The sequence below is a fragment of the Aphis gossypii genome, chromosome X, assembly GCF_020184175.1.
Source record: "Aphis gossypii isolate Hap1 chromosome X, ASM2018417v2, whole genome shotgun sequence".
Taxonomy (NCBI): Eukaryota; Metazoa; Arthropoda; class Insecta; order Hemiptera; family Aphididae; genus Aphis; species Aphis gossypii.
Genome location: NC_065533.1, coordinates 41,368,950 through 41,513,128, shown reverse-complemented (window position 1 = coordinate 41,513,128; position 144,179 = coordinate 41,368,950). Strand labels below are relative to the sequence as shown.

Sequence of the window (144,179 nt, the reverse complement as noted above, 5' to 3'; positions counted from 1 at the left end):
GGAAGGGTAATGGATTATTGGTGAGGGTAGGTGCGGGTCGACCCGGAGCGGATAGCGAAGAAGCGAATAAAAAGTTTTCAAAGGATGCGACTTGGCACGGACGTCCGTCTGTAGCGGCGGCCGCGTATGTAATGGCCAATATCCGATACGTTACATTTTAAAGTCGTAAATTCGCGTCGCATATGCCCGTATCATGAATATAACTAATATATATAAGCCAAGCGCACTCACTCACATGCGCTCGAGCATCACACTGTATTCTTACTCACATTTAATTGATTTGGAGCATTTATATCATATGGATCATATTTTTGGAGGAAGGTTATTGACCTTTAATCATAGATCTAAATTTTAGTATCATTTCCCTAGGAGTTTTAAATAGGCAATGTATAATGCTTTCTGAACATAACATACGGATCGGATAAATACGGATAAGAATACTTTGTATATTAGTTGGTGATAACTGGTTGTCTATTAAACTATGTTTGTAATTTTCATCTATTTTGTCATAAACTTGATGTGTTTAATTTACAGTTGTTTCATTTTTAAATTTAACATCTTTATTTCATGAAGTTTTGTTAGAAATTGACATGCATCAATTTCACAGTTTCCTTATATAGAGGCAGTTAATAAATGATTACAAACTAACATCCGCATTGAAGAATTAATTTTTGATGCATCTGGATTAATATTATTTTCTCATTTGAATGAAAAGAACTGAAAAGATATTTACTAGGAAATCTTGGTTAAGCCTCTTAGTCAACAAAAAATCTACATCATAACATTTATTTAGTTCTTTAAAAAGCAATTTTAAAGAATTTATATTTTCTGGCCAGTCTGTTATTCATGGTGGTTCTTTTCCTGATTTATTATAAATTTTTAATTTATACAACAACTTATCAGCTTTCTTCAATAATTCCCAATGACGCGGATCATTTTTAACAATTATAGAAAATCTAATTTTACCAGTTGCTATAGATATAATGTCCATTATGACAAAATGTTTCCTATTATTAATACCTAATTACATGTTTATCATTAAATAAAATTAGATTAAAATTATTATAAATAATATAAATTTGTTTATTTTAAATGTTCGTATGGGAGTCGTATATTTTATTTAAAAATCAAAAGGAGCCATGGAACCAAAAAGGTCAACAACCACTGATATAACCTATAGACTTGTAATATATAATATATAATATAGTACCTACATTGTATATAACATAATATACCTATATTATATTATAAGTCTATGGTACCACCACGGTCCACGGGGCCATGTAGTTGTCTGTTGATGTATTACACGTCTTCATAATTTTTATATGCCAGTTAAAACTTAAAAGTTTAACTAAACTTATACCTATCTAATTATTATTAATTTCAATCAAGTTGATATATTTAAGTCATCGTAGTTAGTGTGTTTAAATTTTTGCCTACTGGTTTTTATTGTCTAGAAATGCTTGCATTAATTATAAACTAACATCAGCAAACGTAATTTCAATAATTTGGTAGGTGCATTTATCTATTGACATTTAAAAGGTAGGTATTTAATATCATATTTAAATTAAAACTGTTATAGGATATGATATATTTTCTTCAATCAGTTTAAGACAAAAGTTTATTGAAATATAATATGTATGATAGGTAGGTAACTAATAAGTTAGAATAAAGCAAAATGTTTAATTAGTTTCAGTCATTGTATGTTTATATCTGTTTCAGCAAATTTCATCACCTAAATATTTAGATTTGCTAATATAGGTATATTTGACATAATTTTACTTAATTTCTGATTCATGTGTAATCACTCCATAGAATTCAACAATTTAATTAATAAATATTTGCATTTATGGTTTTTTGTTGGTTTGTGTCAATAAGATTGTAAAATTGATAACTTTTTAAATTCTATATTTTATAAAATCATTCGTACAAAGGCTATGTATTACTTTAAACTTATGAATGTCAAATTATTATCTATTAATTTGTTTAAACACTGTATGCATTTAAAATTTCTTAAATATTTGGCTTTGCTTATTTTACCATACATAATATCTTGATAGTTTACTTATTTTAATATACTAAGAATGTATTGTGATAATTTTTTACTGATGCAATTGGTCATATTTAAAATACTTACTAATTGTGTTGGATGTCATGAAGAGGACTTTGATGTTGTTATAATTAAATTAAAATATTAAATTATAATATTAATAATAATATAAAACTTTACATTTTGTATGCATGTATGCATCTACATAATATGTATTTTGCATATTTTACGTTTTTTACTTATTGAAGGAAAAAAATTTCATACAAACATGAACTATGAAAAACTAAAATTCTCTTATGTACACATTGTGTTATGTACTTTACCAATGTTGTATAAATATTGTATTCCATTCATGTGATTGGCATTGTACTCCATGTTACAGATGATTTATGTATAGACCTATCGGTTTTTCTTTTTATTCGATGACATTGAAATTATAGTAATAGGTATAATTATAATTATACCTACATTAGTATTATTATAGATAATTATTAAATATAAAAAAAATTAATAATACAAAATAAATAATAAATACATTTTTAAATAAATTCAGTAGAAATTGTGTTGTTTCAGTACACCTATATATGTACTTGTTCATTATATTATTTGTCTGTTTTTAAAGCTCTTTACAACATCTATGCCCTAACTATTATAATTTAATATTGGATCGATCATATCTAAATGTTATGTAAAGGTATATTAAGATAATATTTTTATAATTTTTAAATTTATTTGAATTTTTTGCATAATTATAACATTGACGAGAACAAAGTTTTTTCATAATATTGAAACTGTTGTTTTGTAATAATTTTATCTATAATATTAACTCTATTCAGACAAATATGAACGTAGGTATTAATTAGGTTATTACTTATTATTTAAAATTAAAAAATTTATATTAATACATTTTAAATAATTGCAAAGGTGGGACAAAAATGAAAATAATAAATGTGGTGGTTTACATTAATTCAATTAATGATTTTACAGTTTTAAGATTAATTTAAAAAATTGTTCAGTTACAGTTTAAAAGTTAAAAAAAAAAAAAATTAAGTAGATAAGTTAAAAGTTGAGATAGAAAATAAAATAAACTTAACTCAGTTAAAAAAAAAAAAGATGATTGTTTTTCAAATCAAAATATTCATAAGTCATAAATTGTACTATTATTGTGATTTGTACAAACATTTACCAAGACACTTAGCACTGTGTAAACATGAAATTTTAAATTATTATTATATAGGTACTACATTGTTACTAGTAACATATAGGCTACATCTATACGTAAAAAATTTAAATTCACTGAACTATAGGTACTATAGGTGATAATAATTTTAAAAAGCTAAGTTAAAACAATATAAAATTTAACTGTATAAGTTAATAAGTTTAAAACAAAAATAACTAACTTGTTAAGTTAAAAAGTTAAAAAAAGAACTTTTTAATAAGTTAATGTCCACCATTGAATAATTTATGTTGTATAATATAATTTATACAATAATTTTGTATAATTAGCTAGGTACCTATTGCCTATTTACCTACTGTATGATCTTTGTTTATAATTTTATAAATTATAAAATTATTATAATTATTATAAATAATAAATGAATAGGTCAATATTATGTAAAATTATTGAGAAGATAAAAGCCGTTATAATAATATCATTATAAATAGTACAATAAATTATACAATATACATAATATTATAGTATTTTGCGTTTTTTTTAATTTTTTATTATCAATTAATATAAACCTGCGATTTGACCCATTTAATATAATATTTAATTAAGATACCTACCAAATACACGTTTTATAACTGTAACTAGCAGGCCAGCCTGCTAGCCGGGTGTGCCTCGCTCTGCTGTGAAATTCGGTCTAAGTGATATTCGCTCTAAGTGAGTACCCTAGGTCGGAGACGGGACTGTAAAGAAAATATCGTAAAAAGTCTAGTAGTTACAATTTTAGTTAATCTAACCTCCGGTGGTTTGGAAGGAGCCGAGGGGGTCCTAACCTAACCTTCGAGAGTGTCGGTGTGCCTCGATTTCTGGGCTGGTGGAAGCCGCCTTCGGCGCCTTCGAGGGGGTCGTGAGAAAATCGTGCTATCAGGAATTCGGTCGGAAATTGTAATCGGGTGTCTAGAAAAGAAATCATACACTAAAAAAGTAAGAAAAGTACTGAAGTCGAGTAAATAAATACAAAAAATGGTAATTGAGTGTCTAGCTATCAGTCCTAAACTGGTGTAATACCGTTTCCCATTGCATGCCCTGTTCTTTTTGTATATAAAAAAATGTATTTAGCGAAAATGATAGTCGAGTGTCTAGCTATCAATTATCACATCACGTACCTAAATCTATGTCTGACAATGCAATCCGCCTGCGCCTCCGACGTCGAAATTCTAATGTTGTATTGTAGGATAATAAGTATAAAGTCGGATAACATGTGAGCATTCAAGTCGAGTTGCCAGTTATCATTGAGAAAAATCGAATTAAACGCCATTAAACCCACCACGTAGGCAATCCGACTGCGTCGGATCGCGGACGATGTGTGAATAGTAGGTTTATAATGCCAATATAGTATAATATGAACAATCTGATACCGTGTTCCTTCACATGCCTGGTTCTTTTTTTCATACTATAAAATTTATTTAGTGAAAATGGTACCTAGTTGAATGTCTAGCTATCAGTCATCATAATATATGATGTAAATCGATGTCCGAAAGTTAAATCCATAATTTTCATACCTTCTAATGTCAAAGTTCAGAATATATCAGATGTTGTTTTTGATATGTAGGAAACTATATAAAACATATCAAATGTCATAAAAATTGAAAACATAAAAATTCAAAATATTACTCCATTAACCCGTTGTAGTACTACACTTTATATTATACTAATAATAATCGTAATAATATGGTATTAAAAAAAAATCGTAGACGTATGTATTTTATCGTATAAGAGAAAGCAATAGCTTTAATTTTCAAAATTCAAATTAAAAAATCAAAAAATAACTTGAAAAGAATGCAATAAATTTAGAGCGTTCGGGTGGCCGTTGTATATCAAATCGCCGCAGTAAGATCGATTATAATATGTATTATGAAGTAAAATTAAAATTGGCATTAGTTACAATGAATACAACAATAAGTATTTGAGTTGACTTTTCTACAATTTTAATTTATTTTTTTATTTTTTGTTGTAGGTATTTGAAATATTTGAAATTTGAATTCAGAATAATTTTGAAATGCAAAAGAATTACACGATAAAATAGAAATTAAGTATTTGAGGGGGGTCTAGCAATCAGTCATCACCTAAAGTAAATCTTTGTAATATGTACTTTTAAATACATCATCATTTACATAATAAATTGTAAAATAATGTAATAATACATTATGTGCATCATTAAAGGTATTTTTTCCATATACGTTTTTCAATTGTAATTTAAAAATTGTTTTGAAATTTTAAGAATACATAAGGTTTATATCACACGTGATAAATATAAAAACAGGGTAGGTAAATATTTAACCCATCTTTGAAATCCTTTATTGTACCAATATTTTACATAATTGACCAGTGTCGTGTATTCGTTATATAGTCAGTATTATTAATATATGTGAAGGAAAGATAAATAAAATAAAGAATATTAACAACAAACAGAAAATAATCTTTTGATAATTATAATTTATAGCTCAGCATTAATGAAATATAATAAGTTGTTAAATAAAAATTAGACAATTTATTGTAATAAATGTATTGGTTTATTCAGAACCAATTTAAAAGCAATAATGCTTTGTAAGTGTAAATATGAATGAGTATGTATAATGTTCAGATAACTGGTTTACATTAAACCAGCATTTTAAGCATAACGTCTCATAATATATATTAAGCTAAAAAAAAACAGTAGTACAAAAAAAACATGGTGCTTAGATGACAGTTGTTGTATATTGTGCAATTGCATCTTATTATTATACGTATTTTTCGTGTCTATGATATCGGTGTTCTAATACATAATATATGTATTTAAGGGTTTCAATGAGGTATTGGTTTTCTACGAATACAAAATATATACCTAATAAGCAAAATTTGTATATACTTTCGCATATTTAAAGTTGTACGTATTTAACAATAATACGCCGACTGTGGAAGTGAACGCGTATAGTAATGATGGTTACCTACACTAATAATTAATAAATACTAATTTTGTATTGAGTATAACGAATTTACCAACAATAAATAGATTTACAATTCGTCAAATCGAAATCTTATCGACGATAAGATAGTATTACTATACCCAAAGATTAAATCGAACACGGCCGCCGTTGACGTCCAATTAATATCGGACTGCGAAGATGACAATATATATAACCTATATAAACATAATATAAACGCCACGTAAAAATAAAATCGGAATCTCCTTTTTTTTTTAATGTTTAATAACAATTGCATTTCATCGGTGTGCAAAAACTCGAGATAAACCTGTACGTATATAATACAAACACGAAAAACACGTCGAAAATCGGTATCGAATAACCAATCCACCTAAAATATATAATTACCCATGAATACAATATTGCCGAGTTCAAAAAATAATTAATATACATCAACACATAAATAGCGTATAGGTAGTAAATATATGGGAAACTGTAAAATAAATATATAATATTCCAGTAATATACGTAGGTATGCATAATATATTAGAGCTTTAACTCTCGACAATCAAACGAAAAAACGAAAAAAAAAAAATCGGAAAAAAATGCAAAAGATCAAGAGCGTCCGGGCGGCCGTGCGTTTTAAAGCGCCGCCTTCGGATCGACGACGTAACCGCCGGAGCGGGATTCGAACCTGATTACCTTAGCACGGGGACCTAAAGCCTAAACCTATCGACTACAGTTTGAGACAGGAAACCGAGTCGAACGTCGAGCTCTTAAGCCATTTCCGAACCGCAGAGAACACCGCATTAATCGCATCGATTCGCAGTCTCCGTTCTTAACGATGGTAAAAGAAAAATCGCCGTCGTTATCGTACGTACGACGACTATTTAACAGACGCGCGCGCTATTCCGACGTACCTCTCGCGGTTCGAAAATCAAACACAATCCCCCGTCGTCAAGACCAATAACGTTTAATTTAATCAATAACCTAACCTAACCTACTGATGACAGGCATTTGTGTAGGGGGGGGAGAGATCAACCCACATCACTTCAAAATTTTTTTACACTAAATCATTTAATCATTTTAATTTTTAAACTAACTAAAACCATGATTTGTAAGAAATTGAATTAGAATAAGAATTAAACAGTATTTATTTCCTAACAAAATATCTATTCATGTAAACATTTTTTAAATTGTATACCTACTCCCTAACCCAAAATATACTCAACACTAAGCACACCATCAGGCATAAATTGTAGTAAAATCGAGTCCCTAAAACTATTGAAAATATAACTACAAATATTTTAAACTGAAATTAAACAATATATAGTATAATACCAACTCAAATAAACAATTCAATGAACATATTTTATTATACAAAAAAAAAAAAACAATAATATTAGATAATATACTCGTAAGATTAATGACTGTTTTTGCGAGGATCTTTTCTTTCGAATTTCGTTTATTTTTGGAAGAACGCATTAGTTTTTGATCTTTCATTCGTAATTTTCCATGGATCTTTATTTTATATTTCTATTGCCTGTTTACAAAAAAATTGATAATGGTTAACAAGGAAAAATATCGAAAATTACAACTTAATAATATTTTGTAGTACGTTTATGAGATATTATAATAATTTATTGGTGTTGTATTTTTTAATATATATCGATAATTCTTATGTACTACAACGTTTAATCTATTTTCTTAAATCTAAATGTAATCTAATGATATAGCATATTGTGTGTATCATTATATTACACCTTACATATTTTTGTTGTACTCGATAATATGAAGATTTACACCATATCAATTTTTAATTTTGGTAATTTTATGATGAAAACAGTTTTAATTATAATGAGATCCTTTTTGTCTTTCTTTTTAAATGAATTAAAATAGCTGATAATTTAAGATACGTGTATTTATTATATAATATATATTGTGTAGAAATAATATTTTATGCAATATAACAATTTAATTAATTGTTTCAGTTATTTGTAATTTCTACTTCATATCTTTTAAATTTTAAAATAGTATATATTCAACGGTAGGTATCAAATAATTGACCTTTTGAATTATTTTATTTTCACAATATTATACTTGAATACTTTGAACTCAACAAAAAAATTTATGATCTTGGAAAATATTTTTTGAGTGGATAATAAAGTTGTTAAAAAGGGTTTCATGTAATTTTTCTCCATAGAAAATGAACATTATTAACACTTAAAAGTTTAAATAGATATCATTATCGAAAATTAAAAAGGATTAGATAAAAATCCATAACCTAACACCAGTTACTATTAAAGGCATGTGTGATTTGTATTTTACAATGCTATTCGTAAGAACTATATGAAAAAAAAAAACTGTGAGAGTTACAACAATACTATTTGGAGTAAAAAAATATTTCAATATATTTCAAATGGCTATAAAATAATTCTTCACACTAATCGTACGTATGAAGTTGGAGAAAAAAGTTCTCAAAATGTCTGCTATTATCGATTCATATATGACATATGTAATAAAGATTTATTTTGTTTTATAATAATTTCAACCTTACCTATATTGTTATACGATGAAACAAAGTTAGAAAATAATTATAATTTATACTTTAAAATAAGGATTTATTTGTAGTAATATTATATTGATTATTAAATATATTAAAAAACCACAATTCATCGTCATAATTTTTTCCTTTATTTCAAAGGTATAGGTACTTACAACAACTTTTGGTTTTCTTCCTCTTTTTATGACAATCTTAATAGGACGAACTCTCTTTCTGTTTCCGAATGTCCAGCATTGTCTGTTATGCTTCTAGTCTTTCTTTTCCTGCACTTTTGGGTGATATCCGATGATGTCGACATTTCATACAGTGTACTACTCGTACATTGGAAAGTTAACTCTGTATTATCATCTGCTAAGCTTTTAGAAATTTTTTTTTTTTTTGGTAATTTCACACTGTAAGACTGGAGGAGTATCGTCCATTTGAGAGAAAGAATGAGTCGAACTTTGGTCGATATTAACATCTGCTGTTTTCAAGTATTCTGCCCATACCAAAAAAATGGTATGGTTGTCCCTACCTATTTCAAATTTTAATTTTATGCAATACCATAAGAAATTGACATCAGCGCTACTGTCACATACATAGTGAATTTGGAATTTTTTTTTAATAAAAGGTTATGTTTTGTTAAATATTTACTCTATCCCTTCTCATATCATTACATGCTAGCTGTAATGGTTTATGAATTTATTAGTAAAATTAGACATTATTAGAAGCTAAATTACTATCTTTATCCCACATAGCATTTTTCAATGAAACTGATTGAATTAATATTTGTTTTAAATTAAATTTTTAATCCATATTTAAATTTTAAAATTTATTACAAAAAAAACATAATTATATTTAAATGTTTCAAAGCATTAAAAATATGTATAAAATAATTAATATTGAATTACTGTTAAATATTAATATTTTATCAATCAATTAAATTAAATATTAAACAAACGCAATTATTATTCAACGTTAAAAATTAATCTTGTTTTAATGTTGAAAATATATTATTTAATGAATAACAAAACCAAATTTGTATTAAATATATTAATTATAATTGCTATGTGTGTAGGTGATAATTTTTTTTCAATTTTTTAGTGCAAGAACTTATAGAAAGTGTATAGTAAAAAAAGATGTGCACATATTATATTCAGTATTGTATGAATATTTAGTCTTGCTGCACATATATTCCGCTTTATATTATTGTATGGGTATATTTGTCGTGTTTACTTTATTTATTAAAACTGTTGAGCGATGAGCGAAGAACATAGTACGTATCTATTACATTATTATATTAATATAATATAATAATTCTGTATATATGTCTCTGTAGTTTTCACAATTTTAATTTAATATTTAAATAATTCATATACAGCAATATAATATAATAGTATGGTCATAATAACTTATAAAGAGTGAAAGTAATAACAATGAATTCTTAGATGACTTCGACTGGCCAATAAACGATCTTGAAGTTATTGAAGAAAAATAAAAGATAAAGATATGTGTGGCTATTTGATATGCAAATATGAAATAATTAATTTAAATGTTTTATACTTAACAATAAACAATAAAATATTTATTTTAGGAAAATGATTTGTCACATTTTGGAGGAAATTCTATAAAAGCTACTATAGAAAGAATAGTCAATAAATTATTTACTGACGTCTTACTATCCAACATTTTATGTACTGGTAAAAAATTAAAACAGAAGTTTTGTAAATTAAATTTATATTCAGTTAGTTATGCTAAGAATAAGACAGTTAGGTATCTAATTATTAATATATAATATAATTTGAACTAAACATTAATAGCTATTAATGCAACATCACTACTGATGAAGCAGTTCTATATTATAATCTTTTTTATAACTTAAATTACAGATATTTGTAATTACTTATAGATGCTTTTAAAAATCAAACCAAAGCAAAGGACACAGACCAAAATGAAATGAAGCAACGATTAAAATACCATTTAGCACAAGCTCCGTTTAGTGTAAAACGATTAAATGACAAAATAAATGAAAATATATAATTAATTGTACTTTATTGTATTTATTTTATTTATTTAAATTAATTGTAATTTTTTGTAATAATTTTATTATTTTTTAATGTTCTTAAAATCTTATTCGGCAACAAAGGCCATAAGTTACTGTTATTTTTCTTTTTATATTGTTATTGATTTTATTATATTCATGAGTATATAATTAATATATAATAAATTGTTCATACACCAAAATAATAAAATTGTATATTACTAAATCCAATTCTTTAATTTTCTATTAAAATATTTAATTTTAAAAGTTAATTATAAATTTATTAATTAAATATTCAATAGACTTTTATTAAATATATTTATGCTGTGTGGGTGTGCAAGGAATATTTATTATGTTAAATAACCAATTTAACTTAAAATCTTTATATAAAATGTGATGAAGTATTAACTGGGTTGTCTGTCAATTCGGTTAACAGACGATAAATTTACGTGATGACGTCAAATGAAAACTGTGGGTTACAATGATTGTACAATACAATAGTTCTTATCCATGTGTGTGATGTACAATGTACTGCCTTGATCAGTGCGTGGACGCCGGAACTACTACCGTGGTAGTACCATGGTATGCATCGTCCGTTAGTATAAGGTCTATGCACCAAAATCAAATTTCGGGAAAACAGAGGTACCTACCAATCTCAGAATAATAAATTATAAAAATCTAACTTTATCGATTAAAAGTCAACTAGGGTTTTATATAATACATGACAAAATTACTATGTTTCTTTTTTTTCCTTGGTCCACTAGGTACCCCTACTACCCAAAGGTTGCTTTACACAAGAAGTCGAGGGATATTTTCGATTTTTTTGTACCTGCGCAGCGTGCGAGTAGCAACGTTGGCATCATTGTTCAAAATGTCGGGTTTTGTTGTGCTCCTTCTCGAAATTGAATACTACTCACTTTTATGTTACATCTCATAGTGTGCACATAAGTATAACTGTTTTGTCTCATCGCTTCATATAACACAATTTAATTAATAGTTATTATTATTTTTTATTATTTATTATATTGATTATAATTTTATAATATTATAATATAACGATGTTTTGGTTTTGCGAACCTTTCATACCATATCGTACTTCCGAGACGCCGAACGGTAACGCAATGCACGAGGGCAACGTTCAGTACCAAATCTTCTTCACGCCGAACGATGTTCAAATGCCACAGGTGATGTTGCCCTATCAGCCTTTTCCTTCGCCGTCTGTTGGACCACCACTGCCGATGCCACCTCAGACGCCAACGCCTGTGATGCAGCCGGCACTGGGCGAAGCCGGAATTCTGTGGAGACCTTCAACCGCTACCGTGACAAACGCCAACAATAATTCTACAGCGGGCAACAGCTATTACTACCACCATCGCCAAAACGAACAGCACATATCATACATCAGGTAAATTATTTGTCTATAATAATAATACATACTATTGATTTCAAATGTGAGCATTAACTTAAAAGGATGTCGTCGGAGACAACATACGTGGCCATGACATCATCATCATAATATATTAATCAGTAACATAATTTCTTGAGTTAAATTCATGTTAATACATTATACATTGGACGTTGGTTAGGTTATAGGGTAAATAGGGTTTGATTAATATTTCGATTTTTCTTATTTTTTTTTTTTTGACGTGATATAACGTCTTATAAAAATCGATGAACGCAGGCACATGCACGAAAAAGTATGACGCATCGTTAAGTTAAAAACCTTCTAACATAACCTATGCCGAACGTTCATACGTTCCGCCATCTTTTTATCGGCCACGTTTGAACATAATCAACAATATTCTCCGTTCGCGAGTGGCCGCGTACGCGGCGATAAATTAATCTGTATAATTTATGTAAAATAATATTTGAATTAACCAATGCAAATTGCAAATAAAAGTAAATTTATTGAAAAGTTATTTTCATTTAACTCTTTTATATTATAAAAAATAATGATAATTCAGTGATAATAATTCAATTCAATTCATAAAAGTATGCGATTTTTCATCGAGTTTTCATTTGACGTCATTACGTAAATTTATCGTCTGTTAACCGAATTGACAGATAACCCAGTTAATATTTCATCACATTTTATATAATGACTTTAAGTTAAATTGGTTATTTTACATAATAAATATTCCTTGCACACCCACACAGCATAGATATATTTAATAAAAGTCTATTAAATATTTAATTAATAAATTTATAATTAACATTTAAAATTCTTTGAATAAACCTAAATTAAAGCTTAATTAAAGTTAAAATTTCATTGTTTGAACTCTTTTGTAATGTTTAACTAATTTTAAAAACTAAACTTTATTTAAAATTGCTTTGTAATACCTCAACAATAATATATTTTAATAATGCATTAAACTTAGAGCTTATAGATATGTATTCATTTATTGTACAGTAAATATAATATTATATTATAAATACATAATACTAACAAGTACCGTAGAAGGGGTTTTGAGGTTCAACCCACATTCAAAAATTTATATCGTATTATGAACTTAGATATTACTCTTTTCATCGTTATTAATATTATTCAGCCCACCATCCTGCACACTTATTGTTAAATAAATATTTTACTAGAAAATTAAAGAATTGGATTAAGTAATATACAATTTTATTACTTTGGTGTATGAACAATTTATTATTTATTAATTATATATTCATGAATATAATAAAATCAATAACAATATAAAAAGAAAAATAACAGTAACTTATGGCCTTTGTTGCCGATATAAGATTTTAAGAACAATTAAAAAATAATAAAATTATTACAAAAAATTACAATTAATCTAAATAAATAAAATAAATACAATAAAGTACAATTAATTATATATTTTCATTTATTTTGTCATTTAATCGTTTTACACTAAACGGAGCTTGTGCTAAATGGTATTTTAATCGTTGCTTCATTTCATTTTGGTCGGTGTTCTTTGCTTTGGTTTGATTTTTAAAAGCATCTATAAGTTATTACAAATATCTGTAATTTAAGTTATAAAAAAAGATTATAATATAGAACTGCCTCATCAGTAATGGTGTTGCACTAATAGCTATTAACGTTTAGTTCAAATTATATTATATATTAATAATTAGATACCTAACTGTATTATTCTTAGCATAACTAACTGAACATAAATTTAATTAACAAAAGTACTGTTTTTATTTTTTACCAGTACATAAAAAGTTGGATAGTAAGACATAAGTAAAAAATGTATTGACTATAATTTCTAGTTGCTTTTATAGAATTTCCTCCAAAATGTGACAAATCATTTTCCTAAAATAAATATTTTATTGTTTATTGTTAAGTATAAAACATTTAAATTAATTATTTCATATTTGCATATCAAATAGCCACACATATCTTTATCTTTTATTTTTCTTCAATAACTTCAAGATCGTTTATTGGCCAGTCGAAGTCATCTAAGAATTCATTGTTATTACTTTCACTCTTTATAAGTTATTATGACCATACTATTATATTATATTGCTGTATATGAATTATTTAAATATTAAATTAAAATTGTGAAAACTACAGAGACATATATACAGAATTATTATATTATATTAATATAATAATGTAATAGATACGTACTATGTCCATTGCTCATCGTTCAACAGTTTAAATTAACAAAAATTGTAGCAGGTATAAAAATTAATTATATTAACTTTCAACAACATTTATTATTTTAAAATATAAATATTAGGAAAAAATTAAAAATACCAATATCATTTAAAGAATTAAATTCTTAAAATAACAAAACATAATAAGTTCCTATTCAAGTTCAACCATTAATAGGGTGATAAAGTATTTCATCATATTATAATTATTGGTATATTGGTATTGAAAATAATTTAATTACAATATTTAAAATTAAGAACGTATTTACAAAAAACTAAATTATATAATACAGACAATTGACTACAATCAAGAGTGAGCTTTAATTAAGAAATTAAAGTACTAATTATTTGATGAATTTAAAATAGGAAAAGCAACTTTACTAAGACTAAATTGTTAAAAATATCATATTTTGAAAAATCACATGATAAAGTACCTTTATTTTATGTCCTATATATAAACCGTAACATTAGATAAAGCCTTCGACCAATAAATCACAATAATGTTAAATTATTTTTATTACTTTCACACTTTATAAGTTATGATTATACTATTATACTATACTGCTATATAATTATGATTTAAATATTAAATTCAAATTGTGAAAACTACAGAGACATATATACAGAATTATTATATTATATTAATATATCTTTTTTTACTATACACTTTCTATAAGTTCTTGCACTAAAAAATTGAAAAAAAATTACCACCTACTCACATAGCAATTATAATTAATATGTTTAATACAAATTTGGTTTTGTTATTCGTTAAATAATATATTTTCAACATTAAAACAAGATTAATTTTTAACGTTGAATAATAATTGCGTTTGTTTAATATTTAGTTTAATTGATTGATAAAATATTAATATTTAACAGTAATTCAATATTAATTATTTTATACATACTCGTATCTTTATTGCTTTGAAACATTTAAACATAATTATGTTTTTTTTTTGTAATAAATTTTAAAATTTAAATATGGATTAAAAATTTAATTTAAAACAAATATTAATTCAGTCAGTTTTATTGAAAAATGCTATGTGGGATAACGATAGTAATTTAGCTTCTAATAATGTCTAATTTTACTAATAAATGTATAAACCATTACAACTAGCATGTAATAATAGGTATTAGAAGGGATAGAGTAAGTATTAAACAAAACATAACCTTTTATTAAAAAAAAATTCCAAATTCACTATGTATGTGACAGTAGTGCCGATGTCAATTTCTTATGGTATTGCATAAAATTAAAATTTGAAATAGGTAGGGATAGCCACCACTTTTTTCCAAATAAAAACGTGGCGGCGATTTTCACAGCTTTAGTCTAATGGAAAATTATCAAAACTTGAAGGATCATTATCAATGGTTTTTGTTTTACACTGTTAGTTTTCATCTAGCAATTACAAAACAAAAATAAATTTAACACTTCTCGGTCATTCCAATAATACTTATTTAAAAGAGTAGCATTAAATTGAGGGATTTATGGATAGAAAATTGATTTTTACAACAAAATATAATCTAATAATTTCCTGTATGAAAAACAAGACTATTATCATAGCTTGAGTGTAGTGAACGATTAACACATTTTAAAGTATCATTATCTATGATTTTTTTTACACAATTTAAGTTTCTATCTATAAATTAAAATTAATCTATATGTTTAAAAAAAAATAATAATGTAATAAATTATAAAAATAATTATTAAGCCCCTATGAATTATATAAGTGAATGTTATAACAAAATAATGAATATTTTAAATAATGAATGATTCATAGCTTAATTTGTAATTTTGTCGAAATTTGAAATTAAAAATGTCAATAAAAAACAAATTTGTTTAAAAAATGTTAGTTACCTTCTTTGATCTCAGTAACTTTGTGAAGAATAAAGTATTCATCTTCATATAATTAGAAATTTATATCATGTACTTATTATTTAAATGCAAATTGTAGTGATTTGAAAAAGAGGTTTACTTAATTAATTGGGGGAGATTGTATATTTCTAAATTTATTATTTATTAAATAACCATAACTTATATTCCCTCTCTGATTCCCGTGTAGACTTGTTTGTTGAAATCGTGGCTTTCGTCTGAGATATGGAATTAGGTGATCGATTTATATTTTAGAGTAAAAAATCTTTTTCTTTGAATCACTAAACTTGTTAATTGTATTTAATTTTTTTGATACACATTAATTTATATATATTTTTAATTATTATTACAAACATTTATAACTATTTAACTATATCTTCCTGTCCAGACGATCTGCGTAGTATTTTTAAACTCGCCTTTGGCCGTCTCTACAAGAAGACAATAATAACGCGAATGCCCGCCTGAACGGCAGACTGGAATTCTTATAATATGATATCTTAATGTGTGTGTGTATGTGTGTGTGCTTAATCTTAATTGCTAATAATTATTATAATTATTTTCTTAAATACTTAACATTTAAAATATATGATGGCTTAAAAGCACATCATTACAAAATTTTCGGGGTTTTAACGAATTTTGTCAACATTTATATATTATATGCATATAAAAATAAACGTTGCCTATTATGTATGTTTTAAAAATATTTTTATACAACCACAAGAACAATTTTTGTGGATCTTGTATTAAATTTTCAAATTTTTTGACCACTGAAATTAGTCTCATTGAGAAATTTATTAATAAAAAAAAATAAACATCATTGTAAAATCAGTACATTAATTTAAACCAATGAAAATTTATAAAATAAAATACCTACCAAGAAACCATTAACTGAAGTTTAAAATCGAATGATCTCCGACGACGGTTTGATTGTATTTTTATTTTGTAAATTTGACGAATGTAAAACAGATTACGAAGAGTAGTTTGCATACACTAAAATTTACACATGACAAATATAATAAACATACTATAATATCACGCCAGATAGTTGTCAGGTATAATAATTGTCTTCTGTAATAACTTGCTCAGATTTTCGTAAAACAAGCTTGTCGGCACAAGTATATTGTGTTATAGATCATGTATCGTTTTTTTTCCTTTTTGCAGCAGAGGAAATGTAGAAGAGGACGCTTACAAAGAAATGAAAATAGACAAACAGCCGCCGTACGCGCAAGGTTCTGCTGGGGGTAGCAAAAGCAGGAGCGGAGGTGTAATAGAAATTTTCCAACAACCAACTCTACTACTTATGAATCTTCACCATCTCCACCTCCCCCAGTTCTAATGCCTGCTACTTATACAGAAACGTCAAGCGGAATAAGAACTCGTCATCACAAGTTAAAGAAAGTATGGTTACAACGGCATGTATGGGCAGAAGACATGAAAGCAGCAGGTGTTAATATCGACCAATATTCGTTTCATCTTTTCTCTCAAATGTACGATACTCCACCAGTCTTACAGTGTGAAATTACCAAAAAAAGAAATGCTGGACATTCGGAAACAGAGAAGAGAGTTCGTCCTATTAAGAGTGTCATAAAGAGAAGAAGAAAACCACACGTTATTGTTAGTATACCTTTGAAAAAAATAAAAATATAATGACGATGAATTGCGGTTTTTCAATATATATATAAAAATCAATATAATATTACTACAAATAAATCCTTATTTTAAAGTATAAATTATAATTATTTTCTAACTATGTTTTATCATATAATAATATAAGGTTGAAATTATTATGAAAACAAAATAACCTTTATTACTCATATGAATCATATAAAAAATAAGAGGAAATGTAGAAAAGGACGCTTACAAAGAAATGAAAATAGCCAAACAGCCGCAGTACGCACAAGGTTCTGCTGGGGGTCGCAAAAGCAGGAGCGGAGGTGTGCCCTCCGAAAACGGTTCAAATAAAGATATCGGCAGGTGGAAATCGAAAGGATGGTAAACCGTCACCAGAGAGGCAATCGTGAACGTACCGAAGAGCAACAAGCTGAGGAAGCTTTCCATCAGCATTTCGAGGAGAGTCTGAAACTTGCTCAGCAACATAGGGTAAGATTTTCGGTTAATTAATTTTCAGTTTTTTTTTTATATATATTATAATTTCTGTCTTACTTCTCTAAAGATTGTTTTGTTTTTATGACCATTACTCTAAAATAGCTTTGTTAAAAATTCCAAGTCCTATTGTTTTAATATATTACAATATGAATAAAACGTAAATCAATAAATTATATTTTTGAAAATTGTATTCTTATATTTTATATATTTTTATGTTTATAGCTACAAGTACATTATAGAAATTTTCCAACAACCAACTCTACTACTTATGATTCTTCACCATCTCCACCTCCCCCAGTTCTAATGCCTGCTACTTATACTGAAACGTCAATCGGAATAAGAACTCGTCATCACAAGTTAAAGAAAGTATGGTTACAACGGCATGTATGGGCAGAAGACATGAAAGCAGCAGGTGTTAATATCGACCAATATTCGTTTCATCTTTTCTCTCAAATGTACGATACTCCACCAGTCTTACAGTGTGAAATTACCAAAAAAAGAAATGCTGGACATTCGGAAACAGAGAAGAGAGTTCGTCCTATTAAGAGTGTCATAAAGAGAAGAAGAAAACCACACGTTATTGTTAGTATACCTTTGAAAAAAATAAAAATATAATGACGATGAATTGCGGTTTTTCAGTATATATAAAAATCAATATAATATTACTACAAATAAATCCTTATTTTAAAGTATAAGTTATAATTATTTTCTAACTATGTTTTATCATATAATAATATAAGGTTGAAATTATTATGAAAACAAACTAAACCTATATTACACATATGAAACAAAAATAGTAGACATTATGAGAACTTCTATCTCCAATTTCATACGTACAATTAGTGTGAAGAATTATTTTATAGCCATTTGAAATTATTTGAAATATTGTTTTACTTCAAATAGTATTGTTGTAACAATCACAGTTTTTTTTTTTTTCATAATGTTCTTACGAATAGCATTATAAAATACAAAACACACATGCCCTAAATAGTAACTGGAGTACCTATTGTGTTCAATTGGCTTAAATTTAATGTTTTATGATATTATATTATGTAACTTTTGAAATACCCTATTTTAACACAATAAATATGCAACACATCATTGTAAAACATGAAATATAATATTAAAATCCAAAACGTATTAACCTAACTAAGTATGTTGTAGGTGATTTATTTCAATACATTTCATTTCTATTTTCTATTAAAATTTTATAACATCCCAGAAAAATGGATGTTTAATCGCATGTTGTAATTTTTGACCTTTTTCTCAGTTTTGGAATTTTTGTGAAAAATGGATTTTTATCTAATCATTTTCAATTTTTAATTATAATATCTATTTAAACTTTAAAGTGTTAAATAAATCTTTCTGATCAAATGTTGTAAGTGCTATTTAAAAATAGTTTTTGAAAAGATAATTTTGTTCATTGACATTTTTAATATTTCTTATATAAAATATTGTATGATTTCTTTTTAATTCGTTATCAAATAAATATATATATATTATTATATAATAATAAAAATAATCCAGTTGTAAATAAATATTTTAAATATTAATTTTATTATTCCTGGTTAATGGTCTCAAAAGATAAGCAAAATAAATCTTTAACTTCTTAATATATGACTATATGACAAATGCTAGGAACAATGTTTGATGATGAATTTTACAAATTTTTAGCTATGTTAGTCAGAGAAAAAAGATATTTTCTTAGTTAGCTTCATGTGCTATTATATTTGGTAATAATATTATTTTTTTTTTTTTAATTAAGATCTTATTATGTTGTGAGATAATTTATATTTCCAAAGGTGTGGAAATAAAAATAAGTTGGTAAAAAATAACTAACTCAAGTTAAGGGAGAACAAGTCAGATGAAAATAGTTAATACAAATATTAAATTTAACTCGATAAGTTAAAAGTAATAAGGAAAAAAATATTAAATTAACTCAATTTGAAATAGTTAATCTACTTTTTTTTTGTTTGTAACTATGTGTATCACATAAAGATCCACAATATGGTTAAAAACCTTTTTCTGTTAGTGGTTTACTCTCCCCCCTTTAAACATCTTCTCCTCTGATTACATATAAGGATGATGTATAATTGTTTTAAGAAGCCATAAGAAAAATCAGAAATTTTCAAGATGTTCCAAATTCGGATATCGAAATGCCAATAAAAATATATTTAGTAGCCGGAGAAGCATGTAGAAAAACATAATAATGTACTTATTTGTTTATTGATTTATTTTATTTTTTTTTTTTTACAAATTGTATAATCTTAAATCTACCAAGTGAAATTATAATTAATAATAATTATGTTATATTTTATATTATGATAAAAAAATTAATTTCAAAAAAGGTAATTAGAAATAAGTACCTTAAATTAAAGAAAATATTAGGTAACAAATATGAAAGTTTGTTGAATATGTTTATTTTAAATTATTCAAAAATAACATGGAAAATTCAAGTTTGTTTATACTGATAAACAAGTTAATATATAAAATATCATATATTCTAATCAACACGATTAATATAACTAGCTCCTCAAACGACGAACAGTTATAATATCTATTTAAACTTAAAAGTGTTAATAATGTTCATTTTCTATGGAGAAAAATTACATGAAACCCTTTTTAACAACTTTTTTATCCACTCAAAAAATATTTTCTAAAATCATTAATTTTTTTTGTGGAGTTCATAGTATTCAAGTATAATATTGTGAAAATAAAATAATTCAAAACGTAAGTTATTTGATTCTTACCGTTGAATATATAATATTTTAAATTTTAAAAGATATGAAGTAGAAATTACACATAACTGAAACAATTAATTAAACTGTTATGTTGCATACATAAATCATCTGTAACATGGAGTACAATGCCACTCACACGAATGTAATACAATAATTATACAACATTGGTATAATACATAACACATCGTGTACATCAGAGAATTTTAATTTTTCATAGTTCATGTTTGTACAAATCAAAATAATAGTACAATATATGACTTATGAATATTTTGATTTGAAAAACAATTATCTTTTTTTTTTTGTAACTGAGTTAAGTTAATTTTATTTTCTATCTTAACTTTTAACTTATCTAGTTAATTTTTTTTTTTTTTTTTTTCATTAACTTTTATACTGTTACTGAAGGCAATTTAATTGAATTAATTTAACTAGCCACAGTTAATTATTTTTATTAATTTGCCCACCTTTGCAATTATTTAAAATGTATACAAATATATTTTTTAATTTAAATAATAAGTAATAACCTAATTAATACCTACGTTCATATTTTGTCTGAATTAAGTTAATATTAGATATAAAATTATTTAACACTACAAAACGACAACATTGGTTTCAATAACATTTATGATTAAAACTTCGCGTTCAGCGTAATGTTAAATTATGCATAAAATTCAAATAAATTTGGAAAAAACATTACCTTTACATAACATTTAGATGTGATCGATCCAATATTAAATTATAATAGTTAGGGCATAGATGTTGTAAAGAGCTTTAAAAACAGACAAATAATATAATCAACAAATACATATATAGTTATACTAAAACAACACAATTTCTACTGAATTTATTTAAAAATGTATTTATTATTTATTTTGTATTATTAATTTTTTTTATATTTAATAATTATCTATAATAATACTAATATAGGTATAATTATAATTATACCTAATACTATAATTTCAATGTCATCGAATAAAAAGAAAAACCGATAGGTCTATACATAAATCATCTGTAACATGGAGTACAATGCAAATCACATGAATGTACTACAATATTTATACAACATTGGTAAAATACATAACACAATGTGTACATAAGAGAATTTTAATTTTTCATACCTAGTTCATGTTTGTATGAAATTTTTTTCCTCCAATAAGTAAAAAACGTAAAATATGCAAAATACATATTATGTAGATGCATACATGCATACAAAATGTAAAGTTTTATATTATTATAAATATTATAATTTAATATTTTAATTTAATTATAACAACATCAAAGTCCTATTCATGACATCAAACACAATTAGTAAGTATTTTAAATGTGACCAATTGCATCAGTAAAAAATTATCACAATACATTCTTAGTATATTAAAATAAGTAAACTATCAAGATATTATGTATGGTAAAATAAGCAAAGCCAAATATTTAAGAAATTTTAAATGCATACAGTGTTTAAACAAATTAATAGATAATAATTTGACATTCATAAGTTTAAAGTAATACATAGCCTTTGTACGAATGATTTTATAAAATATAGAATTTAAAAAGTTATAAATTTTACAATCTTATTGACACAAACCAACAAAAAACCATAAATGCAAATATTTATTAATTAAATTGTTGAATTCTATGGAGTGATTACACATGAATCAGGAACTAAGTAAAATAATGTCAAATATACCTATATTAGCAAATCTAAATATTTAGGTGATGAAATTTGCTGAAACAGATACAAATATACAATGACTGAAACTAATTAAACATTTTGCTTTATTCTAACTTATTAGTTACCTACCTATCATACATATTATATTTCAATAAACTTTTGTCTTAAACTGATTGAAGAAAATATATCATATCCTATAACAGTTTTAATTTAAATATGATATTAAATACCTACCTTTTAAATGTCAATAGATAAATGTACCTACCAAATTATTGAAATTACGTTTGCTGATGTTAGTTTATAATTAATGCAAGCATTTGTAGACAATAACAACCAGTAGGCAAAAATTTAAACACACTAACTACGATGACTTAAATATATCAACTTGATTGAAATTAATAATAATTAGATAGGTATAAGTTTAGTTAAACTTTTAAGTTTTAACTGGCATATAAAAATTATGAAGACGTGTAATACACCAACAGACAACTACATGTCCCCGTGGACCGTGGTGGTACCATAGACTTATAATATAATATAGGTATATTATGTTATATACAATGTAGTTACTATATTATATATTATATATTACAAGTCTATAGGTTATATCAGTGGTTGTTGACCTTTTTGGTTCCATGGCTCCTTTTGATTTTTAAATAAAATAAACGACTTCCGTACAAACATTTAAAATAAACAAATTTATATTATTTACAATAATTTTAATCTAATTTTATTTAATGATAAACATGTAATTAGGTATTATTAATAGGAAACATTTTGTCATAATGGACATTATATCTATAGCAATTGGTAAAATTAGATTTTCTGTGATAGTATGAGGTTTTTTACTCTTTGCTATTCGCCAAACTACTTTATAGGAAGAAAGTAGTGCTTTAGAAGGAATTGTAGCTTGTTTTGTAAAAATATGTTTTTGTTGAGCCATAGCTTTTAATTTTGATACCTACGAGATAATCAAGTGGTTTGTTTCATTTTATTTGGAAGCATACTTTCTACAGCCATTACTTTCAAACAAGCAACACACTTGGGATGTTCTACGTTTGCAACAACAGTGTTAGTAAATCCGAAATTCAAATAACTATCATCATATTTTATGATTTCTTGTTTCTTTTCAATATTTGAAATCACTTCTGGACAATCACGTTTTCTACTAGAATTCAAAAACTTATCCATAGTTATAACTACTATTATTACAGAAAAAATACACAACAAATAACACAGGACAAAAAACGATCGTAATAAATATCGGTCGATGTACTTAGCCGTAGCGCATATAACACACTGAATACAAAGCATACAGCGGTGTGCGTTATACAACTGATAGATTACATTAGAGGCAAATCATTAAGTACCTACCTAATTATAAATAGTAATCGAAATATTAAGTTAATACTCGATATCGCTAACACGGTTATTGACCGCCGATCCGTCTCACACATGCAACAAGTTGTATGTATTGGTGTGCGGAAATTTTATTTTTAGTTTCTATTGCGAACGCGGCTCCCTTGATAATAACCGGCGACGCCTCTGAGAGTCGCGACGCACAGGTTGAAAACCCCTGATGTACAGTATTGTCTGTAGTTGTGTTTATCAAATGTGCGTTTGGAATTCCTAGTTTTTAATCCATTAACAGACGTATTATTGTCTATCTTGTATTATTGACGAATATTTATAAAATAGAATCTCAGAATTTAATTTTTTTGTACGATCGTTAACTATTTGGAGTACCATTATTATAATAAATTATACATTTAGGATTTAGCCGGTTTGGGACAATTATATTATATTCCATAGTATTTAAAATAAAAAATGAAGGGGCGAGTTCGGGGCCACTGACATTTCTTAGGGGGTCAAGCCCCTCCTAAGGCCCCTCCCACCTTGACGACGTGCCTGACGACGATAATAATCGGACTATTTGAAACCTGCATTAATGCCGGGAATAGCCGTATTCGGATTGATGTGTAGAACTTAATCAACGGACCTACGTATGACGTGAATATATGTAGGTACGTTTTAATACTTAAAATAAAGCAGTGTACTCGTAATATGTATTTTTCAACAAAATACTAATATAGCTGTAAAACACGTCTGCTACAGAGACATTTGTTATATAATATTACAACATTAATATTGAACATTTCAGTGGCAATGATATTTTTATAGTTTTCGGGTTAGAAATAAACTGTAATTCATATTAAAATGGAAAAAAACGTACCATATGAATTAAAATATGAATTAGACTATAAAAAAATAATGTATACTTATACCAAGTTGTATTCGATGTATTATATAATATAGCTTTAACTATTTTTTTTATTTATGAATTATTTAAAATATAATGTACCATCGTGCATACAGCCATGATGGATTAAGTATAAACCTATTTTGCATAAAAGTGTGAGATGTTTATTGTTTAATGGTTGAATTGGTTGAAGAAAGTAATGTAAGTAAAAAGAGATAATAATCAATAGTAGGTATTTAATATTTAAAACTTGCAATGGCCCATGTAAAATATGTACTGTATTGCATAGAATCGAATAGTTATTCATAGTCCACTATAAACATATAGTACATTAAGATATGCATTTAATTTATCACTGTATTCTTACTCACATTTAATTGATTTGGAGCATTTATATCATATGGATCATATTTTTGGAGGAAGGTTATTGACCTATTATCATAGATCTAAATTTTAGTATCGTTTCCCTAGGAGTTTTAAATAGGCAATTTATAATGCTTTCTGAACATAACATACGGGTCGGATAAATACGGCGAAAAACAGTTTTTTAATTTTCGACGATAAATATTCTGGTACTATATAATATCTTACACGTATATTCTAGAATTTATACGTTTGCTTAATTATTTACGGGATTAGTACGGAAATTTCCCATATAGTCTCTAGACAATAGACATAGTACATATTTGTACACAATGTTTTTGTTAGATGATTAAATCAATAAAATTGATTTAGAATGTAGTGGTACACAAATATTTTTAATTTTATTTCACTATTATAATGAATAAAATTTTCATGATCTTCACGAACATATTGTTATAATCAATAAATTAACAATGTAACATTTTCTAATAATTAATATAACATACACTTAAATTCGAAGTTTTATAATGCCTCTAAAAAGATTTTAGCCAAGCCTCGCGCGCTTGATTTCGAACATAGGAGAAAATCCATAGAAATTCCAGAGGGGGGGGGGCTAAATCAATTATATATATATAACTATATATATCATATATTTTCACATGAGATCTGAAAAAGATCTAAGCCCCCCAAGCCTTCCCCCCATTTCCGCCTAGGAATTTATGAATAAAATGTAGGTTTTTAAATAATTAATTTTAATGAAGACCACTGTCCACTACTGGTATTACTATTCAAGAAATAGGTATTCAAAATTGTTATTCACTATAATTAGTACAATTACTAATTTATCTCTAGATCAATTTTGAGTTAGGTCATTTATTAAATATATATTTAATTAATAGTTTAGTTATATTTTCCAACAGTAAATTTTGTACTTAACAATTAGGTATATAATAATAAATATTTTTGACACAAATTTCAAATATTAAAATGTATGCAATTGCATAGTTAATTTAAACGTGTGAGGTGAGTTATGACTATTAAGCATACTTGATGAACCATCCTGTATGGTTGACGGTCGTAAATAAACAAATAAATAAATATATATGTGTACCTATGTAAAAAATATCTATGTCATAATACTTTTTTTTACTTCTAAAAAGCATCTAAGAGTTGCGCTATACCCATATAAATATCTTATAAGATATTTATGGATTATACAATGCTCTATAGGAAAATGAATAAATACATTTTTGTCAAATAAAACAAGATTTATTTGATTTTTTTTTAACACCAAACAACATATAATATATAAAGCTGGTAATTGATATATAATATATAGTCAACCAGAAGCACACCAAAACATACGATATAAATTTTTTTTTTTGGATATAACAATATATTACGTGTAAGTATATGGATATACCTACTACGTAGTATTTTGTATGATACCGTTTAATTGAAAAACGAAAACAAAAATAGTTATCATAATATGATACGTAAACGCAGACTTGAATTCACAAATATAACACGATGAAGTGTTATGATATGTGTACAACATTTTTGTCTGACGTATTCATAAAATATTTGAATAGTAAATATAAATTGTATTATTTTATAATAGTTTGCAATTAAATATTCAGCCGATTTAATAAAATACATAAAAAAAAAAAATTACAAGTCCTTAACAATTATGAGTAGGTAGGTATACTAATATAGTTTTGTATATACTTATAGTAAGTATATAATGTATACGAATATCAGAGTACAAAGAATATACTTTCTGACAAAAAAAAGAGATGGGGGGGAATAATTACGTCACACTGGAACGGTAAGTTTTTAAATTAACCGATACGAATAATTTTTCACTTTAATCTTTTTGTTGAGGAAACTTCACACATTCACACTTGTTTTATTATACACGCTCGCCATATTTAACATGTACCTACCTGACAGTTATGATTATTAATAGGGCTCGGAAGTTGTAGGAGCTAAAAATGACAAAATATGCATGCAAATATGCACAAAAAATTTACAAAATATGCACGAAAAATGTTAAATATGCAAAACAAAATATTTTGAAAATGCTGTATAAAAAACTGTATAAAATATGTAAAATAAATGTATTAAATATAAAAAAAAATTATTAAGTAGCTGTAAATGTAGTTGGCTGATTTTCAAAGATTGTAATTTTTCAATCTAAAAATAAAAATATAGAATAAAAGTTATTTAAAAAATTATATTTATTTATTTTTAATTTAGAGACGTTTTTGCAATATATATATAGATATGATACGGTGTACGTTAAATAATTAAAAACAAAATAATAAAACCATAATTGTTAGAAGAAAACTACAGTTTTTTTTAGAAAATATTGAACAAACATAGAAATCCTATTAAAATTAAGAAATATGCCTAAAAAGCATATGGAAATTAAGAAATATGCACTTTTTTTCTGAAATTGACAAAATATGCAAAAAAATGCATTTTTAATTTTTGTATTTAAACTCGTCACTGTATCGAAAGAATTTCTAGCTTGGTCTGCTATAAACTGAGAGCATACAGAAAAATATGCAACTCCTACAACTTCCGAGCCCTGATTATTAAATTACACAATGACGGCATCAGTGGCGACAGCCCTTACGATCTCAAAACTATGTGTATTATAATTTTATAACGTAGTCATTTTAGAAATGTGTTCTAGAAAAAAAGAAAATACACGAAAAACGATATTGACTCTTTCATATTTGCTGGTCAGTCGGCTGTGAAGGCTCAAAATATTCTTTTGCAATTTTTTTTTTTCGAATACGAGTTAACTATACGCTGCAACGTATGTGAAAATACGTATATAGGGCAGGCGTCTACTCGGAGATTTCTATGAGGAAATGCCAACGCGATTTTTTGCATATATAAGGTGAGCCAAATAATGTACTTTACTATGTTTTTAATGTCGAAATAAAATATTAATTTGAGCATTGGGTATCGGAACTGAATATAATTAGTATATGTATGAATAGTAATGACGTAATTTTAATATATAAAATTATCAATGTGTTTTCCGAGGGGAATCGAATATATAAAAAGAAAACCGTATCCCGGACTGAGATAGTTTATATTATTATCATTGTTTGATGCCACACAAATATACTGTGGGTATAATAAGAGGTACTTTAATAATGATGGGTACATGAGCTGGGTACCTCTATCATATTTAATGTAGTTTCTTTTAATATATGCTTTTTAAAATCGATAACTTATAATAGATAGCTTAAACATATAAATATGATATTATAAACATATATAGTAATAAAAGCATTCCAATAATAATTATAATAATAATAATATATAATTTATATAATCCAAAATCCAAAATCGATTACACGATTAAACACGGCTTACACAGAATAACTAACCCGTTTGAGCGCCACGACGTGGCGTCAAAAATTCCATCACACTTCAATTAAATAATATAATCTTAATAATATATTATGCTGTAGTAAAAACACAAATTAACACTTATCGAGTAGGTTTTCATAGAACCTGACCACGAGTATATACGAAAAAAAAAACAACACATTATATAAATGCATAACATCGAGAACATAACTTTCTATATAATATTATAGAAGACATTGATTATTACTATTTATTATAGGAATATAATTTTAATTTTTTTTTTTTTTTTTGATAGCTGGTAACAAAATATATAATATAATTATAATTTATATACCTTTGGCGGACCAACAAAAACGATAAAATGATATTACCATTAACCAGCGAAATTTTTCGACACGCGCTTATACATTTATAATAAAATATGTGTATATTGAGCACGGCAAATACCGGATGTCCGAATAATTGATTTCGATTTTTTGATTCAAGTTTTCAAAAATGATAAATATGTGTGTTTTTTTTTTTTTGTCGCGATCTGATCGTGAAAGTAACGTAGGTGTACTGTTCGAACGTACTGAACGTGTTTTTTGAAAAATGTTTTCCTAATAATTTTACTTAGATTATACTATAATATTTAAAGGGGTATAAATATACTCTACGATATCACGTCGGACATAGCGCTAGTCATGGAAGTTTTAATAAAATTATTGTAATGCAATATTGTCACGTATATTATTCCCTGTTTAATAATATTGACGATCGAGGGAATAGTGTCGAAGTAAGCCGCCGTTATACATAATAATGTTGGATAATAAAAGTTAGTGCACGGGACATATTATATAAACGAAACTGCAAACATGGTTTTTTTTTTTTTTTACATTTATATATTTGTCTAATTGGCTTTAGTTTAAGTTAACAGTTATTCGACGAGAAGGAACACGTAGCTTGATTTTTAAATAGAAAACTGTTGATTGATTTGTATCTTTTTATAGTAAATAGGAAAAATTAAGTAGCGAGCATACCAGTCTATTATATTATGTATAACGTCTGTGCTTTAAACATTCATGATTAATAAGAATCGTCAAAAAAGGGTATTTATTATTTGTTTATATAACATCTACACACAAAATTAATTTTTGAAAAATTCTCAAATAAACTTATTAGTTAAAACAAATATGCCGACTACGATTAAATTATGATGATAATAATAATACTTTATAAGACAGCAACTCACTGGATGGCAAAATCGTTAGCTTAATAAAATAAATTACGATTCAAATCGATGGCGAAATAATTCAATCGGTATATTATTTATACCAAGAAGTCGGCGATCAAACGAGATGTTTTAAGTGGGCATTATATATAATATTACGAATAATGTCGAGAGGTCAGATAATATGATAAAACAGGTTAAGCGTACGGATCACCTCATCGAGAATCCGCGGTTTCGGGATGTTATTACTAACGACAAAATAAATGAGCCCACGAGCGTAATAATAATACTTATAACATAACATAATACACAGATTAAACCTAAAGCCTAGTATGTCGTGTGTAATGTCTGTGTGTGCGTGTGCGTTGTGTACATGTTATTACACAATTTGGCAAAAAAATAAATTATGATATTATTTTATAAATAATCGACATGCAAAAATAACGTAGATAGATTGTCGTATCTAATTAATGCGTGCGATTTTATGATGAGACGACTGAATGTAGTAAAGAAACACAATAAAGTAAATAAAAATTGAAGTCAATGCCTATAAATAGGTTATAAGTAGGTATTAACGGGAAAGATTTACTATTTGGAAAAGTAAATTATAGCAAATAATATTTTCGTGATTTGTGGAAAAAATAAAGTGAATGAGAAAACGAAAAAAAAATTAACATAAATAATATCGTACAAAAAAAAATAATATATTGATATAATCGACATTCCTTGTATAAATTGTACTGTATCTTGTATGTTTTCGTGAATTTTTCCAAATGACATAATATTATATGGTTTTAATAATGAATATTACCAAAATATGATGTTAACAAAATCAAAGATAGAAAATAATAATACAATAAAAAAAAATAATAATAATAATAATAACTTAACGTTCTAGGTACAAGAAGTCATATTATCACAAATATAATAAACAAAGAAAAAAACATAATTTAATGAAAAAAAACCTTTTTTTGTAGTACTCCCGAGAGCATCAAAATAAAAATCATCACGGTTTTGTAATTGTAATAGTAATAGTAATAGTAATATAAATATATAATATGTATATATTTATATAAAAAAAAATAAACATATATTAACTTTTATTAGTTTATATACTATATTAAAAATAGTAAATTGAAAACGGGCCAAAATAAAATGTCGTTTAATGATTATTTACAAATTAATATAAGTAATAACAATGAGAGAAAATAAAAATGGTCAAAATAAAATAATAATAAATTACCATCGAAAAAAATAATAATAAAATATGCATCTATTGTTTTTGCTCCTTCTGCTTTTTCGGTGGTGCCAATTCCTCTAGTTCTTCCTGCGAAAGACTTTCACGCAACAATACCGAAATCGAATCCTTGACCGCGTGGAACATGATGTTCTTAATCTGCAGTTTGTCCTCGTGGAGACTATGGTTGCTGGATAGGTCGTAAAACTCGTTCATCAACCGGAAACACTGAGACAAGTTTTCGGGCGACACGAAGTCACAAGCCACCTTGATGCAGCTATGCAGATTTCTTACCTGTGGATGACACACAAGCACGTTTAGCGTCAAGCAAGAATGGTAAATGATAATAAATATTATATTGTGTGTCAGTGCACAAACGACGAAGGGTATAATGTATTATGCAGGAGGAAACGTTGTTTTTATATATATTGTATCCAAATCATAGAAGGTATATTATTAAACAATGGTAATATGTTATATAATTAAATAGACTAGAAGAATCATTTAATCGTTGCATAGGTACCTGATGCGGGGCTCCGGCAGGGATAAAGATAGCATCGCCGAGACACTGTACCACTGCATAACCCTGGACACCGTATTCGGTATACAACCGCGCCCTGAGATCTGCGTCCAAGTATGAGGTTTGGTCGTGAATGGGATCGTGGTTGGGTTCCTGTGGTTCACCGCGTTCAGCGCTCACTTTGTTCAACAAGTCACGTATAGAATCTGCATCTTTGGAGTGATAAATGTGCCACACCGCACCCGGCAACTCTTTGAGATCGCGGGCCCGTCTTCTACATGCCATGTCACAACCGGCTTCGTCAACCGCCCGATAAGCTTCTGAAATATTCATAATAACGACAAATAAATCAACTTATTACAAAGATACATTTGTTGTAAGATTGCCAGACGTAACAAAAAAAAATACATTCGTAAATTAAACCAAATTAATAAATTAAAAAATAATATATAGTATTGATTACATTACTAAATTATAATTTAAAAAAAAAACTATGCAAATGATTGCAAAAGAAAAGCTAAATAAATAACATGAAATATGAAAATTTACTTAAGTGCGTAAAATATGAAATACATACAAATACCACATAATTAACAAAAAAAAAAAAAATAGAAAAAAAAATCAACTAATTGGGCTAGTAAACAATTTTTTGAATATGATGGTAAAAATATAACTACCAAATTACAATAATGAAAAGAAACTTTTTTACGTTAGGAAATACATAAAAAATAAATATGTCTTTTGATTTAAAAAGAAGAAATTATATTTTTTTCAATTTGCGCATCAGTATCATTGCTCATATAACTTACCCTTTAAGTGACATTCATGATCAGCCTCGTCGTGTTGCTTTCCATTCTTACGCGAAATAGCCACATACACCATTACATTTAATGTATCCGACACGTCCAAATGTAGATTAGTTGTACTCATCAACCGTTTGTCGGAATCGCGATTTCCAACATTTCCGTAAGCAGAATACATTTTTGGTCCCAAATCTGGTCGTACAAAACATGCCGGTAATCTAGCTGCCAAGTTAAGTTTACCATCGTGTAGAGTATAATCTTTTAACGGCAGTATCCCCATGAGGTCGTCAAATCTACATCGGAAAAGACTATAAATAACATTTAATTCGTTTTACTGCTCAAGAAGTTATAAATCTGGAAATAAATTGAATGTTATCAAAAAAAATAGTTACCTTTCGGGTAAAGTGTCCGAAAAATCAGAACCAACTGGCCAGTCTTTTAGTTTCAACAACATTTGTTTACCATCTGCACCCTTAAGTCGCTTGCTTTCGTCCTCGAAACCGTCCCAAAACTGTTTCATAGTCTTACCTTCGATAAGTAAGCCGGTCGCGCAGTCTATCAAGTCATTGGTAAATTCACCAAAGTCACGACTAAACGAATTAGGACTCCAATATTCTGGATTTAACCTTTGGCCCACGTCACTGACCATCACCGGCTGACCTCTTTTCCATTGTTCCTGTAAAACACCCAACAATTTCCGTTAAACAAATGTAAATATTTGATTCAATTATATAATTTCGAACGTAAAGCAAATTTAACACAAATTCGGTAACACAAGACGGCCATCGATAAAAGTATATTCGATGCGAAGATCTTAGTAATACTACATTTTAATAAGCGCATACCTATAAATTGTTATTTTTATGAATAAATACGAATAACTGGATAGGAATTTACTTGAAACATGTCGTAGTTGGTAGAATTTTCAGGATCCAAAAGTCTCAATAATTTCCCGTCACATAACCAGGTATGAGGATTGTTTGGGAAAAATTCTCGGCTTTCAGCTAGTGTCATTGCACGTGGTGGAAGCGGTTCACGTGGAATAGTTCTCAGATATTTGTTTTTCTTTCGGACAAAATGTTTTAAAGCCACTTTTTTATTCGGATCACATTGAACACTCATTCGTCTGCTATTTGAGCTCTGCGGAATAAAAAACAATAATAGACAAATAATTTATCAGTAACTTAATTTGAACGTGTTTATTTTACCCCGGCAATCTGTGGTTCGATGTTAATAGTATTTTGGGAATTGCCATTACTCTTAGATCCCCCGTCAACATTTTTCGACGAGCCCTCAGCAGGAATAAGTTTTAGATCCTCGGACAGTTTGGTTTTTGAGTTATTTGCAGATTCGTTTTTTAAGTTTTCGGAAGAACTGGTTTTAGAATTTTCAGCAGCAGTTTTTTGGGAACTATTGGCACTTGAAATACTTGCTTGTGATGTTGAAGGCAGCTCATCGTCTTCATAATTATCATCGTCATCATCATCATCAGAACTGACGTTACCCTTAAAGCACAGAAATGTAGATTAAGAACAAGTGACATATGATGGTAAATATTATATGGCACATTATATATTTAGTTAGATAAAAACTTTTTAACTAAGTAAGGAATATTTTAATGAGTTAAATAATTAAGTAGCGTATAAACCATGAATATATTTAACAATATAAATGAGTTAGGTTAAGTCTTTATTAAGAGTTATCCAAGTTTATTTTTTAAATATATAAATAATAAGTTTAATGGTAATAAATATAGTGATAAAACCTTCTCAACGAACATACCAAACATTTTATGTTTTCAATATTAAAGGAGTTAATTTTTTACGTGTGTTCAGGGGATAAAAAAGCAATCGGGTATGCAACTGATTTACCAATTATCATTAAGGAATTTTACTAATTAGGTATGATTGATACCTGATAAGAATTAAATATGTTTATAGAAAGAAAAAATAATACATAAGACTGAATCTAATGAATAATGAATATTTTTAAGAAAAATTATGGCTTAAGTGTAAAATACATTAATAAAAAGTCAGACAAGACTCAGGGGACCAAATTTTGTTAGTCTTCTTACTTCACTCATTTTAACACACGGTAATGGTATTACGTTCATACTATAATTTTTATGATATAATAAATTATTTTGTAAAAACAAAACGAATATAAGTTTTGGTTCACCTAGTGTCCGTAGCACTATTTACAATGTAAAGGTTTTCATAAAAATAATGGATTATCCATAATTGATTAATCGTTATTGAATTAAGTGAAAAGACTATTAAATAAAATTGTGAAGGTAAAAATGTGACTAAAATACAAGAATAATTCAAATTAAACTAAAATAAAAAATATTGTCGTTCAATTTATATTGAAATAAACATTTACCTGTAGCTGAGGTAAAGGATATCCTGGACAACCACATTCGATGGCAATATTAAACGATGAACTGAGTCTGTGTAAATCAGAGAATACTCTATCCATGGAGTCACTGGCTACGATTTGTGTAAGCATGAGCCGCTCGATGTCGTGAGTATGTTTGCTGTTACAAGTCATCCACGTGAACGTGTCCTTTTCTCGTAGGTCCTTTTTAGTCATGGTCGCAGCATTTGGCGACTTTGATGAGCCATTGAGACGCGCCTGCAAGACAACGGTAAAATTAGATTGTATATGTATAAATGTATCAGTATTAATGATAAATATATTTTTTTTAAAATGGGAACATAAAAATACAACCACCCTCTCCCACCCTTCCGACAAAAATATCGGGAAATGTGGTGACATTCAAAAAAGTATTTAGTACATTTCTGAGAAAAAAATTGTAAAAAAGTTCAATAGAGTCTTCAGAATTATATAAGAATATCTTTCTCTACCTTATCTCTATTCTATAATAAAAATAATAAAATTTACCACTCCAGTGGTTGAATTCTAAATGTAGGATATAATATTATATAAAAATTTTGTAGTTAAATAGTACAATACAATATGGTATTATAAAACAAAAATTAACTATAATTACTAAAGTCATACAACTAATATGATAAATAACGAAGTTATCCTATACGTTTGGTAAAAGTCTGTCTAAGTCATCTTGATACACTACGCTAATTGTCTTAAGTTCTAAGATATCTGTTAAATTTTTAAATGCATACATACATTTTCTTAATTTATTTGTAATATATATTTGATGTGCTCATTCCATTTAAGATTATGACACATTTCCATATCTAAGTATTTACAGTTTTTAACTACTTTTACAAAGGTTTGGCATGTACACATATTTTGATTTGAACAGTCATTCTCATATATAACATTTATTTTATTTGTTTGATTCGAATTAACATATAGTGGGATAATATGTAGGTTTTTCTAAGTTTAAGAATACATTATTTTCACATAGCTATTTTTGTATTTTACTCATGTCGGATTGAACATTATAGGATTTATGTAATGTATTGCATAAATCAATACAAATAAATTAATAAAAAAGTGATATTTATATTATATAATTAATTATTGATTCTATAAGTATTAAATCAAAGTGATTTTTTTATTATTTCGAGTTTTAGTATTATGAGTAAATAAACTAACCATGAATTATTTTGTTAATAACCGCGACTGTGTCTACATTTTAAGTTGTATTCACTGATATTTTTACAAATATTTTTACATAATTTAAATTTTTCTATTATACAGTTTATTTAATCGTTTACAAGGAACAATAATAAAAAATATATTTATATATATTAAAAACAAAAGACTAAGTTTAAGTATTTTTAACGATTATTTATATATTTAAAAAAAAAAAATCATACCTTAACACAATCGATGCAAACACCAAAACCACATTTTGCGCACGCCCAATGGTAATTAAAAATAGTCGTAAGGCAAACATCACACATTTCCCTAACACCATTCGCTGCTTTTTTCCAAGCAATTGGTTTGCCTATAAAAGAAAATAAAGAATAATTTACTGATTCACTTTATTCACGTTAAAATAATTACCTTGGAAATATGGTGAAAGAGTTAGGGCTTTATTTTCTTCTTTCACTAAATAGCAAAATTGACGACCAGCCTCGATTAAAATTTTTTTAGCAACTTTGACATCTAATGAAGTTGGTGGGCATTTTGGGTCTGGTAGCCAAAGATTCGCATCATCCTAAAATTAATGTTTAATTAATAAATAATGTCTTTTTTAAATATTAAACATAATAAGTACAAACTTACCACAGTAATATCCAAGAAAGGATCAGGGAACCCAGCATTCACTAATTGTCCAGTTTTATTGGTGAACAATCGACGAAATGCGTAGAACCGGCAAAATATGTTATCTATTTCATCTTGAGTCATTACATCATTTTTTTTGTTGTTTATATATATACGACATTCTCTGCATTTATGTATTTTCGGCCCAGCATTTAAACATGGGCCCGATTGAAAAAACCGCACTTCACCATCATTATTTTTTCCTTTTTTCAGAGGTATACTTACAACAACCTTTGGTTTTCTTCCTCTCTTTTTAGGAATCTTAATGGGTGGAACTTTCTTTTCTGTTTCTGGAGGTCTAGTATTGTCTGTTGGGCTTCTAGTTTCCGAAGATGTTGTAGGGTTTGAAATCTTTCTTTTCCTGCACCTTTTGGTCCCGGTACCCGATGATGTCGACGGTTCATAGAGTGAACTACTCGTACTTGGCAAAATTACAGGAGGCGATGTTACCTCAGTATTATCATCTGACGAGCTTTTAGAAATTTTTCTTTTTTTGATAATTTCACACTGTAAGACTGGAGGAGTATCGTCAATTTGAGAGAAAGAATGAGATGAATTTTGGTCGATATTAACACCTGCTTCTTTCAAATCTTCTGCCCATACATGCCGTTGTAACCATGCTTTCTTTAACTTGTGATGATGAGTTCTTATTCCGCTTGACGTTTCTGTATAAGTAGCAGGCATTAGAACTGGGGGAGGTGTAGATGGTGAAGAATCATAAGTAGTTGAGTTGGTTATTGGAACATTTGAAGAGGTTGTCACCGAGCTTGCTTTTGTAACAATAGTTGATGAAGTGGTAGTCGAACTCGTAACTGGAACTGATGCAGAAGTAATAGTTGAAATCTCCGATGAATCTGTGAACGGGATGGTTTTTGAATCAGAAGTCGGAACAGTCTTTGAATCAAGCATTGAAACCGTAGACGGAATAGAAGTTGGAACAGTTGTCAAATTAGCTCTTGAAATGGTTATTGATTCATTTTCCGAAATAGTCTCTGATAAACTAGAAGGTATAACTAGTGAATTGTTCGATGAAAGTGTCGTTGATAAGATAGCTGAATTGGACACCAAATCGCTTGTTAATAGTGTCAGTGATGAGCTTACATTATCATTGTTAGGCAAATCTATTTCAGAATAGTTACGTTTTTTAGAATTATTTTGAACATTTATATCAAATGTGTTTATGGTATCTTGAGGATCTGGTTTAGCATTTTTATAGTTAGAATTTAAGTGTAAAGGAACATCAGTTTCAGGTGTAGCTTTATTACAAATCATAACTAGATCTAATGCTTCCGTTTGGAGATCATCGACTGGTACTGCGACAGGTACAAATGTTGGTAAGGGACTAGACATCATTGCATTTAAATGTGCAGGAGGAGGCGTGTCCAATTCCCTTTGAGCTCTATCAGTTAGAGGTGGATACAAAGCATAACGACCATGTGTATTTAATAATGGCCCAGGATGATGTGGTTCTGGAGAAGAATTGTAACCTTTTGATTGACTAGTATTGACCGAAGATGATAACGGCCTGGAATAATGCATAGACTTGGCTTGTCTTGGATCTTTGTTAGATTCTAGTTTTACAGCAGGGACTGTGAGAATAGTAGGAGTGCGATTATATAAATAAGCTTCTGGCCCAGGTATCGATGAGTTTTTGTACGAAGAATCATTTCTAACTATCACTGATGAATTGGAAGGAGGTATATATACATGATTTGCATTCATGTAAGAAGCATACGAGATCATATTATTATGGTTTCCAATGTTTCCACTATCATTGGCGTTGGTTAATACATTTTCATGATCGGAATTCGATTTAGGAACAGCCCGGTTTCTATAATGCGCTTGTAACTATAAAGATAAAAATATATATAATATAAGAATACAATTTACAAAAATGGAATTTATTGATTTACGTTTTATTCATATAACAAAATATGAAAACAATACAATATATACAATACACGGTAAATATTTCTTTTCTTAGTAAAAAAACGGACTGCTTTTAGGTTATATATAATAAATAATATATTAAATTGTATACCATATAGAAATATGTAATATATTTATTATATATACATCAATATATGTAAATACTATATATTTACGTAATATAAATATAAGAAATAAATGATTATTATATGAATTTAAGTATATTATAAATGTACCATAAATATACAGCTATAATACCTATTTATAAAGGATATCATTAAAATAAATGATAATTTAAGAAATAAATAATAATAATAAATGTATTCATTATATATATTTATCAAATTCATGATTGAATATTTTTCCTGAATTCTGTAGAAGTAAGATTTTATATACAATATAACAATTTAATTACTGTTTCAGTTACCTATTTTCTACATCATATCTTTTGAATTTTAAAATATTATACTTGAATACTTTGAACTCCACAAAAAAAATTAATTTTCATAAAAATTCACAACACGTAATCAAATATTCTTATCTGGCATGTTATAAAAGTCTTAAAAGAAAATAGAAGTTAACAGTACTGAAATGTATAACCTATGCTCTGTCCAGCGAGAGAAAGCGCCGCAGACCGACCAGAATCGGTTTTTCTGCACGTCCCCAAACGTCATCCTGCTACAGGGAACCTGGTTTCTATAGCAGGAAGATGCAGGAGGATACGCAGAATTATCGCGTTCTCTCGCTGGACAGACTATACAATACACTCTGTGTCCTATAAAGTGTTCAAAACATACTAAAACTTCTTATTATGGGACATTTCTGTACATTAATGCATCGATTTAATATTAATTTTTTAATGTTTTTGTTAAACATTTTTGTGATTATATAGTATTCAAGATTTCAATCTGCAATTTTTAGTACCTATAATATAATATTACGTAATTACTTATTATTTATAAATATATATATTATGAAACTCTTTATTTAAATTAATATATTTTATTATTTATTCTTCATTTTCTATGGAGATGGTTATTAACTTATATAATTAACTTTTGAAAAATTATAATTAAATCTTCTTTGAATCGTTTTTTTTTTTTTTGTTTTTTAAATAACCATTAAGTATATTTAAGTTTATACTCACGGATGAAGAATCAACCGGTGTTGATCTAGACGATGCATATTTATTTTTCTTTTCTTTCCAATCGTCGACTTGATGATTGGCTGTTTGATTTACCCCATTTAGAGATGGAGACCTATGTTTAGATGAATCTTGAATCTTAGGTCGTTGACTTGGATACATATTTTTCGGCGGGGAAGGTAAATTTGAAATCCAATTGGTTCTCTGATAAAAAAATAATATTTAGATAATATTATAAAATGTTAGATTTTATAAAAAAAAAAACTTTTTTTAAACAAAATTTATATGATATATTTATATACGATGAGGGTCGGGTGGTTAGGTTTAAGATAAGTATATATTTATTTAATAAGTTTGACTGATTGAAAGTGACTATAATACAAATATTTGAAAGCAAATATTAAGAACCATCCTAACATATATATATAGGTAAGTATATAATATTTAATTTAGAAGAATCAAATTTACAGTAATTTATAGCCTATAGGGTTGATAGGGTACTTGGGTAATATTTTTATGAATGCCTGTTCAAATACAATGCATATTGCATTAAATATAGTAGTAAACGTTTTATGATGTTATATTTAATAAAAATATGTAAACACACACACACACATATATATATATACATTAAGTTTGCGGAGTAAGTTTTTATCATCTTTTTTTTGACTCCGCTCATATTTATGTTTGTTTCCAAAATCTTTATATATCACTAATTATGAAGGTACACCACTATTAGTAAGGTATTATTTTTTTATTACCTACCAATAATTTATAACCTACAATAAAAGTAGAAATAAATAATGACTAACGTATAATAATTTCATAGTCAATATGACATATATTATTCAATAAAGATTAAAAGATATAAATTGTTTTAAGACAATCTGGTTAATTTTATATGTTCTCTTGTAAAGATAAACTAATTATCTAATACAAATAAAATAAAATACAATAAGCACTTTGTTATTATAATACGGAATATCTACTGTAGACTGTAGTGTTTTTTAAGCTGTGTATTAATCAGACAGAAATTATTTTCACGATAAATAATTGATGGGATGTATATATATTTAATAATAAGACTTAATAATTATTTCGGAATATGTATTAATTTTATCAGTGATAAAATAAAAAATAAAAATAGTATTTAAAATATTGTTAACTGTTAAAATTTGTTAGAAATAATCTCGGTTTTGTATTAAATTATATTTATGCACAAAGTCCTTTGCAACATACAATTTCATGAGTTTTATATTTCAAATTGGGAATGCGGAATTTTTTTTAAATAATATTACTGCAATTTCATCAACAAAAAAACTTAATACGATTTTATTTTAATATTATATTTCAGGTTTTACAATGATGTGTTGCATATTTATTATGTAAAAGTAGGGTATTTCAAAAGTTACATAATATAATATAATATTATAAAACTTTTAATACTCAGAAATTTGACACAATTGGCACTCCAGTTACTATTTAGCGCATGTGTGTTTTGTATTTTATAATGTTATTCGTAGAAACTTTATGAAAAAAAAACGTGAGAGTTACTGCAATACCATTTGGAATAAAACAATATTTCAATTAATTTCAAATGGCTATAAAATAATTCTTCACACTAATTGTACGTATGAAATTGGAGATCAAAGTCTTCAAAATATTTACTATTTTTGATTCATATAATATGATAAAACATAGTTAAACAATACTTATAATTTATACTTTAAAATAAGGATTTATTTGTAGCAATATTATATTGATTTTTACTATTTATAATAATCTATGTAGTGCACTAATACATTAGTAATGTAATGCTATAAGTCGATCTTAATTCGTTTAAAAATTAAAATAACCAATAAAAACCAATAAGAAAACATAAATGTTATTAAAGCTCATAACATTAATTTTGGTAATAAATCAAATCATATAACTAATTAATAATGGAGTCATTATTAAAGGTTATTAGTTATTACAATAATTAGAACTGTTGAACATATATATTAAAAATGCTATTTTGTATGCCAATACCTCTTAAATACAAGTCAACACAAAACAATTATTAATTAATATTTTTTCCGTTTTAACTAATCTTTTGTATCAACAACCCATAATATTCAAAATTTATATTACCCAGCTTAAAACTGTTCGCGATGGTCAATGACGCATGTTATTTTTCTTATAAAAATGTAATTATACAATATTTTTTTATTAGCAAAAACTGTTTGTACACTAATATTTTTCCATATATATTTTTATGATTACGTTTTCATAGTATTTATTAAGACACTGAGCACTAGTGGATGAAAAGTATAAATTAATATTATATTGTTATTATTTAATTATACACAAGTCTGAAGTAATATAAAAAATAAAGAAAGAATGGAAGATATCGGTATTTTTAAAGAAGCTATTGTATAATATTTGTCTTAAAAACAAACAATCTTCAGAGAATAAATATAGTGTAGCAAAACCATAACAATATACTTAACCTATAAAGAAATTATAAATAAAATAAAAAAAAAATGAAAATTATATTAATCGAAAACTCTTACCCTTTGTTGCTGAGCAAGTTTCAGACTCTCCTCGAAATGCTGATGGACAGCTGCTTCAGCTTGTTGCTTTTCGGTATGTTCGCGATTGCCTCTCTGGTGACGATTTACCATCCGTTCGATTTCCACCTGCCCGTACTCATTATTTGAACCATTCTCGGAGGGCCCACCTCCACTCCTGCTTTTGCTACCCCCAGCAGAACCTTGCGCGTACTGCGGCTGTTTGGCTCTTTTCATTTCTTTGTAAGCGTCCTTTTCTACATTTCCTCTGCTGCAAAAAGGAAAAAACGATATATGATCGATAACACTCGTGCAGACAAGCTTGTTATACGAAGATCTAAGCAGGTTATAACGTGTCTTATTTTTTTTTTTTACGTTGTACGTGCGATATATATTTTATTTAATACAAGTACAGAAGACAATTATTATACCTGACAACTATATGGCGTGATATTAGAATGTATTTGATATATTTGTCATGTGTACATTTCGGTGTTTGCAAACTTCTCTTCTTAATACGATTCACATTCGTGAAATTTACAAAACATAAACTCAGTCAAACCGTCATCGAAGATGGTTTTATTTCAAACTTCAGTTAAAGGGTTATTGGTAGGTATTTTATTTTAGATTTTCAGTGGTATAAATGAATGTACTGATTTTACAATGATGTTTTTTTATTATTATTAAATTTCTCAATGAGACAAATTCAGTGGTCAAAAAATTTAAAAATTTAATACAAGATCCACATAAATTGTTCTTGTGGTTATATAAAAATATTTTAAATAAATACATAATAGACAACATTTATTTTTATATGCATATTAAATTTAAATTTTGACAAAATTCATTCAACTTAAAATCATGAAAACTTGCATTTAAATAATAATAAATACATAATATAAATTTCAAAATTATGAGGAAAATTAATACGAAATTCTTTATAAGGTTACTGAGATCAAAAAAATGTAACTAAATTTTTTTAAACAAATTTTTTTTTATAGACATTTTTAATTTCAAATTTTTGACGAAATTACATACTAAGCTATGAATCACGATGTTCATTATTTTGTTATAAAATTCACTAATATTATTCATAGGGACTTAAAGATTATTTTTAAAATTTATTATATTATGATTTTTCAAAACATGTAAATTAATTTATATTTATAGATAGTAGAGCCTAGAGCGGCAAACATTGGAGGGCGGCAAATTTAAACGATTTTTTTTTTTTTACAAAATTACAAAAAGTATTTTCCATTTGATTAAATAAAATGTAAATAATTTGTCGTTCCTTCAAAATTAAACAGCTACGATCTATACATGTACCTACTATATTATACACGCTATAATATAATAAATTGTTTATTTAAATATGTTTCTTAAATAATTTTTGAAAGGATGGGAGGAGACGGCGAATTGGAAACTGCAGCCTATAGGCGGAAAAACCTTAAATACGCCACTGGTTTCGGATGCATTACCTACCTAATTTTGGTGGGTGGTGTCGTGACTATCGGTGGGGAGTGGTACACGGTACACTGGTACACTGGTACAGAGGAGTGGTACTGTAGTGGGTATTATAGAGACATAAAAATTGAGTATATGCTAATAGGCCATAGACAATATAGGCTATTATACGAATTGTACAACGTAATACAGTAGGTACTACCTTATTGTTATTTCTCACCCTATTTATAGATACCTACGTTCAATGTATTAACATGATTTTAACTTAAGAAATTATTTTATTGATTAATATATTATTATGATGATGTCATACCCACGTGGACACGTGTTTTGTCTCCGACGACATCCTCTTCAAGTTAACGCTCACATTTGAAATCAATATTATGTATTAATATTATAGACAATTAATTATTTACCTGCTGCTTGATTTGTACTGTTCGTTGGGGCGATGATGATGGTAATAGCTGTTGGCCGCTGCAGGATTATTGTTGGCGTTTGTCACGGTAGCGGTTGGAGGTCTCCACAGCATTCCGGCTGCGCCCAGGGCCGGCTGCATCACAGGCGTTGGTGTCTGAGGTGGCATCGGCGGCGGTGGCCCAACAGACGGCGGAGGAAAAGGTTGATAGGGCAACATCATCTGTGGCATTTGCATCGCGTTCGGCATGAAGAAATTCTGGTGCTGAACGCTGCCCACGTGTATAACGGGACCGTTCGGCGTCTGGAAAATACGATATGGTATGAAAGTTTCGTAAAACCACGACATCGCAATATTATAATATTATTTAATAATAGTTAATATTAATATATAATAAATAATGGTGATAATTATTGAATTGTATTATTCTGAATAGTTATTTACGATATATGAATGGTTTACATCAAGACAATTATTATTGGATTTTAAAAACTAGAGCGCGCGCATAGTTACATAAATTATAAATATTATGTTCAATATACGCGCAACATGCATATTCTATAAGACTATAAATAAATAATAAATTCCAACAGAATGAAATTGTAAAAGATTTTTTTGAGAGTCAATGTCAGATCCACACAAAGGCAATACATTTTTATTTTTTTCAAACAATTTAGATTTTCCCACCAGAGACGGGAAAATCGATATTTTGTTATGTTTACTATTTTACTGTGAGTGTACCCAGAGCATATTATAACTTATAAAATCAAGCGCGAGTGGACAAAACATAATTCAAATACGAAACTGCTTAAAATATAATATTATTAATACGTTCAACTTTAAATCGACCACCATGGACACACATTAAAAGACATGCTTAAGAGTAATAAGACGTACAATTTATTGTGATACAAATAGATGTAAAGAACAAATTTATACTGTGCATGTGCTACCCAATATAATTTCAATAGGAAGCTAAAACCGTGCAAAATAAATTATTAGTCCTAATAACAAATTCATGCGTACATTGTATATATAATATACATTTTACAAAAAAAAAAAAAAATCGATTTTAATACATCGGAACGGTTTAAGTCGATAAAGAGATTTTTTACCATTTTTAATTAGATTTCTATAATATATTTATGTATACATACATGATACGTAAATACGTTACATGTAAAATACGCGGGATTTATGCCGAATGTAGATAATTAGAGACCTTGCATGAAGGTTCATCGAATTCCGATAATAACCTATATGTTTACCTATTAAGTTCAACATTATTAATGTTGTACTAGGTAGTTGCCGATGACGAGAAACAGAATATTTTAATGAATTACAGATTGACGATCTGATTTATTCTTGAAATCCTTATTATCTAATCAAAAATAAATTTTTATAAATAGTAAATATTGAAAGTTTGGGATAGTTCGCCAATACATTTTTCCATTGTAGATCAATTGCTGCACTAATGTGGGGTGTTTTTTTTCGAAAATTTAAATAATTTGGCAAAAAAAAAAACAAACACGACGCTCTATATTATGACGTTATTTATTTGAAAAAAGTAATATAAATGAATTTACATCATATTATTACTATATACTCGAGGACGTTTGGGTAACTTTTGAATTTGATAATGACGTGCATTCGATTAGTCTTTGGACACTACTACAGTCGGATAGGAAGGAATAGAAAGAAGACTATATATTATTATGATAATACGGGAAAAACCTATTTCATATAAATAATTTACTATGAGAAATCACGTGTTGAATGTAATGAAACGTTTTAAAATAGTATAATATTGTTTAGTTTAATTTTTCAAACGCTGCCCGTAACACGCACACAAACAGCAGTACGTTTCCTATACGGCGCACGTAAAGCGTAATATATATAATATTACGATGACGAACGTCGCAGGCAGTCTATGCACACAACACCTATACGCTGAAACGTTATATTGATGCAATATTATTATATGTTTTAAAATAGAATAATATATAGACGTGACGTGCGATAAAATGTTTCCCTATGCGACCGACTGTTAAGTACTATTATTGTAGAGGGTTGAGCTCGGATCCCACACGCCGCACTGACTTATCGCGTCACTGGCGAGATAGGTATTCCGTATTTCCATTTATGACCCGACGATAGTTTATGACAACCCGACGAAGTGTATATTTGTTTATTATTATTATTATCATCGTAGTGGTCGTCATTTACCTGTGCTAAGGTGCTATATATTATTATGTTTTTCACCAAAACAAACATCGATAATAACGAGTTAAAAAAAAAAAAAATACATATAATATACAATACCCACTCGGCGCTGTTATTTATTGCAGTTAGAACGTATATTTTTTAATACTGCAGTGTACACTTCTAGGACACTTCCCTAAAGTGTCGACGAACATGTTACGTTTAAGAACTTTCAAAGTGCATATTATAATGTACATCGTACTACGACACAAACCAGGTTATGTCGCATTATTATAATATTATCAGGAGTTTTTGATCAAATTTGAGATGTATTATTTTTCTCGTCTATAATATTTTGAAAAATACGCATTTCTCACAGAGTTGCAGGTTTTAATATTACTGAACGATAAGATTATAAAGAGTGCCGATAAAGGATATTATTTGATATTCTCGAACGAAACTTTTATAGGGAATAAAACTATATACTTATAAAAATATAAACTGTAAAACGGATATGGACCTAAAATTAATAACAATATAGTTTGCTTCGACATATTTAACAAATAATGTTTGGAGATAATAATTATATAGTATTATTTATTCGTTTTAATTTCCCGTTTATGGCAGATATAAAGTCAGGCAAATATTTGAAATCAATAAAAATATAGGTACTTTACGTTTATTTAAATAGTGAACTATGTAATAAAAAAAAAAAAAAAAATACTCATAAAATAAATATTTCATATTCACATTTATATAATTTTACATACCTATATAATGAGATATATAATAATCTGCTGACAGATTACATATAATTTGTTGAACAGCCAAACATTTAAGAGTTTAAGTCCGTTTAATTAGTGTTTATTTCTTTGTTATCTATTTAATAGTATTTATACCGTCAGAATGAAAATTATTGAAAAGTAAACAGTTCAGTTGATTTGACATCGTGGCTCATAGAGCAATCAAATTATATTTAACACGGAGAAAAAAATCATTCTATTAAATTGTATTTCATCCAAGTGCCATTAAATCGTATTTTATTTATGTGTACATAAAAATGTTATATTATATAAGTTATAGTGCTAACTCTACTCTGGATTAAAGCGACGAAATAAAAATGACAAATTGAGACATTTCTGCTTAATAAAAGAGGCCATTAAATGCAATATTATATAATATCGAATTTTCGACATTCGGTTTATCACGAACTTAGTGAATTAAAATCAAACCAGAAGATTAAATTATTATTTATTGCTATACAAATAAAAGTGATCTTATTTATACGTTTTTATTTTTTTTTTTACATTGGATATTGGTTAACTAAACGCAATAATAAATTAACAAATACATAATTTAGTACGTCTCTATTAATGAGAATAAAAAAAAAGAAGTCTCATAAAACCCTCAAGAGTTAAATAATAAATTGCAGCCTTTACGCACAGAAACTATTAATTATCTTTAACAAGGAGAAGAAGTATTAATTTTATACCTTTTTGGTAAAGCTTTGACGAAAATGTAATTATTTTTAAATTTACCTTGTACCATATAATTTCCAAAATATTATATTTCAACAATGAGACTAAAATATTTAGGTATTTTCTGAACTACGCGTGTGCTGTAACATAAACTTAATTTTAATAATCATTTATTTTGGATGACTTATTATTATAAAATTATATTTTATAAAAATAAAATAAAATATATTAATATTTATGAATTTAATGAATGTAAATTATATTTTAACTTTATCTTTGTTTATTGTAAAGACATGCACTTTTAAATTGTAACATAAAACAAATTCCCAGACAAAAAAAAAGAAAAGAAAAGAAAAGTAAGCAATTTTTTAATTTTAATTTATGAATTATATTAAACATACCTTTTTGATAAGGTATTTATAAATTATTTCATTTATGTACAATTCTGTACAAAACGCCTTATGGATATAGTTAAAAAGCATTCTCCATCCACGATTACAACCCCTTACAGTACAAATCAAACACAACGAACTAACCCGACTCTCAAACTAGTAAAAACTTCTGAATTTAAAACCGTACTTTAACAAACTGTATATATTATTTTTGAAAACAGTAACTATTTTAAATATGTATCAAATTTGTTGCTTTTATAACAAAATATTATTCTTTGTATTTTACTATATGAACTTTGTAATCAAACGAGAATACAAATGTTGAACTCGCATAATAGATTTATTATTAAAATATATATATATATATTAATATTAAAATGTACATATTGATTAATTAAAACTACCTAGACAAATTAAATAGATAGTAACAAGTAGTAACCATTTATCAAATAAAAAAATAAAATAAGTAAATATACAGGTAATTTAAAATTTATGTTATAGCCATTTTATCAAATAAATATAAAATATTACGGGGGCGGGCTCGGTAATTAACTTGATAAATTCAAATGTAAACCTATACTTTTTTTTTTGCAATCATAAAAACATTTTTTCAGATTATTTCGATACATAAAAATTAAAATTCAGACGAGTAATCTAGAAGTTACAAGTTTTTAAAATTTAGGTGAGCGGAATTTAAATTGAATGAGCGGCAGAATTTTGAATCACTCTGTATATAAATATATTTAGTTTTGTAAATAACTTATTATGTTTCATAGCAGCAATTATAAATTAAGACTTAAATACCTACTGGACTTAGGACATTCGATAAACGAAATAGAACAATAAATGTAAATATACCTATATGTAATATTATTATCGTTTGTAAATAGTTAAATATACTTTAGCTGCAATTTCATTATTTGACCTACAAATTAAAAAAGAAAAACAAATTTGATTTTATTTTATAAAAAAAAACAATTTCTTTTTCGTTTATGTAATATATATTTTTTTAAAACTGAATATAAAATGTGATTTTAAAATTTAAGCACAAAATAAATTTATTTCTTAAAAATAATTTAATGTTAATTTATTGTCAAACGGCGTACATAAATTATACATGCATATATAATTAGAGGAACATGTTTTTATTAATTATTTATTAGGTGGTAAAATAACATTTTTTTAAATAATCACTAATATAATTGAAATTACATTTTTCTATGTTATTTTAGTTGTAGTGATATTTACATAAATGGAAAACCGTAAGTTAATGATACTATTTTAAATAGGAAATTACAACTAACAAACAAACAAGCCTCATTTAAATGTTCTCGTAAAATTCAAAAAAATAATAATTCCAGGACAAAGGAGGAGACGTCGAGTATTTTAATTATTTTTAGTCATAATAATGTTTAAAATACAAAATTCGTAAGAACGCATTTCAAAAGTTATGTTCGTTTTATTAAACACGTATAGATGTTGTCGTGCATGAATGCGCAGCGGCGGTCGGATATTATCTGGTCGAAACGAACAAAAATAAAATAAACCATTAAATCTGTTAAAAACGTTGAATCTATTGCTTACAGAACTAAAGTACAAAACACAGAAATAAATATTTTATACATATATATATATATACAAATATTTATATGTATACATACATACATACACGTGAACTTGGAGAGTTCGTTTGCATGTTATAAAAGGGATTTTATGCGGGGGGGAGCTTATGACTAATGAGCTGCAGTTGTCATCACATCGAGTGCAGTCACATCCATATATATATATTGTTATCTACTTACTGTATGTAATATTGTAATATATTATGTATTTACTAGTACAAACGGAGTATAGCGTGAAATGTGAAAAGCAAATTTCTAACCGCGGTACACAATATTATATACATAACTATTTAAACTAAACGTTAAATGTTTATATAATAATATATAATGTAATATATTAGTTTCGAGGTATTTGATATTAACATTGTTATCGTCCTTCAACTGTAAAGTACATAGAATTTAATAACTAATAATAATACCCGGTAACCTAACGGTCGGTAGTATTTAATTGAAAAATTCTAAATTTAAGATCAATATTTCTCTGTATCTTGGTTTATTGGTAAACTATAACAATTAGGAAAGTCTAGGAAAGTTTAGTACGTGGTAATAGAAAAGAGGTATTATAGAAAAGAGGAAAATACTATCAAATAAAAATATCGAATAATATTTAGGTATTGTGTTTCATTTGTATTATTATCTTGTCACAAGTGTGATCAAAGTGCCAAAGTCTATGAGGTCAACAATGTCAAATGAGTATCTACAAACCGACTTACAAAAATCGTTCTTTTAAAATATTGTTGAAAGTGTAATGAGTAATGACTAATGAGTTATTCACCGTAATATTTAAAATAATTATTGTATTGCACCTTGGTTTTTATAACAAAAACATGAAAATTATTTTAGTTAAAACAAAATTATTTAGAGAATAAAATGTCAAACATTCTATAAATTATGATTAAATAAGGAACGCTTTAGAAAATTGTCCAATTTTTGTTTTAAATTTATTCACATGTAATTAGAGAATATATTAATTATCTGTGCTACAATTAATCGTATGGAACAATTAATTATTATTATTGTTTACTTTATAGTTTGAAACTTTGTTACGATTCATAAAAAATGTCTGAGCAAGACTGACGGTCGCCTGGTAGCGGTGCGATAACAAACGAATACCATTATTAATATTATTGAAAAAAACGTCTCATACGAAACCACTGTTATTACATACAATGTTCTGTAGTGATAAAAAAAATATATACCAATTATAAATCGATAATAAAAAAAAAAATTCTATTACGTAGCTGGATGTACACAATCAGCTTCTATAGGTCAACTATACAAAGTGTTTCGTGAGGCAAAAAAGAATGGAATGTGTTTCTTCTTTTCGAGATTATTATGCTGTGCGTTCATGATAATTCGTATAAGACGTATAATTGAATATATTACTTGTGCGAGACAAAAGTCGCTTATATAGAAAAATAACAAACTTCGAAACGACTGCAGTGACGTCAAAGTTTTCCGTCGACTAAAAATAACAATATATATCAATAATTTATATCGTACCACATTATACTAAGTAGCGTGCTACTTATGTGCAAAGAAAATCATATAAAATTGAATTTAATTGGCTTGTTGTTTAAAAAAATGTTTTATCATCATTAAGTGTTGCGCGCCTTATTATTTACGAAAAAAATATATCACAAAAGCGGAACGCATAATATTAAATAGGTGCATTATTGATTAATATGTTTTCTTCGTTTAATTTTACAACAAAATCCATAGATAAAATATTAAGGAGGCACCTACTACATACCTATTTGTGCAAAAAAAAAAAAACCACAAAATCGAAACTCGATTGTGCGCGTAGCAGAGTGTGTCAAATGTACAAGTGATTCCCACCAATGCGACGTCCTTTTTAATAATCGTAAACGAAAAGCACAAAATACGATCTATCCAATATTTAATTGCCTACCGGCCGAAACGCTCCCTCCACTCCAGATTTTATATTGTCACGTCACAGCCCGTTGGTATTTTTTTTTTTTCGGTCAGTGAAATTCGGTACGCATATCACAGTAGATATTATATTAATGATTATAATCACACGTTATTACTATGAAGTATATACATGTTTTTACAGAGAAAAATTAATTTGTAAGTTATTATGGATTAAAATATGTGCGAAAACTTTGTTACTGATTTAATAGGTTTAACGATTTATAAATAATGTTTGAAACTCACGTTTGTACTATTCATTTTTGATCCGTTCCAAAACAATCAAAGCGGGTTTAATTCATTTAAGCTAATTATAAAGTGTAAGCGTTATTTAGATTTCCATACTAATTTAACATTTCAAAACTATTTGTAATCGCTTAGACGACATAACATTAAGCTGTTTTGTCGGTTTTACGCATAAACGTAGTGAAATATGTTAATGTAATTGTTTATTTTTATTATTATATTATTAATATACAAAATCTATTATAATATGTTTGTACCGAAATGATTTGGAACTTTATAATAAGTTTATACGTATATGATGGGAATCCTGATCGATCGAAAACATCATAACGCAGCACCGTGACGTTTTTCGCACATACTATAACTCTTTTCGACACCGTCAACGCCCCTATATATACTAACTGCGGCAGTTTTGAATTACATTTAAAAAAAAGAAAAAAATTGTTTTCGTTGACAGTTTTTTTTTTTTAACTTTTAGATTTAAAAAAAAACCTCACGTCATCAAAATATATAGCTTTCAAATATTATATAGTGTATGAAACGTATTTTTTTTCACCCGATTGTCGTCGGTTTGTGTATATGCGCGCGTGACATCTATAATAATAAAACGGTTTGAACAAAAACCTGCAAATCCCTAAAATGGGTCTTACACGATCGTGGGCCATCATCATGCGACACAAAAACAAACAAGCACACGTAAACACGTAAACACAAACAAACAAACAAACACACACACACACACACAAACGCACACGTACCTGCAACATGTGAGGGTCCCTCCAGACCGGTATGTTGTTGAACGAAGACGGCGGCGTTTGATGTTGTTCGTTGGACGGCGACACGGCGGCCGCGTGATCGTCGGAACCGCTGAACGCGCTCGAATGCGATCCGGACCGTTCGTCGCCCGAATTGAGCGTGCGCGACGAACTCAGACCCGAATCGGACCGTTCGGCCGCCGCGGCCTCGGCGTACGGCGCGACCACAGCGGCCATGGCGTGCAGCGCGTTGTTGGACGGCGAGGGCTGTTGAACGTTCGCCGGAAACTGTGCCGCCGAGTTGGCCACGACAGCGGTCGTGGTAACCGTGGTAGTAGTGATGGTCACGGCGGCGGTGACGGACGCGTGATTGGCGGGTGCGACCGCGGAGCTATTGGCGGCCACTAGGGCCGGCGGCGGCGGTGGCGGCGGCGGCGGATACTGATGATGACGGTTGCGATATTGTTGATATTTTTGCAAATGTTGCTGTTGCTGCTGCTGCTGCTGCATTTGATGATGGCGTAACTGATTGTGTCTCTGTTGCTGTTGATGATGCTGCTGTAGCTGTTGCTGATTTAGAAGTTGCTGCGAATGGCGTTGTTGATGGTTCTGTTGTTGTTGGTACATTTGTAACTGTTGTTGTTGAATGTGTTGTTGATATTGTTGTTGTTGTTGTTGTTGTTGATGATGTTGTTGTTGAAGTTGATGTTGCTGTAGCTGTTGCTGCTGGAAATGGTGCAAAGGCGGCGGCGGCGGTATCCTTTTGATCTTGTCTGCACCGTTAGCGGTGGCATCGTCCGCACCGCCACCGACTGCGCCCCGAGCACTGCCCTGCAAATCTTCGTCCATGTATCGCTGTGGTGTCCACTGTACGTTCCCATAAGCATTATCGACGGGACCTACCCACGCCAGAGGTTCTCCGTGTCCTGACGTCTTTGTACGATTTTCTACACTTTGCCCTAGCCAAATTTGCCGATGGCACGACGCACTGCGAACAACATCACCACACATCGATATTCAATTACATGGTACATTTTTTCTCAAAACATTGTAATATATTATAAAATAATATTACAATTCTTTGATGCTCGGTACAAACAACATAAGTCAAAAATGGTCATTTTTGACTTAGTACATTGAAAAATTCAGAAAAAAAAGTAGATTTTTTTTGGTACAATAATCTTAAGTCGTATCGATAACGGTTATCTCTTAAATTGCGTGATATTATAGTAGTATTTTCGAGTAGCTGAATCATCGTTTGGTACAACTATCTCATGTCTACTTATGAAAATACTATTTTTAAATATAAAGGCTTGAAAAAGTAAAAATCACTTAAGTCAAGTTACAATTTTAAAGCCACTTAATAATATACATATTTTCAGTGATACAATATGCATAAGTCGACATATGTTTTTAATATCTTTATTTAATACGACTTAAGATATTCGTACCGAGTGAAAACAATATAATAATATTGTTATTGTATAAGTATCTATTATTATAATATTAACTTATTTTATCGATAATATTGAAATCCGATAAGAAATGTACGAAATATGTATTACGTTATTATGTAAAAAAAAAATAAAAATCCTTTTATTTCAGCCGGCACGCGGCGGTAATATTCCAATGACGTCATAGAGGCACCGTTTAACGTCGCCTCTGTGTACTAAATATAGATGTGATAGTTATTATGGTTAGCCCGCGACTGTGATTGCGGCATGTTCAACAACAACACATAGATAATCATAAACCATTATTATTGTCACAGCGCCTATTTAAAAAAAATAATAATGAAACTGATTTCAATATTAGCGTAATTTTTGTCATGAAAGAAGGAGGAGTGGGGGAGTAATACAAAAGTTGCCTCTCTAGAAGTCTAGAAAAATACTATCAAAACCGCCACTGCGGCATTATTACTCAGTTTTTAATTTGTACCTCCAACCAAAGTTTTACTGTTTTTCATCTTGTGTTTTATTTTCTTTGTGTTTTAAACAAAAATGACGAGTAGAGCCAAAAAACTATTGAAATTAGTGGCAAATCACAATGACAAAAAACCTATTTCCGAATCTCCAAGTACGTATATTATTATGATTTATAAATTTGATAAAAACCAACATAATTATTTATTATTACTAAATGATTAATATTATATTCAATTGTTAAAGTACCTAATTAATAAAAGATCACTGTTAAATACTTAAATAGGTCATCAAACTGGATTTTCTGGACCAAAAAGTACATTTGAAAATATACACAACTATTATTCAACTGCGTCTAGTAAGTATAATATTTTAGTTATTAATTTCAAATTATTATTATATTATGAATCATAATTGTATTGTACTGAATACTTAAATGATACCTATAATTATATAATTACCTATAGAAATAATAACTTTTGTATTAAAATAGGCTCAACTAACTCAAGTGAATTAAATAAAGACGTTTTTTCAAGTAAAGATTTGCCATTGGATACTTATAATAATAGTGGTAACAAAGTACCACCTCTAAGCAATCCTTCTGTGGAAAATGTCAGTAATTTAGAACTGTATGAAAACCTAGAACCTGAATTTCAAATATTGCTAGAAAATAATTTTGAAGGCATTGAGATTGAATATTATAATATTGATAATAATATAAATAAATCAGATGATTCCAATCAAAGTGAGACATTTTTCAAAATTGGTATCTAACAAGTTGAATATAAAATATAAAGTAATCTTTTTTTTTTTTCAAATAATTATAGTAGAATCTGAAATGCAAGCAAGAATTCAAGAAAATGATGTTGAATTAGTTTCTGATGAGGAAAATGAGAATCAATCTTTAAGATCTGAATCAGAAAGTAAGAAATATTAATTGATATGGTACATTTTATAATAAATATTTTTTTTTAATTTGTTTATTAGATATGGACATAGAAGTTGAGCTTGAGCATCAAAAGAAAAAAACAAAATGGTCTAGATCTGTAAGAAAAGAGAGAAAATTGAATTTACATAAAGGATTGCCATTTGTTAGTTCTAGTGGTAAGTCTATAGCTGGAAGACAAATTCAACCACTGAAAAAATGCAGAAAAATGTGTCATACATTTTTAACAGATAATGTAAGAAATAAAATTTTTAGTGAGTATTGGAGTTTGGGTACACATGATAGAAGACTGTCTTTTTTATCTGGCTTAATTAACTCATCAGAAAAAAAATGTTCTCGTACCAGAAAGTTTGATAGTAATAAAAATAGAACTTTAACATTAAATTATTTTTTTGAAATCAACGGACAACGCCATTCAGTCTGTAAAGATTGCTTCTTAAAGACATTGGATGAAAAAGAAGGTTTCATTAGATCTGTTACTAAAAATAAAGGTCTTAATATTTCTGGAATTGTAAATCTGGATAAAAGGGGTAAAAAATCACCAAAAAATAAGATTTCAGATGATAGACTAATTAAAGTTATTGAACATATAAATTCATTCCCATCCTATGAAAGTCATTATACAAGGAAATTAAATGATAAGAAATATTTACCTAGTAATTTAACTTTACAAAAAATGTATGAATTGTATAAGCAAACTATTGATGGACCTGTATCAAGAGTAATTTATGAAAGAGAATTTCACAAATTAAAACTTGCTTTTAAAAAACCAAGTGTTGATACATGTCATAAATGTGATGTACTACAAATGCAAATAAAAGTTGCAGAAGAAATAAATGATGAAGAAAATTTATTGGCTTCAAAAAATGGTCTCAATTTACATCAGGCTGCTGCTGATCTGGCATACTCAACTAAAGCTAATGATAAGGTAATTGCAAAAAATGATTCCACCAAAAAATGTTATTCATTTGATTTACAACAATGTCTCCCTACTCCTTTTTTACAATCCTCGGTTGTATTTTATAAAAGGCAGTTGTGGACGTTCAATTTAACTATACATGATAATTGTACTGGACAATCATATAATTATATGTGGCATGAAGGAATAGCAGGAAGAGGAGCAAATGAGATTGCTTCTTGCCTTTATTATCATTTAAAGCACAATATTCAACCAAATGAATCCGAAATAACATTTTATTCTGATACATGTGGTGGTCAAAATAAAAACACACATGTATCAGCAATGTTTATCAAAGCTATTCAAGAACTGCCCAACATAAAAATTATTAACCACAAATTTTTAGTTGCTGGCCATACACATATGGAATGTGATATAGATCACTCAATGATAGAAAAATCAAAAAAAAAAACAAGTACTCCTATTTACCACCCCCACGACTGGTATCAACTTGTTAGAAGAACAGGAAAAGCAAACAAGTTTCAAGTGGTAGAAATGAGTCAAACTGACTTTTTTGATTTTTCTAATTTACTTAAAGGCCCTTTAATGGTTCATAAATTAAATACAGATAAAGAACAGTTTAAATGGCAACCAGTTTCTTGGTTGCAATATACAAAAACACATAAAGGTGTTTTAAATTATAAAACTACTCTTGAGGAAAATGAACCATTTAAAACATTAAGTTTTCTTCGCAGAGGAAATAGTAGCACTATATTACAAGTAAAAAAAAAATACAATGGACCTATACCAATATCAAAAGAAAAAAAGAAAGATTTACTAGATCTGTTACCTTTGATTCCACCAATATTTCATCAATTCTATAGTGATTTGAAAACAACAAATGAGACTCAAGATAATGACCCAGATCTTGATGAAGTTAGTTATGATGGTTAATAAATAAATTAAATATTATGTTATTGATAATAAGTCATTAATAAATATAAATTTAAGACAGATAATTTCTTATTTTGTTTTAATAAAATTAATGGTTTCATATTATATTATAATATTATAAATTAGTTTGGTAATTTTTATTTTATAATTTTGTTGTTTTTCTTATTATACATAATAATACAGTCATTATTCCTATTAGTTGGAGCATTAATTAATTTTATTTTGTTTTAATGAAAATATTTTGTTAATTTTATTATAATTTGTTGACATATTTTTGCTAAAAGTAAAAGCATTTTTTTTCTCTTGAAATATAATATACAGTGATGGTTTTTATAATTTTATGTGTGTCTATTTTTATTTTTTTAATAATGTGGGCAGGGACCATTGCAATATTTTAGTAAGTTGTTATACCAATAAAATGTATTAGTAATAAAAAAAATTGGTAATAGTGTGGTCTTAAAGTATTAAGTCAAGGTAGTAGTCAGATATTATTATCTTAAGTCATAAAAAACCCTTAAATTTTAAGTAAATTGCATTTAATACCATACAGATACATAATTAGTCACACAAGTATCATAACTAACCATATAAAGTAATTTATTATTTCCCTCATAATTTGACAAAATGTTGCAAACTTTAATTTGCTTCTCCTGAAAACTAGACATTTTTGACTTATGTTGTTTGTACCGAGCATCAAAGAATTTAAGTATGTTATAATAATGTATAGTAGGTATACACGACGCTGAGCCATGTCTACACAATTTTATTATAATATTAAAATATTATAATATGATACGCGAGAAGAGTTGGGGGTTCTCCTCGTATCGGCGATCGAAACTCACACGTATAATAATATTATCATCTAAACGCAGATACCTCCTCCTAACCTATATAGCTTCCTATACTTATAAATATACCTATTATATTTTAATTTAACAGGATATTTTTGTCGTTCGTTCATATTATACTATCTGTGCCAAAGTATTATATTATATTATATGTATAGATTTTTCCTTGTATTTCCAGAGAAAGATTTCGTTAGTCTTTAATTAAAAATCCCGTTTTAGCCCTTTTAACAGACTTTGTTCTACCTGGTGATATGTACGTACACCCGCGTATAAGTTTCTTCCTGAGAGTTATTAACTCTATACTGTAGGAACCAAAATAATACTTAATATATACCTATACGCAGTACACACGATTAAACCTTTTAAAGTATTATATTACACAGTTCATATAGAATTCCTCATATAATACCTAACGCGATGACGTACGACCATATTACAGTGTATATCACGGTCCCAAAATAATACTATTATTATTATTATTATTATTACGAAAGATGTTCCGCCTGTATGCGCAAATACTTCAATAAAAATATACGAAAACATAAACTTAAATGAAATCGACCCTACCATAAAATTTTATATTTTTTGATGGTTTCTGAGACAAAAACAAACACATACAATAATATAATGAATAAATATACAGTATGAGAATATTGGATAAACGATAGTAATCTAGCGACTCATCTCTGCAGCACATATCCCACAGCATCTGCAAGTCGTTATATAGGTAGTCCATAATAAAATGACTTATTATAATTATACAGAAATACTTTATGTATTGGGGTAGGAGTGTAAGACACTCAAGAGGGTATGCGCTATAATAGTAGATTACAAAATAATATTATTGTCTCAAAAACGATTTGGAAAGTAATTATTATTGGGCGGCAACGATAGTTTTTATTTAGAAAGAAATCCAGACTGTCGACTATTGCAATTATATATTACCTTAAATATTATATATGGCGGATAATTGCGCTTTGTCTTATTAAATGTATTCGAATCATTTTAGGTATTAATTTTTATTGTATGTCTAGCTATACTTTTGTTACGTTAAAAATATTAAAATAAAACTACACTGTAATTAATGCGAAATCTCCGTTTACTTAAAACAGTTAAGACATTCAAAGAAATTATTAAATACGTCAAAGTGATATAAGGTCATTACACCAGTAGCATTATTATAATGTAGATACGATAACATAATACTAAAATATTATGCATATATGATAATATTTTATGACGTATACATAAATAATATATTACACTATATATAACGTATACCTAACCTGCTGTTGTCATTATAATCAATTTGTGTTTGATATTATAAAGAGGTAGATACAACAAGCGTAGAACTATACATATATATATATAGGTAATATTAACGTAAAATACTAGAAATTATATTTTGTCAGTGTAGTTAAGACTTAAAACGAGTGAAAACATAAATACAAAGCGAAATACAACGTCTAATACCTGCTTATTATGATAGTGTACGATCCATTGTATAAACCTACACAATAATATATGTCTTATTAAACAAAAACGTATATTCGAAATTCGAATACTATCTGATTCGGCGTTCAAAACACGCATCGCTGCAGCATTGAAGACATAAATACTAACACAAATTTATAACAAAATCGAAAGTAAATATTATTATGTTATTACTTATGTTTAATACATAAAACTGTACGCTGTAATGATTTCAAACATACCATATTAATTAGCAGTGTTTTTTTTTTTTTTTAACATTTAAGATAAATATTACCGATTCCTAAGCTAATAAATTTTAAGTGAAGCGTGTAATAAGTTTATTAAATGCAAATATTTACACACAATTCAAATTTCAAGTATCTACCTATCTATAAAATAAAAACTTTATTTTAAGTTTTACTTATAGTTAGATTAGTACGGTGAAATTAATTACAAGGGAACTGTATAATGAATTTGTGATAATTTTACATTCACGCTATTTTCGAAAAATAATTAACATCTTATAAATTAAAAAAATTTAATTTATTTTCCTAACAATTTCCAATCAAGTTAAAAGACGCATAATTAATAAAATAGTTTTAATTTTAACTCGACATTTTTCGTTAGAATAACTAAAGAAATTAACTGGAAATCAACCACTCGCAACAACTTTACTGAATGAACTTTTCAAAGAAAGGTGTTCAATATGAAATTTTTAAATTACTTTCACTGCATAAAAAAATGCTTTCTAGACTCATAAATGTAAATAATTGTTCTGAAGCAAATAACTGTGTTCAAATAAATTTAATACAAATGTAATTGAATACGTACTATATAATCTGATATTTAAATTAAAATCATTTCGATTTATAAATAACAACAATCACAGAGATAAAAATAATTAAACTAATCTGGCAATTAATTTGTAATTATTGTACAATCTAACGTCATCAGCAGTAAGTAAATTATGGAAATTGAAAGCTTTGAAATATAAATGGAGGTCGGTATTCCTTTTTCGACTTACTTTGATATCGTTTTAGAATAATACATTGAATTTTAGACACCTGCAAGCCTGAAGGGGCTTGGCGTGTTCAGTAATCTAATACTCGACAACACAAAGCAAAATATTTATCGAACAGAAAACACGAGAATTATTTGTTACTCGACACAGTATCTTTGTTCAAAAACGTAAACAACATTGTTATATTATTTCGTACATATTAAGGTACGTTTGATGTCTACGAAAAGAAATATCCTGCGGCACAACCCACCTAACCAAATCCTGTGCCCTATTAAAACAAGAACTCGTTTTTTAGGGCTAGTACATGTAACCTACACAGAATTAAGACGGTGTTTTTCTTCAACTAAACCGAGGGTTGTTTACTAGACCACCTGTTTGAGTCCCGTAAAAGGCATGGCATCATTCTGTATCCCCTCGAAAGCCAATACATTTTTATATATATATATATATATATACATAAATACAACTCACGACAGTTGTGTGGTATATATATATATATGGTTTTATTCACTATGTTGCTAGTATATGATGGTATGATATATATCTATCGTTGTGCGATTATGAGTCAGCAACATGCCAACATACGTTTTAATGGTTTACAGTTGTGTGTGTATATATAGACTTAAAAAATACACCCACGATGATGATTTAATCACGCTAATGATTTATAATGCTGGTTCTGTAAAGTAAAAGTACAAATACGAGCATATTCTCCTTCGTAAAAAAATCTCTTTTTCAAAACAAAAGGACATGATAATTATTTCAGATTCGTGTAATTAATTGGGTGAAAAAAAATCAATCAACTATAACATTGGTTTTTGGTCGCTGCAAGACAATATTCAAATTTAAGTTTTTATAAGCAATATATGCAACGAACTACAAGTTGACTTTCTTTCAACATTCCCTTTTTGAAAATAAACTTTAAAGCTACGAAATAGGTAATTAATTATATAGTTAATCGGTAGTTTATTTCTATTATATAATACATATAATATATGTAGGGTATTATAGACGCAAATAGCTGATAATATACGTTTCTATGTAAGCAAACAATATTTTTTAGTTCAGAAAAAATGATTAAGATAACCTACCTTAAGCGTATTCCTTTATTTTGTACTATGATTTAATTTATGATGAATTTAATTAAGCGCAGTAATTATTATTATTTTTCATTATTTCAATTAAATATTTTCAGTAATTTATTGGTTTAGGTATTACACTATTACATCACTGAAATAATTCTATATTCAAGTTCTTACTATAATACATAGTTTCACTCGTGATTTGTCATAGTTAGTTAGTTCAGGTGTTTGTGTTAAAAAAAAAGTAAAGAAATATAATTCTAAATTCTAATATATATATATATGTTTTAAAACCAATGCTTCTTTAATTCTTTAAAAATGTGAAAAATGATCAAATATATGCTTAAAAAGGTTTAATATTTAAAAAATAATAATAAAATTGTTTCGATACTTACATTTAAATTATTAATAATTATGGTTGAAAATTAAAACAAATTAATTTTATTAATATATATTATATATATATATATATATATAATATATATATATATATATATATATTATAATATGCATAATATTACAAAATATGCAATGCACATTGTGCTTGAGAAACTAAATATTTCTTAATCGCTGAAATATTTTTCAAATATACAAAAAAAAACGTTATTTTTTGAACACAATGTTTAATGAACCATCTTAATTTCTCATTCCCATCAGACTAGAAAGACACAATGGAGATACAGTAAAAATATAAAAATCCTGACTCTTATTGATTTCGTAAAATATATTTAACATCATAACATTTATTTCATTTTATATCTTATACAACTTATAATCTCTGCTAGTTAGTTACCATGACAACACCATTTTAGAGTCTGGAAATATCATAGAAATTAAGATGTTTGTATCGAATGAAGAAAATATCAAATAAATAAAACTCGATAGACAAAGCCACTAAGTTTAAAGATTCTTGATATCAAGCGATCCTCGATTAACTATTATAATACGAGATATTACAATGACTCTAAAAATGCAAGACATCTTGATAGACAGTTAACTCTTGTACAACTCGAGTTAAGTTCAAATAATCCTGAGTTTTCACTAGGGGTAAACTCTAAACTATAAGACATCGTTTCCACAGAAACATTAAATTGTATGTATTAAGTTGTCGGAAAGCACGGATCACGTTATCATAGTAGTGACTACTGGAAAGTTTATAAGCAACCGTTTATCAAAGTGATAAATTGAGGATTCAGGATATTAATTAATAAGCGTTCCGTTTTTGTGATAATAAACTCAAATAATATTTACATTAAAAGTATTATTGGTTACGACCATTCAAGGTTATAGGTCAACAATTAAAAATCTAGGGAAAAATCTATTAAATCCATTTTTTAGCAAAATTTGCTCACCAAGTGAAAATTGAAAAAAAACTTAAATACGTCATCTCATAAACATGTAAGCTCACTATACGGAAATTGCAGATTTCGACCACATTATGACTATATTTTTCATAAATGTATAACACGTCTATACGAAGGCAATTTAATATCAGACACACGTGTGATGATTGTGATTATATACTATTGTCTATTATAAACTACCTATATTATACTAAAGATTAGATAGGTTTAAACGAATAAAGTTGAACGAATTACCATAATCCATAATACACTTCAGAAACTTATTGAAATATGCTTTCTGTGTTATAAATATAAATCTAAATAAAAAACATTTGTACGGAACTTAATATCACGCTCCTGTCATAAAAAAATGTTGTATTACCTAATCAAATCGTAAAAAACAAACAAACTATTTAATTGTATCTAGAACAGCCGTTTTCATCTACACCAACTTACGTATACAAACATATTTTAGAGTTACTATTAAATTGAAAACGTGTAGGTATTTCATTATCAGACTGATGTATATTAATATAAATGAACCAAAATCTGACCATTCTACCGTAAGTGCCTTTTAGAACGAATTTCTCTAGTACAGTCATAGTACAAACATCACAAAAGCAAACAATAGTAACAATGCAAATTATTTGTTTAGTTGTTTGAAATAGTAATGAAAATATACTATGATATAGTACATTATAATAATTAATAATACTCCTAAAATATTATGTACGTATTACCTACACTCCATCTAGAATTATTTAAAGCTAGTTAAACTTACAGTATATTGAGAATTAATCGAAGTCATTACATACAGAACATAAATAAAACAAAACATTGGTAAATCGAAAGAAATGAAAAAATTTAATACATATTTACATTTCGATAAAATTGTTTAATAAAAATAAAAAACACGATTTCGACCTGTTTTTCTAATACTCAATATATATTATTCTGTATATTATATATATTTCAAAAATGTAGTTGTTATACAGTGAAATCAAAAGTCAAAATATAATATCTATGTTGAAATTTGTAAAAATTAATTTTTCCTTAGATATGTGTCAAGTGGACAATACTTGTGTATATAAGTATAAGAAATTGAGTAATAACTTATACTTAAATTATTATAAAATAAGTACATACTATTAAAGGTAACATAATTATTTTAGAGATAACATAAGTTATTATGTTATTATCGTATAAATTACAAATCCATACATATATAATCACTCATAATAACGTAAGTTTAAATTATTTAATTGTATTCATGCAAGATATAAATTGTCAATAGTAAAGTCTACATCATTAAAAAATTATTAAGTGCTTACAATCAAAGTTTATCACAACAAACTACTTTATGAAATAATATATGTCTTAGTAATACTATTTACGAAGACAAACGATTATACATTAACTATATTGTAAGTATCTATTATAGATATACGACAATAGTGTTCTAAAACATTTTAAAATAAGATTGAAAAAAATATGTAACACATAAAGCAAAATTTGTACTCTTTGTAAGATATTAAACTAATTTAAACGAATTCCTTTTTTTGTATTATTATTATTAAAGTTTATGTTTATATAATCCTTTCATAATATGTATGATTGTATGAACTTTTGTTTATACCTATTTAAAATGGTTATTAACTCACAACAGTACATAATTATATTTTAACTCAGTTAAATATAATATTAGTTATTATAGTTTTAGAAGTCTAATCATATATAAAGCACAGGTCAATATAATAATTAAAAGATTAAATACGGTTATTTATGTTCTTGATAACCGTCAACCATACATAAACAGATTCAAACTATTAAATGTTATTAATGAACTATAAATTTTATTTATTTCATAACAAGGCAATCGAAAAAACATAGTCATATTAAATTATATACATACAATTTAGTTAAACGCATATTTTAATTTTTAATTGATAAAATACTACCTATTAGGTGAAAATACACGACTCATCAAAATCAACGAAAGTGAAATAATAAGAAAATAATTGAAGCAATACGCAAAAGTTTAGTCCCAGTAAATCATGGTAAGAATTAAAGTAAAATATTAAAATATATCTTTTTTTAAAATAAAACAGTTTATGTACTGTACTGTCTGTACTCTTACAATATTAGTCATAATTGATTACACTCGCAGTGCCTATATATAATATATAAGTACTTTGTTCATTTTTATTCACCTTTAAAGCTGAGTTGCATTATGCGACAATTAAACATTAGATAATCAAATAAGATTAAACACAATTATAATTTTATAATTTCAAAAAAAAAAAAAAAAAATACGTAAATTCTCAACATTATTTGGATTGCAGTTATAATCTACCATTTCGACGTTTTTTTCTATTACAATTTTATGGTTTTTAATTCCCTATTCTGTTTAATCAGATTTTTTGAATAACTTTCTAATTGTATCTGAATTATATAGATAATATATTCATATTATAGATTTTATTCCAAATACTTTTGAAATGTTATAACGGTTCAGTATTATAAAACTATGTCGTTATTGTTGTATCCCCCCAAATTCCCTGAGTTACATAGCCTTGGGAACCGAATAGATTAAATATAGTATATTGTTCAAATTCCATTCCTTATTTCACTAGGTACCTATTGAAGGTTACGTGTTTTACATTTTATTATTTTAATAAAATACTAATTATGTAATATTTAATGATATGCAAGCAACGCGAGTACGGTTATTTTTTTGTTTTACTTGGACACAGTAACAATTATAACAAAGTGACGAGTAATTATTTTTAAAAGTATGTTAGGATTACATTGTTATTGTTCATTTAATAACTTTACTCGAATATTCAAAGAATATGAACCTTGATATTCAAAATTACAAAGATATACCTAAGTATACTAATTTAAATATACTTGTTAAATAATATTTGCGAATAAAATAATTTATTTGATAAACAAAAAGTTTCAATCAAAATATATATTTTTCCTAGGTTCAATAAAATCTGTTAAAACTTAAAAAAAATCTACTATTTTAAAAACGTATGCCATTACAATACCTACGTAAATTAAATAAATGCATGAATGTATGCAACATCATTGCCAATTAAATGTTATTGGTTATATTATGTAAAAAATAAAGAGCAATAAAATTTCAGTAGTCGTCTGCAATATAATAATTTATTATTGATTTTTAAGTGGTAAGTGATAAGTAATAACCATTATAATATACAGCAAAAGAGGAAGAGATAGAGTGAGAGGGGGGGGGAGAAATTGGCTTAGTGAAACACGCGAACTTAAATAAATCTAAAACCATAGAATTTCTTGTTTGTATTACTCTAATCTAATATACCTACTTATTAATTGAAGTCGTGAAAATAAAGAACAGTAATTGTATGAAAATATATTGTTAAAACTGTCAACGATATTAAAATGATTAAATGCAGAGCTTTATTATCATGACATTCATGTTAAGTGGAGCTGTTTTTAGAGAGATTTCACAACAACAAATGTACGTACTAAGTAGATACACCTATACTGAATTAAAAATTGTAAGCATATATTATACACATGTAAATGATATTTAGGAAAAGGATTATAAACTTGAAGGTACATTATTGTTTAGTAATTTTATCAGTTATTCGCGCCGTATAACACATTTAAGATAGTATAATTAATTAAAGCCTACGTATTATCTAGTACTTACAATTAAATTAAAATTGTATGATAAATAAAGTATTTGCATTGAAATATGTAATATATGTATCAGATTAAGTATTGTCGTTAATAAAAATAATTGCATGACCCTATATCAATTTAAAATACATTTAAAGCATAATAAATAACAGAAAATAGTCCATTTGTATCAACATAGATGAAAAAAATAAATCTTCAGTGTAATTATCTAGAATGATGCCTAGAATGCATTTATAATTATATTCTAAACTATGAAAATAAAGTTGAAAAAATATATTTGTTTAAATACGAATAACAACAATATAATTATTTTAAAATTTGTGTGTCAGCAAAATTAATTTTGTCTGATGAAATAACAATAATACTATAAAGTATAATTATTAATATACCTTTATGTTATACTTTATAATATGTATATTATATATATACACATAAATATGTGTGTGTAGTATGTGTGTTTATTGGATGTTTAATGTTTATACATTCATAATATTCACGATTATATAATATATGACCTGATAAATTAAAAATAATATAAAACAGATTATAAAACGAGCAAAAATAGACCTCCTCCTCCTGTGTTTAGGAAAATATTTATATTATCCGAACGGCTTACGCTAACAATATTGTAGAAATATACATTTTAATTAACTTTCGAGATAACTGATACAAAATATAATATATATTATGAACAATCATTGAATTATATTCTTAAATATAATTTTGAGATTAAATTAAATCAAACCACCTTTAGTAAGCGTTTAAGTTATTATTAATTCAAAATTAATGAAATGTGTAAATGGCATCGGCTGCAATATAACCGTCAACCGTTCATTATGTATAATAGAAAATAATATAATAATATACAGAGATGTGACCGCTTGCCAACAGTGAGAATCAGATATAACTATTTTTGTAAGACGTGGGGGATCATCACTATTTAATGGGCACGAAATAGCGTTCACTCGGATATCAAATCGGACGTGCGTAATTCGTGATGTGCTAGTTTTACTGGTAAAGATAGCAAGACAAATATTGATAATATTTATGAGGATACATACAATAATATTATATAAGTTTAAAACTGAACAAGAACAAACATAAATAATAGGCACTAATTTCATTAAGAAAAAAAAACCGTAAAAACAATAGGTAGTTAATGTCTAATCATTGTAACGTAATCGTAATAGGTACATGTATAAAAAAATGCAATTAACAAGCTAATGATAATAAATAGAGAAACAAAAAACTTTAAATTCAAAACGTTTCGTTGAAGAACGATAACAGAAAAATATTAAATTGTAGTTCTCTAATTATTTAAAGAAAAACTATTTTAAATGTATTAATTAAAGTAAACCACATATAGGCGAATAGTTTTTATACAACAGTGAATTCACACCATAAAATACGTTGCAGTAAAAAATAAATCATTCAAAATTACGGGTATGTACTATATACGAATTGAAAAAAAAAAAGTGAAAAACAATAATCCATGTTAAAAACAGATGACGTTCTACATAAATAAAAATTGTTGAGTCATAAATAATAATAAATATAAATCTAAAATCAGTTTATTGATTCAACAATATCTACAATAATTTATCAAAAATAAAAAATATATATTGAAAGAATTATTATGAAGTGTTGATAAGTGTAATATGTATTGTGTAAATTAAGAAAAAATTGTTCACGTGCTATAATTGTTATAAGTAGGTTTCGTATTCATTAATAACTCGACTAGGGATCGAACAATAAATAATTTTAGTTACGTTATTCTTTATTTATAGAAAACTTAAATTCTAGACACTATCTATAATTATTCTCTAATAACAATATTTGTATTTACTGATATAAATTATTCGACTTAATTAATATTATTAGTAGTTATTACATAATATTTAAACACAGTGAACTATAGTGAACTACACAACTAAATAATATCGTATAAATAGAAAATTAGAAACAAATGAAAATTTATTTTGCACGGTAATTAAATATATTATTATATTAAATATGAGTAATAAAAATACTACTGTTAAATAAACTGAATATAACCAGAGATAAAACATTGAAGTTAAACAGACATTTTAAACTATATTAACATTTTTATATTTTTAATTATTATACACCACCTATTACAGTAACAAGAAACGAGTTAATATTATCTTGAGTATGTTCCTACTTATACTTGATTATTTACATGTTGCGTAAACCCTAGAATGAACAACGTATGTATAACATACAAACAGATATTGTGAAGAATTTAAAACTTAATTATATTATTTTTTACTAGAGATACTTCACAACGTTTTATACTTTTATAAGATCATTGCGAATAACAACTATTTGAGATTATTTTTTATTGAAAATTCTTAATTCTTTGTAATATTTTACGGATACTGTTTTATATACCTACTTTATGATGTGTATCTGTTTTATTCATAAGTTATTGACACAACAAACTGATAAAAATCAATACAAAATTAAAATACAGTAGATTACTGTTTGAAAACAATTAGTAGGTAATGGAAAATTAATCAAAAGTAAATAATACGATTTTAGGGGATAAACTTAATAAATAATATTTTTCTCGAAACTTCAAGTTTTAACGACAAACTACCTATGTTTTATAAATAATTCTTAAAGCATAAGATATCGCAGAACTTATAATTTAAAAAAAAATCGATCAATAGTTAATTATAACTTTTCATGGTATATACATTAAAAAAAAACCACTCCAACGAGTATCAAATTTTAATATGATTCTCCTAACCCCCTATTTAAAAATTAAATCATATTTTGTACATATAAGAATATAATATACTGAGATGGAAGTTATCACTAAGTCTCAAATAACTCAGTATAACAGTAATAAATAATAATTATAATACTGGTTTATTAATTAAAATTATAATTTGTAATTCCAGATGTAATTCACTACAACAAACCCATCTTGTCCATACACATAGAAGAATTCAGCGCCATTGGTGGTGCGTATATTACGAGGTATAATATAAAAATGTCCAATATACTATTAAATCATGTAGAAAAAAATACATAAATATTTAGTTCGATCAATCACCGCAATACAAAAATTCGATTAAAACATACAGAAAAGTAGGTACAGTATTTTGTTATTGGCATTTAAGATTATCATAATATGAAATAATTGTAAAAAACCTTAAAAAAAATAATTTAATTATGATGTTAATTCCAGTATTCATTAAAAATAAATACACTTGTAATAATATTTTATGTATATTATGTAATATATATTTCAATATTTATATTCCAAGCGCCATATTACAGTGGATACCTAATATAAATATGTATAGGTACTCTTTATTGTGTGTACATTGTACAATAATTATTATTAATTGCATTAACCATCCGTACCGACCGGTACCTCTTAAGGTACAAAAAAGTATAGACTATAGTCGATTATAGACTCGACTGAAACGTTTTATTTTTATTTACAAATAATCATTTATGTTTTTACCCGCATTTTAATTATATTATTACTTAGTGATGTGTGTATGTGTGTATCGTCCCGCGCAATCGAACACAATATTGGAACTGCAGTTAAAACACTGAACTACGCTTCCATTAATTGATTTATAATGGGATACGTTTAGTGCACTTCGATTAGCGCAGACACGGACGTATACAATGAGTACACACACTTGACGGTAAAATTCAAAACGCGCACAGCCGACCGAGCAAAACGTGTACTGTATAATATACCTTACATCGATGAATGATAAATAATATTAAATATAGGACCCGAAAGTCGCAATAATTATTGTCAATGAAAATTAGCATTCGGAGCGAATCGGTCCGATAGTCTGTAAAAAAATAACATTGCCCATTATATAAAACACGTAATTCTTTTTGTTTTAAATTTTTTATCAGTCAGGGTAACAATACTCTTACATCTATCACAAAAACATAAACTGATAAAAATTTTAAAACAAAAAAAAATTACGTGTTTTATTCTTAATTTCCCAAAAGTGATCAAAAGTATATTGCTATATGAGTGCGACGTTTAGCGAATTCGGTAGAAAACGAACGGATTTTTTGGCAACCGGTTCGTCGATGCAACCGTACATCATGGAGAACACGAGGCGGTGGTGGCGCGTTAGCTCGGGTGGTGCAGTACAACTCGTACACGGAATTTTGAAAAGAGAAAAAACCCGAATGAAAGAATGAAAGAAAGAAACCAGAACTTCATAGTCGTCGCCGTCGTCGTCGTCATCGATTATTTCACACACGGTGTATAAAATATAAATTATGTATTAAAACAAAAACACGTTTGCTACGCGTGTAAGAATCTACGGCGGCGGAGGGAGAAGAGGACCTGCTTCATGTAACGACGACGTCTAATACCGTTTTTCCCCTGTTACCGCACTACCACCATCCCACTAACCGCCCAACACCGCCGAATAATGATATATAATTTCGTGCGCGTTTTAAAGTGCCTAAAAGAAAAAAAAAACAAAACGGAGAAAACGTTTTTATTGCCAGCCGTAAAATAAAAAGAACAACACAACGGGAGGCGATGTAATTATTATATTGTGCGCAGAGTGCAAACAGGTGGTGGTATTGGCGGCGGCGACCTGCAGGTCGAATTTGTGTACATACTACACACACGGCGGCGGCGGCAATGGCTGAGAAAAGGGCCTATGTAAAGAAGACGGGACTGCGACACGATAGATGACGACGGTTACGGTCATTACGCAATAACACACGCACATAATATAATAATTAAGGATAGGGGACTTAATATAATCATTGATAGGTATCATGGACGGTATGGTTTTTATTTTTGCAGCGTCCTCAAACATAATATTTGGTCAGTAAATAATGTCCAGAAATCACCAATTTATAATGCTACACACGTTATTATGTTTTTATTTTTGTTTTGCATATTTTAAGCATATATAAAACTATTATTGCACGTATTTTAAACTCGAAAAACACACGTTTTATGGTGTATTTAAACATAAATAACGTAAAAAGCTAGTTATAGGCCAAATGCCACGCCATATTATTATGTTCCTAATTTCAATTTAATAAAACCAGTAATGACCAAAACAATTTTAAAAATGCTGTAGATTTATTTAAGAGAACGACTAATGGGAGATTTAATTTCATAAAAAGTGACTTTATCCAATTTATTTTAAAATTATAAAATGTTTGCCTTTCACTTTATAATAGTCTGGAAAAGATTGATAAGTTGCAGTGTGTATGTTCTATTATAACTGTATTGTACATTTTAGCATAATTTAACAAAATTAAATACATATTTTACTATTTTATAAATACCGTACTATAAATCCTCTAGCTCTAACGATAATGTACCGTGCACATTTGCCCCGTTAATCTAATATATCGGTTATGCTGGTGAACTACACCGTGGTATGAATTTTTTTCAGAAAGATTACAGATATGGATGGATATCGAAAATGAGTAAGCTTATTACCCATATTACATTATCTTACTATATTAATTGTATTTATACTCGTTTGTGTACACTTACACACACCCGACCCATTGAGGATATATTTATGTACCTATTGTCGATCGTCAGTCACGAGCGGCACGCTTCTGATTATAGCAATAACACCGTAAATGCTACATAATATAATATTATACTATACTTTGAGGTCGTTTATAGGTACGTTCGAATACCACATGTACAAACGACTGTAGAGACGGTGGTGGTGGTGGCGACAGCAGTGGTAGGTAATGGAACATAAATATTGAGCGAAAAAAATTGAATTCAAGGTCGATTCGAGTGAATAAATTCGGTTACGAGTTCGTTGGACGTGTTTGCGTATGCATATATATTATATACTCCGAGGTAATTACATGCTGCAGAAAGAAAAGTGGAATTATAATACGATTTGGAATAGGCGAAACGTCAAAATGTTGATGTATTTAATTTATTATTTATATAGAAAAAAACACGTGAAATGACAACTATCAATACGTAGCTAATGTACATAATATATATATATATATTATTATATTTTAATAGCTAATCAATAAATACAAATTAGGACCGTTGCTTCGTAGATACCTACACAACAATATTCTAACTAGTCCTAGTCATCAACAAAATTCGTTTCGTACCGAATATAAGTTTTTTCGCCAATCAGTCAGAAGTAAAAGATGTTTGTCGACTCTATATATATAGCATTTAAAATTTGGCTGAATTTTTTACAACAGTATATAGCATGTAACGACATCGAATTTTATGTATATATTAACACGTAGGTATATATATCATTATCTATAAAGAATAGTAGCATCGTTAGGCACTATAAGGGCATAGGCACACAAATTTAATATTTTTTATTGTAGCTACCTACTGTTAAAACAATTTATAGGTGGCATCACAGACCACGGACTTTTATTAACTTTAGCGTCACCAATTCGATTGGTTATTAAAAAATTATATTGTACGCGTGTACACATACTTGGCAGTTTAAGTACCCAACAATAGTTTGTTATGTATATGTGCTTTATGTACCAAAACCTATACGCAGAATCTATATAATTAATTAAATTATTTGATCTAATTGATCAAATTCTGAGAAAGAGAAAAAAACTTTTTAAACACATAGATAATAATAATAATAATATAAGTGGTAGTACCTACAGTCGCATGATTTTGTCATGAACATAATAATATGTATAAAATGAATTTATATATCTTATATAGGTAAAGTTAATATTTAATATTAATGGTTCTGTGCCGATTAAAATAATACATGTTGTAATATTTTCTATAACAATATTTCAATAAACCGGAAGATAGTTATAAAATGGATAGTCATTAAACTTTAAAAATAAGTCGAGGGGAGGCAATTCCCGATGAAAAAAAAATTTTCAGTAAGTAAATTGTTACCTATACATTGTTATCCAAGTACCACTAGTGCAGTACGCCTGTGATCTCTAGTTGTATAAGATTATATACTACAAGTTAAGTTGGGTTATAGTTTTACTTGTGTTTTTACAAATGTCTATTTGTAAGTCTATAGTTGTAGTGATCAATTGTCAGATCATTCTCGTACACATACACACACCTCTCGTATATATAATTATGTATTAAGAAATATATATCTTTAAGCTCTCATACTATGAACTTCGACAACTGGCGCCATTTCGTTATCCGCTATAACCGGTTCCATCATTCGCGCTGTAATCACTGCAAGTGAACCCCGTCATCACTCTGATCGCGATCTTGTCTTGTATATATATAATATGAGACAATAACACCACTTTTATTTTAACGCTTTGATATAAAACCGCTACTTCAAAATTCCAAGCGAATGTGTGCGCTTGTACACATTGTATTTTATACATAACAAGGCATTTTTATATAATACAAATATACCTTCTTGAGATATTATTGTTTTTTTTCTTCTATAAATTGTCTTATACTAAAAAAATAACGTCTTCCGTCAAGGTATGTGTGAACAGTGTTGGCGCAAACAAAAACAATAGTTAACCGTTATAATACTCGACTAATTACACATTTAAAAAAATTATATTTTATAATTTTTAAGATTTTTATCTCATACGGCGGTACTGCAGATTTTGGTTCCAATGAAGCACACCATTCAAAAAATTAAAGTAATCGATTTCACAATATTACACTAATGCTCATAGCTCAAAAAAGCAAAGGAATGATGTCAAAATATAAAGAAATTTAATTGTCTATATCTATATGCAATATGCATAAATTGTTTATACATGTTGTATACTTGTATATAATATATATCTCGACATGGTGTAATCCTATCAGTTCAGACAGTTCAGTTACAATAAGTATAAACAATATATTAAGAACAATATTTTTATAAATTTGTATTATTACACATTTATATTAAATTATATTACCATTATGGATTTGAGGTAGTTGGGTACTATGCTACTATAATTACATGCATGAGCGAAGAAACCTTAAAATGTACAGCGTAATGCACATTTTACTCTATAAATATGTAATAATTAATTTCAACTCAATTTCACAATAGTTAATTTCCATGTAGTTTAAAAATAATTCAACATCAATACGAAAATGTAAATTCAAATAGTAATTGGAAATTTCGTCAAACGTTGCTGTATTTTTTTAGTCGTATTATAATTATTAATTTAATTAATATACGAATTTCTAAAGGGAACCCCGTAAAAAAAATTCTTGTAAATGATGATGATGATAATAATAATAATAATAATAATAATAATAGCAATAATATTTTATAAAAATAAAATCTATATTTTAAAAATAATATAAATACTCGATATGCCTGATGAGAATACAAGAATACTATTATTATTTTGCCACTGGTCCATAAGAATTTTAACCACTTTATTTATATATTCTTTCACTATATTATCATATAATTTTAAAATAAATGTATATTTAAATATTTCTATAATAATTATTACAACCATAATTTAACAATACTGTTAAAAATGTTTCACAAAAGTATACATTATTTAATTATAAAACGGCGTAAGCGGATTATACTGGAAAGTGCAAATAAAAGTGTAGATATCCATAGTCGGTTATAATGAGTTTATAGCGTATTGTACAAAATATTGATTTTAATTTGTCAATATTTTAATGTCATTTGTTGGAATTGTCAACAGTACTATCAAAATTATTATCACTTTAGCTCATTCGAAAGTTAATACTAAAATGAAATATTAATTCCACTCAATATTCTTGTAAAATGAATTTCATTATCCTATCGATTCTAATTTATTATCAACAATTTGTTAAATAAAAAATAAAATCAGTATGGCGCTCGAAATTTATAAATTAAAGCACTCATACATTTGATAAAATGTATACAGTATACTCAACTATAAAATTATATACAATAATTATTCATAGAACAACGAATTGCGACATTTCTAAAAACAATATTGGAATTCAAAAAGAACAAGATTAACATAATGAATTATATAAAAGGTTTGAACATTGTTTACCGTAGATGGCATTATAATAACTATAAATAAATTCAATGAATATATTTAGACAAATAAAATACTATTTGAATTGAAATTAGTTTAGAAATTTGAACTTTGATCTTTCCAGACAAGCTAAAAAACTCAAATCATATTGATAGTAACAAAGAACATATAAGTTTATTTCAAACAAACACACAAAAAAACGGTTCAAACTATTGACCTATAGTTCAGTAAAAAAAAAAAAAAAAGAAAATATACAATATAATCTCGAATATAATTGAAAAATTCTCAATGCCAAAAATAAAAAAATACAGAATACAGAAAAAAAATACAATATTGAAAAACCAACAGAAATTGATGAAATGTAAATGAAATATATTGTTTTTTTTTACTTAATAGCATATTAATATACTATTATAAAACCAATTAGTGATCAAATATACATCAATGTTTTCTAATAAAGAATTTTGAGAATTTCAATGATTAATATTAAATTTGTTATTAAATATTAATAATTTATCTCATGATGATTACCATCAGCAGTATTTTAATTATTTAAGCTTTTAACTTTATACACTTTACATTATTCATAGCTTTTTATAACTCTTAACAATTATAAAGATATGTAGTTAAAAGAAATATTTTATCTTATAAATAAAACAGGTAGCCTTTTGTTTAGACTACTATATTGCTGTATGTACTAAAAGTTATTTATCATTTAATAGTATATAGCTTGTGAGGTTATACTTAATTCAAATCTGAAATCATAAAAAACATGAACTGTTTAGTGCTTATACAAAAATATGGAACGGATGAGTTCCAAAACGAAAATCTATGGAAATCAGATAAGTAAGAACCACGTGTATTCATTTGTTTCAGCTCTAATACAAATGTCTTTTTATTTCTTTCTTGATCATGACAATTTATTACGGTTTTATTCATAAATAATTATTAAACATTTTCTTAAGTATGGAAATAAAATAGCAGGTTGAAGCCGTTTAAAACATAAACCAGCATTCATATTTAATTTTAATTAACTTTTAAATTCGTATCAGCCATATAAAACTTGTATTTTATAAAGTTTAAAAATGCATAACATTCTATTAGTTGTATATGACATCTCAAAGGCAGTTGTCTATAAATATACTATATATATAAACTCATTAGTACTATAGATCGATTTTTTTTACTAAAAAAGGTTTCAACAATTCAATAATGAAATATAACTGATTTGTAAGGCTATATTTTGTTTCTAAAGTTGTAACTTATAAAGCAATTATACAAAATATACTTCACAAAAACAAAAAGTAGGTAATACACAGCAGAAATAATTCTATAGAATTATATTAAAAAATGAAAAATGTTTTTATTTTGTATATCAACAATCATATAAACACGGCAACTCAGTCATGCATAGTAAATTCGAACAAAATCAAAAGAATCTGTTCCTTTGAATCAAGCAATAATAATATCGTTTTAAAATGTATGCGAAATAATAAACTTTGAATATGTATAGCAATATAGCCATTACTAAATATAAGAATCGAACAACTCTATTCTTAAATAAAAATACAAAAGTAAACATAAAAATCTAATCAAATATAGCAATCCATTACAACGAAGAAAATGTAGAGTTCAAATATATATATATTTATTTGTTTTTTTTTTTTTTTTGGTATTTATTGGACTGGAAAAATAAATAAACAATTTACCTAACATAATATAATATAAAATAAAAATATCTCAACTTCTATCTTAAATATAAAAAGATCCCCCCATAAATATTTATTATTGCATGCATGAATATATTTATGTTATAGAATGATGGTAACATAAATATTTATAATATGATATTACATTTTTTATTCGATTTGTCAAATTCTTGGTTTTTTGGTTTTTTTTTTTTTTACTTAAACTTTAAATATTAACAGTCTATAGGTCTATAGAATATAAATTAAACAAAACGACGGTCGTTAATTGTTATTATTTGTAACTTATACCATAGATGACGTGTACGGTATACACAATACATACATATAACGATATTATTTTTCGCCACCTACATAAAAACATATTCTAGAAGGCCACATGATTTATATTCGAACGTTAAACAACACATACTATATAAATATACGTATTACAACAATTTCGATAGACATGAATTGAAGCTATTTTGTATGCAGTCTTATAGGATAATCAAATGTAGGTACGTACACGTGGCTACGTATTGAGAATACTAAATTACTTTATAAAGACAGTTAACCTGTTAACAACTGCAGTTAGTAGGACCAAAATTATATTAATCAAATTGTATTAGTCACCCTCAGGATCACAGTTTTTTCTTGCGATAATTACTGAATACATAAATGGATAGTTAATATTATTTTAAGTTATTATGATTACCACTTGAATAATGAACTGGTGTTTAACAAAATGTAAAAAATTAAAGAAAAAAATTATCATAACGAGTAATGTTTTCTTTTTTTTGTTATAAAAATAATATAGTATATTTTAAACCCACAAAATAATTTGAAATAACTTAAAAACGAATAAGACACCAATTTGAAAACATCTGATAAACTAATATGAGCATTTCCGTCAAAATATTTTGAATAAAACTATTTTAAAGCTTAATCGGCAAATATTTTATAAAGAACAAAGCTATGATTTTATATACAAAACTATTATTATGAAAATAGCACCATTTGTAATAATAATTCGTCAAAAAAACAAAATTTGCTCCTTCAAAAATATATTGTTAACTTAAAATACCTGATTCAATGGCAAAATAACACCACCATATTTAAATGCAATTGAATAGTTTATGTACTTTTTTATTATGTAAAAATAATTACAATATATGCAGTACGCCAGTATACAGAATATTATAAAATTGATAACTATATGATAACAAATAACATATTATACAACAGAAAGCCCGGAGATGAGAAAAACTTGGTATAAAATATTACCTTACAATAATGAGTATTTTAAATTAATGTTTTCAGGTGCCTACGTTCCGCCGCCGCTAAGAAAAATAAAATTAATGATACAAACTTATGTATACGGAGTAATACTGGTTTCAGTAAATATTAGGTATACTTCAATACTTCATTTACGTAGTTGAACAATTAAGTTGAATCAAAAGGTGGGTATTAATCGGGTTAATTAACGATCCAGTGTTATTTGCAAGATTACAAAATTGTGTATACAACAATCGAAAGTTATTATTCTTAGTATAAAGCTGCAATAAGACAGCTTTAACGGTAATACGCTTTATAATACCAGTATGAGGAAAACGTGCACACATGTTGCGGAATGAAGATAACTGCAGATGAATCATTAATAAAAAAAAAAAATTTATCCCGAGCTTATAATATTTAGGTAATGGTGTTTACAGAACGTTTAAATTTATCTTAAGACTTATACCATACATATACATTTATACTTTCGAAACCTTTTAACAAGAATATAATTTATAATACACATAATATTATACGTAGTAATACAAACGGTGTATAGTAAATAAAAAAGAGTTACTAAATTATTTAAATACGGTTGAAAAAAAAACCGGAAATATCCGTCTGATATATAATTAATCTCGGGAGTATTGCCAACAACTAATTATTAATTGTTGTTTGATCAAAAAAAAAAATGAATTAAGTCGTAAATAACAGAGAGTATAATAATAATTTATAATTGAGTAGTATGTATTATGCTCGGTATTATGCCACTGCCAAGCGAGTTGTATCCATCAAACGATCTCTCCACAGTCCACAATCGACTAAAAATTAATTTATAATATATATATTATATATATTAATCGATACGTCACGATAAAATCGATGCTCATGATTGTATCAATCGACATGAACATTTTTATTCCCACTCGTTAAATCGTAACACGTACATCGACTAGTATATTATCAGTCCAATACGTGTCTTAATATTGTAATTTACGTTTCTGTATACAAGTAGGTATTCATATAATATAATAAATGGGGCAGAAGATATCTAGCATATTTATTTTTTGCAACCGTAAAAAAAAGTCAACTAAAAACTTATTTCATCTTACGACAAAGCAAAGTGTATGGTGTTATGTTGTATATTTTGATTTCTAAGACATATTTAATTTAATTTTTACTTATCAAGTCAAAAGTCTCTATTTTGGGCTATTTTAAAATTTAATTATAAAACGTCAATCAGTTACGATACGTAAAATCCATTGGATTATTTGAAAGCCTCCGTACGCACCACAGCCGAAGTAATTGTGGGTCGATTGAGTACCTAATAAAATTATAACGTACGAGGCTTACTTTTTGGATTTGCCCGCGTCAAATTTAACGTCGTTTCTATTTTCGATGATATTAATTATTAATACTAGGAAAATATTAGGTATGACTTAATATATTTAGGATTTTCCACATTTGTTGGAATATTTCGGTCTGCATTGCAAGCCGATCGTTATGCGTTTTTATTAGCTTTCATCCGATTCGTGTTAATCGTAATCTATTTAAAATCGTAACGATGCGCGTACGGTTTTGTTTTCGGGTGGGGTGTTATAATAATATTACGCATTATCCACATAATCGTGCAATCGACGACGGCCAGTTCGCGATTATTAACGATAATTTATAAAAAAAAAAAAAAAAATATCCCGGTCAACCGAACACGGCGAATCGCGCGAAAAAAAAAACAACAAATAAACCGGTGACGACGATAAAAATATTTATCTCTTTTTTGGCAGTCGGACGATCATCTCATTACCGATGCGCGTTCCTCCGCCGCGGCGTTAGTCATCCGTCGCGCTCCCACCGCCAAACACGCGATATCGTATCGTTGCGGTGGGTAAATGTGTACAGTCATCGACGTCGACACAATATTATTATTATTATTATTATACTATATTTATGTCGGTGAACGCGTACGATATAATATATTGCGTACAACGTTTATTACTATATATATATATAGGTACGTATAGCGTCTGACCTAGTGCTATATTATTATTGTATTCCATACGATATCATAATAATAATATTATTATTTATCACATTTCGCGTTTTTCTCGTTCACTTTTCAGGCGCGCCGCCTCCTATTGAACAAAACACAGCACGAGAGAAAAATAAAAGCGATACTATACGTATAACAATCATAATATATATATATATATATAATTTATGATATAATAGTACATCATTATCGTCGTCGTCATCGCCGTCGTCGCGAACGCGGAGGCTGGGCCGTAGATTATAATGACGTCTACGACACACATCATAGACGACGACGACGACACGAACGCGCAGGGGACGCGCACTCGAGACGCGTCGTACGATATACGAACGAAACGAGAAAAAGTCATATTATTATTATATTATTTCCCGTGCGGCGATCAACCGGTTTCCAGCGCTCGCGGAGACGGGATAGGTTTTTTTTTTTTTTTCTGTTCTTTTTATATCTTCTCCTAGATCACAACTACACAATGACTGGCGGGTACGGGAACCCCCCCGCGCGACCGCCGGTGGCCGGGGCGGACGGAAAACCGGTCCGAAGCCATGTGCAGCGTGTGCACACCGACGACGACGTAGGTACGTCGTACCTGTGTATTTATAATATATATATACACACTAACGATAAACCGGTAAAACGCGCGAGCGAAGAAGGTACAACAACAAAAACACGACCGTCGGAGGAAACGTTTTCTCTCCCGCCACACGCTGTTATGTGAAGCGGTGTAATATTATATATATATATATACAGCACAGAGTAATAATATTATATACAGTAATAGCCGTGTTGTTGCCAGCGTATTATGAAATGAAAATAATATTATCGTCGTAAACATGAGGGGCAACGGAACAAAAACGAATCGAGGCCGAATTTATAATAATAATAACAACCATAAACGTAAAAATATTAATAATAATAATAATAATACGCTGCGCGGACGCAGAATTAAGATGTTTTTCGCCCGGGAGCAAAACGTTATATTTAACCCCCGCCCCAACCCACCGCCACCGCTACGACGGGCGCTGTATTATATTATAATATATAGTCAGAACGGCTAACGGCGAGGAAAAAAATTATTAATATTTCCCTACGTCGTCCGCGTACACCGACGAGTGATTTTATGATTTTCAAACTGTCAAACGTCCGACGACGGCGTGGCTGAAAATTCGCGTGTCGCGTATCATTATTATGATTAATTCTATAACGCTCTCGGGCGTTTTAATACGATATTGTGTTGGATCGAATTCGTCCAATTTATTATTAGATTATTTAATGTGACAACCGATAACGTAATGTTTTATCTGTAAGGTCGGCAAAACGATTAAGTGAAGTACAGTACGTAAGCACACTTAAATAGGTAAATCATCGTATAATACATAATAACGAGTAGTATAGTTGATATAAGACGTATTATACTATATTAGTGTAATATAACATTACGCATAGTTAATACTACTGTTTAAAATATTTTTACTGGTAGCGACACATAAAAATGTGTGCTCACCCGTTATAATTTAAATTGTACAATAAAAAAAAATACATATATTATATATATATAAACTGTCGTCTTCAGAGGGAATACTAACGCGAACACTATCGACAAGACCATCGGTGTGCCCGTGCGTTTCCGGTTAAAAACCAACGACCTAGACAAAAAAAAAATCCGCAGAATCGTTTACGTGATCCGAATTTGATTAAGGAAATAGCGTGCAGTGGTCATTTTTATAGAGGTAGCCACCGGCCATCACAATTTTCCCTAGAGCTAACTGCACAGAAATGCAATATGTATACCTAAAAAAACAAACATCATCAATGTCGGCTAAACTGACTAAGAAATACTTTTATATGAACGTGCTCATTGTTAATTTAATATCTTAAGTTTCAATACAAATTTTTAATTTCAAAGTACCCTATATACATTACCTATAAGAAAATATGAAAGAGGTTAAAATACTAATATATTCTTATGGTCTATGTTGTATAATAAGTAGGTATATACGTATATATTTATAGACTGCAATTTGACGTTAAAACGTCAATATTTTGTAATAAAAAAAATTAATCACGTTACCAATATTTTGAATATTTTGAAAGGGCAAACTACTTTTTGTTCACTTTAATTTCTGAGCTTTAGAAGTTTAAACTACTTTCATAATAAATATATATATATTAAATTAATCAAATGTTCACAAGGAAAACTAAATTCCGATAAAATAATTTTTAACATTCATAAAACTACAAATACTTAGTTAATGAATAATAAACTATAATATATAAATATACATAAATACACCCATATTTGCTACACATAATTATATTGCCATTCAGAAATAAAATTTTAAAATTCTGGAAATTCATTAGATCCTTGTTGTTTATTAAATCAATACATAAAAAAATTATATTTAGTATGAAAAATGTTTCCAAAGTAATAAACTATAATTACAGTGTATTGAACATGATTTAATTATTTAGTGTTAAAGTTCTTTTAAATAGCTTATAAATATAATATAAATATAGATACGATAAAATTAATTTGTAGCCTAATTTAATTCTTTAAACAAATCACTAGGACTATCTCTATTTACATTATAACTAATTATGAGATAAGGCTTGAAAAAATATACCGATATTGTAAATATAGTATAAGAATAAATGATTTTGAGTCTTTATTTAATCACATGTATCATTAAATTATGTTAAGATATTATATGACTTAATAATTCATAAAACCGGTCAAAATAGAAAAATGGCTACATACTAGTCGCGGACATATTTTTCAGGTCAATATTATAATATAACAATTGCAGAGACCAGTTACGTTATTATAATACGAAACGTGGACGTCAAATTAATAAAAATGTTGTAGACACAAATATTTCCCTTCACCACTTTTTCAGGACTTAGAACAAGCTACAAAAAACATTGGTAGGTGAGATTAAAAACATTTTTGTCTTGCCAAAGAGCAATCGTTATTCTTAAAATATAAGTACTTATATAGATTATAAGTGTTTTTTGTTTTGCAATTATTATAGATTTTTGAAAAAAATGGTAGTACGAAAAAAGATTTTAAAAAGTTTTCCTTTTCATCCATAGTATCACTGAATTATTATATAATAGAATATTCTATAATCAATGCTAGTACTATATTATACTTTAGCTAAACCTAATGACTGTGTATATTGCAATAAATAAATGTAGACGGTCGTTTCAAAAGCACCATCACAATCTTAGTGCTGATATAAATAATCAGTCCAATAATCGTCGATATCAAACGATAATTGTCCAACGTCTGCATAGTTGCATTAAAAATAAAATTTGGAAATTTGTCCGCAATTAGTATGATATATTTGTGTCCACAATTCGTATGTTATCTTTTTCGATTTCACTCACATGGTTTGTACACTTTGTCCACAACTATAGTGAACACTGAGAAAAATATATAATGTCCGTATGTAACGCATAAAAAAGATATTTTAAACATTTTATTTTTAGTTATTGGTACTTTATAGTTTATATTATTGATATTAAGACTTGATAGCTTATAAACTATTAAACAAAAAAAGTGAAAACTTATAAATGAATATCCAATATCAAACAATATTAAAGACAATTCTAAACATTGGTAATTAAAATTATTTAAATATATACGTATATATAATATATATAACTATCAATCACATTTTATAGTACCTACCTAAATAATTTTATCATAACATGTTTTCGTACTTTGTAAATCTTATTCAATTAAGTACTTAAATACACAAAAGTTATTTATAATGTATAAAAATGTGTTATGTAGTATATGTTCAAGTAAATATTATAACACCTTCTTACTTAGATAAATTGCTGGAAGAGAATTTAAGTTTTTTATGTTTATTATTATTCTTTAAAAAGTTTAATTTAATGATTAACTCTCAAAATTAAAGTTTCATAGTGAACATTTAATTATTATTTGTTAATAGAAAGAATTAAGTTTATAAGATTCTTACACATGTTTTAATCTGTTTTAATCACACTTAAATAATAATACATATCTTGATCTATAACTATATACACAGATTTAGTTTGAATTTGAAAATAAATGCCATTACACCTATTTTAGAATTATTACTAGTAAATATAATAAGGTATACTACACCGAACTTTGGTGTTATTCCAATTTAATAATTTAATTAGAATGAATTGATCTTAAAATTAATACTATGAGCACCTAAAATTTGTAAAATAACTATAGCTATAATTTTTATTTCAGAAAACTTCGAATGTGTGTATTTATTATACAATGTGTAACACATATACAATGCACTGACGAATGCTCAACACATATTTTCTATGCCGCGTCAGTTTTCTATTATAATAGTACATTTTTTTTTCTATACTTAACCATAAATAATATGTGTTAAATTATATATAATTTATTGCATGAAAATAATTTAAATAATATGGTACTTCTAAAGACTTAAAAATTATTTTGATTGTTAAATTACGTTGGCGTTATCAATAATTCGATGGCACACCAGTATTAAACATATATTTAAGATAAAGTATAAAAATAATTTTTTTTAAATATATGTATTTGATTACTTATAAAAAAAAAAAGAATAAGATACAGTCGTGCAGAAAACACTATTTTAAATTGAAGTATATTTTTGTACCTCACAAGATTTAGGTTTCATTCGTAATAACCAAGAAGCCTTAAAAGTACGAAAATAAATTAAACTGTATAAATATGTCACGAACATGATTTCATAAAATATGACTTCAGAATAAATAAATATTAAATTGATTGTAATAAAAATTGTAACTGCTAAAAGTACTATTTATAATTTAAAACCAATAACAAAATGTCAAATCAATTTAGGAAAATCTAATATTAAAATGAGCTATTCCTTTTTAAATATTGTGTTTACAACATGTAAATTACGTACAATAAATTGTAAATATAAAATATAATTTTAATATATAAATATTAAAAATAGGTACAGGATAATACAGACTGGATTTTGGAGCTTCTTTCACATCGACACAGGATAATAATATGATGTGTTTCCAAGATTTTTAATATGAAACCTAACATTAAAAAACCGCAATTGTCAATATTTTTCTGATGATTTTTTTGGTAAATAAAAACGTTCGCTTGAGAAAATCTGAACATGATTTATTCCAAGAATTTATAGATATAAATAGGGTGACATAAAACTTAAAGACTTCTTCAACTCAAACACAAATTTTCACAGAAAAAGGTGAAAGTAAATATTTAAAAAAATAATGACATGGCTATACAAATAATAAGTATACAACGTACCTACTTCAATCGAAAACTAAAATTAAGAGTAGATATCTAATGAAATTACTTAGTCAAACAAAATTCGTTTAATTAATTTTAATAAATAATATACGAACTTTTTTTAGTTAGTCATGACTAGTGAGTAATAAAATATTTAATAAATATTAAAACTTTAAACTAATTTTATAATTAAATATTTTAACAAAACATCCAAGTATAAAATTCTATTATCTCAGCGATGGCGATAAAATTGTGTCCGGACTTATTTTAACGCTACCGTCACCGCCACTGCTACCGCTGCAGTGTGAGGGCAACTTTAAGAAAATATAAAATAGTTCATTATTAATATTCAATAAGTTCGATCGAAGGTCAACACATATTATACACCACAACATTTTATTAAATAAAATTTACGTATTTAAATATACAAATTGGATACATTGGAATTATAAAGTTAGTGGAAATAAAAAGTTTTGTTACACAATGTAAGTGCATGCTATATATAAATACACTAAGAGCACAATTGAGAATTATGATTGATATATTTATAGGCCATGTTTGATTGATATCATACATAGATAAAAGAACAATCAAATTGAATTATTATTTCTAAACATAATTAATATTTTAATCTGCAAGCTAAAATATTCACTAAGTAAAAAAAATAACTAATAACTTTATTGAAGTTAATTTTTCGGTTTGTTTAAAATTATTTAATAGGCACTTGAAATTAAAGATAATGCAAAGTTTAACGTTTCACAATCTATTTATTTATTTATTACTGTATAGACTATAGATAACGGATTATTATTCTATATATAAATATATATATTGTTCACATATTTATTGAAACATAGTTTTCAAATTAATTATGTTTAATATAGTGATGAATTGGCATTATGCAGCTTACAAAAAATATGACAATACGCGGGATACAAATAATAAACGGTAATTAAATATTTCAAAATATGTAATGTAACTAAGAGTATAAAAAAATATAATCAAAATTATTTTCAAAAAAATATTTATGCCCAACTACCTAAATCACAAACTCTAAAAAGTTTAAAATTAATTGCGAGCAGATCAGGAAAACTATACCTAAGTGATTACTTTGGAACAAATTTTTGGGTTTTTAAAGTTATCACAGTCACTTTTTAAAAGCATAGGCATAAAATGCTTTAAAACTTCATATTTTGTTGAGATAAATAAAATATAAATAAAATCGTGATTATATATGTTGAGGTCCGACAGTTCAAATTTTTAATTACATACCTACTCATATCCACTTAAAGTAAAAGATCAGTTAAAACTATAAAATTTTTTTATAATACATTTTGACACTTGAATTCTAAGTTACTTATATATATTAATATTATAGAAACATTGTAGTCTATACTAATAATATCATTCAAATATATTATATTGATTATTTATACCTACCTAAAGCTCTGTGCCCACATTAATCAGCAATCTATTGAATGTACACATTTTTTCGCTAATCGATAAAATGTAATGAGCTATATCCGTTCTATAAAGATAAGATATTAATTATTTTTAATTGTACATTTGTTCAACAATTATGTTTCTAAAAACTATAAAAAGATAGGTACACCTTGTTTATTTTTTTTGTTGTTCAGAAATCATATGCATTATCATAATACCTTAATATAAATATCAATAGAACTTATATGAGTAATATATAATTACTTTATATATTTTTTTTCATTTCAAGTCCTAATACAATATTATCTTGTAGCGAAAATGCTTTGAATATAGGAAAAAGTTGAATGTATTACTCTGTAACAGTGTACATAATATATATTAGGTATATTGTATATTATCCAAAAGGGAATAAAGATTCATTCCTCAATAATCCTTGGAAATAAATAATTCATTTATTCACCAAAAAACTGTTAATACAAAATCAATCTATAACAAGCTTCATATTTGACAACAAAAGTAATAATTTTATATTTTATTATTAAAGACAAATATCACTTAGTATAATTTTTATTTGGTTCTGAATTTTTAAAAAAAAATTATGACTGTAGGTCATAAAATATACAGTTCAACATTTTGCGGAACAAATGATATTATTTAATAATAATTGTTTGCACATATTTTTTATTTAGATATATTACCTACATTCAAACTATTAAAAATCCGGAGGCATCCTATCAACTACTTCGGTTTTATTTAGCAGTGCTATGTATATATAAAAAATAGCAAGATGTAGGTATATAGTATATATACATATATTGTATTTTAAAAAACAAATTTTTACATTGAAAATAAAGTATATATTTTTATTTTTAATTATTATTGCACAAATAATATAATAAAAAATATATTTCAAATAATTTCGCGGAACCCTAAATAAAGTTCGCGGCACCCCGGTTGGGAATCTCTGATCGAAAAATTAAAATACGCACGTGAATAGTCACAGATAAATATTAATATTAAAAAACAATGAAAATATTATTATAATTTAGGTCGACGACTGTTATTATTAATTACAATTCAAATTCGAATGTAAAATAGGTAATATATAGTATCTGTAAAAAATTAGAAAAAATAGACTTCTATTCTTATGTTAATTATTTAAATTTTTAAGGTGAATTATTTACTTTAAGTTTGGTCACATTTATAGAACTTTGATTTTAGTGTTTAAAATTATTTAAAATACTGCATCGGTCACAATTATTGTTTGTAGTAGACAGATTATATTTCAAATTACCACTGTCGTTTATGATAAGTACAGTCGGGTACTCGGGTTCTTATCATGTTTGTAAATTGCAACCACAGATATTTATACTAACTATACTTTAGAATAGATATCTGTAATTGCGACCGGTCGCTATCAATCACCTACTCTAAACATTTAAAATGTTCTAACATTTTGACTAACATAGAAGAATATTTAGAATAATATTTTACTGATACGTTTATTATAAGCGATCCAAGTTTTAGTATGTACTAAGTATTAATAAATGTATTTATAGAAGGTTGATACAATATATTATGATTACAACAATGAACTTCAAGAGCTATACACTATGTTTTTATCTAAAGTAATTAATATTTATTACTCTTTATCACATATTAAATACGTATTTCGATTAATTGACTCTTTATACAAATTAATTTAATTTAAAGAATTATTTATACATCATTATTATTTTATAACTAATAAAAATATACACTAAAAATCAAACCACCAAATATATAAACAGAATTTATAATTAGTAGAAAATTATTAATTTTGATTTCAACTTTCAAGTAATATTTTGTTTTTTACCGTGTCCATTAACTCGTTTTTACGTCAAAAGAATGTTCTTAAAGTTTTATATAGCTCTTTTTATAATTATATTTACAGACTGTTAAATATAGCATGCACCTATTTGAAATTAATGATTTTTTGAGGTTTTAAAATTAAAAAAAATATTTTCTTGAAAATATATTTATCTTATTTAGCTTATGTAACATATTAAAAAAGTTGTTTTTTCGCCTTTTCATTTTTATTTCTAAAAGGTCTAATAATAATATTATAATAATATTGAATACATGTATAACATTTACTTCATACCATTTATTAATTTTACAATAATATTATGTCTATATATAAACATTATACATATATAATTACACGAGCCCACTGCCCAGTATAATAATATATGAATATATATTAAGAAAATTCACTATGTCATATTAGATTTATTTAAACAAAATTTGTCTAATTTGGATGTAAGATTGGATAGTTATAAGCACGATGTATATCGTACATATATGTATATATGTACTAAAGACCTGCACGGGCCGGGCTTACCCAGCCCGGTCCGAAATTGGCCCGGCCCGGACGGGCTTTGGGCCGGGCCGGGTTTCTATAAAATGCAAGACGGGCCGGGCCGGACCTTTAATAGGACAAAAGTTACGGGTCCGGACCGGGCCGGACTTTCCCTAAATGGAAGGCGGGCCGGGCCGGACTTCCTTTACATCAAAGGCGGGCGGGCCGGGCTTCTACATTAGAAATTCACCAATATAAAAAATTTTTTGTTTAATATTTTTAGGGGGGCTTTTAGGCTAAAAAATTATTTTTTTTTCGGGAGAGGTGCTAAGCTCCCGTACGCCAGACATTTTGTATTAAATGTGTTAAATATCCTGGCCGAGCAGTTTTTAAAATTACGAACCAAACGTACATGGTTCGGCTTCCTCACCAAATGGAAAATACTATTCCTGGGCCGGGCCGGGCTTTCTAAAAATTTTAACGGGCCGGGTCGGCCCGGGCTGCCAAAAAATATTGTCAGGCCGGATCGGGCCGGGCTTACTCACAATAAACAATTCCCGTGCAGGGCCGGGCTGTCAAAAAATATTGTCGGGCCGGATCGGGCCGGGCTTACTCACAATAAACAATTCCCGGGCCGAGCCGGGCTGTCAAAAAATATTACCGGGTCGGGCCGGGCTGTAAATTATCGGCCCGTGCAGACCTTTAATATGTACATCGTGGTTATAAGTATTCTTAAGTAACTGATAGATGATATACATTTGTTACTGTGTATCTATTAAATGCATTTAAAAAAAACTTTGTTTTCAAAACATAAATAGTAAATTATTTTTATGAGCAGTTATAATTTTAAATATTAATAATATTAAAATAATGTTAATTTAATCAAGGTGAACGAATAGCTAAAGCCTATATATTTAGTATATATATACCTACCTACCAGTTCATATGTTATTTTAAAATGTAATTATATAATAATATAAAAAATATGTTAATTATATATTTTTTAATATTTTATAACAATCCATACGACATGATAATGATATATATTTCAGAATTATAGAATTCTTGTTATTTTAGTTTAAATTATTGAATTAATATTGTTGGGTATATAAACATTATAAACCATATACTTGAAGGTAATCCAATACAAAAATAAACACTAATCTAAATATGCATTCGATAGGGAAAATTTCAATGAGACAATAATATAAAATACGCAGTTTGGAAAATGTTTAAAATAATTCATTCTAACAATCGAACTCAATTTTAACAAATAACTATAAATTTAATTCAATGCACTTTTTACTTTTTTTTGTTTAAATTTTACTTTGTGTATTTAAATGTTCATACATATTTCATCTAGCAAACACGTTGCAGCAAAAAAAATTAACTGGTAACACTTGGCCTATATTTCAAAGTTAAACGCAATTTCAAAAACTAAAATAACTGCTTTTCGTCCAATATATAAAATTTACCTAGATGATAAAATAAGATACCTAACTATAGTGGTGGTAATGTTACAGTGGTCCTTATATAAATATGGTGGTTTGTCCTTGGCGAAAACTATTTTATTATTATAGAATCCTTTCCCGTGATATAAAACCAACATAATAAATATGAAAAAACTTATCATTCACTACCTGCTATGAACAGGTTTTGTTAAAACAACAATTGAAATTTGAAAACCATGGAATACAATTATTATTACAATACAATAATTATTATAACATTTGACTATTTGTTAAAATACAATTAAAAACATGTTTGCGGTTGTTACCGAAAATAATATAAAATATTAATTACAATGTTCCTCAAAAATAAATATTACGGATATACCTATTTATACCTATATTATGGGTATATTTAATTTCATAAACATTTTTTATCGACTAATATAATAATATACATAAAAAGTTAAACAATGTTCCTATAATTATTATTATATCAATATCATAATATCTTCAACAAAACTTTGTAGTTAATTTTAAACTTTTAGTTGAACACGAACAATACACAAAAAAACATATGATTGGAGATGTATCAAAAACTTCGAAGAGTTATACAGCAATTTGATTTTTTTAAATAATAGGAATCAAATTTGTTTCTAAATGTTTGTTTAGAATAAAATCATACATTATACCCTTTTCCTTGAACTAATTAATTTTAAGATAAGAAATAATTTTTAACTAAATTTACAGTATATGAATCTAGTTATAATAGTTTAAATAATAATTAATCGATATAGTCTGTTACTATTGTTTGTTAGTGAACCTAAATTGTATTTATTTACACAATTGTAATTCTTTGAATTCAATCAAAAACTCAAGCTAAACGGTGAAAACATTTTTTTTTACATTATTACAATTATAGTTATATAATTCGAATTTAAAAAAATAATTTCAAGAATAATAACTTAAGAAGCATATTATTTCAACAATAGGAATTTGATGATGCAATAATAGAATATTTTTAAATATTAATTATTCAATATATTAATTAATACATTAAATAATTTTGTATTTTAATTTTTCAGTCACTCTCAATATTTTATTAATTTTGTTATATGGTATTTAGCTTAATTACCAACGAGAAAGGTCTAGATTATTTTATAATTGCATTCACAAAGCAAATAAACATTAAGTATGATAGCGTTCAAAAGGAAAAGTAAATGTAAATCACGGGCAATAATCAGAAGTCGACATCTACAAACAATATAGATAGTTATAGTCGCGAAAAGACATGAACAAAGAAAAGCCTTTATTTCCTTTCTAGACGTTTCTAGAGGACAGATTTTGAGTAATAGGAGTAATGTATATACAGTTATTGAATAAATATACAAGATAATAACAATAACGTTAACAACCCAAGATTGATTTAAATGTATTATTTAAATTGGAATAGAAATATAAGACAAATACAACAACCCAAGATAACAAATTAAATTTTATAATTTTTTTACATCAATAATATAGTGAATATAAAATTAGTAGTTCAAAATGTACTTTTGAAACATAGGATAAGTATATATTGTTAAGTAAATATGTAATATGTTCTTAATACTAGCATGTGTTGTCGTGTTTTTACAAACATTCTAAATGGCAAATTTGCTTATTAATAAGTAGAACCTATATTGTGTTTTTAGCTTTAGTGTTAAAGTAAACTAACTCATTATTAAACTTTAAGGTAGGAATAATATCTGTATTTTAGGTTAATTTTTAAAAGATAATTTAATCGTTCGTTAAACGAGTTACCTATAAGGCTATAAACATTTTTAAATTACAATATTTTACATAATCGAAACTCGCTCAAAAATTGAAACACCATAAGAACTGTTAAATACAAAATATACTGTTCTTACGTTAAAATTTAATAAACTAAATTTATTCTTATATCGAATCTAGTGAACAAAATGAATTCTGATAAACGCAAATTAATTATTTCCCTCATTTATAAAACGGAGGCAACACTTTCAAATATGACGTCCTCTTTAATGGTAACAGAATGGTTTAAAAGGCGTTAAAGAATTATGATATACGCATTTATATTTTCTTTTATGAGAATCCTAATAAAGCCCCAAATTATGATTTAATTAAATTTGTATTAATTAACTAAGTAATTACCTATTGACCACATCTTAATACTACCTTTTCAATAATGTAGGCAGTATAAATAATCAATTAATTTCATATTATACTAAATTCTTCAGTATATCAAACCATTCTAACGGTTATTTTAAGAGTAAAATTAAGTATTTGTAACTAAAAAAATTATATATGATTTTTGTAAAACGTTTAAAATTATAATAAAGAGATGTAAAGAATTTAACATAACGTAAATATTAACAGCTGTTACATCTTAAGAGTTAAATTTAACCCAAATAATAACCTGAGGTTAGATTGATATTAAATTGCATTTTTAGTGAACAACTTCGCTGGATATTATAATATATTGTCCCGATCATTATAAATTATAATACATTGTAGTAGAAATTAGAATTATTATAACGGCTTATTATAACTTGGCCTTGGTATACAGATTTCAACCGACCAAATAATGTTAGTAACATAATGACATTATAATGGCATTATAAATTAAAGTCAATAAATTTTTATTTTTTTTTAAATATTTTATTAACTATTGAGAAATATAGCATACAAAAAAATTAAATATTAGAAAATGAAGATTTATTAATCCTAAATTTATTTTTGTTTAATTATTTTAAAAACCTTTTACTTTTATTTATTTATTTTTTTAAAGTACGTTCTTAATCAAAATATAACAAAAATAGTTTATTTTTATTATCAGTAAAATCACCTTTCAGTCAAGAACTGTTAATAAAGTATAAAATAAATATATATAAATATTATACTGCCAAACCAAATTCTAATTAATATATCAATCAACTGCATTAAAAATTATGTTTTAAAAAATAAAATAATTAACAATTAAGATGTAACAACACTTAAAAGTTAAAATTATTATTCTCCAGCGTATAAAAATATCAGTATAATTATAAACTATTAGATTATAATTTTATAACAATTCACAACTTTAATAACTGAAAATCATATTAATACATAAAAAATCAGATTGTATAAAACTTTAATAATTATTTTAACGTTTAAAACACGTTCAGTAATTATATTTTCTTTAGATTGTATTCATTCCAAACTAATCCCATGTTTTTGTGTAAGTCTTAGTTAATCCATAATACGTTTACGGTACATTATGTTAATTTTTAGAGATGAGAAGTGAAAAATTAAATATAAATGTTATCCTGTCTGGCTGTAGTCCGTTGTATAAGAATCTTCTACAGAGCCCAAACAAGTCAATAGATTCTTATATATAAGTTAAATATATTTAGATATTAGAAAACATTACTTTATTCATAAAAATTAATTTAGCATAAACGTAATAAATTACTTTCGAACTTTTTTCTTAAAATGCAGAAAATAAAGGGCAAATAATAAAAAATATTATCAAACTTTGTTAAGTATTCCATAATTTCATAATAAATAAGCCAATTAGCTATAGTTTGTTAGGCGTTATAAATGTAGAATATTATATGAAGCGTAAAAAATGTTAAAAACGTGATAACTAAAAGTATATAATTAAATTATTATTGAACATTATATAAAAAGTATTACTCTGATTATTATTATTTCATTTTATACTTATTAAGTATTTTCGATTCCTATCGAATTATATATTCGTATAACTATATTGGCATAGTTGTGTGAATTAACCATAATCTTACACATAATAAATATAGGTATTATAAAACAAATGTTGAGTTGTCAAACATTAGCACTTGGGTAACATTTATTAGAAAATTATACAATTTCGCGAGTAAAAAGAATCAATATTCTTGTAGTTATTTTTACTTATTGAAAGTTCTAACAGATTAAATTGAGTACCAGTTACGTTGCATATTTTACATGAATAATAAGGAAATAGATAAGATTTTTGATAGTTAATTAAAATTTTAAGTGGTTACAAGTTTTAACTGAATTTAATCTATTACAATTTTAAATACCTCAGAAAATTAATTTATTTTCTTTCAGTTATGCATCATTGTCTGTAATATAATTTGTAAAAACAAATACCTACCATAATATAAATCGAGATATAAATGTTCCAAGAAATAAATCTGAAAACGATAACCTGTTGGGGTGGTCACCTCTCCCGACCACAATAGTTAAATATATAACATTAATATGTTTATTAATACTATACACATAGTTATAATATAATAATAGAAAATCGCAAAAAACACTTAGTAGTTGTATGAATTTAAACAGCGAATTTTTTTTAATTTTGACTGTAGACCTACTATTTAGTATTTATTATGCACTTAATACCGTACTACAATAATACAATTTGTAGGTTAATGATAAAATGTAAACCACGGATTTCTAATTACGCAAATTCATTAGTATTAATGATAATACAAAATATCGTTGGGTTGTATATTATTATATTGATAGAACACGTGCCAAAATCTTTGTGCAATACCTGATAATGTTATTTTTTAAATGTATTATTGAAACATTCTTCGGAAAGTTATTGAAAAAAGCAAATATTAGAAAATTATCGAGAACTCAGTTGTAACGGCAAAGAGATTTGTACACATGAGTATTTCGCCGTATCTATTTTTAGTAATGTTTATACAATTTAAGTAGGTATTTATATTTTATAACTGGATTAAACTTGCATCAATTGTAGAAGTACCCGGAAATGACGTTAATATAAATATTTGAACAATGATATTATTATATTTACACATTATTATTAGTTGATACCAAGTAATAATAATTATTTGGGTAACCATAGAATAATATAATATATTATATTTAATCAACAGACAATAATTACGTAACTTTTAGAAGCCTTATACTAAGTATTATATGAAAAATTATGAAAATTTTAATAATTCATTTTGATAGAGAAAAATAGAAAGATGATATTGATTTATCGATTATACTCATTAATAATTGACATCGAATTATTCAAAAGTAATATCAATGGATACCTTTTTCTCAACAATAGTTACATATTTATAATCGTTCTTAACCGTTCGCTTATAATAATCAATAAGTATGTCAAAAATATACATTAACCAAAATTATGTTGTTTTTTTTTTATGACGGAATCAAATTTACTAGATTTTTTTTTAGATTTAATTTATTTTTATCCCATTAATTAAACAGTCAACACGTGCTCTAATAAAACATAATACATATTAATATGTATACCTTCTCACCTTCGTCCTTACCGGTTTTAGTTCGATGCCCCACTGGTCAATATAATTGCCGCGGGTACGTAAAACGGTTAAAATTCAAAGTTTAAACATTCTCTATTAGGTGTCTTATCTAGTTACCTATCCTACATTGTTATCTACGTTTTTCTAATTTCTTTGTTAAATTGAGTGCCTAATAATTCAACAAAGACAGACGAGTAAACAATAAAAATATAAAATCCTTATATTATATTATTATAGTACAACACACAAAATAACAATAATAGTAATTAGTATTAATTAATAATTAATAATATTAGTGTGAAAGTCAAACAAGACTATAGTAATAATATTATATAGCTGGTGTAGGTACTCACGGTAAGTCGTTACGAAGACGTCGTGTCTAGGGTCTTCCGGTACGGGATATAATTGGGTCAGGCTCGCGTTTAAGTACGGGTAAATAGACGGCCACGTATAGAATAATACGATGGGGGCGAGATATGGACGGTAAGTGGTAATATTATAACGATAAAATGTTTTTAATAATTTAAGTGCCGAAATTGTCGAGGGCACGCGGCGAATACGCCGGCGGACGGGAAACGTCCGGAGGAGATTATGGCATCGACGACGCGGAAACGGTCAATGGGGAGAAGATCCGTGTTGACGAGTCGAAAAAACCGAAACCAATGACGGCGACGTGCCCACCGGGTGAGACGTCGGCGGCGCTGATAAGGGGCGGGCGGCGCGGCGCCGCGCGACCGTTTGATGGGTTGTTGAGCGTAGGGATAGCGCGTGGTGGGGGGGAAGGGGAAACGGGCAAGTGTGCGTGTTGTTCAGCTGCTGGACGCGGCGGACGCGTGCGACGACGACGAGTAACGACGTGCTGCACGGACGGCGGACGACTGGCAACTCCCGGGCCTTCGAGTTTCGACCGCGTCGGCTGTGTGCGTGCCAAGCGCACCGTAATCGTCGTTGTAGCCGCCGCCGCCGCCGTAACAGTCTCTCGGTCCGGCCGCGCTCCCAGTGGCGAGTTTGTGAGTTGACCGGGCCGCGGCGGTAGCGGAAAATGACGTCGCCTCCTCATCCGCCGCCGCCGCCGCCGCCGCCGTCGCTGGGAAAACGTCGTCCTTAAAGAAAAGTGTGTGTATTAATGCGTTGGCGTTTGACTGGAAAAAACCGACTACCTACCCACCCCATCACACCGCAACTATAACCCGATCAGCCACCGTTCCCATGTCTGGGAAACCGTCTCCTATTATAGTCCAACCACTGCCGCGTCTCGGGCACCGAAATGGGTTTTTATTTTTCGTCCGAGCTCTTGCTAATTTAAGTCTGAAAAAAAATGTCTTGCCATTCCCCGTCAACTGTATCGGTGGGACGACCGCGAGACGTGCACACGAAATGTTTAAATCGATTTTTATTTTTTTTTATTTCTTCGATGTAATTTGATTGCGTCTAAAAGACATACTTACTTTACTTCTAAGTATTATATATTTATATTAGAATCGAGTCGAACCGTTAAAAATTCATTTAGAATAATGTATTGTGTTTTATGTTATATTTCCCTATAACATATCTGCAAATTATTATGATGGTGACAGTGTATACACTAAATAATATATATATATATACACATTATACATTATACATATAATACATTATGATATGTATATAAATTATAAATATATATATACGGGAATAATGCAAGACTTGGTCGTAAATTTGTTATATTAATATGTTTCGGTTTCGAAAAGGCGTAACTAAAAAATGATGTTTTAAATTTATAGATTTAAATAATATTCTCCACGTCGGTTGTTATAGAAAACCAAAACAAAAAACATGTCTCAAATTGGTTCTATAAAAACCTTAGACTGTGCAAAACAACATCACCAACGATCTTTAAATATGCTTTATACCTATGACATTTTGTAAATTACATTTCCAAAAAAAAAAAATGTATTTTCTTTCTGAATCTAATTGCATAACAATGATAAAAAACAATATTTTTAACTTACCGATAGTCGTAATTTTCTATCGACAGTCCTAAGTCTGTATGAAATGGGAAGGAAAATAATGTTTATACGTTGGGACGCAATTCGGGTAGTTGTTAAATATGGTTGGAACGCAATTCGCGTGGAAAAGGGATTCCGGGACGCAATTCATGTGCAGCGATTAAAAAGTATTATTTCTTTATTTTGCACTAATCTTTTTAATTATATTTTATCTCATATATATGCGTAGTACCATAGTCATCAATTTAACAATAAATTATTATATAAATAACATTTTTATTAATTATTTTATTTATAATTGAATATGTTTTCTTTATAATACTATCTAATCAATATTTGCTATTGTAATTTGTCCGTTTTAAATTTAAACTGCTGCTGTACAATAATACAATTATCTATGTAAGTACTGTTTATTTATTTTATACTAAACTTAAACTAAAATGAAATTATTACATTTGAGTATAAATATTTTAATTTTTAACTTTAAATCACTAATTTCTAATATAAATATCAAGTGTGAAAACAAATTTTGAATTACGTTTATGAAGCAAAATTAACATGTATGTATTAGTTTAAAAATACTGTATTTTTAAAAAAAAAATTTCTAGTTTAGAAAGATAATCCAAACAACAATATTTTTGATTAACAATTGTGTATAGTTGGTACAAGTTTATATCAGCATATAACGATACATACCTACCAAAATATTGATAAATTATAGTCAAATAGTTATAAATGATAATCCTGTAAAATAAAAGCAATATACCATAAAAAATCAATTGCTTATAGAATTAGAATACGATAGTTATGCATTACTTTCAAAATTTAGTGCCAAAAATTGTAATACATCTGCATTACTTATTCGACTTTTCAATAAAATACAAAAATAATAGTAACAGAATTAATTATTGTACATTCTTACAGTCTATGAGTCAATGACCTATGCAATATGTCTTATGTAAATAAAATAATTTATAATATTATAAATATTATAATATTGAAACTAAATAATTTCAAAAATGTTATTTAACTCGCAGTTAGACAAATAACCTGACCATTTTTTTAAAAAAATATTAATTTATTTAGTAAAAAAGAATTACCAAAGTATATGAAAAAGTATTCAAAAACATCAATTAATAATTTAAAGCATTGTATCTATATAAATGTATTTATTGCTATATTTACGTAAATTAAGTTGTTAAAATAAAAAAAATTTTAGTTTGATGTAAATTTTTTTTTAATCTATATAGATAAAAAATATTTTCTAAAAATTTCCATTTGTATAACACGCAGGCGTTTCCAATTTTCTCCCATATAGAAAATTAATATATACCTATACTAATGCGAGTACTGCAATGAGAACAGCATGAGGTTAATAAACTACAAATTTAAATCAGCTAAAATCCAAAAAAATTGGTCTAGGTCATAGAATAATTTAATATAATATATTATGTATGGTTAGGTATATATATAACAAAAGTGTTACATAATTATATTTAAATAAAAGTACCTACATTGAAAAATTAAAAAAAAAAGTGTGACGTATTTATAGTTGGTATACGGGGCTCTTTTTTCCTGTATTCGGGGCTTTTTTTCCGAATACCACCTACTGACTACTTTACCTTATGGCTTATAAGTACTGTACCTATAAGGGTTCACAGAAGTACAAGTATAAGAATGTGTTAATATTGTTAATTGTTATATTATTAAATTATGATTGAGGCCACTATAAATTTATTTAATATTTGTGTAAATACAAGAGGAAATGAAAAAAATGTTTGTTATACAAAGTATAAAGTTTAAGTTTATTATTACGGTACTTATTATATTTTTTAAATCTATTTTGATTCAAACTTTTTTGAATTATCTATAATTGTCATTATATATGCAAATGACACATGATGAAAGGAAGTGATAAATTTTGTTCGTCAACATAAACATAATTATAATTATAATTGTGAATAATTAGTAAGTTTTTATCCTTTTTTTTTGTTTATGTTTATTAACAAAACATTTTTTCACGAATTTTTATATACTCAACATTATGTACACTAATTTAATTTAATTTTAATCCATTTTGTTAACGTGTATAATCTTTTCACAGTGATTGATAATTGCAGGAATCAGTTATTATTGTAGTTTATTTTAGTTAAAAAGTGAAAAATAGAAGATACTAAAATTTTACTATGTGATGTATTTTAGTAATGCTTAGATTTAAAGAAAAATCATAATACATATAGCCTATACAGGTCGTGTATTCGGTATCTGATCGTTTTGATTTGGAAGTCGTATTTTACGATATTATGTTTACATCCCGTGATACACTAATATCACTACCTATATTTTATCATCTGATATAATGATTATCAATATAATATGGTCTTAGATAATTCAAAGTACCTAAAAGTTGAAACTAGACTAGGTACTAGAGATGTTCCCACCGCTGACCTTTATAACAGTTATAACTTATAGATTGAAGTTCAATTTATTTTAATATTTCAAATATTTGATGTAGTGGTCAGCATAAATTGAAATAAAAACTTATCTTTGAAAAAATTCGGGCTTTATAAAAACAAATTTAAGTAAGAATTTTTTTTTAAAACTGGATAAAGACAATAAAAGGAACAATACAAATTTGTAAATGATTTCTTGATTGTGATTTTGCATTTGAATTGTAACAAAATTTTAATCAAGAGCCGATTGAAAATTTCTTCGGCTCTATTCGTAGTCATGGAAGTAGGAATATAAAACAAACATCAGCTATGTTTATTTAATCGTTTAAAGCACTGTTATAACACGATTATAATCGAAATTCCAGATGTTGAAATGCCCAGTTCTAATTCTCAAGTGACTTCTGGAACTTCTGAAAAAAGAGGTATCTTGTTGGATGGGTAATAAAAAAAATAACTAAGAATTGTCATTTATGTGTATTCACGCTTTCATTCGATTTTGTTTTAGATGAACATTTTACAATACAACTACGGAGACAGCACGTAGTGGCGTTCTCTTACAACTGAAAACTAAGAAAAATCCATAAAAAAACCGTATATTCATTTTTTAAGCTTAAAAAAATATTTGTAATAAATGAACCAAAATATAAGTGTCAAACACTTTAAAGTTTAAATATTGATAATAGCTGATATTAATAAAATGACAAAACCCTTTATTTAAATCTTATTATAAAGAAATAAGATATATTATACCAAAGTTGAAGATTGAACAATTTTTATTGCTCTAAAAATTGGTAATTAAATAAAAATTACATAAAAATACTTAAAAAATGTCCATTATTCTAAAATCAATACATTCATTATTTCATTGAGTCTATACTAAATAGAAAATTTTATAGTCAAGATAAAATATAGCTACAATATGATTTTTCCATAATATTATGCACCTATAATAATTTATGTTATCAATAAACACTTTAAAGCAAAATAATATACTGTAAAATTTATTATAAAAATAATAATTACATTTTATTATATTGAATAATGAACTAACTTAAGAATAAACATAAACATTGAATAATATAAAAACCATAATACTATAAATAGTACAATTACTAATATTGACAGTTTACGAAGCTATTTATAAGGTATTTACGATTTACATTCAGCACCAACTTTTTCTTTCATAAAAGTGAAACAAATTGAGTACAATTTTCCTTTCCTGTTATTGATTTTCTAATACTTAAATACTTTTATTTTTTTTCAATAAAAAGAAACAGCGAATAGGCGTAGTACTACAAAATATTATTACTCTTTACAAATAATAAAATAAAAAATCAGAATTTTCAATAGAGTCATCGCTGTCTATATAGTGATCGAATGCTCGGTAACGATCTTTAGGGTCGGTCGAGCGGTATTTTAGCCGTATAGGCTAGTATTCCGCGTCATGGATTTTACGTAGTTTTACGTTCACGAAAAACATACGTGTTTAAATTTATGGTAAGCCATACATAGAGGTTTTACCGTTTGTCGTTTGCTTTAAATTTATTTTTACATATACCACAGTCATATCAATATAGGTAGATAAAATAGTAAAATTTATAATATATAAATTATAAAATGCGAATAAAATGACCAAATACGTTTTAATAAATTTTTTTTTTTTTTTGTTTATTTAACATCTAAGATATCCACCCTTTCTCACCCAAGAAAAAAAATTAGATTAAGTACAACGCCACTATACCGTGATTTCCTTAATAATTACTGATATATATTAAATAATTGAGTTTAAAAGACAGGCGTCGTATCCGCTTACTGTGTTGTATCTGTCACACTTTTAACATAAAAAAAAAATCTATGTACCAAATTCTCATTACAGAGTACAGATAATACAGTTTATTAAAGCGAATTGATGTATTATTATCGAATTTATAGTGGGGAATATGAACTATGCTTGAACGAATAGTTTTTTTCATATTTTTTAAATTTTATTATAATTTATAATTACTAGAATAATTTAAAATTGAAAACTCATATAACTCGTTTTAAAAAAAAACACATATGACAAGAAACTCTTCGTTCGATTACAGTTCATAATAATATTCTCTTCTACAAATTCAGAAATAAATATATTCAAAATAATTAAACTCTCTATTAAGAATCCGGTAAGTAGATTTACTATATTACGCACATGTAAGACGGACAACACAATATGTTTCATAAGTTTACAACGCTCTATCTGAGATTAATTATAAATTATTTTTACGGACGATATATAAATAAGCTAGTGTTAAAATGTAAGTTGTTTTTTATTTTTAATAATGTATTTTATAGCTACATTTAAAAATTTAAAAATTGTTATCGATTCATAAAATTTCTATAACATACACAATAAAATAGACTGAGCTCAAATTTATATTAAATTTTACTTTATATTCTTTTGCTTCAAACTTTTTTAATTTAAAATATTTAATTTGTTCGAAATAAAGTTTGTATGTGTAATTAGTATTTACACAATAATTTATTTTAGTCTATTTAGTACCTATACACTTACTAAAACTATTTTTTTTGTTTTCTAGTTTTCTCATATTTATTACAAAAATCAATATTAAACCAGTACATCGTGTTATTCCTTATTAATACCTATATAAATGTTAAAATGTTATTATTAGTAGTAGGAAATTATTAAAAGTATGATTATAATACCCCAAATATAAGCGAAAAATAACATAGGTATTTCCTCGATCAGGTTCTATTCGTATTTCGTCGTCAGCTTATACTATATATATAGTAAATAAAACACGTTTTTCAACTAGGTAGGTACTTCATAATAATTTCAAACTCGATGATTCCAAAATAAAGTGGACAACGGTATTACTACAGTATTTTATAGTACATAATATATTATTTACATACTTCACCTTTCTTCAACAGTTTAACCTGTTCCTGGTTCATACAAACAAAACCACTTTTAATAATGTTTATAGTTTGATATTATATTTAATTCATAGCAATATTATTATTACTTATTTGCATACTGTACTCAACAGTATTCACTATCGGAAAACGTTTTTATTTTTTGTCACATCTGCGCCGAAAGTTTATTATTTTCTATTCCAGTTGAAGCAACGGAATATGATCTTTCATCGTTCAATAATGGGCGGACAATGTAGGTACTATCAAAATCAGATTCATATACTTACTTCATGAGCATATCGATAAATTTTGTCTACTGCTAGTAAATCAAGATAATACTAACTGGTAGGTTAGAAATTTTCGCGTCGTTTGGCAAACTTAGACACCAAGAATGGTAAAAACAGTTGTTACGGATTACTATAAAGTTTGTAGAGGCACTCAGACGGGACAAAAAATGATATATTTGACTTGTGTGAGAAAACAATTTTAATTATGGACAAAATTCTCATCAATAGTTCACCTAACTTACACAAAAGATACTATTTTATTTCCATGTTCTATTAACCGCTAGGACATGTTGTATAATATAATATGTTACTCTATAGGCAGTTGTTTAAATTACACTTTCTGACAATGATGTAACGAACTAAATAATGTTAATTATAATATGTTTATTGAACATTTAAATACAGTATGTCAATAGAGAAATTTTATTTAGTTATTATTGATGCCAATAGTATATCATATGTATCACCGTATTATATTCGTAAAAATAAGCCTCTATTCTGTAACTGCTTAAGTCATAATTATTATGAATCAATGCTCGATGTTGTAATAGTTATTTAGTAGTAAGTGAAATAAAGTATGACACTATACTGCATTTTATAATTTATATGTTTATAACGTTTTACTTGTTTTTAAGAATACCTACTTTTTTTTTTCACTTCGTGGCCCTCATACTTAGAAACAGGTTATTCAACATTCAACTTGAAAATGTCTCCAACAAATTATAAGATTTAAACGTCTGATTAATTTTGTCTGTTAGTTGTGTTGTCATAGGTCCATTAGATTATATTCTAATACTGTAATGCATAGGTATACTCTATGGTATATAACATTATAGTACATAACCGATTGTCAAACATTTTTGCTCATTTTGGATAAAATAATTGACAGAAATTTAATAGACCATGAATTTGTTCACATATTTATTAAAAGTAATGCCACGTTTGTGATCATTATTAAAAACGAAGAAACTGGGCTCTTCTCAGAATCTAAAATAGACCGTATAGACATGTTTGGACCGGTTACAAAATGATATTGAAAAATTACAACTGTAATGGATATAATTATATTTTAGACAGAAAAATAATTATTTTTATCAAATTTTAAAGGATTATCCAAATGGGTAAATACCCTACCACCATGTACATTTGCAGTCAGATATTCCTTTGAATCATTAATAGTTGCCATAGCTGTTTTCCTCGTCCTGATGTTTATTGCACCATTATTTTGTTTTCGATTTTTTATCTGTTGTCTGTAAGTACGTTTTTGTACTAATAGACTAACATTTATCTATATTATAGTTTACCCAATAAATATTACAGTATTGTCTGTATTGGTAATACTATTATAAATAGTACTATTTATAATCAATGGTAATGCTTATATTATGGTAGTATTGTGCAGTGCGACGAAATTCTGTTCACAAATATCAATCTATTTATGTTTAATAATCGTTTTCGTATCACCATTTACGCATATATATATACATTCGTATATATTACATATTTAAATATATATAATATGTATGTATAATACGTATTGGTGTTAAATGTTTTGGCAAAACTATGCGACTTGATCTACTCCAGCCGACGATAAACGTGAAAACGTACCGCCCGTTAACTAAGAATTACGCTCAGCGAAATCACCTATATTATTTACAGGTTCTCTTGTAATCTAAAGTAGTCTTGTAAATAGTGTTATACCCGTTATTTTGAAATTATAATTTATTAAATTTACATTATATTATAGGTAATATAGATATGTTTAGAATGCTGAATGATGCTGTCTACAACTTACAACGTATTTTATAATCATGGTGCCTTATCGTTAGCTTGTTACTAGTTCTTTCGTTCATAACTCATAAGTTAGTGACACGCAAACATGCAATATGTATTTTGGTTGTCGATTTTACCGCTATGCGTAACATCGAAAAACTGAAACATAAATAATTGTGGTTTATCATTTAAAATTCATGATTATAATTGAATCATGACTAAAGTATAGGAAAATAATATATTTTTTTTAAATGTATTATTACAAATTGTAAGAATTTATTACAAATTATAACAACACAGTAAATCACAGTAATCTTTCGTTTTTATTAGGTTACATTTTGATTAATTATTGAACAATACTAATTCATGCTCGAATAAAGCGGTATAATTAGATTTTTGCACAATTATTATGAAATTACGCATTGGAGAATACAAAATTAGAATTGTCTTAATATCAGTACTCGTACACAAAAGTATAATATTATATGTTTCTATATATATTTTATTATTGAATTAGTGGATTAATTAAACCTTTTATAATGTAGGTAATAATTATATCTATAAATTAAATTACTATTTTCAAATAAAAATTATTATATTATATTCGACTAAAGATACTCATGTTAAGTTTCGAAATGTATACCCTCTAATACATAAACGTAAGTTTTATTTTATTGTAGTATACTAATATAACAAATGCCAAATATATTAAGTAAAACAATAAATTGAAATAAATAAATATTAGTGTTGCTTTAATACTATAAGTATTATTTCCAAAGCTTATCTACTTGAATGAAAAGACCATGAAGTGAATGATTAAATTGTGCTGTGTTAATTGTACATTCTTGCGTGAAAAGATCTAATCATTCAACAATTTTACGCTGCACACGTACGTAGTACGTACGAGTATTGAACTTATTAAACATAGGAATAAGTACGATAAAATATTTATTTATTTATTATCCAGATCGTCAATTAATAAACCCATAATATATTTTATATCGAATCCTCTTTACATCAGATAATAACTTATTTTAAAAGTTTTTGTTTGTAGGTAATGAAAATAAGTTATTCACAATATCGACATCTGTAGTTTCAAGTTTGTTTGTTTAGTAAACAAACAATATCCTTCGAATAATCTAAACAATTTAAATCTCATTCATTTAAATTAAAAATTCCAATTAATGATTGAATTTCCGAAACTGCATTTCTTAAAATATTTGATTTGTATATAAAACATACATTTAATAAATTAATACTATTTTTATTCTGAGTGGAACATACATTTACATAATATTATAGTAAAAATATTAATTAAAGTGCCTACTGCAAATAAACCCAGATTTTTAGTTAAACCATTATCATTCTGGGGTAAATCAACTTCACACCGCACGATGTGAAAACGTGAACAAATTTAAATGACAATAATTTATTTCCGATTTCATTAATAAACGCATTGCCTATATGATTTATTTATTTTCTTAGTTGTTATATTTAATGTTAGTTTAAGTATATGATTGTTGGATTTAGTTGTGTCGTATAGATATGCGTTAAGTCGAAGTGGAGAAAATTATTTTAATTAACTGCTGGTGTTGCGACAAAATATAATAATGTATATTTTGAATTTTCTGATTTTTTGTTTGGTTAGTCGCACTGCTGAAACTAGTTGATTAGACACATCCATTTTCGATTAGCGATTCATGCATAGACCTTTGAATTGTTCAATTGAATGCACAATTCTATACGCGTGACTACGTTGAAAATAAATAAAAACATAAATTGAAATTTCAAAAACATATTTAAACAATTTAATCAACAGATAATATAAATGGAATATAAATAATTTATAATTTGTAAGTTATAAGTTTTGAATTTTACAGGTTATCATATAAGTGATAATACATAGGTACATTCAATATTTATTTTGTTGAAATTGAAATAAAACAATTAAAATGTTTAAGGAATATACATTTTTAATTAAATAAAAATTTAAATAATTACTGATCAAACATAGGAGTAATTGATATTTTTATATTTAAATTATTTATCAATATTATTTGCCACTAACTATAGCATTTACTGTTTGATAGTCTTTTACCTTTAGAATTAGGCGTGGCACACTGATTGTGATAAGTCTGTAACTCATATTATTCTTATAAGTTATGAATAATAAACAATCAATTGTTTGAATAAATACAAATATTAAAATAAAATCTAAATAATTATCACAATAATTTTAATACATTGATATTATTTTTAAATGTATTGTACGCTTAAAACTATATAAATTATAAAAATTATATGTATAAACTATAAAGTTATAAATTGTCAAAAAATATTATACTTATTATACTTTATATATTAGACATATTTTTTTTATCCCTAAATAAAAACATATTATAATGATGTACGTATATGATACTTTTATGTAAAATACCTACATAGACAATTAATTAAAATAGTTGTGTAAAACACAATACATAATAATACTAGATGAATTTAGATTATTGTGCTTATTATTCTTTCTATAAAATAAAAATAAATTAAGAGTTTACCAAATCAATCAAAGAATTTTTTACAAATCATTTTTATGGCAATAATACACCATCGAGAATCAATAATTTCAATTAAAGTGATTAAAATGTCAAGAAAAATAATCCTTGGTAGAATTCTCATGTACATTCTCTTTCGAAAATTCTAGATTTTAATATTAATTTTGACTAAACCGTCGTAACCTATAATCCAATTTGTTCGAATGACTAATTAACTAAAATGGTCTACACCAGAGTTTCTTTAACTTTTTTATCTTTAGAACCTTTTTTATGTCCACTTTTATTGTTAAACACCTAAGTTGTTTTTTTTAGTTTTTTAGCTATTTAAATAATAAATTATTACAGCTCAACAATTAGAATAGAATACCTACTTTTTTTTTAATAGTTTTTTTAATGCGTAAAATATTTAGTTAATCTTTAGTTAGATTTTTAAAATAATTTTCTTGAAATCCCAGGGTTCCGCGGAACATAGTTTAAGAAACTCTGGTCTACAGGGTATTATAACAATACCAAGTTTTTGATACGGCACAGTTATGTGTTAATCAAAAATATTCAAGAAAATTGAAAATCTTCCAAAGTTATGCTATATAGTTAGAATAATCGTTTATTGATGAGTCGATGTAGAATTATTTATGATAACTTCATGATTATTTCTATTTATTAATTACTAAGAGCAAAAACATTTTAAAAAGAATATTATTCAAAGTATATGCTATAATATGTAAATATTTAGTTAAAATTTCAAGTCCAAACAGTTACTCCATTCTAAATTACAAAAAAAACCTATTTATACTTTTTAAAATATTTGATTTTTTCTATTATTTTAATATGTTTATTTTTTTTTTTTTTAATATTTATTATTTTATTTGGAGGTGAGAGCCTGAAAAAGAAATGTATTAGTTTTAAAATGGGTGTTTTTTTGTATCTGATATTTTCTTTCTGAACAGTAAAAATGCTGTGGTCTTCAACGTTGAAAATTCTTTCTCGTTGTAGTTTTAGTTTTTTTTATTTTAAAATAATCAGTTGATTATATTCTTCTTAGGAAAAACAAAAATTAAATTCAGCAATATGAGAAAAACATACTGTTTTTTTTTATAGGAAAAAATATTGTAAAATTGATATTTAAATTTTTTATCAAATATTTTATACTAACATTATTTCTATAGTAATTTTTGTGAGACTTATAAACATTTGAAATTTTTAAACTTTTATTTTTAATATAAATAACAATATAAAATATCCTTAGAAAATGAGGCTATAGTATAACATAATAATGAAGTAATGATATATATACTCGTATATAACAGAGCGAATTCTTCGGTTTTTTTTGGAATTTAATAAATAATAAAAAAGTTTTAGTAAAAAGTCTACATTATGATTTACGATTATTTTATAATTTTTTTTTTTTGTGTTTGATATTAACACAACAATAAATAAAATCAATGTGGTTATACAATTAACATTTATTTAGTTTTTCAAATAAATAGTATCACGTGTCTTTATAGATAAATCTGGATTAGTTCATCCAAGTTTGTTTTGTCCTATTTTAGATTAAAAAATTAATTTAATTCCTGATGTAATGTTATGACTCTACAGAACCTTCAAAACTTTTAATCATAAAATAAAATATTATATTACAGTTTCTATGTGTATATAATTTACAAATTTTTAAATTGTGAATCTGTTTAAAGGATTATTTCAATTATATACTCTGGCATGCTGAGTATTCCAAAAAAAAAATATAACTATAACTTACAGGCAATATTGTTATATTAGGAAGCAAGTAAAGTTTCAAAGAAACCCAAGAAAAAGCCAAGAAACAGACATTAAAAGCTTTCCAGTGGAGTTCGAAGAATTTATTTAATTGTGTATTTTCTACATGCCTTTATATTTATTAACAGTGCACTGGATTTAAAACATTTTTTTCTTAAATTTTTTTTCTTCTTTACTTAAAATTAACCAATGTTTTTTGTTATATGAAAATATAAATGAATATAATCCATTATTATTTCATAGATATTAAATAATTTGCAAAAAACACTTAAGAATAATCTACTATATCTTATGTATCTTATGTATTATATGTATTGTATAATTGAGTAATTGAATATTATGAATGTTTTCGCAATGAAGGGTCAACTTATTTATCTTGTAGTCGAATTTCAAATTAATCGCTTTGGATAATATGTTATAATTGCAGAGTTGAGGTATTAATTTCAAAAGAGACATTAATCCTTTAAATAGGTATGTACGAGGGATGTTGACAAACCATATATGCAATAAATTATTCAGTAATTTTTAGGACACTTAACCCAGATATCTGTTTAGATTAAAGTTATTTAAATCGTTATAAATAAAGATTATTTAACTTAAACTATGAAAAATAAAAAAAGTTAAGAATTAGCTAAAAGAAGGTAATTAACTTCATCTTTTAAGGTAAATAAGTCGATATAAGTCATTTTGTTAATCATTTCTATAGTTCATAAATCATAACTATAATTTTTTTTGAAATATCGTAATAATTTTATAATTTATTCATTAGGGATTCCTATTTACTGTATAATAAATATATTAATATATTTAATGTTATACGCGTAACTCGTAGTTTTAAACACAAAAAAAAAAATGAAAAATACACAATTTTGCTACCTATTCGTGATTTATAAAACTTACACGTCACTAATAGATCCTTCAATCAAGTTCAATGGATATTACAGTCATGTTTGAATTATATATACTTCAATATTTTTACCAGTTTGTTATAGGATTCTAAAGTTTCTCAACTCTGTTGAAAATTATGGAAATTAATTCACGATTTTAAGGGCAATGCATGTTAGGTCTATATAATACTGGAAATATTCCGAGTATCAGTTTCAGATACAGGATGTTTGTTACATCATAGATAAATCTCTCTATTTAATCATTCATTTTCTTCAACTTTAAATGAAATGTTTATTACAACAAATTATTGTATGGGCATTAATATAAATTTTTACAATTTATTACATATTTAGTATGTTAAATATAATAAATAATAAATCACTTTATTTTATTTATAATAAAAAATGTATACATTGGCTTAAATTTCAAAGTATGCATTTTTGTGATAAATTAAAATGTACTTAATACATATGAGTGAGGCAGCTGGAATATTTATTATCTTAGGTCCTACATGCATTATTTAAGGCTCCATAACCCATCATTATGAAAAATTAAAATATAAAACTATCCAAATGTAAGATAAAAATATCTATTATTTGAACAAATTTATTTTTATTTAAGTGATAAAACTAAAGATAGAATAAATCATAATGTACAATAAAAATAATAATTACTAACCAGCATTGTTTAATAAAATGATATTGGTATTAAAATTTACATTATTTTTTATTATTATTTATTAATATTGACATTTTAACAATTTATTGCAATACAATTATTCTGTAGTACTATTGGATAACGAATTTTCCCTCATCGGAGAAAGCCATTGATTATTGAAAATGTCTTGTGAAATGCCAAGAAACAGTTAGAGTTATATATTATTTACGTGTTCATCATAGTAGATAACGTATAATGTCACCATAGCAACTGCGGCAACTGATATTGTAAGAAAAAAGTGTCTTACGAATTGCAGATAAACCCCCCGGCAAATGAGATAGTCATGTCAAATAAAAAACTAAATGTTAACTTTCGATGTATTATATTCCTTTGTATTTATTAACATTTTGTTAAAAGATTGTAAAAATAAATGATTACTTTTGTTATATAACGCACATACAAATACCTACTTATATTAAGTAGGTAATACATAATTAATCATTGTTGCAATTTAATAATATATCTTGTGATGGAAGGGGTATTCGTGTAATAATATAAATTCTTGTTTTGTATGTAATGTCTGATTTTTTTCAATTCTTGGTATAGAATCTTAGTTTATCGAACATTTAGTTAGTGACATAATTGGGGTGATGAGGAACGAGGTAAGTCTAAGACAAATATATTGAAAGTTGTATATCGTACAGGTATTACAGTATAAGGCTGTATATTATAGGCTTTAGTGATTAACCTTTTTTATATAATGCACATTTACCACAATATACCATATATAATTGCCTAAATAAGAAATTATTAGTTTATTTACCGTGCTCATTTTTTTTTTTTTTAAGTAGATAAACGAAATTTAAGAGCTTTGCATAAAACGCTTTGATAATTTAAAGGTGATTTTCTACCTAGATTAAATAAGAATTTATACATTTTTATTGGTTTGCCTTTTACCCGTTGATGGGTACCTACGTTTATCTTTTAATAGTGAAAGTAATATAATATGATCATATGGATTTATTTATTTTTATATTAAAGAAATCTGTAAATCATAAAAAGAAAATCTTAAGATTTTTATTTGAATTTCTTTGTTGTCAGATATACCATATTAATTCTAAGTTTTGGTACATCATAAAAAAATCTTATCTATTTCTTATTTATTTTTTCTATAAGTAGTACAATTATTAATAAAATAATAAATAATAAAAAAGTATGAATAACGTTTGATTGTATTAACCACCGTCCCTTGACATTTTTTAATGCAAATTCGAACCAACGTCAATATTTTAAAATCTTGGCTTGTATAAAGTGTTATTTAATTTCAATATGATAGCAATAATAACATTTTGTTTTTGGGTAAAAATTGTATTTACTGGAAATAAAAATAAACATTAATGTAGTCATAAAGAATTATATAAATTCAAATTTTATATTGAAATATAAAGAATGATTTATTCTCAACTAATTTTTATATAATATGAAGTTAAAAATATTTCCCACTATTAAATAACTTAAATTAACATTTTTCTATACTAAATTAAGTTTTCAAAATATTTAGACAAACTATAATAAATAAATTGATACTTACTGTAAAACAGAGTGGTTATCTACTTGCTCACTTCTTTACTATGAACATTACCTAATATATCAAAATAATATTGACAAAAAATTGTTTTATCAAACTATTATGAGTATTAACCATCATTTTTTAATAATCAAAATTCATAAATAATGAAGTTTAGACAATTTCCTTATTTTGTCACAAGTTTGGAGTTGGGCTTATTTCGTAAACTTTTAACATCCGATTTCATGAGAAAATGAATCTCCAATTAATGTGATGATATAATGTTGAACGATGCCTTATATGTTTCCTTGAATGAAAATTAAAAAACCACAAAATTGAATTTTCGAAGTCATGATAATATTATTGTGAATTTGTCAGATGATAATACGTCAAGTATAAGTCAATAATTCTTCTGTATTTTATATTTTCGAAAATATAATTTGTTGTTATACCTTGCGCATTATAAATTAAAAAGCATTACACGTACAAGCATTATAATGCATTATTTACAATACACTAATCTGTTTTATTTTATAAATAACGCGTATTTATTATTCATGTTTCAATACTACATAGTTTTTAAGTTAATGGAAAACACTAAATAATTAAAGTTAGTTCGTTCGAAGCTGTTCAAATGATAAAATGATATTTAGGTACAAACTACAAACTGTATTGATAACTACTATAGGTTTTACATGGATATGGAACAAAATATTATTCTTTTACACATTCAATGACGGAATATTTTATTTAAACAATGAAATCTCTTCAATTCTGTAAAGAAGTTAAAAATGGTATGATACGCAATATTCAAGGTCTACTATTTACGGATGTATTTTTAAAATGCAATTTAAATATTTCCACATATGATATGTTTTAAATATTTAATTTCGTGAACGAAACAAATAGACTGCAATTGCCAAACAGAATGTTCAATAACATACTAACATTTTACTAACATGACATAATAATAAAATAGAATAATTAATTTACAGAGTAAATATTGAAAATAACTGAAAAAAATTTCACTGTCCTCTAGGATAGTAGGATTACAATAGTTTTGACTTGACCTCAATTATAGCCATTTTTTCCGAGTATTCTGTACGAACGATATTGTTGTTCTAGAAACGTATCTTTTCGTTATCCTTTTCTGTTAAAAAATATAGTTACATAGTATACTGCAATGCAATTATAGTATATTACTTTAGCAAAATGTAGTTATGTAATGAGCCAACTATATTTTTATGTTCAGCATAAAAAATGGATAAAATGGATTTCTTTTTTTATGAATTTGATGTGCATTCATTACAATTTCATTTAAATGAATATACCTGTAATATAATGTTAATTTCCATATTTGTTTAAGACGCTTGTAAAAAAAATTATTTGGACTTTACAAATGTACTAAATCATACTTATTATACACAAATGTTATGTGATCAAATAAATTAGAATACCAGATTTTAATTTTCATGTAACATGGAATTTCTAACGCATATTATTTTCAAAACTTTTTTTTATTGATTTTTACCTTTTATGGAAAAAATGTCTTGTAACTTATTGTAAATAAAAATGTAATTTTAAATTGATTATTTTATTTGATTTTTTTTCAAGAACATTTTAAATAATAAATATTTTTCATTGTATTGATTGTTTATAATACACGTAGTATAGCTAATAATAAATAGAAATTGTAGACTCTGTTTTATTCGATCAGTACTAAAAGTATAAAAAATATATACCACCTACATATTTTGGCTTTCACTATAATTACATTTCTATTATTAGCTATAAAAAACAAAAATGTAAGCCATATTCACCTTTAGATGGTTCGTTGAGAATTAATATCTAATGATTCAAGTCTTTGATTTACGAAAAAAATAACAAAATAATCAAGAAAGTTATTTTTAACAAACTGTTATAAAAGGTTTTCATGATATCCCTTCGACTACCCCATATTCTATATACGTCGTAGAAAATACTTATAATAGTAATAATACTATTGATCTTTGCCTATTAAATGTTGTATTTGTATTGACCAACATGAACAAAACATTACGTCAATACCGTAATGTATCAAGAGGATGCCTCATCAAAGTTTGTTACATGTTATACATCGTCAGAAAAGCAAGTTCACGTAGTCGGAGTGTAGGTCGTAGGAGTGTACGACTAGTAGGAGTATATAATATTATGGTTACAAAGTAATTTTATCGCTAAGATTGTTTAAGGTTCTTATAGCTTCGATTTTCATGTTACATAATTTTAATTTAAATATTTAATATAGCGCAGTTACCTATACATACTTGAATACTTCACAATAAGTCAATAAACCATAAAACGAGCGATTAGATGAAACGTATCAAACAGTTTTGTATTCGCAATATATAATTTTTACTTACTTATTTATTTAAACAGAGAAATTCTACATTTTGATAGCATTTACTAATTATATCACTATATCACTGATTACAAAATTGTAAAATGTGCATAAGTATTTTAAAAAAATATTTAAAAAATAAAATAATGTTTGTGTTTTGTAGGAATGACATGTGAATAATATATTATATGAAAATACATTTCGATTTTCGGTACATTCAATTACTTGGAAAAAAAGAATTTTGATTTTCCTATTGATTTAAGATAGGTAGGTACTTTGTTTTATATATTTTTATCAATATACCTAATAGGTATTACCTACTGCATACCTATCTAAACCATAACCGGTAGTCACTACTGGTGACTTAGTAACTACTGTTGTCGGGTTAGATTAGGTATTTAGGTTAGGTTACAAACTACAAAATTATAAATACTTAATTTTTGTTATAATTAAGTCCGTGTGTATCAGAAAATGAAATATTATAAAGTTATTTTCAAACGAATAAACATTAAACTCACGGCGCCAGCAGTATTTGAAAATTGCGTTTTTTTCATAAAAAAACCTTTTGCTATATCTATCCATAAGTTATCTGATGGCAGTCCTGTCATTTTCTTAAGTTGTAATATTTCCCATAAAACTTCTCAAGTTTCATTCGCGATTTAATCGCTAGTGTGTCATTAAAGCAATTTTAGACATGCATCACGCGCGCGTTAGAATCGCCCCGTATATGTAACAAAGCTTTGGGCAAGCCAAGTACCATTAATAATCATTTTTAAAATCAGTTCTATAGCATATAATTTAAACGTTTAGCATTAAATTTCTTTTCAAATCATTTATTACAATCGCCACAAATTATTCGAAATAATGCAATATACCTAGTTCATATGGGTTTTGTGTTTTATTGCTATAGATATAATGATATATGTCAACCATTACAGAATATTAACATAGTTTATCATAAAAAAAACATCATATCGTAAATGTATTATACAGCATGTAGATTTTAGGTTTATATATATAATGAGTAGTTTGCTTAGCGTTTAATTATTCTCGATGTAGTTATACATTTACAACGATTTAATATTTTATAAGCACAGTCCAAACATTCAGTTTTAATTATTTAAATTTTTATACGTAGACCAAAAAAAAGACTACTGTATATGCCAATTTTTTTAGACATGGAGGATAGTATGATATTATTGAAACACTAAATTTACTTTAAAGTTGTATTGGAAACCTAAAATAAAATAAAATAAAAAAAGTTGTTTGAAACATCATTCTTTATTATTTTTTTTATATAATCTAGACTTTATAATACAATCATATTATACTTAAAGTGAAAATGTATGAAGCGATTCTCCACGAATCTACTCCAATTTGTATCTAAAACTATAACAATGTATATTATTTATATAGAGCACTATTTCATGTCATCCATTTACCAAAGAATTTTAAATGTTTATTTTACAACTGCTGTTAAATTCCCATCTATAGTCTAATGAGATAGTAGTATTATGTTTGAACAAAACATTTGAGACTTATATACATGAATAATTTGTTAAATGTATAATGTATATAGACGTTATTGTTAATCATAATATCCGTCATTAAAATGTGTAACATCAATACTGAATATGAATTTAAAAAATATAAAATATTGGTTGTTATAAAATTAACCATGTATGAAATATACTAATGCTTCAAATAATTAATTAGACTAATCGTTAAATAATTTATTAATCGTTTAATAAAAAATATTTGTATGGTGACATAAAAATAAATATACATTATATAGAAAGTAAATTAATGAATTAAAATAAAGAACTAAATTACCTATGTATGTAAATTAGACACAATAATATTGTCACTATTCATAATATTAATGACTGACGGATATTATTAATATTAATAAAACATTTTTATTTCTCGAGTACATAAGATGATTATTTCATGAAAATAATAAAATAATTATAAAACATTGTAGTTTACACATAGGTATTACAAATATGTGTAACAAATTAGTAATTTACTGTGTCAGGAGGATATAATTAAAAGAATAAATTGTAGATTAAAATATTCGTTAATATTTTGAACCAAGTGCATATCATAATAATTAATAACGTATATATACAATGTACACTGTATAATACCAAGTACCTATGTACAATTGAATTAAGTACCTGACGCATTAGTCGTGTGCAGTACTTATAGATATTAGAACTACTTATCTAAATATAATATACCAATAAAGTATGTACCCCAATTACCCTATAAAGCTGTATTCGTATTATAGTTATTTCCTACAGATATAATCATAAATATTAATGTGAATAATTCCTTGTGGTTGCTAATACACATAAGTGGTCTCCGCTGACAAAAATAATTGTGCGTTAAATAAATAAACAGGATAAATATATAATACATTTATACATTTTAAAAATGTAATGTAACTATATAATATTGATTAATAACAATAACTGATTAACAAAAATCATAATAGTAATAAAATAATAAACGATTTTAAATACTCGAACACGATAAATGTTTGAATTGATAAATAATAATAACATAAATTTAATTTAATGCACGAAAGAAAGTAAATTTGTACTTTAATACTAACATTTTTTTTACTAATAATCACTATATAAACACGAAATTGAAAATTACAAAAATCTAGGCGATTTGTATTGTTTATTTTTATTTTTAGTATGTCATATATTATAATATATCCTTTTTAATTAATTTTTATATATTTCATTAATATTGTAAATAGTACAAAATAAAATATTTAATTTTTTTTTTAACGACTATGTATATAGAGTACATATTTACATACCTATAGTGATAAAAACTACCAATAAAAGTTACTATAACAAGTTGACCTTATTTATCTATTAGTTTAATAGTCTGTTTAAAATTTCTTACGCGTATCTTATTTAATAAAACTATATTTTTAAATCATTTTTTATAATATTCGGTACATTATTATTTTTATTTTCATTTAATGAATGTTTACAAGACTTGTATTGTATAAATTTACTTCGGTATTTACTCAATTTTACCTAATTGTTTCGGTACATTATTTTGTTTTAACTTTTTAAGAAATATTTAATTTAAACGGTCTAACACAGTATATTAACAAGTAAGATTGTCAGAGAGTAGTAATTCATTATATTATGTATATATTTATAAGTGTGTGTGTGTGTATGTGTGTGATTATTGAAATAATATTTCATTAATTAAATAGTTCTTATAAATAAATTAAGAAAATATTTGACTAGGTAAAATTAGCTTTAAGGTATAATTAAAAACTTTGGATTGTATGGACGTAGGTATACGGGTCACACTATACATAATTTACAATACCAGATATTTAGTCAATTTAAATATATTCTGCAGGCTATATCATATGATCACTTAAATAAATTATTTTACTATTTATTGATGAAAATTACGATAAATTATTTTTTATAATAATAAAAAAAAATACCCAAATCGATCTGAAAGTTACTTTACAAAACTATAAAAACCATGAAAGCGTATAAAATTAAATTGAAATTTTTTAATTATAACTTTTGAACTTATACATTAAAGACTATTCACACTTTTAATGGAATATTTTTTTCTTAGAATCGAGTACTATAAATGTATGTTTTCCAATATACGATACATAAATATAATGATAGATTATGAATGCTATGCATATTTACCTATTTAAAAATCATGTAATTAAATTTTATATTTTGAGAATTTAACGTTTATTTCTTTTAAAGTTATTTTTTATCACATTTTTAGATGTACTAAGTATTGACACACATTGTATATTAAGTTGAAATATTCTGGTAAAACAAATATATGTATATATTTTTTTAACCATGGTCATGGAATTATAATAATTATAAATTCTTTAAGAAATATTAAGTTATTTAAAATACATCTTTGAATTAAAAAAAAAAATAATACAATTTTAATTTTTTTCTATGTTGTAAATAAAAGGAAGAATATAAATAAATAAGTGAAATATATTATTTACAAAGACTGAAATATGTATACAAAATATGAATTATGTTTGGTTTGTATTATTAATTTATTCCTCGAATTATTTACATTTTATAAATTTTTTCCATTAAAACAAAAATATTTGTTTATTATTATATGTGCACATAAATAAATAATAATATTTAATACCATTGAAATAGGTTAACAAATAAATATAAATAAATAAATGAAGTAATTTTAGTATTATATGTTTAGTAGTTACCCAGGATTTAGTACAGAGAAATGTTTAAAAACTTTGATAAAACAACAATAAAGCGTAGACTTAAAAAAATAAAAATAAATATCGATTTCAATTCTTTAAAATTTCAACTTTAAAGGTTTAAATCGAAATTGTCTTAGATGATCTATAGAATAGATCTATTAGATGCATTATAATTTGTATTATTATATTTCATAAACAAGTATAGATAAGTATTTAACTAATAACTATAAAATACATAACTCAAAATAATCTTAAATTATTACTGAGAATATAATTCTAATAATATTATTGATGTATTGTTGATGTATAAAACAACAATAAAATATAAATATGATGTTAATACATGATATTGACTAGAAAATTGAATGTGCTCAATATTGTAATACTAATAAAGACGATTGTGTTTCATATCTACGCTCACGTAAGAAATGAATTATAATTAAGTCCAATGAACACGTAAAATTACCAATCTATGTGGTTTTTAAACAGAAAAAATTTAAATAAAAATATTAGTCGTTATGGAGAATTAAGACACAAATTTAAATACAATGAAATAAATTCTTATAGATACATTGACAATCTTGTAAAAACGTATCATTATGATAATATTTAGATACACTGTTTAATCTTGTACTCGTGTATTTTATTTTATTATATTATAATATTATAATAAATGGTATAATATTATAGAGCAGGGGTGGCTAAACCGCGTCTCGCGAGCCGCATGCGGCTCGCCACATAGACTTTTGCGGCTCGTATCTTATCTCATTTTTACGAAAAATTTTTTTTACATTTTGGCTCTTCTATATTTATTAATACATTTGGTGGCTCGCGAGTCTCTTCTCGCTGGCCACCCCTGTTATAGAGTGTTCCTAATATATATAGAGTTCTACAACTGTAAACCTTCGTTACTATTTACAAATTTCGTATAAATATTCGGATTTTGTGTGATGACTGATAAATAAACATTTCAACATAACAAAACTCCTATTATTATTATTATAAATTCATGGAAACAAAAGATTATGGTAACAGGGTTTAATAGTAAAATCGCAGGGAATTAATAGAAAACATTTTATTAGTGGTCAAACGCACCGTTAAACTATTACTTTCAAAACATTTAAATATCATATACAGTGACTTGGGTCTTTGTGATGATTTAAAAAAAAAGCGGTCGATTAACAGACATGTTGACGGTGAATAATATAATACATCAGACAGCGTATGATGTCTGAATTGAATATTTTTGTAATAAGGATACGTTTAATTTCACACCGATGATGGTGCAGCGGATGCAAATATATTCGGGTCAAGTGCGATGATAATATTCTCTTTCGAGTTCGAGTTTTGACTATACACACACACACCCACACACTACGTTTGTATTATAACCATATAGTGACAGTTATAATCACTCCAAGATTTATTATTTGCAAACGAGCAAATAAATGACGAGTAGGTACGTGACAAATTGTCGGACATCACAATTAGTAGCAGTATGTGATTATTAAAAAAAAAAATAAAAATAATAAATAAAACACACACAGCATTAATGCAAATACAAATATAATAACTGGTTATTATTATAGTATGCCGATAGCGTTATATTTTGTTGACTGTACATACAATAATTATGAATCCGTGCGATTCGGTCGATACATCACCGTGGAAATTAAATGTGTACAGATAAAAAATAAACTGTAGTCGGTATTGGAACAACTCTACATCCATAAAAAATCGTAAATGGTGTCTAATGTGTGTGATATAGTGTGTACATTATTCTGACCCATTTGTGCAAACATCCACGAATCTAGTATTGTAATAATACATTTTATTACAATTCGAGCTGCCATGCCACCGCGGGCTAATACGAATAACTGCGGCCGGGCCGGAAGCACGATATAAGCTATGGACTGTATAAACAATAAAGAATGGTTATTATTAATTTTATATTTTGATATATATTTTGTTTATGACATTTTGATTTCAATGTCAATAATAATTGTCAGTTTAATCCCAAGAAATCGTATAGAATGTCCAAAGTAACACGACGGAAAATAATTTAAAGAAATTATAGTTACCGAAAACGTCTATATTATAATTGTTTCCAACAAAATGTTTGATCAATTTTTCCCAGTCTCATTGAAATTTCAAACTAAAATATAGGTAGATATACTAAAGTACGGGCATCGTTTATAAACGTCCACATCTGTTTCTTACGTAATACTGTAGTCTGTATTGTACAGGATGGTTCATCATAAATTTTTCTTTAAAAGCGATTTTTTCAAGTTCTGATTTTCGAAAGTTTTAACTATTCTTAAGACGTCAATGTTTTCGAATACTTAGAAGTTTTTATTACATTTAAAGAGTGTTCTGAGACAATAATTATCTGTCGGTGATGAAACCATATTATTTTTTTTCAAATGAAAATCACCCATTTTCTTGTAAGTTGTTATCAATGACTCTTTTTGAAAACGTAGATGAATCCAAATCGAATTAATTGTCTTTTAGTTCTTTAACTTTGTGTATGATAAAAACGAATTCGTGATAATAGGATTAAGAATATGCGGAGACAACGATGATTTAAAAACCATTAAATAACCATTTAAATGATAATAAATAAAATTATATATATACTCGTATATAGTTCGCACAATATAATGTTTTGTGTCAAAGTAATTCGCGTTCACTACTGTTCGGCGTTTATCGTTTCCGGTTAAAATCGATCACACTGTATGTACCAAGTACCCACATCGTTTGGTTCGGTTTTCATTAATGCTCTATCGTGAGCAATAATATTATGAGCACAGTGTATACACGTCGCAATGTTCGTATATATTACTGTATTATATCTGCAACGATTGTATTGCATCCGCCGTTTTTACATGTGGTTTTTAGTCGAATAAAAACAAGTAACAATTCACAACGCACACTACCTGTAACGTAGTATACTTACTTATATATATATATATATCTACCTATTCTACCTGTATAATATTATAATGCGTATTGCCCCTTGGGCAGAGATCACTTTCCTCCGGACGCGTATAACACGCTCGTCATCGCTTGTGCGTGTGTGTACACACAATCGTTCGGCGGACCGCGTGGGTGGTTGGGGGGGGGATGACCGGTGGGGGTCGGAGTGAAACTGCCCCATTGTCCTCTATGTATATTATCCATATATATATATATATAAAATATACAAGTAATACAACCATATTATAGTAGTAGTAAAATAAATATAATATAAAAAAACCGTGCTCGTATATAACGCGCGAGCGTATATATACCGTTGTCCTAATACGTATGGGCAATAACGTATAGTAAGACCTAAATAGTTGTCCGTGGCATTCATGCGGATGCTTTATTAGATTTTATGTACCTCAATATAACCGTCGTGCAGGTCGTCGTTAATGAACACGGCGCGACTTCTCCACAAACGAATTGGGCTCGCGTGCGTCGTGTACGCGTGGGCGGGGGTGGCGTACAGTTACTGCAGGGGGTTGGTGTATAAAAATCCTGTCGGCTCCCGACAAACGTTTAAAAATTAGAAAGTCCCCCCGTGAACCCGTAGACTATAGACAAGATCCCGCACACGCTTTATTGGTGTTTCGAGTTTCGGTTTCTATTAACACTTTGGCGTCTCTTATTATAATATTATATTATAGTTAATAATATTAAGCGCTCACGAGTTTCGAATAGCCTGCACAAGGCGCGAAGTGGTGCGTTATTGCGTGTTACGTATCTACATATTATTATTATTGTAATTTAATATATGAATACCTACCTACGAGACGTTACGGCGTGACAATATCATTGTGTTTTCTTTACAGACGCGAAAATATTCTACAACACGTCGATGATATACGCCAATAAATGTCTAAATATTAATTGTTACTGTTTAATGTTCACTGTACGATGCATAACCACTGTGTACTTTAACGATAAAATACATACTAATGACCGGAAACGTATTTTGAATTAATTTGTTTATAATACTCGTCATTACTCACTAATTCGTCACGATATTAATATTAAATTACAATTATAATCGCAATGCTCTTTTGGAATTTATATATTAGTCTGTTGTCATCAATTATATTGATATTGGTCGTTTGATATTAAATATCTAGTTTTAAATTAGAAATGTATAAGTAATTAATTTCGAAGATAATAATAATATGTCATTATAAGCACACATCAGTCGGCTTATAATAATATGCGGCTATTTATTATAAGATATTATTTTTATCATACCTACTCGGTTCGTTTTCTAAACATATTGTTATTTTAGAATCTTTTCATAGTTAATACTAATTACTAATACGTAATGATTTCAAAACCGCATGTAATTATAGTAAGTAAAGTAATTTATATACATTTTCGACATATTATTTATTTTTTCATAAAAACTTTTATTAAAATTACTAAACTATACATAAAACTTTTTATAATATGGAAAAATATAAAATTCTTATTAAAAGTCATATTAAAATTCTATTTAACGAAAAATGATTTTAAATTAGGCAGGACTTTTTAATTTTGAGTACTTATTTTGTTAACGATGTTACAATAACGATTTCAATATCCCAGTGTATCTAATTCAATTATCTAAAAATAAAATTATTTTTATTAATAATACAATCAAGTGTTTTAAAAGTTAAAAAATTATGGAATTTAATAATATTATTACGGTATTTACATAAATGATGCGAAAAAAATAATTTAACATACAGACTAAATTAACAGAGCTCAAATTATTTTAATTTCTTGTTCGTATTACAACCTACAACTACCAAAGTTCCACATTATATTGAAATGCAAAAACAATTTTATATTAATCGTATATTACATTACAATTTATATTGCCAAAGAAGCCAACCAAAATATACAATAACTGAAATTATAGTTCATTGATCGATAAAGATAAATAATATTTAAATACAAAAAAATACACATGGTTACGAGACAACGAAAATTGGTTATGCGTACGAGTAGATTTATAAGAAAATATCGTAGTACCTATATATATATATACCTGCCTATAATATAAAACATCGTATTGGTATTACATTACGTATTTCTCAGAACCAATGACTCTGGCCAAATGTGAAAAAAAAAAACAAATAAATAAAAAATTCTTTAAATAAAATTAATCCTGGTCTATTTGGAAATAAAAGAAAAAAAATTATACACGCGTGAATGCTGTTGTGGATATGAATTGTAAATTATTTATGTAACGTACGCGACCGGTTTCTATGCTGCAGTTGGGTGCAGTGACTCACTTTTCGTGCACAAGGATTTCTATGTCCCGGAGGCAGGTTATACATTTCTCCGTACTCCCCCGTCTACCTTAACGCGAATATGTCAACAATCATAATACGATTATATATATATATATATATCTATATACATAAGTATATAAGAGTATTAATATGCAGATGTATGATATTATAGTGTTGTTTGAACCTCGAGAGTTTATAATATTTCGCTTAGAACGGATGTGGAAAGGACACGGGATGGACGTGTACGAACATAATTCGACAAATTTGTCATTAACCCGATAAGACGGTAACACGCCCCGAGTCCTGACAAACTTACCATATAAAGTTTTTATCCCTCCTGCCGATGATATTACACGATAATATTTATGTATTATTATTATTATTATATGATCACAGAACATGACCAGCGGGCGTTTCGACGTATTGACATTTGAAATTTGAATAGGTTAGGTACCTACTCTTCCACCTGTAAGGGGGAAAAATTACATTATTATAATATATTGTATTATAATACAGTCGAGGGACTGTTTGAGAAAATTATACTCGCCAAGCGAGAATATATTCTCAAAGGTCCCTTAATTACTGTTAGGAAACTGTATATACCAACCTATATAATATAATATAGACATATACCTAATAGTGTATTATATCTATAATACGCGTATACATTATTATACTTCGATGAATTCTCCGTTTATCGGGTCGATAATAAACGAACCATTACGTTTTGTATACAATTCATTTTAATATCATGTAAATAAGACGGAATCAAATACGATTTATGATCATTCAAATAACATTAATGTACATTTTTATGACTACAATGTTTGCAATATACAGACAGAAATAATCAACGTGGTTGAAGAATAAGAGTCAAATTGATTGTAATTATTAAACCAAAAGTATAAAATATACATTTCTATAATATTATTACATTATATTTTATTATAAAATAAATGTTGACATAGGTAGATATTTTAAATCCTAAAGGTGAAGTCACATTATAATATGAGGTATACGTGTATTCGTCCTACAACATAATGTTTTTTTTTTTTTTTTAAGTTAGATTATTTATTTTTATAAGCTCGTGATCACTATAACAAGCAGAGAATGGTCGTATGCTTAAAAAATCGAAAAACGTAAAGGAAGAATTATCTTGATGTTAAATTTTAATGCACCCATCACTAACTACTTTTGTTTGGGACTTATCTTATTTTATATAGAAACATACAATTTCTACGACTTAGTTTATTTTAGCGTTGTATAAACAACAAGATTAACTATAAGAGCTACTCTATGGTACAAAAACATAAAAATCAACATTTCAGTTACATTTTTAAATGTTATATTCATGATGTTGTTGTTTGACGTTTTATTATTTTAATACAATATTGGGTAGACATTCTTCATAAGTCATATAGGATATTATATTCAATAAATATTATTTGACTAATCTCTTATACCCACTATTATTGGTGCTTTAAAACTGTTTAAAATATTTATTAACATAGAATATATTATATACTTACATAATATATAGACTATTATAGTAGATCAAGATTTATTCATGATGTTTATTTTGATTACCATTATTTATCGTTAAATTTAAGTATTAAATAATTATAATCTTAGTAATACTTCATTGTTAACCCTGTGTAATGATGAGTGGAACTAAAATGTTTTGGTATCAGTGGCTTGTCTAGTATGTCTGGATTTTTTTATTTTGAAAATATTTATAAATAATATATGTATAATATATAAAACTTCGTATGTTATCTATTTGTATTATGAATAAAAATAATATTTCAACCATAAAAATAGTAATAATATTTATGTGTAAAACTATAGGTATAATGTTATATTTTGTAGAAGCATCGAATATCAATTAATATAATCTTATGCTGTACAAACACCAAAAATGACAAACAGAATATTTTGTTGCGTGTATTCAAATACTGTGTTTTAATAGTTTTATATTGCAGATTAGAAATATTATTGCAATATTATTAAGCTTACCGGTTTGATGACTAAAACAAATCTAAAAATTCACATGCAATAGATTATACACACATATTAAGCATAGTGTTGTGATTTGATCATTGCCCGAATTCTATTAAACAATTGCAAAAATCATATAAAATAAATTAATTTAATGAGCGTTCGATATAAAAAATTTATACATAGATTAAATAAAAACTTAACAAATTGGTAATACTCTGTAGTTGTTTTGATTTGAATGCAAACTAATAATTATGAAGAGTAAAAATATAAATTTTCATTACCTACTTGAAAGCGTTATGGTATACGTTTAAAACCTTTTTAATGTTATATTTCATTACGGTTCAGTTATGTTATCGTTTTATGGTTGAAAATGAATATCGATTATTAGTACCACACTGTCCCTATTATTATATAAATATATTTATGTATTATTTGTTACATAGGTACTAATGTACATAAGTTTTACTAAACTTGTACTTACCAATGTATGATATTTTATGAACTAGTTAATTATACAATACCCTGAGGACTGTACTTTATAATATACATAGGTTGATCATAATCATTTATGTAGGTGTTAAAAATTCATAGATTCCTTAAATTAATTTCCTTAAGGATCGTAGATAATGACGATGCTAATTATTGTGTCAATAGTAAAATTTATTAATAGGAGGTATATACGTACTATATATGTAATACGTATATTATATTATGTGTAATAAAATATTATGAACGTATTATGATTTTTTTTTTAATTCAAAATTTTAGAATGTATTAAAATTATATAAAAACATACAGATAGTGGTTAAATTGTAAGTTGTTTAAAACATTTATTTTTATTTTATAGTGTGTATAATGTATATATATATGTGTGTGTGTGTGTGTGTAATGCAATGTATATCATGCTAAAAGAAAAACAATTTGAAAAAATATTATCTTAAAGTTCCATTTATATTCATTGGACATGTTCTGAATTTTCCAACCTATAAAAAGGTCATATTTAAGTTAAATAGAATTTGTATTGTGTATCAAAAAGTTTTTTGTTAAAACAGACATTTGAAAACAGAATTTATGTGAAAAAAATCTCTACAAAGATACTTGTCTTTTCTGGCTTATAATAATGTCACTGGGTCACAATAAAAAGTTTTGATTGTCCTACAAAAATTAAAAATCGAGAAAACTTAAGATAAAAAATAAAAATGAAAATTCTGTTAGTATCATTTAAATAACATATGTATTTTCAAAAATATACATAATATCGCTTATAATATACTTATTATTTTGTTCAGCGTTCGCATATAAAGTATAAATAAATCATAATCATGTGAAATGTATAATGTATATAATATATTATTATAATGCAAAATATTCGTTCACCATAGGTCATGTCTGAAATATATTCAGAATAACTTAGGTAACAAATGTAAAATACACCTAAGATGAGGTACTGGGAATAAATATCAATAACAACTAAACAATTGTAATCAATGAAACTAAAGTTGTATTTTATAGAATTATTTGATTAAAATATTCAAAAATATTCAAATGGATGGATGTTAGTCTGGTACTCTGGTTTTTAAATCTAGATTGTCATTATATTAACAATTATTTTGTTTAAGAGTATAGATCAAATATTTATTTAGTAGGGGAATATTTTTACAGGATGACTTCATTCATATTTATTGTATTTAAAAAACGATATTCTGAATCAAGTTTAACCAAAAAAAAAAATAAAAAACTAGAAGTTGACTTTTTTATAATTATAAATGTTGAATGTACTAATGAATCTATTGTTGTCAAATTTGAACTTGAAAGACAACTTTTAATCATCCCCCAAAGTAAATCAATTAGATACAAATTGCTACCACTATCAGAAACTAACCACGAAGTTGAATATCGAAGCATCTACCTATTATAAAAAAGTGTTTTTCAAACACTTAACAAAAAAAAAAAAAACTAAAAAAATATAACATTTAATAACCAATATATTCTTTAAAGTCTAAAATAATTAAATTAATAATCACAAATTTTCTTAAAAATCCAAATTGTATAATTCATAACCTTATTTTTTGATAAAGATATTATACTGTTGAACTTTTTGATATCAAATGTTCAAATGATTTATCTTATACAATTTTCAATGTATATTTTTATTACCTATATATTAATTAATATTTATTAACAGAAAAATAATGATGAAACAACAAAACTGTTATATTGCATCGCTAAAAAATGATATTCGCCTACGCAGTCTCTACAATAATAAATTATATTACTTTAATGTAGTTTATATTTATTTAAAATCTAACTTATTTTTTGACTTTTTACTTGTACAATACAATACAATCGTAATACGATAGAAGTATAATATTGCTATAAAAATATATAAATAAGATTAATCTGAAAAATATGTAGGTATCATATATATTATTACCCAAAAAAAGTTTATTTCTGGAAAATTGTTTAACGAATATTGCATCATATTTTTTACTTTCGATTAATATAATATGTATAATTATTAATAATATTTATTATTAATATATTATATATGTATGATTTGAACTTTAATTTTGAATGGTATCTACCTATAGTCTTGAATAAATTTCTATTTCAAAGAATGCATACATTTTTTTTTATTTGTAGACAATATAGTACAGAAAAACGGTATATAATAAAATAAAAGTACCAATTTAGAGTTTAAAATAGCAATACGTTTAATAATTATCTGTAATGTTTACAATTGTGAAAAGCCATTTTCCAAACGATATAGGTACTTACTACTGATAATAGCAACAAACACAATTTTTTATATACTAATTAAATGTAAAACATTTAAAACTTAAAAGTTGTTATGTAGCATTAAATAAAAACAAAACTATCACAAAAAAAAATGTTTTTTTTCAATTACATCGTCTTCTTCATGCTGTAACGACAAACTAAAAATATGATATTACTATACATGTAGTCTTTTAGCAAAAGTTTTTTAAGAGATGAGAATATTCGTCATTTTCATCACAGGGTCCGTGATTTGCTTTCCTATTATGACTGTTAAAAAGGATTTTTTTAAAAAATCTTAAAATATCTTTAAAATTACACGTTTTAGCAGATGTATAGCTGTCAAAAAAAATTGATTATAGATGGTCAAGTATTATACTGTTGGATACAGATTCGTTTATGAAGAAAACTATTATTAAAAGTGTTAGAAGTGTTTAAATGTTTTTTTTTTTTATCAAGTGACATCGTATAACAATTGGGAAATTAAACTATAAATGTAGGTATAATTTATTTATTTTTATGAATAAAAATCTTCAAAAAATATTTAGAAATCAGAAATATACTTACACACTTTAAACAGCATTTAAATAATGGTCAATCTTTATTAGTCATCACGGTGTAAGTATTATATATGAATCTATAATATAATCCATATTATATAAGTATAATATAAAATCGTGAATTCTAAAAACTATCTTTTAACATAAAAAAATCATACAAAGAACGAGTGAAAGAAATTATTTACATTAGTGTAGGTAGGCCGGAGGCACGTCGCCCATTTTATTATCCATGTGGGAAAACAAGTATTTAAATTGTAGGGAAATAGTATGAATGTCACCATAAGATAAACCTAAATAAAAGCAATTCCGATAATTAATTTGCATACATATTATTTCCATTCGCTGAAAATAATTTGTATTTTTTTATCATAACGAACTCATATAAATTTATATAGGACATACAGTGGTTTCATTATTTATTTTCATCAATATCACAAGAATATATGTGTCAAGTCTAGAGTAACATTTTTATATTATTATAAGACAAAATTGTCTGTACCTATAGTTATACATTATAAGTACTAAAATTTAATTAAATTAATAAATGTATTACCTTTTTTTTCATTTGAATATAAATTGGATTTTTAAAGGTTGTTTTTGCACTTTAGATGAATACAAATAGGTACATACTTTTTATAATTAATTTTATCTTTATCAGAAAAAAGAAAAAACGCATTTAGTTATGAAAAACGAAATACTTGAAAAGATGATAATATGTAAATATGTTATACTCGACACTCGTACATAACGCTTGCGGTGTTTACATTATAATAATTTTAGCCATTTTAGGTACGTGGTCAAAGTATAAAATGTCAATAATTTTGTAAGCTATATGTGAATAAGTATACTGTATTTATTCGTTCGCGATTTAGTGCTTTGTATAATCGTACGCAGTACACACAATAAACTTGTAGTATATTAATATAGATGTGCATCATAAAATAAATAATATACAGTCTAAACGGATGGAAAAAAAAATGACATTTTGGGTTAACGATCGTTTCTTTATAATGGTATAGGACCTACTGTCAGTTCGAGAACTACACTCAATATTTGATATTTTCTACACATTGACATTTCTATTCTATTCTACTTGTTTGATCGGAAACGAAATATTTAAATTAAATGCACTATGTCCGAAACAATGATTGTTAAGTGTTCAATGATCGTGAACATGATGCTTACACGTCATGATGTATATACATCAAAGCAAATTAATATTTCAACGGGTCCGTAAAATCCTGTAGGTACCTATCCCTTTAATGTGTGATGCATTAATGCTGATTGTTTGTCAAGTGAGCGTATAGTTTCCATCTATATGACGGACATCTGCGTTTGTGTATGAGATTCATAATACTTTTGAATGTTCGATGTCGAAAATAACAGGAAAACAATATACTTATAACTGAATTTTAGAAATAGTTACTTATATAAATATACTTTGCATTAGCCTTTAAATGTATAAAAAATATTTATATAGACTATAATAACTCTATGGAATTTCATTTTTGTCATTTTCATATTACGTATAAATAATAAATTAACATTCACATTAAGTCAAATTAAAATTTTAATTCATGATTCAGGAAATTATTACCAAAAATAAAAATTAAACTATTTGATATATAAGTAGTAAGTACCTCCTACTAGTAAAAATAAATATAAACAATTTTACTGAAATACTCTAAGAGAGCACTAAGTATTGTTTGTATACCTATAATACCTATAATATATGTTATTACTATTTACTAGTAAGGTGGATTTAAATTTATCGAGCATACTCTGCAATATTCAAGTATTGGAGTATGACTTTTAAAATATAAAAATGTTTATAATAAGTAATAGCGTTATAATTAATATACTTTATTGAATCTGTGGTTTAATATGTGTCAAAAAACAACTTTGTTGGGAAATTGAATTTTAAATTAGGTCAATTTTTCAAAAAAATTCAACAATAATGGGTTTAACGTTAAGTTTTGGTATTTGATGATTAATTTATTTTCATTATAAATTTAATGAAACGTTTATATTTGTAAAACCAAAAAATGCTATACAGTCAGAAATTAAAGTATAAAATCAACACTTTTTAATATTCAAAAAATTTACCTAACTCTTTTATCAAATCTTAATATAGGTAATAATAGTCAACTGTACACAATGTTAGTAACATATATATTTATAAACTTCATAGTTGATTTTGAAATGGCCAATGTTGCGACCATAGATAATATGTGGCCAATATTGAGATAGGCCCATAACATATTATGTATATACTGATTAATGATTTTTGTCGAAATGGCTAATGTATTTATTAATGTTGTCATATTACATCAAACACATAGGTAACTACATTAGCCGTTTTAATACAAGGAACATAATCAAATATAAATTACCTACATTGGTCAAATAGTCTAAAATTCGTCCAAATGTGATATTAACTCTTCTGGCATTAAGCCACTAAAATATATTCGTAAATAATAGAATATTAATACCTAATTAATAGATTTAAAAAATACTAAAAAGTAATCTTAATATAAAATTTTACACATTTAAATTACATTAATGAACAGATGAACACGGAAATTTTAATTTACAAAAACAAAACTAACACGGCAATTACCTACAGAAAAATTGAAATTAATATTATACTGTATTTATAATATATTTTCACACATGAAGATAGACAATTAATATTAACAATGTTTTAACCGTCCGTCGAATTTATAGAAAATACCAAAGGAAAATTTAGTTAGATAGTCAATTTACATAACCATTCAACTTATTCTAAGAATTTTCTCAATGAATTTACACAAAAAAATAAAAAATATAGCAAATTTTGTTAATCACACCGGTAGTCGGAAATTGATTTTTTACTTATTAGTGTTTATATTATTATTGCAATGTTGTAGAATGTGAGGGGTCAGTTGATTGCTGCCTTTAAGTATAGCATTTCACTTTTTTTTTCTTTTCTGATATGGACCATTAAATTAGGTTTTTCAAAAACGTTGTAAACATACGTATGTATAACTAATAACTATATATAGACAAATATACATATATCGTTACAGATAAAAGGCATGCATGTGACGCACGTCAATTTTTTCACACGTTCGTGTCATCGTAGACCTGCACATAATATAGGTACGTACTTATATAATATTATATCGCTTCACACGAATTGCGTCCTAAAATCCTTTTCTAAATGAATTGCGTCTGAAGATATTTAACGACTATACGAATTGCGTACCAACGTAAGTAAAAACATTATTTTCCTTCTAATTTCCATTTTATGCAGACCTACGGGATTGTCAATAACAAATTATGACTATCCAATATCCATGGTAAGTTAAAAATATTGATTTTTATCGTTGTTGTACAATTAGAAGTTCTAATTTCAAATCAGACTCACAAAATGACAAAATCAAATAAAACCGAATGCAATTGTTCATGTACCCACTTATCAAATTTTTTATTTCGGTAAACGCAATTCGTGTGTAGCTTATTATATAACTTATAAAAAATGTGCGTACACCCATCACGCGATACTGCCGACATTTACACTAAAACCGCAGAACGCCGTCAAATATCTATCTGACCGTACCTTGTGCCGTCTATTTTAATATTATATAGATCGAATATTAGATGACCCGCGAAGACCTGTTGTTGCAGTGCATTGTGTACATAATATATATTATATTGTTGGTTCTATCATAATTCATAATGATACGATAAGCGTTGACGTGTCTCGTAGACGGTAAATTTTTAGGCGTGGCAGAGACTGATATTGACGATAATATTATTATTTTAAAAGTATATTGTACACATTACACTTGGACACCTGGTACACATATTATTATATTGCTATCGTCTATCGTGCGATCGTAGACTATAAGGACTATGATGACGTGCACGCGCCCGGTGTCTGCGTGGAATGAATTACGAGTCACGACTATCTAGGCCGTGTGTAATAATATTACGATAATATTGTTGTATTATTATTATTTCGTGGCATATAGGCGACGAATGAAGATAAACTATGAAATAATACTCTGTTAAATCAATATGCAAACACAGTTGCAGCCGCCACGGATTCCGATATAATACGCCTAATACCTACGCAATAAAAGTATAGTAAAAAATTACGAATTACGATGTATGTTTGATTTTTCAAGTCGGGTCAGACATCTGTGACGATCGCGGCGGTTGCCCGAAAACAGGTGAAACGCGCCGGTATAATATTGTACACATAAGTACGTTAAGTACGTAAGTCGTTATGGTCTGGAGAGCCTAATTCGAATGATACCTATATAATATGACTTACTCTGTTCCAATCTGTATAGCTGACGTAGGTACCTATAAATAATTTTGTTTTTATTTTTTTCTTTACTGCGGTTCGTTAAATGGTACGCAAGTTCGGCATTTAAAAATGTAAAATTCAAAGTATAAAACAAAAAATGAATACGAAGAGAAAAAATAATTCGATAATCGTAGTGTACATATACAATTCTGACTACTGCAGATTTTTTTTTTTTTATATTTAATTATTATGTTATAATCATTCATTTTTTTTATTAAGCTTCTGTAACTGACCATCAACTGTGGGTTTCTTTTGTTGTGGTAGCTTTTTAGAATATGTATTCTCGTATTAGTAGGAGTCCGAGGATGGTTATCCCATCCGAGAGCTAGCAACACGCGTCGAACGGAACTTCGACGATATCTGTATTATATAAATTACGAGAGGAGTAATAGAACAGTGTATCGTTTTAAATTGTAATGTTACCTATTTCATATTTGAAACGTTTTTTGAGGCAAGTAAATTAGCAACACGACTATTACACAAGCAGGATATTGTCATTTTTGTGGTAATCGCATTGCAGGGTGTAGTCAATTTGCACCAACATTAACCCAAATTATTTACAACACGGTGTGTAATTTACACCAAAGTACTGCGTTTGTATTTTGCACCATCTCAGATAGTAAGAAATTGGAAATGTAATTTGCACTAAAATCAAAATCGATTATTATAAGGTATGTAGGTAGGTACTATCGAAAAAATAAACGTGCAAGTTTCGATATTTGAGTATTATAATACTTATATATTGATATATGAGAAGCTTAAGGTATTGAATATTCCGTTTGAAGATTTTGAGTGGTTATTTCCTCACCTAATAAGTATTTACACCGTTCTATTGTACGATAGTACATTGACTTCAAAGCTATATCTTATAATAATAATTTATCCGATACATGACAAACATATTACATATAATATTATAATAATAACATTATTTTAAGCAAAAATAAATTTTGTATGTATTTTTGTGCTACAAATAAAAAAACTTAGGTATATCGTTATAAAGAATTTAGTCAATTAAAAAAAAAAAAAAATAGTAATAATAATAGTTTAATTATTATTGTCATTCGAAAATGTCGAGTTAAATTACTATTCGATAATGTTCATTAGTCATCACTAATAGTTATTTATTTTGGTACAAACTATAAACACTATTTTTAACTACCTATAGGGGTGAATTACTTACCTTCATTTTGGTGCAAATTACAAACTCCCACAGTCCCACCGCACTTTAACACGATTGCAATAATCCTTTTACCCTTTTACGCGAAAAAAACCGCAGCACGATTGTGCCCCATACAAATAAATGTATGTTGGTTCTTTTAATAATTTTATGGGCTTAGGACAAACAACAAAAGTAAATAGTTGGATGTATTGAAAATTGTTTTATATTATGATTTATGACATAAGTACACTCAATAGGTACACTATTTTAAAATATTAATATATAAAATTTACATACCGTAAGGTAAATGTCACGTTATTATATTATTTTTATACATTTTTTTATATCCTTCTTATGTTTTCATTTTATGTATACATCATATTAGGAAAACACAAATGTTTATTTCATTGTGTATTAATATTTTTAAGTAGTGTATTGGAAAATTATTAAAAGGACAACTCTCATAATATATTTTAAGGAACACAATCGTGTTGTGTTTTTTTTTTATGTAAAAATACAAGATGAGCTCAATATTATGCATGTGCGTTTTGTCCTCGTCAAATATTAAGATAGGACATTATTTTGGACCCCGGAAGATATTACAGTCACACTACATTTAGCTCTCAATGTATATTGGTTTGTTTTACGATTTTTAAATCCCTACATTAAGTCATTTTTAAAAATAATAATATAAAGTCATGAATTAAATTGATAAAAAAACATTTTCAATTTTATTTTTTTATCTTACAAAAATGACAAAATAATACGATTAGAACAACAAATAATTGAATGTTTAAATTCCTCAAGACAATAAATATACACTTCAGTTTTACTCCACTTGTACTCAAATTTTAAAATAATATAAAAATATCTTCATCATTATTATAAATTAAATTCTGTACAGTGTAATTACATTTTCTTTTCTTTAGAAGATATTAATTATTACAGTAAAATTTATTATTTAATTTTTTTTTATTGTATGAACGAAATGATGAACTATAATATTGAATTTATTTTCAAACTACATCATATTATTTTCTTAATAGGAAATTTAGTAGGTATTTTAATATTACTGAAAAAATTAATAAAATCAACGATTTAAAAAACTGTGGGGATAAAGTCCTATATATAATCAAAATACGTCGGGGATCAAATGTCTTAAAACTAGTAACTTCCGGGAATAATAACTAGTATTATATCTAAATATTTCCAGATGACGAAGCGGTAGAGAAGATTTGTCCTAGATTTTACTTTTGTAGTTATAGGTAAAACTAAATAATATATGATCGATAGCAGTAGTGGCTATTCTATGGTCAAGTTGTATCCTGCATTATAAATTCCATTAAAACTTATGAATACTCACAATATTGGTACTATGATTATTTCAACACAGAAAAATCTCCCGATATTGCGAAAAACTATATACTTTATATTATGAACAAACTTTTTTCGAGTATCCCTATAAGCCAGTCATATTTAATGGCCTATAATGTTTAATTTTTTCTTTTATAGTCAACTCGTGGTAGGTGTAACAAGTTTTAAGGGACCGAAAAAATAGTTTTTTATATTCAGAGACTCAGAGTTCGATACATCGATTTGGTATTATATATCACGATATTTTTTTAAGGGGACGACAGTTTCGTTCGTTATATCGAAATTTTTGTTATTCGGAGCTTCGTTATATTATGAGTTGACAGTATATAACAGACATATAAAATATAGTTGAAACATGATCAAAGAGTGAAATACTACAGTATTAGAAAATCAGACATTGTCAATTATTACCAGTTATTTAATATTCACATCAAAATAGAAAGCAGAGACGGATGCACTTAATTCTAATTTCTCATTATATATTAATTTTTATAAATATTGATTGTAATAGTTTATAAATTAGAATACTTGGGCAATGCTAATGTCTGCAGGAGACGTGAAATTTCATCATTATAAGTACCATACATAATGCTACTTAATTGTAAATAATGCCAATGTATATAGAAGTTTGAAACTTTTATTTTTAATAACGATAGTTACGTTAAAACTTTAGAGAGAACAATTTTCATTTCGTTTTAATATCAGAGACTAGGTACGTATGAAATATTTGCTTTGGAATTTCATCCGTAAAATTAAAAAACAGTTATATTATTAATATGTATATTATATATTTTAGCCATTGGATATATACTTCGTATTTTAGGTTACTTTATACTACGAATAAAAAGAATACCTTCCATTATGACTGTTGTGTATCAGACGTCATGACTTTCGTTGTCATAGTTACTGTGTTATTAAAGAACGAATTCATTTTTTTTTATAAAGGATTCTATCTTAGTATTGAAACCCCTTGAAACATAATATATAGAAATAAAAAATGGAAAAGCAATTTTGTATTTGAGAAATATGAACGAAATTTGCACACATGTTTTTTAATGGAATAACGTTTAAAAAGGTAGGCAGGTGGATAACGATCTGCTACATACTAGGTGTCGAGTCACTATTATGAGTGTGTTAAATATGAATTCAATATTTCAATGATATATCATTGTATACCTACGAAAAACGATTTTGAAGGAGACGGTCTTTTAGTCTATATCGCAGCTAAGTATATTTCATGAAATGTTTTTTTTTTCTTTAGTTATTTATTTTAGTACTTTTAAGTGTCTTAGTATTACGGTGGGTTAATACAATTTTACAATATTGCATTTATTTAATTATTATTATAACATATATTTATACCATACTATATCAACTTATGTAACTTTGAATTTAATAACATCTTTCTGTAAATGCCGTATAAGTGTATAACAGTAAAAATGGATGTATTACATAATTAAGTATAATATCTTAAAATAAATCAAAAATATTATTGTATATTATAGTAAAATTCATTATGATAAAATGTGTACAAAATTTTAAGTTTCTACGAATAATATTTTTAAATATTAACAACAAAAAACTTTGGTAATTTTAACTTTAAACGCATGCAAAACAATATTACGACCATAAATTTTGAAAATGTTATAATTGAAAAATTAACAACCTACAAGGAGCTTTATATTAGATTTTTAGGCATTTTTACATAGTAAATAATTTTTAAATGACAATTATAATAAAAAAAAAAATTGAAAACTTCACATGGCTATAAATATGTTAAAGGCGTATTGTCGTAAATAGAAAATGATTATATAAACGATTGAAGACAGTTTCAAACAAATAAGGTTATTTATTTTCGAGCTTCTCTTAAAAATTTAATCAAGAATTGAAATTACTTTAAAATACACGTTTTTACTTAATTTTTTTTTTTATTTTGTTAAATTATAAAAAAAGTAGAGCATTTTTTATTTCTTACCACTAAAAGTATCAACTAGATCAAATTCTCTACCAAAAACTACCTTATTTTTTAAAATCAAACATTTTTTTTTATCCCAAAAGGTGACATTGACGACAAACAGAAAAAAACACATTTTTATATAATTAATATAGTCATTGCTCCGCTTAGAATCTAAAATAAATTATTTGCACATTTTGTTAAATGTGTTTGACATATTTACTAATTGTATTATTAAACTTTATAAGTCAAATAAGATTATTTTATATTTTTAATGACGTTGATATAATAAACTTTTTATTTAATTTTAATTAATATAAAGACGAATGAATCATTCTTTGAGAAGCATTTATAGACCGTATATATCTAATTTAAAATGGATTTTATAACTATTTCTACTATAGGTATCTTGTTCACCTGTATTAATAATTTATTTTAAATAAAAAAATTTTTTTGTATAATGATGAAAAAAATAAATTGAAACTGATTTTAAAAGTTTAAAATGAGTTAATGTTTTTCAGTGGATATTCGTACACTTTTTTAAATAAGGTATAATTGTTTTTGTTTTTTTTTTATTTATTTTTATTTTATAAAAAAAATATTTATCATTTTAATATTAAAATTATTTTAAATAAACTTTTTTTCAAACACTCATAAATGTTTTACAAAAATTATAATTATTATTTTGACACACTTCGTATGCGTGTTTATTGAATAAGTTTAGATGTTTTATAAAATATTTAATTAAAACATTATTGACTAACGTAAAAAAATATTAACAATAATCAATAATGTAAAAATAAAAAGTATTTGATTTTAAATACACAAACTCTAAGAATAAATATTTGATACTTGAATATACTTTATATAAAACTGATTTGGATCGAGTTGCTTAAAAATACAAATAATATATAAATTTTATATATATATATATAATAGTATATAATATTTATTGTTTATGGTAATAAATAGGTAAACTATAACATTTGGTTCATGAAAAGCAATGCTTACTTTATTGTCTGTGCTTGACTATAATATTTCAATACTTATGTATTTTTTTAAATTTTGAATGTATAATACGTTTTTATAATGATATTTTTTAAATACATTTTAAAAAACAACTGTTTGAAAAAGTTTTTGCGGAAAACTGAATATTTTAAAGGTCAAAATTTCTTTGTACGTATAGAATGACAGAGAAACAAATAATTTATTTGTTTAGGACGACAGATAATCAAATAATTTCATTGTTGTCAAAGTTCTGCATTCGTGTATAGTACGTTTGACCTTTATCTTGATATCTGTTTGTTTTGCTTTTAGTAAAGGTTTATCTGGTGGTGTTACTCACGGTGTTAGTTAGTAGATCATCAATATACATCAAAACAACGTTTCATCACGTTTTTGAAACAGAAGCTTATCATATTAATTATGTGAGTTTAATACTACGCCACTATACAGTATTGTATGATATACATAGGAAGAATAATGATTTAGAAAAACTACTAGTTGAACAAAATTAAATATACATTTTTTTTTTGAGTTATTTGTATACGTGAGATGAACTACAGTTATCTTTAGTTGGTTTTAATCAATGATAAGTTATTAATCATTTTGAAAACCACATTAAGCGAAGAAAAAAACATTGGAGATTGGTATTTACGTGTCTACATCTATACAGGCAAAGTTATTATTTTTAATTTATATGTATAAAAATAATACCAAGTAAATTTTTAAAAAATGTTTTTGATCAAAGTATTGTACATCATGATTCATGGTATATTACTGGCAATTCGATAGTTGTATTGTATGCAGTTAAACGTATATTTTAAAAACTAAACCTATAACCATAATGACATTTTAAAAATGCCCTAATCACAAATATATAGATCAATTCACAATTGTATTAAAATTAAATTAAATTAAGTATAATACCGGTATAATTTTATACATTCCAACGTGATTAATCAAACGTTTGAAGAATAAATATATGTAATATATATATATAATATATATATACATAAAAATGATATACATTTGTAGAGGTAGGAATTTTAGTTATAATTTAATTGAAATTAAAGGTTTTATAAATAACGAATTAAAATGCAATGCTGTCAATTATTTTAGACTAAGAAACACAAGAATGCTGCTATATAATTACAAGTTATAATAATAATAACATAAATACAATAAATTATAAAGAGAATATAATCCACCGTCGATTATAATAATAATACTTCAAGTCAAGTAGAATTTTATTAAATTCATTGCTTGTACATTTTTAACATGGATTTTATATGCACTAAAAAATTACAAGAATGTTCTTAAAATATGTGTTTGTGAGCTACAATAAATGGCCTATTATACATAAAAATATGTTTGTAATTTTGCTTTTAAATTAATACGAAACATTTTACAGAAATGTTTATTTATTCATTTATTTTTGTACAACTGTAATTTGCAATAAAAAATAATAGTAAAACAAAGAAGAATGAAAATAAAAAGAACAAAGATAATATAAAGATAATTATTGATTAGGTAGACTTTGAATTTATTTATTTTTTTTTACTTCTGCTATCTTTAATAATATTTTTATTTTCTTGAAGTTGTACGCTTAAAGTAGTTTTGATTTAAGTTATGAAATAGTGTTTTATTCCATAAAAAACGACCTTAAAATTGTAAAATATGTAAAAAAAAAAAACTAAAAACTGTATAAAATATTGAAATATATGCTCAAATATGTTTTTTTGTAGGTATCTATAATCACACTTTCATGAATTTCATTTTATGTATAGTTAAAATATAGTATCAATGTGCAATAGCCAATATAAAAATATGTAAATTCAAACAAATCCAAGCTCTAGGCTTACAATTTAACTTAATAGCCAGTTACTATGATGTATTCATAAATGTATAATATTTTTTAATATTTAACTTAGGTATTTGAATTAAAAATATTGTTTTATATTTAACTTTTATTTATTTCATTTCTTTTATAGGTTTACTATTATATATATATACAAGTTGAAGCATTTATATCAATGCAACAAATTTGAAAGTAGCTATTGATTTTAGCTCAAAGCATTTATTTCAAGTATTTTGTTACCTTTTTGAATATTGTAACATGAGGGGGGCCGCGGCCGCGTCGCATTATTTCTCTTCACGTATTTTCTTACCAAACTTTAAGTCTTACTCCGATTGTTTTTATAATATTATTATTTTTTATCTAACGATATTCGGGATTAATATTGTTATTGGACAATGGTTTTTTTTTCATAGTCAATACGCATATTTATTAAAAATAAGTAAATCGAATTAATGGCTATGTATTAATAATTATATGATAAACTGAGCTATAATTATAATTTATAATTTGATTTACATTTTGTCTATCATAAAAATTTGTTGATTTAAGATTAACTAGTTGTTAATCAAACAAGTCAATACAAACATAAATCATAGTAATTACAATTTTTTATTACTTAATATTATTTGTATATGTATTTAATTCTGATAAGAGAGATAAATGTATTTATTTATGTAAAATTACATGTGTATTAAGTTATTTATTTACTTATTCAGAATTATTGAAAATACATTGTCACAATAATTTTTTTTTGTACGTGTCAAAAGTTAGAATTTTTACATAATTCGCAAATTATTTTGTAGTTAGAAATACAATTTTTTTACGTCTAACATTATAAAATAAGATACAAGAATTTTCATAAGTTTTTCTATTTATAATAAAAACGGTATAAACCGAAAGTCATATTATTTTTTTTATGAGTCATTCAACTTTTAACTAAACTGAAATATTTACAACATTGGAAGTTATTCACCCATAAAATAACCATTTTTTGATTTTTGTTATTTTTTTATGATTCTAAAACAAATAACTGTACATACTTGAAATTTTCATCAAAGTTTACTTATCTTTTTTTACATATTACTCACACGCAGAGTATAATTTACTAAAATATTTTATAAACTCTTTTCGAATCAACTATTAGTACCTATAGTCATTTGAAATTTTTAGTTTTTTTTTTCAGTTAAATGGTTGACAATTCAATATAAGGTTTAAGGTATAGTTATTTAAAAATATTAAAGATACATAATTACGATTTTTATTCATAACTATATTTTAAGTTTTAAAGAAATTTTGTTAAATTCACAAAAATTTACAAATATTTTGTAGTTAAAAAATTATGAAATGTAGGTATTCCTTTTTTAGATAAGGTTTGAAATTTGAATGTAATGTTTGTATTAAG

The 144,179-nt window shown here is 26.4% G+C and overlaps 2 protein-coding genes and 2 long non-coding RNA genes across 6 annotated transcripts in view; 2 read left to right on the top strand and 2 right to left on the bottom strand.

Moving 5' to 3' along the window:
* Positions 1 to 18,954, top strand: part of LOC126552863 (uncharacterized) — a 24,207-nt gene extending 5,253 nt beyond the window's left edge. Inside the window, exons 3-4 of the transcript XR_007606329.1 lie at positions 18,236 to 18,361; positions 18,590 to 18,954. The gene's annotated coding sequence lies outside the window, so the exon portion shown is untranslated. The remainder of the gene's footprint in view (positions 1 to 18,235; positions 18,362 to 18,589) is intronic.
* Positions 18,955 to 30,683: 11,729 nt separating this feature from the next.
* Positions 30,684 to 97,857, bottom strand: LOC114121430 (lysine-specific demethylase 3A-like). 3 transcript variants are annotated; one of them, XM_050208142.1, is made up of 15 exons: positions 97,314 to 97,857; positions 52,955 to 53,939; positions 44,326 to 44,627; positions 42,449 to 42,716; positions 39,897 to 40,097; positions 36,782 to 38,668; positions 36,560 to 36,713; positions 36,370 to 36,500; positions 34,943 to 35,194; positions 33,769 to 34,065; positions 33,458 to 33,700; positions 32,953 to 33,236; positions 32,567 to 32,868; positions 31,761 to 32,077; positions 30,684 to 31,531 (listed from the first exon to the last, which is right to left on the bottom strand). In XM_050208142.1, exons 2-15 carry the CDS (start codon positions 53,798 to 53,800, stop codon positions 31,274 to 31,276), a joined length of 5,742 nt encoding a protein of 1,913 aa, XP_050064099.1. In that variant the 5' UTR covers positions 53,801 to 53,939; positions 97,314 to 97,857; the 3' UTR covers positions 30,684 to 31,273. The 3 variants fall into 3 exon arrangements, with proteins under 3 accessions (XP_050064099.1, XP_050064100.1, XP_050064101.1); XM_050208143.1 differs by having other exon boundaries at positions 32,567 to 32,853; XM_050208144.1 differs by lacking the exon at positions 52,955 to 53,939.
* A 3,657-nt stretch (positions 97,858 to 101,514) lies between these two features.
* On the top strand, positions 101,515 to 102,043 carry LOC126552723 (uncharacterized). The gene is made up of 2 exons (XR_007606136.1): positions 101,515 to 101,839; positions 101,907 to 102,043. It is a non-coding gene; the product is annotated as an uncharacterized LOC126552723 (long non-coding RNA).
* A 4,311-nt stretch (positions 102,044 to 106,354) lies between these two features.
* Positions 106,355 to 112,460, bottom strand: LOC126552895 (uncharacterized). Its single transcript, XR_007606350.1, has 3 exons — positions 112,266 to 112,460; positions 111,600 to 111,711; positions 106,355 to 106,533 (listed from the first exon to the last, which is right to left on the bottom strand). It is a non-coding gene; the product is annotated as an uncharacterized LOC126552895 (long non-coding RNA).
* Positions 112,461 to 144,179: the final 31,719 nt, after the last annotated feature.

What these genes read in the sequence shown, in the direction of transcription:
- LOC114121430 (XM_050208142.1), bottom strand. Translation starts at nt 53,800, where the DNA reads ATGGACGAAGATTTGCAGGGCAGTGCTCGGGGCGCAGTCGGTGGCGGT. An exon ending in ATCCTTTACCTCAGCTACAG is followed by an intron (nt 34,066 to 34,942) that starts GTAAATGTTTAT and finishes CTGTGCTTTAAG; the next exon opens with GGTAACGTCAGTTCTGATGA. An exon ending in TCGAACCACAGATTGCCGGG is followed by an intron (nt 33,701 to 33,768) that starts GTAAAATAAACA and finishes TTTATTCCGCAG; the next exon opens with AGCTCAAATAGCAGACGAAT.